Here is a 144,179-nt window from a genome sequence, read left to right as displayed (position 1 = left end):
CAAATGTGAAGAAAGGGGAGCTCTTTGTCACTATATGCATATGTCAGTAAAATATTACGGTTGTTAATGTTAAGTGAATTGACGAATTCATGTAGGCAGGCCAGGGGGCCATCCCAAAACATCAGGATATCATCCACATATCTAATCCAAAGGGATACATGGGAGTTGAACACTTCCCCAAACTGCTCAAATATGTCCAACTCCCATGCTCCCAGATGTAGACATGCATACGTGGGTGCACATACTGCTCCCATTGCTGTCCCCCTGACCTGCCTATAAATTGAACCATCAAATTCAAATACATTGTTTTCAAGAATAAACCTTAATAGGTCAATTACAAAAATTGTATGTTTGTCACTTCCAGAGCATCTGGATTTCAAAAAATGTTCGCAGGCCTTAATTCCTGCCTCATGTGGTATGGATGAATAGAGGCTCTCTACATCTAGGGATACAAGGATCGTTTTAGAAGAGACTGTTACATCGTCCAATTTACGCAAAAGATCTGGAGTGTCCTTTACGTAAGAAGGAAGGGAAAGAAGAAATGGCCTTAGGAAGAAATCCACATATTGTCCGATGTGTTCACTGATGCCCCCTATCCTCGACACAATTGGTCTCCCAGGTGGGTGGGATTTATTCTTGCAAATTTTCGGGATAAAGTAAAAGGTGGGCATCACTGGACACATCGGATTCATGAATTTAAATTCATCCAAGGAAATTAACCCTTCCATTTTAGCACTTTGTAAAATATGATAGAGCTTAGATTTCATTTGTGTCAAAGGATTTCTCTGAAGTCTTTCATATTGGGTTTTATCCAGAAGTTGCCTTTTTGCCTCATTTAAGTAATTAGTTTCATCTAATAAAACTAGGTTTCCTCCCTTGTCTGCCGGCTTGTAAATTACTCCCTTAGCTGACATGAGTTCTTTGAGAGCATTTATTTTTATTTTATTTTATATATATATATATATATATATATATATATATATATATATATATATATATATATATATATATATATATATATATATATATATATATATATATATATATATATATATATATACAATGTCCATAGGGCACTGCACACACATTTAAGTATTATTGCCCGGGGTGCATTCAATTAAATAGCATACAAATTTCAAAAATAGGAGCGCACTCGCCGGGTCTTAAACATATAAAATTTATTTAAACAGTGACGTTTCGGGGTGGTTAGCCCCGTCCTCAGACCATTACAACAACTCGAATTAGCAGCAAACATTTATACATTACCCTCCACCATCACCACGTACTACCGGAAGTGCCGCCGGCGTCCTGCAGAACTCAGTGCGCAGGTCCGCCGGTAGCCATAACAACCCGGATATACCATTCTGAAATACAAACAGGAGAATTTATAAGACACAGCAAATATCTGCACTATCAATGCTTGTATTGTTTCATATACTCTAAAAGTATTTAATTCACTCTCTGAGGTTACAAAGCATTGTTTTTTGAATAATATGCGCCACCATGTAAACATGTACCCGGTTGTCAAGGCAACCGTTGTAATGTCATACAATCCCTCATAGCTACAAATCATAAATGTGTGAAGTAGCAATATTTAGTAACATAGTAGAAACATATGTACACTATTGATGAAGCTATTTGTGATAGTTCTATAGCAAACTCCCCATCCATAGTAATTCCCTTAAAAACTTTAATATGGTATTCTGTTGGGGCTAAGACAATAGTACAATGTCACAAAACCTTTAGCTTATGAGCCCGTGGCATTGTTATAACTAGGTCATCTTTACAGGAAACAATGCCAATCCAATTGTGTATTTAACCCCTTGGGGGATAAGGTCCCCAAGTTGTAAATCCACCTGGACTCTTTTTGCAACAATAGATTAGCTCTATCACCACCCCTACTCAGTTTGGGTACGTGATCAATGATCACATACCTCAAATCACTAACAGTATGGCCACTCATTGCAAAATGCCTGGCAACAGGCTGTTCAGATTCATTCTCTCTAATTGCCAATCTAATGGCTGAGCGATGGTTGGCCATACGTATACGGAGGGTATCTACCGTCTTACCCACGTAAAATAAACCACATGGGCAATGTAAGAGGTAGATAATATATTCTGTAGTACACGTTACTCTATATTTAATTGTGTACTTTCTGTTAGTATGGGGATGTGTGAATGTCTTGGTATTACTCATGCCATTACATGTGGTGCAACCAAGGCATCTATAGCACCCCACTTTTGATGATTGAAGCCAAGTAGTCTTTTTATAACTGTCCACTGGATCCACTTTCACTAGGGAATCCCTTAGTGATCTAGCACGTCTGTAGGTCACTCTTGGTGGTTCCATGTTGGTGAATGGCAAGGTTGGATCACTTGTCACTATATCCCATCGATCTTTCACAACTCCAGGTATTCCCTTTTTGTCTGCAGTGTATGTAGTTAAATAGGTCAGACAGTTCTTCGTCTCTATGGGTTTTCTTGTGCACAGAGCCTCATCTTGCTTCATGTCCCAGAATTTTTTGAGGTGTTGGTCAATGTGGGTTTGTCGGTATCCTCTTTGTAGAAATCTCGCTTTCATCTCTAATAATTGTTCTTTGGCCTTATTGGGATCACTATTGTTGCGGACTACCCTTTTAAATTGTGATATCGGTAGTGCTCGCTTGAGGCCCGCTGGGTGGCAGCTTGAAGCTTGTAATAATGAGTTTCTATCCGTGGTCTTTTGGAAGAGGGTCGTACCCAAACCGTCCCCCTGGACTGCAATGCGTAAGTCTAGGAAATCCACTGAGGTTTGATTATGCTCCATTTTAAACTGGAGATTTGGTAGAACCTGGTTCAGTTGTTGGAACCATTCAGAAAGTTCCTTTTCTGTGCCTTCCCAGATCAAAAACAGATCGTCAATGTAGCGACGAAAGAATCGTATCCTAGTATCCTGAAATAGTTCTGTTTGATGTTGTTCAAACTCAGCCATATACAAGTTGGCATATGATGGGGCCATACTTGACCCCATCGCCGTCCCAAGCAATTGCAAGAAGTACCTGTTCTCAAAGTGAAAGTAGTTCATTTTGAGGCAGAATTCCAACAGTTCCAATAGCCAATCCATGTCAGGACCTACATAGGGATATCTGTACAGGTGATTACGTATAGCCTCTATACCTTGTTGGTGTGGAATCACTGTATAGAGGCTCACCACGTCAAGCGTAACTAGGTACTCAGTTCCCTTTAATCCTCTGATGTTCTTTAGTTCCTTAATTAAGGAAATAGAGTCCAATAAAAATGATGGCATATTATGGACGATGGGTTGCAGGATAGAATCTAAATATACTGCAATTGGCTGTAATAGGGATCCAATTGCTGACACTATTGGTCTCCCGGGTGGTCGAGTGGCATGTTTATGCACCTTGGGTAGTGTATAAAACACTGGTGTCCTCGGGAACTGTACTGTAAGGTAGGTCAGCAGTTTGTCATCTATCTGTCCGCCTGTTAGGGCATTGTGTAGTGATGCATCCACTTGTTTTTTGAACGTCCAAATTGGATCCCCAGGTAGCTGTCTATAGGTATTTTTATCCTGAAGTTGGGACATAATTTCCAACTTGGGGACCTTATCCCCCAAGGGGTTAAATACACAATTGGATTGGCATTGTTTCCTGTAAAGATGACCTAGTTATAACAATGCCACGGGCTCATAAGCTAAAGGTTTTGTGACATTGTACTATTGTCTTAGCCCCAACAGAATACCATATTAAAGTTTTTAAGGGAATTACTATGGATGGGGAGTTTGCTATAGAACTATCACAAATAGCTTCATCAATAGTGTACATATGTTTCTACTATGTTACTAAATATTGCTACTTCACACATTTATGATTTGTAGCTATGAGGGATTGTATGCCATTACAACGGTTGCCTTGACAACCGGGTACATGTTTACATGGTGGCGCATATTATTCAAAAAACAATGCTTTGTAACCTCAGAGAGTGAATTAAATACTTTTAGAGTATATGAAACAATACAAGCATTGATAGTGCAGATATTTGCTGTGTCTTATAAATTCTCCTGTTTGTATTTCAGAATGGTATATCCGGGTTGTTATGGCAACCGGCGGACCTGCGCACTGAGTTCTGCAGGACGCCGGCGGCACTTCCGGTAGTACGTGGTGATGGTGGAGGGTAATGTATAAATGTTTGCTGCTAATTCGAGTTGTTGTAATGGTCTGAGGACGGGGCTAACCACCCCGAAACGTCACTGTTTAAATAAATTTTATATGTTTAAGACCCGGCGAGTGCGCTCCTATTTTTGAAATTTATATATATATATATATATATATTTATTATTTTTTTCCATCTTTTTTTAACCACCTCCTAAACTTTTGTGATGTGTCCCAAATTGGGGTCTGGGAAATCTGGTGATCTTAAATAATGCAGTTAGCACAACACACTCATAGCACATTTTACACTGTAGTATATTGTAAACAATCAGCCATTCTATTCAATTCAAGGTGGGTAAAAAACACTACATTTATAGTAAATAAACCTGAATTCCTTACCCCTTCCATGATGCACATTTTTCCTCTTTTATTGAGTCCGCTTCTTTTATCTTCATCCTGTCAGTGCGGAGCGGTGAAGACATCCCGGGCGGAACGTCCTCTTCATATGGTCCTCGCCATACACTGAAGCTTCAATGCAAGGTAGCCATTTCAAAATGGCATACCTTGCATTCCTATTGGCTGATTTGATTCTTGAAATTCAAATCAGCCAATAGGATGAGAGCTTCTAAAATTCTATTGGCTGTTCAAAACAGTCAATAGGATGAGAGCTACTGAAATCCTATTGGCTGTTCAATAGGTTTATTTAGTGGCGGAGATGTGGGAGGCCGAAGGTTTAGGGGTTAATAGTTTGTGCTAGTTTATTATACCTCAAGTTTATTAAACTTGGGTTTATTATTTTATCTCGTTATCTTTCTTCTTGTTTCATGTGTTCTCGGATGTATTATTTTTCTTTATTATAGAGTATTGGGAACATTCATTATGAAATAAATGTCGAATATGGCAGCAGCATTCAGCTATTTTTGGAGCCGGATTTCTTCTTGTAAAAGTGAAAATCCAGGTCTTAGTATGTTGCCATATTCAGAATAACTGACTATTTAAAATCTATTGAGTCAGTACTATGATGTGCTAACTCTTAAATAACTTCCCAAGCGTGAACACATTGTTATCTATATGGCCCACATGAACTATCAGTCTCCTGTTCGGAAAAGCAAATACAAAAGCATGTGATTAAGAGGCTGCCTGTAGTGGCTTTGAAACAGGTTAAATTTAGAGGTTTAAAAGTTATAAAGTATATTAATCTAACAATGTTGGTTGTGCAAAGCTGGGGAATGGGTAGTAAAGGCATTATCTATCTTTTTAAACAATTAAATGTGTATTGGTGCATTTCAGGTTGAGCAAAACTATTTCAGAAACAAAAAGACCTCTCCCCCACCCCACAGGGAAGTTTTATTATCTTGCTGCATCTTGTTTACATAGCTTTTCTAAAGTTAATCCTGCTTTCGCGTTACTGGAAGCCTTGTGCTCACAAGATCGCACTTTCATAGGCTCCAATTGGAGCCTCATTCTCATCCCGTGAGGGTTGGGCAGCACAATAAAAATATATATGTATATGAATATATACACATACTGTTGTTTTATGTGTTTATGTGTGTACATACACATATTAACACATAAATATATATGTATATAAGCATATACATATATATTTACAGTATAAACACAGTCCCTATTCACCTCAATGTAAAGGCACAGTGCTGTTCACTAACTTTAACCCCTTTTAACCCCCCCAAAAAAACAAATTTTTTATTTATATTACGGAAGTGTCCACTTTATTTCGTGGGCAATTGGGGCACATTTGTTTCATTAACCAGAGTTCTGACATCTGGTTAATTGTGCTAAGTGCAAAGTGAAACCACAAGCTTGCGGGAACATTAACAGGCCACTTGTAATTGCTGGTTATGTAACGTGCGCCTGTAAATGGGCAAATTTGCCCTTTTGCGAGCACACGTTAAAATAGCACTCCACTTGGAATCTAGTCCTTCCATATGGAGGAGCACAGCATTAATAGTCTGGTCAGTTACTTCATGTTTAATATCTGATCTCTATTATCTTACTCTGGGTTTTTATACAATCTCATTATTTTGCTTTTAAAGGGACAGTCTAGTAAAATTAATCTTTTTCAGATAGGACATGTAATTTTAAACAACTTTCCAAATTACTTTTATCATCAAATGTGCTTTGTTCTCTTGGTATTCTTAGTTGAAAGCTAAACCTAGGTAGGCTCATATGCTAATTTCTATGCCCTTGAAGGCCGCCTCTTATCTGAATTATTTTTTATTTGCTTTTCACAACAAGGGAGGGCTAGTTCATGTGAGCCATATAGATAATATTGTCTCATGCTCGGGGAGTTATTTAAAGGGAAACTGTACCCAATTATTTTCTTTTGTGATTCATATAGAGCATGCAATTTTAAGCAACTTTCTAATTTACTCCTAATATCAAATTTTCTTCATTCTCTTGGTATCTTTATTTGAAATGCAAGAATGTAAGTTTAGATGCCGGCCCATTTTTGGTGAATAACCTGGGCTATTCTTGCTGATTGGTGGATAAATTCATCCACCAATAAAAATGTGCTGTCCAGAGGCTGAACCAAAAAAGAAGCTTAGATGACTTCTTTTTCAAATAAAGATAGCAAGTGAATGAAGAAAATTGATAATAGGAATAAATAAGAAAGTTGCTTAAAATAGCATGCTCTATCTGAATCACGAAATAAACAATTTGGGTTCTGTGTCCCTTTAAGAGTTAGCACAACACTGCACTAATTGGCTAAAATGCAAGTCAATAGATAATAAATAAAAAGTCATAAAAAGTCATGTGATCAGGATGCTGTCAGAAGATGCTGAGGTAAAAAGTATATTAATATAACAGTGTTGGTTATGCAAAACTGGGGAATGGGTAAAAGGGATTATCTATAGTTGTAAACAATAAACATTCTGGTGTAGACTGTCCCTTTACGTTATGATTTGATTGTAAGATGATTATCTGATGTCTTATTTATTATCTAAGGTCAGGTGTATTATCTGTTTTATATGGTGAACCAGACCATTTTGGCTTTAGGGTATGAACTGACTTCTAACCCTTTGTTTTCTCCTATGCTGATGATATGGGAGTCTCATTGTCAGAATGGGTGTGGTGCTTAAAGGGACATAAAACTCTATAATGTATACCATGCCTATGAAAGAGAAATATTTAAACATGGATACAATTTATTTTTACATGAAAAACAGGTTAAAGGGACATAAAACCTAAATGTTTTATTTCATGATTTAGAAAGAGCATGCAATTTTAAACAACTTTCCAATTTACTTCTATTATTTACTTTGCTTCATTCTCTTGATATCCTTTGTTGAAACATATATGTAAATATGCTAATTAGCTGCTGATTAATGGCTGCACATAGATGCCTCATGTGATTGGCTCAAAAAAAATTGTGGTTTGTATTCTGCTAGTTTATTATACCTCAAGTTTATTGAACTTGGGTTTATTATTTTATCTCAAGTTATCTTTCTTCTAGTTTCATGTGTTCTCGGATGTATTATTTTTCTTTATTATAGGGATGAGTATTGGGAACATTCATGATGAAACAAATGTTGAATATGGCCGCCATCAGTAGCATTCAGCTATTTTCGGAGCCAGATTATGTTGCCATATTAGGAATCCGTTTCATAACGAATATTCCGAAATGCTCATCCCAAATTCATTGTAAGGATTCTATTTTATTTAATCTCTAACTGGTACACTGAATATTATTTGACCTTAGACTTAGGGGTCAATTTATTATAGTGCGAGCGGACATGATACAATGTAGCGTATCATGTCTGCTGCACATCGATAAATGCTGACAGCATACGCTTGTGAACCGCCCCCTACAAAAGTCACGGGCAACTGGCCGCTAGCAGGGGGTGTCAGTCAACCCTTATGGAGCTTGATAAATTGACCCCTTAGTGTATTTGGCTTGGCTTGCTGACAGATCAGATCTCATTATCTTATCGCTCAAATGCTTCTCTTTCGCATCTCTGTCTCTGTACAATACTTAGAAAGAACAATTGAAAAGGAACATTTAAGAGCTTTATCTTATCCACCTCCCACTGTGAGTGTAATTTCTTCTGCTGGCTGTGTTTACACAGTTTGTCAATAGCCTATACCTAGGTATAGAAACTTTCAGTATAGGTAGGGATACTGCAGGCTAAATCAGCTATTTCAAATATAAAGGCTAAGGAGCTATTTGTAAACCATTTAATACACTCCAGCAGGTAAAATGGATCATTGGGAACAAATTAAAGGAGAGAATTTTTGAGTAAACTGTCCCTTTTTAATAATCGATATCTATCTGTAGATATTCGTTTCACTTGTCTTGAGAAAGGGCTTTACCCAAAACTTTGTCTATGTCTATAAGCTTGTAGTAAAGTAAAAGAAAGTATTTTTTTCGGAGTGCTGCACTTCGAAAATAAAAAGGACATTTTCTCCTATGTGAAGAACATTGATATTTGTGAAATATTCATAACTACCTTTAGCACTGTAGGTCTAACGCAATATCGGGATAGCGTGCAAGTGATATGTTGTTGTTTTTTTTAAAATTCTATGGAGAGAAGTTAACATGGTCGTGATAGTAAATGTCCTGAAGTTAGCGCGCATCAGGTTTCCCTTTTGCACTATATTTTTACTTTCACCTTATAGCACGTGCGCTAAACTGCCGGCATTAAAAGTTTACTTTTATTAGTGTTAGTGCACACGTGGAAAAATGTTTAGCACACCACTTGTAATCTGGCCCATTATCTGACATCTCATTTACAATCTGACCTTCTATTTATAATTTGATCTATTTTTTTCTCATACCTTATATTATATTATATTATTTGGTTATTATCTGACCTTTAGTTTATTATCTGACCTTTGGTTATTATCTGACCTATGGTTTATTATCTGACCTTTGGTTATTATCTGACCTATGGTTTATTATCTGACCTATGGTTTATTATCTGACCTTTAACTTATTAACAAACCTTTAGTTTTTGTATCTGACTTTAGTTTATTATCTTACCTTTAGCTTATTATCTGACTTTAAGCTTATTATATTACCTTTAATTTATTATCTGACCTTTAGTAAATTATCTGACCTTCATCTTATTATATGACCTTTAGTTATTATCTGACCTTTAGTTTACTATCTGACCTTTAGTTTATTATCTGACCTTTGGTTATTATCTGACCTTTGGTTATTATCTAACCTTTGGTTATTATTTGACCTTTGGTTATTATCAGACCTTTAGTTTATTATCTGACCTTTGGTTATTATCGGACCTTTAGTTTATTATCTGACCTTTGGTTTATTATCTGACCTTTGGTTTATTATCTGACCTTTGGTTATTATCGGACCTTTAGTTTATTATCTGACCTTTTTTGTTTATTATCTGACCTTTGGTTTATTATCTGACCTTTGGTTATTATCTGACCTTTAGTTTATTATCTGACCTTTGGTTATTATCTGACCTCTATTTTTTTATCTGACCTATGGTTTATTATCTGACCTTTAACTTATTAACTAACCTTTAGTTTTTTATGTGACTTTTAGCTTATTATATGACCTTTAGTTAATTATCTGACCTTTAATTTATTATCTGACCTTTGGCATTATCATGTTATAGGATTAAGCATGGTCTTTAGCGTTTAGCTACCCATCATTATCATACAGTGCAATAATTAGTGTTTACATTCTTATCCTTACACAGAGCAATGGACTCCTCTCCCTTGTTAGACTATAGATATTCAATACAATTATACAGAGTAATGTACTCATTGTCACCGTATAGATACTAATACCATTATACAGAGTAATGTACTCATTGTCACTGTATAGATACTAATACCATTATACAGAGTAATGTACTCATTGTCACTGTATAGATACTAATACCATTATACAGAGTAATGTACTCATTGTCACTGTATAGATACTAATACCATTATACAGAGTAATGTACTCATTGTCACTGTATAGATACTAATACCAACGGAGTAATGGACTCCTCTCCTTTGTTAGACTATAGATATTCAATACAATTATACAGAGTAATGTACTCATTCTCACTGTATAGATACTAATACCATTATATAGAGTAATGTACTCATTGTCACTGTATATATACTAATACCATTATACAGAGTAATGTACTCATTGTCACTGTATAGATACTAATACCATTATACAGAGTAATGTACTCATTGTCACGGTATAGAAACTCAGTACCATTATACAGAGTAATGTACTCATTGTCACTGTATAGATACTCAGTACCATTATACAGAGTAATGTACTCATTGTCACGGTATAGATACTAATACCATTATACAGAGTAATGTACTCATTGTCACTGTATAGATACTAATACCATTATACAGAGTAATGTACTCATTGTCACTGTATAGATACTAATACCATTATACAGAGTAATGTACTCATTGTCACTGTATAGATACTAATACCATTATACAGAGTAATGTACTCATTGTCACCGTATAGATACTCAGTACCATTATACAGAGTAATGTACTCATTGTCAGTGTATAGATACTAATACCATTATACAGAGTAATGTACTCATTGTCACTGTATAGATACTAATACCATTATACAGAGTAATGTACTCATTGTCACTGTATAGATACTAATACCATTATACAGAGTAATGTACTCATTGTCACCGTATAGATACGCAGTACCATTATACAGAGTAATGTACTCATTGTCAGTGTATAGATACTAATACCATTATACAGAGTAATGTACTCATTGTCACTGTATAGATACTCAGTACCATTATACAGAGTAATGTACTCATTGTCACCGTATAGATACTAATACCATTATACAGAGTAATGTACTCATTATTAGTGTATATATATCCAGTACCATTATACAGAGTAATGTACCCACTATCAGTGTATAGATACTAATACCATTATACAGAGTAATGTACTCATTGTCACTGAATAGATACTAATACCATTATACAGAGTAATGTACACATTGTCACTGTATAGATACTAATACCATTATACAGAGTAATGTACTCATTGTCACTGTATAGATACTAATACCATTATACAGAGTAATATACTCATTGTCACTGTATAGATACTAATACCATTATACAGAGTATTGTACACATTGTCACTGTATAGATACTAATACCATTATACAGAGTAATATACTCATTGTCACTGTATAGATACTAATACCATTATACAGAGTTATGTACTCATTGTCACTTTATAGATACTAATACCATTATACAGAGTAATGTACTCATTGTCACTGTATAGATACTCAGTACCATTATACAGAGTAATGTACTCATTGTCACTGTATAGATACTAATACCATTATACAGAGTAATGTACTCATTTTCACTGTAGAAATACTAATACCATTATATAAAGCAATGTACTAATTGTCAGTGTATAGATCCCCAACATAATTATATAGAGCAATGTAGTCAATCTTAGTGTATAGATAATCCCTTCCATTATAAAAGCAATGTACTGTACATTATAAAGAGCAGCGTACTAAATGTCAGTGTAGAGATTCACAATACCATTAAACAGAGTAATGTACTCATTGTCACCGTACAAATACTCAGTACCATTAAACAGAGTAATGTACTCATTGTCACTGTATAGATACTAATACCATTATACAGAGTAATGTACTTATTGTCACTGTATAGATACTAATACCATTATACAGAGTAATATACTCATTGTCACTGTATAGATACTAATACCATTATACAGAGTTATGTACTCATTGTCACTTTATAGATACTAATACCATTATACAGAGTAATGTACTCATTGTCACTGTATAGATACTAATACCATTATACAGAGTAATGTACTTATTGTCACTGTATAGATACTAATACCATTATACAGAGTAATGTACTCATTGTCACTGTATAGATACTAATACCATTAAACAGAGTAATGTACTCATTGTCACTGTATAGATACTAATACCATTATACAGAGTAATGTACTCATTGTCACTGTATAGATACTAATACCAATATACAGAATAATGTACTCATTGTCACTGTATAGATACTAATACCATTATACAGAGTAATGTACTCATTGTCACTGTATAGATACTAATACCATTATACAGAGTAATGTACTCATTGTCACTGTATAGATACTAATACCATTATACAGAGTAATGTACTCATTGTCAGTGTATAGATACTAATACCATTAAACAGAGTAATGTACTCATTGTCACTGTATAGATACTCAGTACCATTATACAGAGTAATGTACTCATTGTCACTGTATAGATACTAATACCATTATACAGAGTAATGTACTCATTATTAGTGTATATATATCCAGTACCATTATACAGAGTAATGTACCCACTATCAGTGTATAGATACTAATACCATTATACAGAGTAATGTACTCATTGTCACTGAATAGATACTAATACCATTATACAGAATAATGTACACATTGTCACTGTATAGATACTAATACCATTATACAGAGTAATATACTCATTGTCACTGTATAGATACTAATACCATTATACAGAGTAATATACTCATTGTCACTGTATAGATACTAATACCATTATACAGAGTATTGTACACATTGTCACTGTATAGATACTAATACCATTATACAGAGTAATATACTCATTGTCACTGTATAGATACTAATACCATTATACAGAGTTATGTACTCATTGTCACTTTATAGATACTAATACCATTATACAGAGTAATGTACTCATTGTCACTGTATAGATACTAATACCATTATACAGAGTAATATACTCATTGTCACTGTATAGATACTAATACCATTATACAGAGTTATGTACTCATTGTCACTTTATAGATACTAATACCATTATACAGAGTAATGTACTCATTGTCACTTTATAGATACTAATACCATTATACAGAGTAATGTACTCATTGTCACTGTATAGATACTAATACCATTATACAGAGTAATGTACTCATTTTCACTGTAGAAATACTAATACCATTATATAAAGCAATGTACTAATTGTCAGTGTATAGATCCCCAACATAATTATATAGAGCAATGTAGTCAATCTTAGTGTATAGATAATCCCTTCCATTATAAAAGCAATGTACTGTACAATATAAAGAGCAGCGTACTAAATGTCAGTGTAGAGATTCACAATACCATTAAACAGAGTAATGTACTCATTGTCACTGTATAGATACTAATACCCTTATAGAGAGTAATGTACTCATTGTCACTGTATAGATACTAATACCCTTATACAGAGTAATGTACTCATTGTCACTGTATAGATACGAATACCATTAAACAGAGTAATGTACTCATTGTCACTGTATAGATACTAATACCCTTATACAGAGTAATGTACTCATTGTCACTGTATAGATACTAATACCATTATACAGAGTAATGTACTTATTGTCACTGTATAGATACTAATACCATTATACAGAGTAATGTACTCATTGTCACTGTATAGATACTAATACCATTAAACAGAGTAATGTACTCATTGTCACTGTATAGATACTAATACCATTATACAGAGTAATGTACTCATTGTCACTGTATAGATACTAATACCAATATACAGAATAATGTACTCATTGTCACTGTATAGATACTAATACCATTATACAGAGTAATGTACTCATTGTCACTGTATAGATACTAATACCATTATACAGAGTAATGTACTCATTGTCACTGTATAGATACTAATACCATTATACAGAGTAATGTACTCATTGTCACTGTATAGATACTAATACCATTATACAGAGTAATGTACTCATTGTCACTGTATAGATACTAATACCATTATACAGAGTAATGTACTCATTGTCACTGTATATATACTAATACCATTATACAGAGTATTGTACTCATTGTCACTGTATATATCCTAATACCATTATACAGAGTAATATATTCATTGTCACTGTATAGATACTAATACCATTAGACAGAGTAATGTACTGATTGTCACTGTATAGACACTAATACCATTATACAGAGTAATGTACTTATTGTCACTGTATAGATACTAATACCATTATATCAAGCAATGTACTTATTGTCACTGTATATATATTAATACCCTTATACAGAGTAATGTACTCATTGTCACTGTATAGATACTAATACCATTATACAGAGTAATGTACTCATTGTCACTGTATAGATACTAATACCATTATACAGACTAATGTACTCATTGTCACTGTATAGATACTAATACCATTATACAGAGTAATGTACTCATTGTCACTGTATTTATCCTAATACCATTATACAGAGTAATATACTCATTGTCACTGTATAGATACTAATACCATTATACAGAGTAATGTACTCATTGTCACTGTATAGATACTAATACCATTATACAGAATAATGTACTCATTGTCATTGTATAGATACTAATACCATTATATCAAGCAATGTACTCATTGTCCTGTATAGATACTAATACCCTTATACAGAGTAATGTCGTCATTGTCACTGTATAGATACTAATACCCTTATACAGAGTAATGTACTCATTGTCACTGTATAGATACTAATACCCTTATACAGAGTAATGTACTCATTGTCACTGTATAGATACTAATACCCTTATACAGAGTAATGTACTCATTGTCACTGTATAGATACTAATACCCTTATACAGAGTAATGTACTCATTGTCACTGTATAGATACTAATACCATTATACAGAGTAATGTACTCATTGTCACTGTATAGATACTAATACCATTATACAGAGTAATGTACTCATTGTCACTGTATAGATACTAATACCATTATACAGAGTAATGTACTCATTGTCACTGTATATATCCTAATACCATTATACAGAGTAATATATTCATTGTCACTGTATAGATACTAATACTATTATACAGAGTAATGTACTGATTGTTACTGTATAGATACTAATACCATTATACAGAGTAATGTACTCATTGTCACTGTATAGATACTAATACCATTATATCAAGCAATGTACTCATTGTCACTGTATATATACTAATACCCTTATACAGAGTAATGTACTCATTGTCACTGTATAGATACTAATACCATTATACAGAGTAATGTACTCATAGTCACTGTATAGATACTAATACCATTATACAGAGTAATGTACTCATTGTCACTGTATATATCCTAATACCATTATACAGAGTAATATACTCATTGTCACTGTATAGATACTAATACCATTATACAGAGTAATGTACTCATTGTCACTGTATAGATACTAATACCATTATATCAAGCTATGTACTCATTGTCCTGTATAGATACTAATACCCTTATACAGAGTAATGTAGTCATTGTCACTGTATAGATACTAATACCATTATACAGAGTAATGTACTCATTGTCACTGTATAGATACTAATACCATTATACAGAGTAATGTACTCATTGTCACTGTATAGATACTAATACCATTATACAGAGTAATGTACTCATTGTCAGTGTATAGATACTAATACCCTTATACAGAGTAATGTAGTCATTGTCACTGTATAGAACTAATACCCTTATACAGAGTAATGTACTCATTGTCACTGTATAGATACTAATACCCTTATACAGAATAATGTACTCATTGTCACTGTATAGATACTAATACCCTTATACAGAGTAATGTACTCATTGTCACTGTATAGATACTAATACCATTATACAGAGCAATGTACTCATTGTCACTGTATAGATACTAATACCATTATACAGAGTAATGTACTTATTGTCACTGTATAGATACTAATACCATTATACAGAGCAATGTACTCATTGTCACTGTATAGATACTAATACCATTATACAGAGCAATGTAGTCAATCTTAGTGTATAGATAATCACTTCCATAATAAAAGCAATGTACTCTACATTATAAAAAGCAGTGTACTCAATGTCAGTGTAGAGATTCTCAATACCATTAAACAGAGTAATGTACTCAGTGTATAGATACCACCCAGTACCATTATACAGAGTAATGTACTTATTATCAGTGTTTAGATACCCAATACCATTATACAGAGTAATGTACTTATTATCAGTGTATAGATACCCAGTACCATTATACAGAGTAATGTACTCATTATCAGTGTATAGATACCCAGTGCAATTATACAGAGTAACGTACCCACTATCAGTGTATAGATACTAATACCATTATACCGATTAATGTACTATTGTCACTGTATAGATACTAATACCATTATACAGAGTAATGTACTCATTATCAGTGTATAGCTGCTCAGTACCATTATACAGAGTAATGTACTCATTATCAGTGTATAGCTGCCCAGTACCATTATACAGAGTATTGTGCTCATTATCAATGTATAGATACCCAGTACCATTATACAGAGTAATGTACCTACTATCAGTGTATTGATACCCAGTACCATTATACAGAGTAATGTACTCATTATCAGTGTATAGATACTCAGTACCATTATACAGAGTAATGTACTCATTATCAGTGTATAGATACCCAGTACCATTATACAGAGTAATGTATTCGTTATCAGTGTATAGATACCCAGTGCCATTATACAGAGTAATGTACCCACTCTCAGTGTATAGAAACCCAGTACCATTATACAGAGTAATGTACTCATTTTCAGTGTATAGATACCAGTGCTAGTATACAGAGTAATGTACCCATTATCAGAGTATAGATACCCAGTACCATTATACAGAGTAATATACTCAGTATCAGTGTATAGATACTAATACCATTATAGAGAGTAATGTACTCATTGTCACTGTTTAGATACTAATACCATTATATAGAGTAATGTACTCATTATCAGTATATAGATACCTAGTACCATTATACAGAGTAATGTACTCATTGTCACTGTATATATACTAATACAATTATATAAAGCAATATACTCATTGTCAGTGTATAGATACCCAACATCATTATATAGAGCAATATAGTCAATCTTAGTGTATAGATTTGCATACAAAGAGACGAGCACTCTACTAGGAACAAACAACCGCTCTTCAGCTAGTTCTATGGCGATTTACCACCCAGGAGCAGCCTCTTTTAGACCAGTGTGCTTTTCACAGAGGAAAGCTTTCTTACTTGGTGGAATCAGACTGATATACTTCAGGAAAAGTTTTCCTCTGTGAAAAGCACACTGGTCTAAAAGAGGCTGCTTTCCGGGAGGTAAATCGCCATAGAATTAGCTGATGAGATGTTGTTCGTTCCTGGTAGAGCGCTTCTCTCTTTGTATGCAAACGAATATGACCCTAGGAAGTCTCCCTATGGGTGATGAGGGAAACCAGACGTGGACTCCTTGCCCAGTGTGCTTAGAGGAATGTGGCTGCACCTCACTGACGAGGCCCATAGAAGGCCGAAACGATCGTCTGGGGTTGTCATGTTCCTAGTTCAGAGGAAAATTGCCTGGTATTTCAGGGCTGGAATGACCTTACTTGGCAGGATCAGACTGATATACTTCAGGAAAGTTTTCCTCTGTGAAAAGCACACTGGTTTAAAAGAGGCTGCTTCCAGGTGGTAATTCACCATATAACTAGCTGATGAGCTGTTGTTCATTCCTGGTAGAGCGCTTCTCTCTTCGTATGCTTAGTGTATAGATAATCACTTCCATTATAAAAGCAATGTACTCTACATTATACAGAGCAGTGTACTCAATGTCAGTGTAGAGATTATCAATACCATTACACAGAGTAATGTACTCATTGTCAGTGTATAGATATTCAATATCATGATACCGAGTAATGTACTTATTATCAGTGTATAGATACCACCCAGTACCATTGGAAACAGTCCTAGATACATCCACAGTTATTGCATGAGAAAGGTCAAACACATAGACAAGTCTTTAATCTTTGAAGAACTGTGAGGCAATTGTTGCGGCTTACCCCTCCGTTGTAGGTTAACAGACGTGCCTTGAGTACAGGTGCAGGCAGACTAGGACTCACTCAACTTCTGCAGTCTCTCTCCCTGCATCGAGTGCCCTGCTGGAACGCTGCAAGAGTACTCTCGTACCTTCGCGTCCCTGCCGCAAACACCTTGTGATGTCACCAGGGGCGCATCCAGAAGAATCCACTGTGAATAGCCAGAAAGCAATGCAAATCCTCTACTCAAATGAGAAAGCAACCAATACACTGGCTCCTCCAATGATGTCACTGGGGGTGTGTAGATCCATCTACTCAGCAATAGGTCAGTATCAGATCGGCTCCAACAGTCCACAGCATGGAGCGAATTTCAGGGACAAGACGTATTCACCGGTTGTGCTCACTCATGTAGGCCAAATAGAGTATAGAGCTCATAATAAAAGGAGCACCAGCCAGGAGTCTATTAAAATACCAATTTTATTGAAAATAAACATATAAAAACCAGGTAAACCAGGCCGAATAGATGGTAAGAGGTCAGCAAACAAACAGCTGACGCGTTTTGGCTCGACGCCGTAATCAAAGCTGTTCCGCTTCAAGCCGAAAAGCGTCAGATGTTTGTTTGCTGACCTCTTACCAGCTATTCGGCCTGGTTTACCTGGTTTTTATATGTTTTTTTTTTCAATAAAATTGGTATTTTAATGGACTCCTGGCTGGTGCTCCTTTTATTTTTAGCTCTATAGATACCCAGTGCTATTATACAGAGTAATGTACCCACTATCAGTCTATAGATACCCAGTACCATTATACAGAGTAATGTACTCATTATCAGTGTATAGATACCCAGTACCATTATACAGAGTAATGTACTCATTATTAGGGATGGGCGAATGTTTCTAAAAATTCGAAATTTAAAACGAATTTTGATACATTCGTTCAAATCGAATTTTGAATGTTTAAATAACATTCTAACATTCTTTTTTCAAATTTTCATTTTCGAATTATTCAATAAAATTCGAAAATATTCGTTCGAATAATAGAATGTTTAGCTATGTATTCATTCAATTTCGAAATGTAATATTCGAATTCGAATGTGACATTCGAATTCGAATGTGACATTCAAATTTGAAATAGTATTTCTAGTCTACAACTGTGTTTAATAAATGTAATTTTCAAATTCGAATGCTACATTCGAATTCGAATGTCACATTCAAATTTGAAATAGTATTTCTAGTCTAATACTGTGTTTTAAATGTGATATTCGATACAAATGTGACATTCAATTCGAATGTGATATTCGATTCGAATGTGACATTCGAAATAGTGTTTCTAGTCTACAATTGTGTTTTATAAATGTAATATTCAAATTCGAATGTCACATTCGAATTCGAATGTGACATTCGAATTCGAATGTGACATTCGAAAACTGTAAATAACATTCGAAAATCAAATTTTTAAGAATATTCGTTCTTATCAACATTCTATTATGTAAATCGAATTTCTACAATAACATTCGTTCTAACATTCGAATTCGGATATAAACACATTCGCCCATCCCTACTCATTATCAGTGTATAGATACCCAGTACCATTATACAGAGTAATGTACTCATTATCAGTTTATAGATACCCAGTATCATTATACAGAGTAATGTACTCATTATCAGTGTATAGATACCCAATACCATTATACAGAGTAATGTACTCATTATCAGTGTATAGATACCCAATACCATTATACAGAGTCATTTACTCATTATTAGTGTATAGATACCCAATACCATTATACAGAGTAATGTACTTATTATCAGTTTATAGATACCCAGTACCATTATACAGAGTAATGTACCCACTATCAGTGTATAGATACCCAGTACCATTATACAGAGTAATGTACTCATTATCAGTGTATAGATACCCAATACCATTATAGAGAGTGATGTACTCATTATCAGTGTATAGATACCCAATACCATTATACAGAGTAATGTACTCATTATCAGTGTAAAGATACCCAATACCATTATACAGAGTAATGTATTGATTATCAGTGTATAGATACCCAATTCCATTATACAGAGTAATGTACTTATTATCAGTGTATAGATACCCAGTACCATTATACAGAGTAATGTACTGATTATCAGTGTATAGATACCCAGTACCATTATACAGAGTAATGTACTTATTATCAGTGTATAGATACCCAGTACCATTATACAGAGTAATGTACTTATTATCAGTGTATAGATACCCATTACCATTTTACAGAGTAATATACTCATTATTAGTGTATAGATACCCAATACCATTATACAGAGTAATGTACTTATTATCAGTTTATAGATACCCAGTACCATTATACAGAGTAATGTACCCACTATCAGTGTATAGATACCCAGTACCATTATACAGAGTAATGTACTCATTATCAGTGTATAGATACCCAATACCATTATACAGAGTAATGTACTTATTATCAGTGTATAGATACCCAATACTATTATACAGAGTAATGTACTCATTATCAGTGTATAGATACCCAATACCATTATACAGAGTAATGTACTCATTATCAGTGTATCGATGCCAAAATGAACAAAGTATCAGCGCTACTAATATGGAGAAGTATTAAAATATGTAATATATAAGTGATGTAGAATTTTATACTAGGGCTTATATCGCATGATATAACAGTGTAAATATGTGATATACCTTACAAAATCCTAAACAAGTATAAACATTAGAGAGGTGTAAAATACACTATATCAATAAAATGCACTGTAAAGTTGCACACTTAAAAGAAATTAAAATTCCAGAATCCAATGCAATACAAGAAATCAATGAATAAAAATGCACAGCCAAACAAAAGTTTAAAGAATAGTCCCAATAATTGAGTATTCAAAATGAAAGTTATTGTCTTACAATTTGTAGCTGTGATTAGATTGTTAGTCCTCACCAAACAAACTGGTGTGTGCTGCTGTCCAAAGGGTGTATCATATGTGAATCCCTTAGAATAAGGCAAAACTGAAAAACAAAAAGATTAGAGCGCAACCGGACTCAAGTGAAGAAAGTTTATTATTGACACAACACACAAGAATAATAAAACTGTAGGTATTCTGCGTACCAGATAAAGAAAAACAAAAGCATGTAATACACAAAGTCAAGTCAGGGTTGGTTACCGCTTCACAAGTCTCCTTTTCAGATAAGCCGGGTATATAATATGATCCTCAGCTGGTCCTCTCGTGAAGGGGTGTGTGCGGCTAGTCAGCTGTAAATGACTCAGAAAAGCCGGTTCCGGTTGCTACCGGAAGTCTGTATCCGTCACTGCCAATGCAGTCTATCCTCAATTGAAAATCCTCGACGGCCGTTTCGTTCCCTAACGTGGGAACTTTCTCAAGAGGTTGCTATGGGTAACAAGCAAGCTCCACTATATGAACTTGTTGCTGAAACGTAATTAGTTGACAACGATTATATTAAAAAGTATTATGCGACAAACTACGATATATAAAGTAACTTGCCTATTGTCAATTATTGCTAAATATGTAATTAATAATGCACAAATATGCACACACAACTTATATAACTAGATAAATAAAATACTAATAAAAAAACCCCTATAAATACAATATATCACTTATTTAAAAATCAATTAAGAAAAACTGTATGTATGTTAAAAACATATTAAAAATTTTATAACCCAGTATGAATAATGTTACAATTGATGATCCTGAGCAATTGGGGAGTTTGAGATTTGATTAAAAACGCAATAAATTATAACCGTTAAATACATAGATAGATCACATTAAATTGAGCAATCTATATTTGACCTTGTAATAAATGAAAAGATGAAGACAGTTGTCTCTAGGTGGAATAGGAAATTAGTACATAGTTGCAAGAAAAAGATTGCAGGAAAAGGGTTATTTTCCTACAATAGGAAAATTATTCAAAGATTATCAACTAAATATAGCCTCATTAATGTATGATGTGAAGTTAAGCTCATACTATTGAAAGTATGGTATTTATTGGAGTATAAGTGTAAATTTATGTGAACATATATAAACACTAAAACTGTCATCATTCCATACTCTCATGTGAAAATAGATGATCTATTTTAATCAGTTTAGACCAAAAATGCCTGAATTTCAAGGTCTATATTGAGACCTTCTGGATATAAGCTGTTGAGGGTATAAATCGAGAAGGTCTCCCTTTTTCTAAGTTTCAGCAATCTATTGTGGTCTAATTTATTCGGTGCTATCTATTCAATAACTTTTACAATAAGTCCTTCAGGATTGCTATTATGGGCTATCCTGAAGTGTTCTGAAACACTGTGATTTTCAAACGAATTTTCGATATTTCTAATATGTTCGGTTACCCTATATTTTAGTTTTCTCTTGGTTCTACCAATATAAATTTTTCCACATTTGCATGTAATTTGATATACAACATATGTACTGTCACAAGTACAATTAGTTTTACATTTAAAAGATTTTGATTTATTAAAATTATAAAATAAATCCTCACTACTGACATAAGGGCAGGTGCTGCAGTCTCTCTTTACACCTAATCAACCCTTTTTTTGGAGACTAGGAAAAACATGTGGCTAACACCAATAAAAGGGTTGATTTGGTGTAAAAAGAGAGACTGCAGCACCTGCCCTTATGTCAGTAGTGGGGATTTATTTTATAATTTTAATAAATCAAAATCTTTTAAATGTAAAACTAGTTGTACTTGTGACAGTACATATGTTGTATATCAAATTACATGCAAATGTGGAAAAATATATATTGGTAAAACCAAAAGAAAACTAAAATATAGGGTATCCAAACATATTAGAAATATCGAAAATTTGTTTGAAAATAACAGTGTTTCAGAACACGACACGATAACCAACCCTGTCAAGACTTTGTGTACATGCTATTGTTTTTCTTTTATCTGGTACGCAGAATACCTACAGTTTTATCATTCTAGTGTGTTGTATCACTAATAAACTTTCTTCACTTGAGTCCGGTTGCGCTCTTCTCTTTTTGTTTATCAGTGTATCGATACCCAGCACCATTATACAAAGTAATGTACTCATTATCAGTGTATAGATACCCAGTACCATTATACAGAGTAATGTACTCATTATCAGTGTATCGATACCCCGCACCATTATACAAAGTAATGTACTCATTATCAGTGTATCGATACCCATCACCATTATACAGAGTAATGTTCTCATTATCAGTGTATAGATACCCAGTACCTTTATACAGAGTAATATACTCATTACCAGTGTATAGATATCCAATACCATTATACAGAGTAATGTACTTATAATCAGTGTATCGATACTCAGTACCATTATACAGAGTAATGTACTCATTATCAGTGTATAGATACCCAATGCCATTATACAGAGTAATGTACTCATTATCACTGTATAGATACCCAATACCATTATACAGAGTAATGTACTCATTATTAGTGAATAGATACCCAGTACAATTATACAGAGTAATTTACCCACTATCAATGTATAGATACCCAGTACCATTATACAGAATAATGTACCCACTATCAGCGTATAGATACCCAATACCATAATACAGAGTAATGTACTCATTATCAGTGTATAGATACCCAATACCATTATACAGAGTAATGTACTTATTATCTGTGTATAGATACCCAGTACCATAATACAGAGTAATGTACTCATTATCAGTGTATAGATACCCAATACCATTATACAGAGTAATGTACTCATTATCAGTGTATAGATACCCATGACCATTATACAGAGTAATGTACCTACTATCAGTGTATAGATACCCATGACCATTATACAGAGTAATGTACCTACTATTAGTGTATAGATACCCAATACCATTTTACAGAGTAATGTACTCATTATTAGTGTATAGATACCTAGTGCCATTATACAGAGTAATAGATTCCCAGTACCATTATACAGAGTAATGTACTCATTATCAGTGTATAGATACCCATTACCATTATACAGAGTAATTTACTCATTATCAGTGTATAGATACCCATTACCATTATACAGAGTAATTTACTCATTATCAGTGTATAGATACCCAGTACCATTATACAGAGTAATGTACTCATTATCAGTGTATAGATACCCAGTACCATTATACAGAGTAATGTACTCATTATCAGTGTATAGATACCCAGTACCATTATACAGAGTAATGTACTAATTATCAGTGTATAGATACCAAGCACCATTATACAGAGTAATGTACTCATTATCAGTGTATAGATAACCAGTACCATTATACAGAATAATGTACCAACTATCATTGTATAGATACCCAGTACCATAATACAGAGTAATGTACTCATTATCAGTGTATAGATACACAGTGCCATTATACAGAGTAATGTACCCACTATCAGTGTAAAGATACCCAGTACCATTATACAGAGTAATGTAGTCATTATCAGTGTAAATATACCAATACCATTATAAAGAGTAATGTACTTATTATCAGTGTATAGATACCCAGTACCATAATACAGATTAATGTACTCATTATCAGTGTATAGATAACCAGTACCATTATACAGAGTAATGTACCCACTATCAGTGTATAGATACCCGGTACCATAATACAGATTAATGTACTCATTATCAGTGTATAGATACCCAGTACCATTATACAGACTAATGTACCCACTATCAGCGTATAGATACCCAGTACCATAAAACAGAGTAATGTACTCATTATCAGTGTATAGATACCCAATACCATTATACAGAGTAATGTACTCATTATCAGTGTATAGATACCCATGGCCATTATACAGAGTAATGTACCTACTATCAGTGTATAGATACCCAATACAATTTTACAGAGTAATGTACTCATTATCAGTGTTTAGATACCCAGTGCCATTATACAGAGTAATATACTCATTATCAGTGTATAGATACCCAGGACCATTATACAGAGTAATGTACCCATTACCAGTGTATAGATACCCATTACCATTATACAGAGTAATTTACTCATTATCAGTGTATAGATACACATTACCATTATAGAGAGTAATTTACTCATTATCAGTGTATAGATACCCAGTACCATTATACAGAGTAATGTACTCATTATCAGTGTATAGGTAGCCAGTACCATTATACAGAATAATGTACTCATTATCAGTGTATAGATACCCAGTACCATTATACAGAGTAATGTACTAATTATCAGTGTATAGATACCAAGCACCATTATACAGAGTAATGTACTCATTATCAGTGTATAGATACCCAGTACCATTATACAGAATAATGTACCCAATATCAGTGTATAGATACCCAGTACCATAATACAGAGTAATGTACTCATTATCAGTGTATAGATACCCAGTGCCATTATACAGAGTAATGTACCCACTATCAGTGTAAAGATACCCAGTACCATTATACAGAGTAATGTAGTCATTATCAGTGTAAATATACCAATACCATTATACAGAGTTATGTACTTATTATCAGTGTATTGATACCCAGTACCATTATACAGAGTAATGTACCCACTATCAGTGTATAGATACTCAGTACCATAATACAGAGTAATGTACTCATTATCAGTGTATAGATACCCAGTACCATAATACAGAGTACATTATCAGTGTATAGATACCCAGTGCCATTGTACAGAGTAATGTAGTCATTATCAGTGTAAATATACCAATACCATTATACAGAGTTATGTACTTATTATCAGTGTATAGATACCCAGTACCATTATACAGAGTAATGTACCCACTATCAGTGTATAGATATCCAGTATCATTATCCAGAATAATGTACTCATTATCAGTGTATAGAATACTAGTACCATTATATAGAGTAATGTACTCATTATCAGTGTATAGATACCCATTACCATTATACAGAGTAATTTACTCATTATCAGTGTATAGATACCCAGTACCATTCTAAAGATTAATGTTCTCATTATCAGTGTACAGGGAGTGCAGAATTATTAGGCAAATTAGTATTTTGACCACATCATCCTCTTTATGCATGTTGTCTTACTCCAAGCTGTATAGGCTCGAAAGCCTACTACCAATTAAGCATATTAGGTGATGTGCATCTCTGTAATGAGAAGGGGTGTGGTCTAATGACATCAACACCCTATATCAGGTGTGCATAATTATTAGGCAACTTCCTTTCCTTTGGCAAAATGGGTCAAAAGAAGGACTTGACAGGCTCAGAAAAGTCAAAAATAGTGAGATATCTTGCAGAGGGATGCAGCACTCTTAAAATTGCAAAGCTTCTGAAGCGTGATCATCGAACAATCAAGCGTTTAATTCAAAATAGTCAACAGGGTCGCAAGAAGCGTGTGGAAAAACCAAGGCGCAAAATGACTGCCCATGAACTGAGAAAAGTCAAGCGTGCAGCTGCCAAGATGCCACTTGCCACCAGTTTGGCCATATTTCAGAGCTGCAACATCACTGGAGTGCCCAAAAGCACAAGGTGTGCAATACTCAGAGACATAGCCAAGGTAAGAAAGGCTGAAAGATGACCACCACTGAACAAGACACACAAGCTGAAACGTCAAGACTGGGCCAAGAAATATCTCAAGACTGATTTTTCTAAGGTTTTATGGACTGATGAAATGAGAGTGAGTCTTGATGGGCCAGATGGATGGGCCCGTGGCTGGATTGGTAAAGGGCAGAGAGCTCCAGTCCGACTCAGACGCCAGCAAGGTGGAGGTGGAGTACTGGTTTAGGCTGGTATCATCAAAGATGAGCTTGTGGGGCCTTTTCGGGTTGAGGATGGAGTCAAGCTCAACTCCCAGTCCTACTGCCAGTTTCTGGAAGACACCTTCTTCAAGCAGTGGTACAGGAAGAAGTCTGCATCCTTCAAGAAAAACATGATTTTCATGCAGGACAATGCTCCATCACACGCGTCCAAGTACTCCACAGCGTGGCTGGCAAGAAAGGGTATAAAAGAAGAAAATCTAATGACAAGGCCTCCTTGTTCACCTGATCTGAACCCAATTGAGAACCTGTGGTCCATCATCAAATGTGAGATTTACAAGGAGGGAAAACAGTACACCTCTCTGAACAGTGTCTGGGAGGCTGTGGTTGCTGCTGCACGCAATGTTGATGGTGAACAGATCAAAACACTGACAGAATCCATGGATGGCAGGCTTTTGAGTGTCATTGCAAAGAAAGGTGGCTATATTGGTCACTGATTTGTTTTGTTTTTGAATGTCAGAAATGTATATTTGTGAATGTTGAGATGTTATATTGGTTTCACTGGTAAAAATAAATAATTGAAATGGGTATATATTTGTTTTTGTTAAGTTGCCTAATAATTATGCACAGTAATAGTCACCTGCACACACAGATATCCCCCTAAAATAGCTATAACTAAAAACAAACTAAAAACTACTTCCAAAACTATTCAGCTTTGATATTAATGAGTTTTTTGGGTTCATTCAGAACATGGTTGTTGTTCAATAATAAAATTAATCCTCAAAAATACAACTTGCCTAATAATTCTGCACTCCCTGTATATATACCCAGTACCATTATACAGAGTAATGTACTCATTATCAGTGTATAGATACCCAGTACCATTATACAGTAATGTACTCATTATCAGTGTATAGATACCCAGCACCATTATACAGAATAATCTACTCATTATCAGTGTATAGATACCCAGTAGCAATATACAGAATAATGCATCCACTATCAGTGTATAGATACCCAGTACCATAATACAGAGTAATGTACCCACTATCAGTGTATAGATATCCAGTATCATTATATAGAGTAATGTGCTCATTATCAGTGTATAGAATACTAGTACCATTATATAGAGTAATGTACTCATTATCAGTGTATAGATACCCATTACCATTATACAGAGTAATTTACTCATTATCAGTGTATAGATACCCATTACCATTATACAGAGTAATTTACTCATTATCAGTGTATAGATACCCAGTACCATTATACAGAGTAATGTACTCATTATCAGTGTATAGATACCCAGTACCATTATACAGAGTAATGTACTCATTATCAGTGTATAGATACCCAGTACCATTATACAGAGTAATGTACTAATTATCAGTGTATAGATACCAAGCACCATTATACAGAGTAATGTACTCATTATCAGTGTATAGATAACCAGTACCATTATACAGAATAATGTACCAACTATCATTGTATAGATACCCAGTACCATAATACAGAGTAATGTACTCATTATCAGTGTATAGATACACAGTGCCATTATACAGAGTAATGTACCCACTATCAGTGTAAAGATACCCAGTACCATTATACAGAGTAATGTAGTCATTATCAGTGTAAATATACCAATACCATTATAAAGAGTAATGTACTTATTATCAGTGTATAGATACCCAGTACCATAATACAGATTAATGTACTCATTATCAGTGTATAGATAACCAGTACCATTATACAGAGTAATGTACCCACTATCAGTGTATAGATACCCGGTACCATAATACAGATTAATGTACTCATTATCAGTGTATAGATACCCAGTACCATTATACAGACTAATGTACCCACTATCAGCGTATAGATACCCAGTACCATAATACAGAGTAATGTACTCATTATCAGTGTATAGATACCCAATACCATTATACAGAGTAATGTACTCATTATCAGTGTATAGATACCCATGGCCATTATACAGAGTAATGTACCTACTATCAGTGTATAGATACCCAATACAATTTTACAGAGTAATGTACTCATTATCAGTGTTTAGATACCCAGTGCCATTATACAGAGTAATATACTCATTATCAGTGTATAGATACCCAGGACCATTATACAGAGTAATGTACCCATTACCAGTGTATAGATACCCATTACCATTATACAGAGTAATTTACTCATTATCAGTGTATAGATACGCATTACCATTATAGAGAGTAATTTACTCATTATCAGTGTATAGATACCCAGTACCATTATACAGAGTAATGTACTCATTATCAGTGTATAGGTAGCCAGTACCATTATACAGAATAATGTACTCATTATCAGTGTATAGATACCCAGTACCATTATACAGAGTAATGTACTAATTATCAGTGTATAGATACCAAGCACCATTATACAGAGTAATGTACTCATTATCAGTGTATAGATACCCAGTACCATTATACAGAATAATGTACCCAATATCAGTGTATAGATACTCAGTACCATAATACAGAGTAATGTACTCATTATCAGTGTATAGATACCCAGTGCCATTATACAGAGTAATGTACCCACTATCAGTGTAAAGATACCCAGTACCATTATACAGAGTAATGTAGTCATTATCAGTGTAAATATACCAATACCATTATACAGAGTTATGTACTTATTATCAGTGTATTGATACCCAGTACCATTATACAGAGTAATGTACCCACTATCAGTGTATAGATACTCAGTACCATAATACAGAGTAATGTACTCATTATCAGTGTATAGATACCCAGTACCATAATACAGAGTACATTATCAGTGTATAGATACCCAGTGCCATTGTACAGAGTAATGTAGTCATTATCAGTGTAAATATACCAATACCATTATACAGAGTTATGTACTTATTATCAGTGTATAGATACCCAGTACCATTATACAGAGTAATGTACCCACTATCAGTGTATAGATATCCAGTATCATTATCCAGAATAATGTACTCATTATCAGTGTATAGAATACTAGTACCATTATATAGAGTAATGTACTCATTATCAGTGTATAGATACCCATTACCATTATACAGAGTAATTTACTCATTATCAGTGTATAGATACCCAGTATCATTCTAAAGATTAATGTTCTCATTATCAGTGTACAGGGAGTGCAGAATTATTAGGCAAATGAGTATTTTGACCACATCATCCTCTTTATGCATGTTGTCTTACTCCAAGCTGTATAGGCTCGAAAGCCTACTACCAATTAAGCATATTAGGTGATGTGCATCTCTGTAATGAGAAGGGGTGTGGTCTAATGACATCAACACCCTATATCAGGTGTGCATAATTATTAGGCAACTTCCTTTCCTTTGGCAAAATGGGTCAAAAGAAGGACTTGACAGGCTCAGAAAAGTAAAAAATAGTGAGATATCTTGCAGAGGGATGCAGCACTCTTAAAATTGCAAAGCTTCTGAAGCGTGATCATCGAACAATCAAGCGTTTAATTCAAAATAGTCAACAGGGTCGCAAGAAGCGTGTGGAAAAACCAAGGCGCAAAATGACTGCCCATGAACTGAGAAAAGTCAAGCGTGCAGCTGCCAAGATGCCACTTGCCACCAGTTTGGCCATATTTCAGAGCTGCAACATCACTGGAGTGCCCAAAAGCACAAGGTGTGCAATACTCAGAGACATAGCCAAGGTAAGAAAGGCTGAAAGATGACCACCACTGAACAAGACACACAAGCTGAAACGTCAAGACTGGGCCAAGAAATATCTCAAGACTGATTTTTCTAAGGTTTTATGGACTGATGAAATGAGAGTGAGTCTTGATGGGCCAGATGGATGGGCCCATGGCTGGATTGGTAAAGGGCAGAGAGCTCCAGTCCGACTCAGACGCCAGCAAGGTGGAGGTGGAGTACTGGTTTAGGCTGGTATCATCAAAGATGAGCTTGTGGGGCCTTTTCGGGTTGAGGATGGAGTCAAGCTCAACTCCCAGTCCTACTGCCAGTTTCTGGAAGACACCTTCTTCAAGCAGTGGTACAGGAAGAAGTCTGCATCCTTCAAGAAAAACATGATTTTCATGCAGGACAATGCTCCATCACACGCGTCCAAGTACTCCACAGCGTGGCTGGCAAGAAAGGGTATAAAAGAAGAAAATCTAATGACAAGGCCTCCTTGTTCACCTGATCTGAACCCAATTGAGAACCTGTGGTCCATCATCAAATGTGAGATTTACAAGGAGGGAAAACAGTACACCTCTCTGAACAGTGTCTGGGAGGCTGTGGTTGCTGCTGCACGCAATGTTGATGGTGAACAGATCAAAACACTGACAGAATCCATGGATGGCAGGCTTTTGAGTGTCATTGCAAAGAAAGGTGGCTATATTGGTCACTGATTTGTTTTGTTTTTGAATGTCAGAAATGTATATTTGTGAATGTTGAGATGTTATATTGGTTTCACTGGTAAAAATAAATAATTGAAATGGGTATATATTTGTTTTTGTTAAGTTGCCTAATAATTATGCACAGTAATAGTCACCTGCACACACAGATATCCCCCTAAAATAGCTATAACTAAAAACAAACTAAAAACTACTTCCAAAACTATTCAGCTTTGATATTAATGAGTTTTTTGGGTTCATTCAGAACATGGTTGTTGTTCAATAATAAAATTAATCCTCAAAAATACAACTTGCCTAATAATTCTGCACTCCCTGTATATATACCCAGTACCATTATACAGAGTAATGTACTCATTATCAGTGTATAGATACCCAGTACCATTATACAGTAATGTACTTATTATCAGTGTATAGATACCCAGCACCATTATACAGAATAATCTACTCATTATCAGTGTATAGATACCCAGTAGCAATATACAGAATAATGCATCCACTATCAGTGTATAGATACCCAGTACCATAATACAGAGTAATGTACCCACTATCAGTGTATAGATATCCAGTATCATTATACAGAGTAATGTGCTCATTATCAGTGTATAGAATACTAGTACCATTATATAGAGTAATGTACTCATTATCAGTGTATAGATACCCATTACCATTATACAGAGTAATTTACTCATTATCAGTGTATAGATACCCATTACCATTATACAGAGTAATTTACTCATTATCAGTGTATAGATACCCAGTACCATTATACAGAGTAATGTACTCATTATCAGTGTATAGATACCCAGTACCATTATACAGAGTAATGTGCTCATTATCAGTGTATAGAATACTAGTACCATTATATAGAGTAATGTACTCATTATCAGTGTATAGATACCCATTACCATTATACAGAGTAATTTACTCATTATCAGTGTATAGATACCCATTACCATTATACAGAGTAATTTACTCATTATCAGTGTATAGATACCCAGTACCATTATACAGAGTAATGTACTCATTATCAGTGTATAGATACCCAGTACCATTATACAGAGTAATGTACTAATTATCAGTGTATAGATACCAAGCACCATTATACAGAGTAATGTACTCATTATCAGTGTATAGATAACCAGTACCATTATACAGAATAATGTACCAACTATCATTGTATAGATACCCAGTACCATAATACAGAGTAATGTACTCATTATCAGTGTATAGATACACAGTGCCATTATACAGAGTAATGTACCCACTATCAGTGTAAAGATACCCAGTACCATTATACAGAGTAATGTAGTCATTATCAGTGTAAATATACCAATACCATTATAAAGAGTAATGTACTTATTATCAGTGTATAGATACCCAGTACCATAATACAGATTAATGTACTCATTATCAGTGTATAGATAACCAGTACCATTATACAGAGTAATGTACCCACTATCAGTGTATAGATACCCGGTACCATAATACAGATTAATGTACTCATTATCAGTGTATAGATACCCAGTACCATTATACAGACTAATGTACCCACTATCAGCGTATAGATACCCAGTACCATAATACAGAGTAATGTACTCATTATCAGTGTATAGATACCCAATACCATTATACAGAGTAATGTACTCATTATCAGTGTATAGATACCCATGGCCATTATACAGAGTAATGTACCTACTATCAGTGTATAGATACCCAATACAATTTTACAGAGTAATGTACTCATTATCAGTGTTTAGATACCCAGTGCCATTATACAGAGTAATATACTCATTATCAGTGTATAGATACCCAGGACCATTATACAGAGTAATGTACCCATTACCAGTGTATAGATACCCATTACCATTATACAGAGTAATTTACTCATTATCAGTGTATAGATACGCATTACCATTATAGAGAGTAATTTACTCATTATCAGTGTATAGATACCCAGTACCATTATACAGAGTAATGTACTCATTATCAGTGTATAGATACCCAGTACCATTATACAGAGTAATGTACTCATTATCAGTGTATAGATACCCAGTACCATTATACAGAGTAATGTACTAATTATCAGTGTATAGATACCAAGCACCATTATACAGAGTAATGTACTCATTATCAGTGTATAGATACCCAGTACCATTATACAGAATAATGTACCCAATATCAGTGTATAGATACCCAGTACCATAATACAGAGTAATGTACTCATTATCAGTGTATAGATACCCAGTGCCATTATACAGAGTAATGTACCCACTATCAGTGTAAAGATACCCAGTACCATTATACAGAGTAATGTAGTCATTATCAGTGTAAATATACCAATACCATTATACAGAGTTATGTACTTATTATCAGTGTATTGATACCCAGTACCATTATACAGAGTAATGTACCCACTATCAGTGTATAGATACTCAGTACCATAATACAGAGTAATGTACTCATTATCAGTGTATAGATACCCAGTACCATAATACAGAGTACATTATCAGTGTATAGATACCCAGTGCCATTGTACAGAGTAATGTAGTCATTATCAGTGTAAATATACCAATACCATTATACAGAGTTATGTACTTATTATCAGTGTATAGATACCCAGTACCATTATACAGAGTAATGTACCCACTATCAGTGTATAGATATCCAGTATCATTATCCAGAATAATGTACTCATTATCAGTCTATAGAATACTAGTACCATTATATAGAGTAATGTACTCATTATCAGTGTATAGATACCCATTACCATTATACAGAGTAATTTACTCATTATCAGTGTATAGATACCCAGTATCATTCTAAAGATTAATGTTCTCATTATCAGTGTACAGGGAGTGCAGAATTATTAGGCAAATGAGTATTTTGACCACATCATCCTCTTTATGCATGTTGTCTTACTCCAAGCTGTATAGGCTCGAAAGCCTACTACCAATTAAGCATATTAGGTGATGTGCATCTCTGTAATGAGAAGGGGTGTGGTCTAATGACATCAACACCCTATATCAGGTGTGCATAATTATTAGGCAACTTCCTTTCCTTTGGCAAAATGGGTCAAAAGAAGGACTTGACAGGCTCAGAAAAGTCAAAAATAGTGAGATATCTTGCAGAGGGATGCAGCACTCTTAAAATTGCAAAGCTTCTGAAGCGTGATCATCGAACAATCAAGCGTTTCATTCAAAATAGTCAACAGGGTCGCAAGAAGCGTGTGGAAAAACCAAGGAGCAAAATGACTGCCCATGAACTGAGAAAAGTCAAGCGTGCAGCTGCCAAGATGCCACTTGCCACCAGTTTGGCCATATTTCAGAGCTGCAACATCACTGGAGTGCCCAAAAGCACAAGGTGTGCAATACTCAGAGACATAGCCAAGGTAAGAAAGGCTGAAAGATGACCACCACTGAACAAGACACACAAGCTGAAACGTCAAGACTGGGCCAAGAAATATCTCAAGACTGATTTTTCTAAGGTTTTATGGACTGATGAAATGAGAGTGAGTCTTGATGGGCCAGATGGATGGGCCCGTGGCTGGATTGGTAAAGGGCAGAGAGCTCCAGTCCGACTCAGACGCCAGCAAGGTGGAGGTGGAGTACTGGTTTAGGCTGGTATCATCAAAGATGAGCTTGTGGGGCCTTTTCGGGTTGAGGATGGAGTCAAGCTCAACTCCCAGTCCTACTGCCAGTTTCTGGAAGACACCTTCTTCAAGCAGTGGTACAGGAAGAAGTCTGCATCCTTCAAGAAAAACATGATTTTCATGCAGGACAATGCTCCATCACACGCGTCCAAGTACTCCACAGCGTGGCTGGCAAGAAAGGGTATAAAAGAAGAAAATCTAATGACAAGGCCTCCTTGTTCACCTGATCTGAACCCAATTGAGAACCTGTGGTCCATCATCAAATGTGAGATTTACAAGGAGGGAAAACAGTACACCTCTCTGAACAGTGTCTGGGAGGCTGTGGTTGCTGCTGCACGCAATGTTGATGGTGAACAGATCAAAACACTGACAGAATCCATGGATGGCAGGCTTTTGAGTGTCATTGCAAAGAAAGGTGGCTATATTGGTCACTGATTTGTTTTGTTTTTGAATGTCAGAAATGTATATTTGTGAATGTTGAGATGTTATATTGGTTTCACTGGTAAAAATAAATAATTGAAATGGGTATATATTTGTTTTTGTTAAGTTGCCTAATAATTATGCACAGTAATAGTCACCTGCACACACAGATATCCCCCTAAAATAGCTATAACTAAAAACAAACTAAAAACTACTTCCAAAACTATTCAGCTTTGATATTAATGAGTTTTTTGGGTTCATTCAGAACATGGTTGTTGTTCAATAATAAAATTAATCCTCAAAAATACAACTTGCCTAATAATTCTGCACTCCCTGTATATATACCCAGTACCATTATACAGAGTAATGTACTCATTATCAGTGTATAGATACCCAGTACCATTATACAGTAATGTACTCATTATCAGTGTATAGATACCCAGCACCATTATACAGAATAATCTACTCATTATCAGTGTATAGATACCCAGTAGCAATATACAGAATAATGCATCCACTATCAGTGTATAGATACCCAGTACCATAATACAGAGTAATGTACCCACTATCAGTGTATAGATATCCAGTATCATTATACAGAGTAATGTGCTCATTATCAGTGTATAGAATACTAGTACCATTATATAGAGTAATGTACTCATTATCAGTGTATAGATACCCATTACCATTATACAGAGTAATTTACTCATTATCAGTGTATAGATACCCATTACCATTATACAGAGTAATTTACTCATTATCAGTGTATAGATACCCAGTACCATTATACAGAGTAATGTACTCATTATCAGTGTATAGATACCCAGTACCATTATACAGAGTAATGTACTCATTATCAGTGTATAGATACCCAGTACCATTATACAGAGTAATGTACTAATTATCAGTGTATAGATACCAAGCACCATTATACAGAGTAATGTACTCATTATCAGTGTATAGATAACCAGTACCATTATACAGAATAATGTACCAACTATCATTGTATAGATACCCAGTACCATAATACAGAGTAATGTACTCATTATCAGTGTATAGATACACAGTGCCATTATACAGAGTAATGTACCCACTATCAGTGTAAAGATACCCAGTACCATTATACAGAGTAATGTAGTCATTATCAGTGTAAATATACCAATACCATTATAAAGAGTAATGTACTTATTATCAGTGTATAGATACCCAGTACCATAATACAGATTAATGTACTCATTATCAGTGTATAGATAACCAGTACCATTATACAGAGTAATGTACCCACTATCAGTGTATAGATACCCGGTACCATAATACAGATTAATGTACTCATTATCAGTGTATAGATACCCAGTACCATTATACAGACTAATGTACCCACTATCAGCGTATAGATACCCAGTACCATTATACAGAGTAATGTACCCATTACCAGTGTATAGATACCCATTACCATTATACAGAGTAATTTACTCATTATCAGTGTATAGATACGCATTACCATTATAGAGAGTAATTTACTCATTATCAGTGTATAGATACCCAGTACCATTATACAGAGTAATGTACTCATTATCAGTGTATAGGTAGCCAGTACCATTATACAGAATAATGTACTCATTATCAGTGTATAGATACCCAGTACCATTATACAGAGTAATGTACTAATTATCAGTGTATAGATACCAAGCACCATTATACAGAGTAATGTACTCATTATCAGTGTATAGATACCCAGTACCATTATACAGAATAATGTACCCAATATCAGTGTATAGATACCCAGTACCATAATACAGAGTAATGTACTCATTATCAGTGTATAGATACCCAGTGCCATTATACAGAGTAATGTACCCACTATCAGTGTAAAGATACCCAGTACCATTATACAGAGTAATGTAGTCATTATCAGTGTAAATATACCAATACCATTATACAGAGTTATGTACTTATTATCAGTGTATTGATACCCAGTACCATTATACAGAGTAATGTACCCACTATCAGTGTATAGATACTCAGTACCATAATACAGAGTAATGTACTCATTATCAGTGTATAGATACCCAGTACCATAATACAGAGTACATTATCAGTGTATAGATACCTAGTGCCATTGTACAGAGTAATGTAGTCATTATCAGTGTAAATATACCAATACCATTATACAGAGTTATGTACTTATTATCAGTGTATAGATACCCAGTACCATTATACAGAGTAATGTACCCACTATCAGTGTATAGATATCCAGTATCATTATCCAGAATAATGTACTCATTATCAGTGTATAGAATACTAGTACCATTATATAGAGTAATGTACTCATTATCAGTGTATAGATACCCATTACCATTATACAGAGTAATTTACTCATTATCAGTGTATAGATACCCAGTACCATTCTAAAGATTAATGTTCTCATTATCAGTGTACAGGGAGTGCAGAATTATTAGGCAAATGAGTATTTTGACCACATCATCCTCTTTATGCATGTTGTCTTACTCCAAGCTGTATAGGCTCGAAAGCCTACTACCAATTAAGCATATTAGGTGATGTGCATCTCTGTAATGAGAAGGGGTGTGGTCTAATGACATCAACACCCTATATCAGGTGTGCATAATTATTAGGCAACTTCCTTTCCTTTGGCAAAATGGGTCAAAAGAAGGACTTGACAGGCTCAGAAAAGTCAAAAATAGTGAGATATCTTGCAGAGGGATGCAGCACTCTTAAAATTGCAAAGCTTCTGAAGCGTGATCATCGAACAATCAAGCGTTTAATTCAAAATAGTCAACAGGGTCGCAAGAAGCGTGTGGAAAAACCAAGGCGCAAAATGACTGCCCATGAACTGAGAAAAGTCAAGCGTGCAGCTGCCAAGATGCCACTTGCCACCAGTTTGGCCATATTTCAGAGCTGCAACATCACTGGAGTGCCCAAAAGCACAAGGTGTGCAATACTCAGAGACATAGCCAAGGTAAGAAAGGCTGAAAGATGACCACCACTGAACAAGACACACAAGCTGAAACGTCAAGACTGGGCCAAGAAATATCTCAAGACTGATTTTTCTAAGGTTTTATGGACTGATGAAATGAGAGTGAGTCTTGATGGGCCAGATGGATGGGCCCGTGGCTGGATTGGTAAAGGGCAGAGAGCTCCAGTCCGACTCAGACGCCAGCAAGGTGGAGGTGGAGTACTGGTTTAGGCTGGTATCATCAAAGATGAGCTTGTGGGGCCTTTTCGGGTTGAGGATGGAGTCAAGCTCAACTCCCAGTCCTACTGCCAGTTTCTGGAAGACACCTTCTTCAAGCAGTGGTACAGGAAGAAGTCTGCATCCTTCAAGAAAAACATGATTTTCATGCAGGACAATGCTCCATCACACGCGTCCAAGTACTCCACAGCGTGGCTGGCAAGAAAGGGTATAAAAGAAGAAAGTCTAATGACAAGGCCTCCTTGTTCACCTGATCTGAACCCAATTGAGAACCTGTGGTCCATCATCAAATGTGAGATTTACAAGGAGGGAAAACAGTACACCTCTCTGAACAGTGTCTGGGAGGCTGTGGTTGCTGCTGCACGCAATGTTGATGGTGAACAGATCAAAACACTGACAGAATCCATGGATGGCAGGCTTTTGAGTGTCATTGCAAAGAAAGGTGGCTATATTGGTCACTGATTTGTTTTGTTTTTGAATGTCAGAAATGTATATTTGTGAATGTTGAGATGTTATATTGGTTTCACTGGTAAAAATAAATAATTGAAATGGGTATATATTTGTTTTTGTTAAGTTGCCTAATAATTATGCACAGTAATAGTCACCTGCACACACAGATATCCCCCTAAAATAGCTATAACTAAAAACAAACTAAAAACTACTTCCAAAACTATTCAGCTTTGATATTAATGAGTTTTTTGGGTTCATTCAGAACATGGTTGTTGTTCAATAATAAAATTAATCCTCAAAAATACAACTTGCCTAATAATTCTGCACTCCCTGTATATATACCCAGTACCATTATACAGAGTAATGTACTCATTATCAGTGTATAGATACCCAGTACCATTATACAGTAATGTACTCATTATCAGTGTATAGATACCCAGTACCATTATACAGAGTAATCTACTCATTATCAGTGTATAGATACCCAGTAGCAATATACAGAATAATGCATCCACTATCAGTGTATAGATACCCAGTACCATAATACAGAGTAATGTACCCACTATCAGTGTATAGATATCCAGTATCATTATACAGAGTAATGTGCTCATTATCAGTGTATAGAATACTAGTACCATTATATAGAGTAATGTACTCATTATCAGTGTATAGATACCCATTACCATTATACAGAGTAATTTACTCATTATCAGTGTATAGATACCCATTACCATTATACAGAGTAATTTACTCATTATCAGTGTATAGATACCCAGTACCATTATACAGAGTAATGTACTCATTATCAGTGTATAGATACCCAGTACCATTATACAGAGTAATGTACTCATTATCAGTGTATAGATACCCAGTACCATTATACAGAGTAATGTACTAATTATCAGTGTATAGATACCAAGCACCATTATACAGAGTAATGTACTCATTATCAGTGTATAGATAACCAGTACCATTATACAGAATAATGTACCAACTATCATTGTATAGATACCCAGTACCATAATACAGAGTAATGTACTCATTATCAGTGTATAGATACACAGTGCCATTATACAGAGTAATGTACCCACTATCAGTGTAAAGATACCCAGTACCATTATACAGAGTAATGTAGTCATTATCAGTGTAAATATACCAATACCATTATAAAGAGTAATGTACTTATTATCAGTGTATAGATACCCAGTACCATAATACAGATTAATGTACTCATTATCAGTGTATAGATAACCAGTACCATTATACAGAGTAATGTACCCACTATCAGTGTATAGATACCCGGTACCATAATACAGATTAATGTACTCATTATCAGTGTATAGATACCCAGTACCATTATACAGACTAATGTACCCACTATCAGCGTATAGATACCCAGTACCATAATACAGAGTAATGTACTCATTATCAGTGTATAGATACCCAATACCATTATACAGAGTAATGTACTCATTATCAGTGTATAGATACCCATGGCCATTATACAGAGTAATGTACCTACTATCAGTGTATAGATACCCAATACAATTTTACAGAGTAATGTACTCATTATCAGTGTTTAGATACCCAGTGCCATTATACAGAGTAATATACTCATTATCAGTGTATAGATACCCAGGACCATTATACAGAGTAATGTACCCATTACCAGTGTATAGATACCCATTACCATTATACAGAGTAATTTACTCATTATCAGTGTATAGATACGCATTACCATTATAGAGAGTAATTTACTCATTATCAGTGTATAGATACCCAGTACCATTATACAGAGTAATGTACTCATTATCAGTGTATAGGTAGCCAGTACCATTATACAGAATAATGTACTCATTATCAGTGTATAGATACCCAGTACCATTATACAGAGTAATGTACTAATTATCAGTGTATAGATACCAAGCACCATTATACAGAGTAATGTACTCATTATCAGTGTATAGATACCCAGTACCATTATACAGAATAATGTACCCAATATCAGTGTATAGATACCCAGTACCATAATACAGAGTAATGTACTCATTATCAGTGTATAGATACCCAGTGCCATTATACAGAGTAATGTACCCACTATCAGTGTAAAGATACCCAGTACCATTATACAGAGTAATGTAGTCATTATCAGTGTAAATATACCAATACCATTATACAGAGTTATGTACTTATTATCAGTGTATTGATACCCAGTACCATTATACAGAGTAATGTACCCACTATCAGTGTATAGATACTCAGTACCATAATACAGAGTAATGTACTCATTATCAGTGTATAGATACCCAGTACCATAATACAGAGTACATTATCAGTGTATAGATACCCAGTGCCATTGTACAGAGTAATGTAGTCATTATCAGTGTAAATATACCAATACCATTATACAGAGTTATGTACTTATTATCAGTGTATAGATACCCAGTACCATTATACAGAGTAATGTACCCACTATCAGTGTATAGATATCCAGTATCATTATCCAGAATAATGTACTCATTATCAGTGTATAGAATACTAGTACCATTATATAGAGTAATGTACTCATTATCAGTGTATAGATACCCATTACCATTATACAGAGTAATTTACTCATTATCAGTGTATAGATACCCAGTATCATTCTAAAGATTAATGTTCTCATTATCAGTGTACAGGGAGTGCAGAATTATTAGGCAAATGAGTATTTTGACCACATCATCCTCTTTATGCATGTTGTCTTACTCCAAGCTGTATAGGCTCGAAAGCCTACTACCAATTAAGCATATTAGGTGATGTGCATCTCTGTAATGAGAAGGGGTGTGGTCTAATGACATCAACACCCTATATCAGGTGTGCATAATTATTAGGCAACTTCCTTTCCTTTGGCAAAATGGGTCAAAAGAAGGACTTGACAGGCTCAGAAAAGTAAAAAATAGTGAGATATCTTGCAGAGGGATGCAGCACTCTTAAAATTGCAAAGCTTCTGAAGCGTGATCATCGAACAATCAAGCGTTTAATTCAAAATAGTCAACAGGGTCGCAAGAAGCGTGTGGAAAAACCAAGGCGCAAAATGACTGCCCATGAACTGAGAAAAGTCAAGCGTGCAGCTGCCAAGATGCCACTTGCCACCAGTTTGGCCATATTTCAGAGCTGCAACATCACTGGAGTGCCCAAAAGCACAAGGTGTGCAATACTCAGAGACATAGCCAAGGTAAGAAAGGCTGAAAGATGACCACCACTGAACAAGACACACAAGCTGAAACGTCAAGACTGGGCCAAGAAATATCTCAAGACTGATTTTTCTAAGGTTTTATGGACTGATGAAATGAGAGTGAGTCTTGATGGGCCAGATGGATGGGCCCATGGCTGGATTGGTAAAGGGCAGAGAGCTCCAGTCCGACTCAGACGCCAGCAAGGTGGAGGTGGAGTACTGGTTTAGGCTGGTATCATCAAAGATGAGCTTGTGGGGCCTTTTCGGGTTGAGGATGGAGTCAAGCTCAACTCCCAGTCCTACTGCCAGTTTCTGGAAGACACCTTCTTCAAGCAGTGGTACAGGAAGAAGTCTGCATCCTTCAAGAAAAACATGATTTTCATGCAGGACAATGCTCCATCACACGCGTCCAAGTACTCCACAGCGTGGCTGGCAAGAAAGGGTATAAAAGAAGAAAATCTAATGACAAGGCCTCCTTGTTCACCTGATCTGAACCCAATTGAGAACCTGTGGTCCATCATCAAATGTGAGATTTACAAGGAGGGAAAACAGTACACCTCTCTGAACAGTGTCTGGGAGGCTGTGGTTGCTGCTGCACGCAATGTTGATGGTGAACAGATCAAAACACTGACAGAATCCATGGATGGCAGGCTTTTGAGTGTCATTGCAAAGAAAGGTGGCTATATTGGTCACTGATTTGTTTTGTTTTTGAATGTCAGAAATGTATATTTGTGAATGTTGAGATGTTATATTGGTTTCACTGGTAAAAATAAATAATTGAAATGGGTATATATTTGTTTTTGTTAAGTTGCCTAATAATTATGCACAGTAATAGTCACCTGCACACACAGATATCCCCCTAAAATAGCTATAACTAAAAACAAACTAAAAACTACTTCCAAAACTATTCAGCTTTGATATTAATGAGTTTTTTGGGTTCATTCAGAACATGGTTGTTGTTCAATAATAAAATTAATCCTCAAAAATACAACTTGCCTAATAATTCTGCACTCCCTGTATATATACCCAGTACCATTATACAGAGTAATGTACTCATTATCAGTGTATAGATACCCAGTACCATTATACAGTAATGTACTCATTATCAGTGTATAGATACCCAGCACCATTATACAGAATAATCTACTCATTATCAGTGTATAGATACCCAGTAGCAATATACAGAATAATGCATCCACTATCAGTGTATAGATACCCAGTACCATAATACAGAGTAATGTACCCACTATCAGTGTATAGATATCCAGTATCATTATACAGAGTAATGTGCTCATTATCAGTGTATAGAATACTAGTACCATTATATAGAGTAATGTACTCATTATCAGTGTATAGATACCCATTACCATTATACAGAGTAATTTACTCATTATCAGTGTATAGATACCCAGTACCATTATACAGAGTAATGTACTCATTATCAGTGTATAGATACCCAGTACCATTATACAGAGTAATGTACTAATTATCAGTGTATAGATACCAAGCACCATTATACAGAGTAATGTACTCATTATCAGTGTATAGATAACCAGTACCATTATACAGAATAATGTACCAACTATCATTGTATAGATACCCAGTACCATAATACAGAGTAATGTACTCATTATCAGTGTATAGATACACAGTGCCATTATACAGAGTAATGTACCCACTATCAGTGTAAAGATACCCAGTACCATTATACAGAGTAATGTAGTCATTATCAGTGTAAATATACCAATACCATTATAAAGAGTAATGTACTTATTATCAGTGTATAGATACCCAGTACCATAATACAGATTAATGTACTCATTATCAGTGTATAGATAACCAGTACCATTATACAGAGTAATGTACCCACTATCAGTGTATAGATACCCGGTACCATAATACAGATTAATGTACTCATTATCAGTGTATAGATACCCAGTACCATTATACAGACTAATGTACCCACTATCAGCGTATAGATACCCAGTACCATAATACAGAGTAATGTACTCATTATCAGTGTATAGATACCCAATACCATTATACAGAGTAATGTACTCATTATCAGTGTATAGATACCCATGGCCATTATACAGAGTAATGTACCTACTATCAGTGTATAGATATCCAATACAATTTTACAGAGTAATGTACTCATTATCAGTGTTTAGATACCCAGTGCCATTATACAGAGTAATATACTCATTATCAGTGTATAGATACCCAGGACCATTATACAGAGTAATGTACCCATTACCAGTGTATAGATACCCATTACCATTATACAGAGTAATTTACTCATTATCAGTGTATAGATACGCATTACCATTATAGAGAGTAATTTACTCATTATCAGTGTATAGATACCCAGTACCATTATACAGAGTAATGTACTCATTATCAGTGTATAGGTAGCCAGTACCATTATACAGAATAATGTACTCATTATCAGTGTATAGATACCCAGTACCATTATACAGAGTAATGTACTAATTATCAGTGTATAGATACCAAGCACCATTATACAGAGTAATGTACTCATTATCAGTGTATAGATACCCAGTACCATTATACAGAATAATGTACCCAATATCAGTGTATAGATACCCAGTACCATAATACAGAGTAATGTACTCATTATCAGTGTATAGATACCCAGTGCCATTATACAGAGTAATGTACCCACTATCAGTGTAAAGATACCCAGTACCATTATACAGAGTAATGTAGTCATTATCAGTGTAAATATACCAATACCATTATACAGAGTTATGTACTTATTATCAGTGTATTGATACCCAGTACCATTATACAGAGTAATGTACCCACTATCAGTGTATAGATACTCAGTACCATAATACAGAGTAATGTACTCATTATCAGTGTATAGATACCCAGTACCATAATACAGAGTACATTATCAGTGTATAGATACCCAGTGCCATTGTACAGAGTAATGTAGTCATTATCAGTGTAAATATACCAATACCATTATACAGAGTTATGTACTTATTATCAGTGTATAGATACCCAGTACCATTATACAGAGTAATGTACCCACTATCAGTGTATAGATATCCAGTATCATTATCCAGAATAATGTACTCATTATCAGTCTATAGAATACTAGTACCATTATATAGAGTAATGTACTCATTATCAGTGTATAGATACCCAGCACCATTATACAGAATAATCTACTCATTATCAGTGTATAGATACCCAGTACCAATATACAGAATAATGCATCCACTATCAGTGTATAGATACCCAGTACCATTATACAGTAATGTACTCATTATCAGTGTATAGATACCCAGCACCATTATACAGAATAATCTACTCATTATCAGTGTATAGATACCCAGTACCAATATACAGAATAATGCATCCACTATCAGTGTATAGATACCCAGTACCATAATACAGAGTAATGTACCCACTATCAGTGTATAGATATCCAGTATCATTATACAGAGTAATGTGCTCATTATCAGTGTATAGAATACTAGTACCATTATATAGAGTAATGTACTCATTATCAGTGTATAGATACCCATTACCATTATATAGAGTAATTTACTCATTATCAGTGTATAGATACCCATTACCATTATACAGAGTAATGTACTCATTATCAGTGTATAGATACCCATTACCATTATACAAAGTAATTTACTCATTATCAGTGTACAGATACTCAGTACCATTATACAGAGTAATGTACTCATTATCAGTGTATAGATACCCAACACCATTATACAGAGTAATGTAGTCATTATCAGTGGAAATATACCAATACCATTATAAAGAGTAATGTACTTATTATCAGTGTATAGATACCCAGTATCATTATACAGAGTAATGTACCCACTATCAGTGTATAGATACCCGGTACCATAATACAGAGTAATGTACTCATTATCAGTGTATAGATACCCAATACCATTATACAGAGTAATGTAGTCATTATCAGTGTAAATATACCAATACCATTATAAAGAGTAATGTACTTATTATCAGTGTATAGATACCCAGTATCATTATACAGAATAATGTACCCACTATCAGTGTATAGATACCCGGTACCATAATACAGAGTAATGTACTCATTATCAGTGTATAGATACCCAGTACCATTATACAGAATAATGTACCCACTATCAGCGTATAGATACCCAGTACCATAATACAGAGTAATGTACTCATTATCAGTGTATAGATACCCAATACCATTGTACAGAGTAATGTACTCATTATCAGTGTATAGATACCCATGACCATTATACAGAGTAATGTACCTACTATCAGTGTATAGATACCCAATACAATTTTACAGAGTAATGTACTCAGTATCAGTGTATAGATACCCAGTGCCATTATACAGAGTAATATACTCATTATCAGTGTACAGATACCCAGGACCATTATACAGAGTAATGTACCCACTATCAGTGTATAGATATCCAGTATCATTATACAGAGTAATGTGCTCATTATCAGTGTATAGAATACTAGTACCATTATATAGAGTAATGTACTCATTATCAGTGTATAGATACCCATTACCATTATACAGAGTAATGTACTCATTATCAGTGTATAGATACCCAGTACCATTATACAGAGTAATGTACTAATTATCAGTGTATAGATACCCAGCACCATTATACAGAGTAATGTACTCATTATCAGTGTATAGATACCCAGTACCAATATACAGAATAATGCACCCACTATCAGTGTATAGATACCCAGTACCATAATACAGAGTAATGTACTCATTATCAGTGTATAGATACCCAGTGCCATTATACAGAGTAATGTACCCACTATCAGTGTAAAGATACTCAGTACCATTATACAGAGTAATGTAGTCATTATCAGTGTAAATATACCAATACCATTATACAGAGTAATGTACTTATTATCAGTGTATAGATACCCAGTACCATTATACAGAGTAATGTACCCACTATCAGTGTATAGATACCCAGTACCATAATACAGAGTACACTTTCAGTGTATAGATACCCAGTGTCATTATACAGAGTAATGTACCCACAATCAGTGTATAGATATCCAGTATCATTATACAGAGTAATGTACTCATTATCAATGTATAGAATACTAGTACCATTATATAGAGTAATGTACTCATAATCAGTGTACAGATACCCAGTACCATTATACAGAGTAATATACTTATTATCAGTGTATAGATACCCAGTACCATTATACAGAGAAATATACTTATTATTAGTGTATAGATACCCAGTACCATTATACAGAATAATGTACTCATTATCAGTGTACAGATACCCATTACCATTATAAAGAGTAATGTACTCATTATCAGTGTACAGATACCCAGTACCATTATACAGAGTAATGTACTCATTATCAGTGTATATATACCCAATACCATTATACAGAGTAATGTACTGATTATCAGTGTACAGATACCCAGTACCATTATACAGAGTAATGTACTCATTATTAGTGTACAGATACCCAGTACCATTATACAGAGTAATGTACTAATTATCAGTGTATAGATACCCAGCACCATTATACAGAGTAATGTACTCATTATCAGTGTATAGATACCCAGTACCAATGTACAGAATAATGCACCCACTATCAGTGTATAGATACCCAGTACCATAATACAGATTAATGTACTCATTATCAGTGTATAGATACCCAGTGCCATTATACAGAGTAATGTACCCATTATCAGTGTATAGATACCCATGACCATTATACAGAGTAATGTACCTACTATCAGTGTATAGATACCCAATACAATTTTACAGAGTAATGTACTTATTATCTGTGTATAGATACCCAGTACCATAATACAGAGTAATGTACTCATTATCAGTGTACAGATACCCAGTACCATTATACAGAGTAATATACTTATTATCAGTGTATAGATACCCAGTACCATTATACAGAGTAATATACTTATTATCAGTGTATAGATACTCAGTACCATTATACAGAGTAATGCAGTCATTATCAGTGTACAGATACCCAGTACCATTATGGAGAGTAATGTACTCATTATCAGTGTACAGATACCCAGTACCATTATACAGAGTAATGTACTCATTATCAGTGTATAGATACCCAATACCATTATACAGAATAATGTACTGATTATCAGTGTAAAGATACCCAGTACCATTATACAGAGTAATGTACTCATTATCAGTGTACAGATACCCAGTACCATTATACAGAGTAATGTACTCATTATCAGTGTACAGATACCCAGTACCATTATACAGAGTAATGTACTCATTATCAGTGTACAGATACCCAGTACCATTATACAGAGTAATGTACTCATTATCAGTGTATAGATACCCAATACCATTATACAGAATAATGTACTGATTATCAGTGTAAAGATACCCAGTACCATTATACAGAGTAATGTACTCATTATCAGTGTATAGATACCCAGTACCATTATACAGAGTAATGTACTCATTATCAATGTATAGAATACTAGTACCATTATATAGAGTAATGTACTCATAATCAGTGTACAGATACCCAGTACCATTATACAGCAGTGACGTGCAGTGACGTCAGAGGCTGGTGAGGCAGTGGCTAGGATACACCTTTATTCTTTAGATATCCTTTGTTGAAGAAATAGCAATGCACATGGGTGAGCCAATCACATGAGGTATCTATGTGCAGCCACCAATTAGCAGCTACTGAGCATATTTAGATATGATTTTCAACAAAGGATATCCAAAGAATGAAGAACATTAGATATTAGATGTAAATTGGAAAGTTATTTAAATTTGCATATGGGTTTCATATGGGTTTCATGTCCCTTTAAATGGTATCTTGGAAAACTGGTCAACTTAGTATACATCTGATTTTAGTCTAAAAGGATTGTAACAGAAACTCTTGCCAGATAACACAATGCTTGCTCTGATTATGAGATCTAGAAATCCATGCCCATTAAAATATGTTTAAAACATACTTTTTACTTTAATGCTGCAAATTATGCTTATAGATTCTTTCATTATTCAGTAAATATAAAAATGTCTTGATCCAGTGGCGGCTGGTGAAATTAAAAGATGGTGGGGCGCTTGACCCCACCCCTTTAAATAAAGCCACACCATCAGATGGCACTACCAATTAATTAAATAAATAAATAAAAGGTAGACAGAAACACAGAAAAGCACTCGGGGGGAAAGGGAGAGAGAGACGGGGGGAGAGAGACACAGAGGGTTAGAGAGAAAGAGAGAGAGAGACACAATCACACACAGAGGGTTAGAGAGAGAGACACAATCACACACAGAGGGTTAGAGAGAGAGAGAAAGAGAGACACAATCATACACAGAGGGTTAGAGAGAGAGAGAGAGAGACACAATCACACACAGAGGTTGAGAGAGAAAGAGAGAGACACAATCACACACAGAGGGTTAGAGAGAGAAAGAGAGAGAGAGACACAATCACACACAGAGGGTGAGAGAGAAAGAGAGAGACACGATCACACACAGAGGGTTAGAGAGAGAGAAAGAGAGAGAGACACAATCACACACAGAGGGTGAGAGAGAAAGAGAGAGACACAATCACACACAGAGGGTTAGAGAGAGAAAGAGAGAGACACACAATCATACACAGAAGGTTAGAGAGAGAGAGAGAAAGAGAGACACAATCACACACAGAGGGTTAGAGAGAGAGACACAATCACAAACAGAGGGTTAGAGAGAGAGAGACACAATCACACACAGAGGGTTAGAGAGACACATAAGGGATGAGAGTCAGAGGGGGAGGAAGAGAGACAGAGAGAGAAAGAGACCATGGGGAAGAACAACACATAAGGAGAGAGATGGATAGATATATAGAGAGACACACACACACACACAAGAGGGGGGGGGAGAGGGACCACTGCATTTTTAAGTAATAAAACAGCAGAGCTACATAGAGTTCAGAAAGTGAGTCTATAATTTAGTGTGAAGTACAGAGGCAAGCTGCTAAGTTAGTGGGTGTAAAGTTTGAGTAAACAAAATACAAAAACGATCCTTTGCTGTAAAAGAGTAAAAAAACACTAAACCACATTCATTAAATTATCATTTTCACTAACAGAATCCCTTTCAGTAAAATCTTACTTTAATAAGATGTGGCTGAAACACTGCTCTCTCTGCCTCTCTTCCTGCTCTGTAAGGATTCAGGAAGTGACAGTGGCACATTCCACTGCACTTAGAGGGGAAGAATAGAACTCTCTTTTTCACTTTAGCAAAGCTAGCAGATTCACAGGACAGCAACAAAATATATGAAAGTTGTTTTTTTCCGTTTTTGTTTTGTTTTATATGATTTAACATCCAGCCCCAACCCTAAGTTCCACTTACTAATGCCTCTCACTGGATTGGTTCAGCCCAAATAGGACTGCCTCAAATAAGAAGTTAATGGGCCATGCAATGATCTTAACCACTTGCATCCAGTAGGTGGCGCAGCATGACGTGTAATGGTGGGCAGACCTGCTTGTGCCTCTCCATTGCACAACATATAGCTGTGAGAAAAAAAAATGCTGGGGGGAAAAAAATTACAATTTTTTTTTTTAAAAAAGCCAATAAAAAAAAATATATTTTTGCCCATATGAGAGGTGAAGCACTGCCTCACCTGCCTCTAGTGACTGCACATCACTGTTATACAGAGTAATATACTTATTATCAGTGTATAGATACCCAGTACCATTATACAGAGTAATATACTTATTATTAGTGTATAGATACCTAGTACCATTATACAGAGTTATGTACTTATTATCAGTGTATAGATACCCAGTACCATTATACAGAGTAATGTACCCACTATCAGTGTATAGATACTCAGTACCAAAATACAGAGTAATGTACTCATTATCAGTGTATAGATACCCAGTACCATAATACAGAGTACATTATCAGTGTATAGATACCCAGTGCCATTGTACAGAGTAATGTAGTCATTATCAGTGTACTTATTATCAGTGTATAGATACCCAGTACCATTATACAGAGTAATGTACCCACTATCAGTGTATAGATATCCAGCATCATTATCCAGAATAATGTACTCATTATCAGTCTATAGAATACTAGTACCATTATATAGAGTAATGTACTCATTATCAGTGTATAGATACCCATTACCATTATACAGAGTAATTTACTCATTATCAGTGTACAGATACCCAGTACCATTATACAGAGTAATGTACTCATTATCAGTGTAAATATACCAATACCATTATAAAGAGTAATGTACTTATTATCAGTGTATAGATACCCAGTATCATTATACAGAGTAATGTACCCACTATCAGTGTATAGATACCCGGTACCATAATACAGAGTAATGTACTCATTATCAGTGTATAGATACCCAATACCATTATACAGAGTAATGTAGTCATTATCAGTGTAAATACACCAATACCATTATAAAGAGTAATGTACTTATTATCAGTGTATAGATACCCAGTGCCATTATACAGAGTAATGTACTCATTATCAGTGTATAGATACCCAATACCATTGTACAGAGTAATGTACTCATTATCAGTGTATAGATACCCAATACAATTTTACAGAGTAATGTACTCATTATCAGTGTATAGATACCCAGTGCCATTATACAGAGTAATATACTCATTATCAGTGTACAGATACCCAGGACCATTATACAGAGTAATGTACCCATTACCAGTGTATAGCTACCCATTACCATTATACAGAGTAATTTACTCATATCAGTGTATAGATACGCATTACCATTATAGAGAGTAATTTACTCATTATCAGTGTATAGATACCCAGTACCATTATACAGAGTAATTTACTCATTATCAGTGTATAGATACCCAGTACCATTATACAGAGTAATGTACTCATTATCAGTGTATAGATACCCAGTACCATTATACAGAGTAATGTACTAATTATCAGTGTATAGATACCAAGCACCATTATACAGAGTAATGTACTCATTATCAGTGTATAGATACCCAGTACCATTATACAGAATAATGTACCCATTATCAGTGTACAGGGAGTGCAGAATTATTAGGCAAGTTGTATTTTTGAGGATTAATTTTATTATTGAACAACAACCATGTTCTCAATGAACCCAAAAAACTCATTAATATCAAAGCTGAATAGTTTTGGAAGTAGTTTTTAGTTTGTTTTTAGTTATAGCTATTTTAGGGGGATATCTGTGTGTGTAGGTGACTATTACTGTGCATAATTATTAGGCAACTTAACAAAAAACAAATATATACCCATTTCAATTATTTATTTTTACCAGTGAAACCAATATAACATCTCAACATTCACAAATATACATTTCTGACATTCAAAAACAAAACAAAAACAAATCAGTGACCAATATAGCCACCTTTCTTTGCAAGGACACTCAAAAGCCTGCCATCCATGGATTCTGTCAGTGTTTTGATCTGTTCACCATCAACATTGCGTGCAGCAGCAACCACAGCCTCCCAGACACTGTTCAGAGAGGTGTACTGTTTTCCCTCCTTGTAAATCTCACATTTGATGATGGACCACAGGTTCTCAATGGGGTTCAGATCAGGTGAACAAGGAGGCCATGTCATTAGATTTTCTTCTTTTATACCCTTTCTTGCCAGCCACGCTGTGGAGTACTTGGACGCGTGTGATGGAGCATTGTCCTGCATGAAAATCATGTTTTTCTTGAAGGATGCAGACTTCTTCCTGTACCACTGCTTGAAGACCACTGCTTGAAGAAGGTGTCTTCCAGAAACTGGCAGTAGGACTGGGAGTTGAGCTTGACTCCATCCTCAACCCGAAAAGGCCCCACAAGCTCATCTTTGATGATACCAGCCCAAACCAGTACTCCACCTCCACCTTGCTGGCGTCTGAGTCGGACTGGAGCTCTCTGCCCTTTACCAATCCAGCCACGGGCCCATCCATCTGGCCCATCAAGACTCACTCTCATTTCATCAGTCCATAAAACCTTAGAAAAATCAGTCTTGAGATATTTCTTGGCCCAGTCTTGACGTTTCAGCTTGTGTGTCTTGTTCAGTGGTAGTCATCTTTCAGCCTTTCTTACCTTGGCCATGTCTCTGAGTATTGCACACCTTGTGCTTTTGGGCACTCCAGTGATGTTGCAGCTCTGAAATATGGCCAAACTGGTGGCAAGTGGCATCTTGGCAGCTGCACGCTTGACTTTTCTCAGTTCATGGGCAGTTATTTTGCGCCTTGGTTTTTCCACACGCTTCTTGCGACCCTGTTGACTATTTTGAATGAAACGCTTGATTGTTCGATGATCACGCTTCAGAAGCTTTGCAATTTTAAGAGTGCTGCATCCCTCTGCAAGATATCTCACTATTTTTGACTTTTCTGAGCCTGTCAAGTCCTTCTTTTGACCCATTTTGCCAAAGGAAAGGAAGTTGCCTAATAATTATGCACACCTGATATAGGGTGTTGATGTCATTAGACCACACCCCTTCTCATTACAGAGATGCACATCACCTAATATGATTAATTGGTAGTAGGCTTTCGAGCCTATACAGCTTGGAGTAAGACAACATGCATAAAGAGGATGATGTGGTCAAAATACTCATTTGCCTAATAATTCTGCACTCCCTATATAGATACCCAGTACCATAATACAGAGTAATGTACTCATTATCAGTGTATAGATACCCAGTGCCATTATACAGAGTAATGTACCCACTATCAGTGTAAAGATACCCAGTACCATTATACAGAGTAATGTAGTCATTATCAGTGTAAATATACCAATACCATTATACAGAGTTATGTACTTATTATCAGTGTATAGATACCCAGTACCATTATACAGAGTAATGTACCCACTATCAGTGTATAGATACTCAGTACCATAATACAGAGTAATGTACTCATTATCAGTGTATAGATACCCAGTACCATAATACAGAGTACATTATCAATGTATAGATACCCAGTGCCATTGTACAGAGTAATGTAGTCATCATCAGTGTAAATATACCAATACCATTATACAGAGTTATGTTCTTATTATCAGTGTATAGATACCCAGTGCCATTATACAGAGTAATGTACCCACTATCAGTGTATAGATATCCAGTATCATTATCCAGAATAATGTACTCATTATCAGTGTATAGAATACTAGTACCATTATATAGAGTAATGTACTCATTATCAGTGTATAGATACCCATTACCATTATACAGAGTAATTTACTCATTATCAGTGTATAGATACCCATTACCATTATACAGAGTAATTTACTCATTATCAGTGTATAGATACCCAGTATCATTATACAGAGTAATGTTCTCATTATCAGTGTATATATACCCAGTACCATTATACAGAGTAATGTACTCATTATCAGTGTATAGATACCCAGTACCATTATACAGAGTAATGTACTCATTATCAGTGTAAAGATACCCAGCACCATTATACAGAATAATCTACTCATTATCAGTGTATAGATACCCAGTACCAATATACAGAATAATGCATCCACTATCAGTGTAAAGATACCCAGTACCATTATACAGAGTAATGTAGTCATTATCAGTGTAAATATACCAATACCATTATACAGAGTAATGTACTCATTATCAGTGTATATATACCCAGCACCATTATACAGAGTAATGTACTCATTATCAGTGTATAGATACCCAGTACCATTATACAGAGTAATGTACTCATTATCAGTGTATAGATACCCAGCACCATTATACAGAATAATCTACTCATTATCAGTGTATAGATACCCAGTGTCATTATACAGAGTAATGTACCCACTTTCAGTGTAAAGATACCCAGTACCATTATACAGAGTAATGTAGTCATTATCAGTGTAAATATACCAATACCATTATACAGAGTAATGTACTTACTATCAGTGTATAGATACCCAGTACCATTATACAGAGTAATGTACCCACTATCAGTGTATAGATACCCAGTACCATAATACAGAGTAATGTACTCATTATCAGTGTATAGATACCCAGTACCATAATACAGAGTACATTATCAGTGTATAGATACGCAGTGTCATTATACAGAGTAATGTACCCACTATCAGTGTATAGATATCCAGTATCATTATACAGAGTAATGGGCTCATTATCAGTGTATAGAATACTAGTACCATTATACGGAGTAATGTAGTCATTATCAGTGTAAATATACCAATACCATTATACAGAGTAATGTACTTATTATCAGTGTATAGATACCCAGTACCATTATACAGAGTAATGTACCCACTATCAGTGTATAGATACCCAGTACCATAATACAGAGTAATGTACTCATTATCAGTGTATAGATACCCAGTACCATAATACAGAGTACATTTTCAGTGTATAGATACCCAGTGTCATTATACAGAGTAATGTACCCACTATCAGTGTATAGATATACAGTATCATTATACAGAGTAATGTACTCATTATCAATGTATAGAATACTAGTACCATTATATAGAGTAATGTACTCATAATCAGTGTACAGATACCCAGTACCATTATACAGAGTAATATACTTATTATCAGTGTATAGATACCCAGTACCATTATACAGAGAAATATACTTATTATTAGTGTATAGATACCCAGTACCATTATACAGAATAATGTACTCATTATCAGTGTACAGATACCCATTACCATTATAAAGAGTAATGTACTCATTATCAGTGTACAGATACCCAGTACCATTATACAGAGTAATGTACTCATTATCAGTGTATAGATACCCAATACCATTATACAGAGTAATGTACTTATTATCAGTGTACAGATACCCAGTACCATTATACAGAGTAATGTACTCATTATTAGTGTACAGATACCCAGTACCATTATACAGAGTAATGTACTAATTATCAGTGTATAGATACCCAGCACCATTATACAGAGTAATGTACTCATTATCAGTGTATAGATACCCAGTACCAATGTACAGAATAATGCACCCACTATCAGTGTATAGATACCCAGTACCATAATACAGATTAATGTACTTATTATCAGTGTATAGATACCCAGTGCCATTATACAGAGTAATGTACCCACTATCAGTGTATAGATATCCAGTATCATTATACAGAGTAATGTGCTCATTATCAGTGTATAGAATACTAGTACCATTATATAGAGTAATGTACTCATTATCAGTGTATAGATACCCATTACCATTATACAGAGTAATTTACTCATTATCAGTGTATAGATACCCATTACCATTATACAGAGAAATTTACTCATTATCAGTGTATAGATACCCAGTACCATTATACAGAGTAATGTACTTATTATCACTGTATAGATACCCAGTACAATTATACAGAGTAATGTACTCATTATCAGTGTATAGATACCCAGTACCATTATACAGAGTAATGTACTAATTATCAGTGTATAGATACCCAGCACCATTATACAGAGTAATGTACTCATTATCAGTGTATAGATACCCAGTACCAATATACAGAATAATGCACCCACTATCAGTGTATAGATACCCAGTACCATAATACAGAGTAATGTACTCATTATCAGTGTATAGATACCCAGTGCCATTATACAGAGTAATGTACCCACTATCAGTGTAAAGATACCCAGTACCATTATACAGAGTAATGTAGTCATTATCAGTGTAAATATACCAATACCAATATACAGAATAATGCACCCACTATCAGTGTATAGATACCCAGTACCATAATACAGAGTAATGTACTCATTATCAGTGTATAGATACCCAGTACCAATATACAGAATAATGCACCCACTATCAGTGTATAGATACCCAGTACCATAATACAGAGTAATGTACTCATTATCAGTGTATAGATACCCAGCACCATTATACAGAGTAATGTACTCATTATCAGTGTATAGATACCCAGTACCAATGTACAGAATAATGCACCCACTATCAGTGTATAGATACCCAGTACCATAATACAGATTAATGTACTCATTATCAGTGTATAGATACCCAGTGCCATTATACAGAGTAATGTACCCACTATCAGTGTATAGATATCCAGTATCATTATACAGAGTAATGTGCTCATTATCAGTGTATAGAATACTAGTACCATTATATAGAGTAATGTACTCATTATCAGTGTATAGATACCCATTACCATTATACAGAGTAATTTACTCATTATCAGTGTATAGATACCCATTACCATTATACAGAGAAATTTACTCATTATCAGTGTATAGATACCCAGTACCATTATACAGAGTAATGTACTTATTATCACTGTATAGATACCCAGTACAATTATACAGAGTAATGTACTCATTATCAGTGTATAGATACCCAGTACCATTATACAGAGTAATGTACTAATTATCAGTGTATAGATACCCAGCACCATTATACAGAGTAATGTACTCATTATCAGTGTATAGATACCCAGTACCAATATACAGAATAATGCACCCACTATCAGTGTATAGATACCCAGTACCATAATACAGAGTAATGTACTCATTATCAGTGTATAGATACCCAGTGCCATTATACAGAGTAATGTACCCACTATCAGTGTAAAGATACCCAGTACCATTATACAGAGTAATGTAGTCATTATCAGTGTAAATATACCAATACCATTATACAGAGTAATGTACTTATTATCAGTGTATAGATACCCAGTACCATTATACAGAGTAATGTACCCACTATCAGTGTATAGATACCCAGTACCATAATACAGAGTAATGTACTCATTATCAGTGTATAGATACCCAGTACCATAATACAGAGTACATTTTCAGTGTATAGATACCCAGTGTCATTATACAGAGTAATGTACCCACTATCAGTGTATAGATATACAGTATCATTATACAGAGTAATGTACTCATTATCAATGTATAGAATACTAGTACCATTATATAGAGTAATGTACTCATAATCAGTGTACAGATACCCAGTACCATTATACAGAGTAATATACTTATTATCAGTGTATAGATACCCAGTACCATTATACAGAGAAATATACTTATTATTAGTGTATAGATACCCAGTACCATTATACAGAATAATGTACTCATTATCAGTGTACAGATACCCATTACCATTATAAAGAGTAATGTACTCATTATCAGTGTACAGATACCCAGTACCATTATACAGAGTAATGTACTCATTATCAGTGTATAGATACCCAATACCATTATACAGAGTAATGTACTTATTATCAGTGTACAGATACCCAGTACCATTATACAGAGTAATGTACTCATTATTAGTGTACAGATACCCAGTACCATTATACAGAGTAATGTACTAATTATCAGTGTATAGATACCCAGCACCATTATACAGAGTAATGTACTCATTATCAGTGTATAGATACCCAGTACCAATGTACAGAATAATGCACCCACTATCAGTGTATAGATACCCAGTACCATAATACAGATTAATGTACTCATTATCAGTGTATAGATACCCAGTGCCATTATACAGAGTAATGTACCCACTATCAGTGTATAGATACCCATGACCATTATACAGAGTAATGTACCTACTATCAGTGTATAGATACCCAATACAATTTTACAGAGTAATGTACTCATTATCAGTGTATAGATACCCAGTGCCATTATACAGAGTAATATACTTATTATCAGTGTATAGATACCCAGTACCATTATACAGAGTAATGTACCCACTATCAGTGTATAGATACCCAGTACCATAATACAGAGTAATGTACTCATTATCAGTGTATAGATACCCAGTACCATAATACAGAGTACATTATCAGTTTATAGATGCCCAGTGTCATTATACAGAGTAATGTACCCACTATCAGTGTTATACAGAGCAATGTACTCATTATCAGTGTATAGAATACTAGTACCATTATATAGAGTAATATACTCATAATCAGTGTACAGATACCCAGTACCATTATACAGAGTAATATACTTATTATCAGTGTATAGATACTCAGTACCATTATACAGAGTAATGCAGTCATTATCAGTGTACAGATACCCAGTACCATTATGGAGAGTAATGTACTCATTATCAGTGTACAGATACCCAGTACCATTATACAGAGTAATGTACTCATTATCAGTGTATAGATACCCAATACCATTATACAGAATAATGTACTGATTATCAGTGTAAAGATACCCAGTACCATTATACAGAGTAATGTACTCATTATCAGTGTACAGATACCCAGTACCATTATACAGAGTAATGTACTCATTATCAGTGTACAGATACCCAGTACCATTATACAGAGTAATGTACTCATTATCAGTGTACAGATACCCAGTACCATTATACAGAGTAAAGTACTCATTATCAGTGTATAGATACCCATTACCATTATACAGAGTAATGTACTCATTATCAGTGTATAGCTGCCAAGTACCATTATACAGAGTAATGTACTCATTATCAGTGTACAGATACCCAGAACCATTATACAGAGTAATGTACTCATTATCAGTGTACAGATACCCATTACCATTATACAGAGTAATATACTTATTATTAGTGTATAGATACCCAGTACCATTATACAGAGTAATGAACTCATTATCAGTGTATAGATACCCAGTACCATTATATAGAGTAATGTACTCATAATCAGTGTATAGATACTCAGTGCCATTATACAGAGTAATGTATTTATTATCAGTGTATAGATTACTAGTACCATTATATAGAGTAATGAACTCATTATCAGTGTATAGATACCCAGTACCATTATACAGAGTAATGTACTTATTATCAGTGTATAGATACCCAGTTCCATTGTACAGAGTAATGAACTCATTATCAGTGTATAAATTACTAGTACCATTATACAGAGTAATGTACTCATTATCAGTGTACAGATACCCAGTACCATTATACAGAGTATAGATAACGTCACAGTTTGTTTATGATAGATGTGTAGATACTTAGGATCAATGTACAACCCAGCATGTTTATTATCATTGTTTAGATACTCTGTATTGTTATTGTGCTCTCGGCCCGCCCAGCTCACATTCCTTAGTGTCACCTGTTATAGTGTCATATACCTCTGACCTATTTCCAGACACAGAGAGTGATGAGGAGACAAGAGGCCCCAATACTGCAGTGTAATTGTGTCTGACACACCACTTCCCAAACCTGTCCTGCAGTAAGGTGAGTAACCAAGAAAATATGTCACCCTTTAGTGTCACACACTTCCTGACCCACAAACCCACATATATTTAAAAATGCAGAAGATAAAGCAAGGTGGGCATCGGTAACTTCATACATTAAAGGGACAGTCAACTCCAAAATTTTTATTTTTAAAAAAGATACATAATTGCTTTATTACACATTTCCCGGTTTTGCACAGCCAACATTCTTATATTAAAACACTTTTAACTTCTGTGGTTACCTTGTATCTAAGCCTCTTCTAACATGCCCTTGATCACATGACTTTTTATTTACTGTATTTTCTATTGACTTGCATTTTAGCCAATTAGTGCTGTGTTGTGCTGACTCTTAAAGGGACAGTCAACACTAAAATGTTTATTGTTTAAAAAGTTATATAAAACCTTTACTACCCATTCCACAGCTTTGAACAACTATCATTGATATATTAATATACTTTATAACATTTAAACCTGTAAATTTCTGCCTGTTCCTAAGCCACTAGAGACAGCCTCTTATCAAATGCTTTTTTATTTGCTTTTCACAACAGAAGACTGCAAATTTATATGGGGACACATAGATAACATTGTGCTCACACCCGTGGGTTCTGCACTACACAACTAAAATGCAAGTCAATAGATAATAAATAAAATGTCATGTGATCAGTGGACTGTCAAAAGAGGCTTAGATACAAGGTAATCACAGGGGTAAAAAGTATATTAATATAACTGTGTTGGTTATGCAAAAGTGGGGAATGGGTAATAAAGGGATTATCTATCTTTTTAAACAATAAAACACTATCGGCTAGATTACGAGTTTTGCGGTATGAGTGAAAAAGCAGCGTTAAGGCTCTTTTTCACTACCGCTGCTATTACGAGCCTTGCAGGTTTAGCTGCACCGCACACTTTTTTGGCTGTAACGCAGCATAACCACCGCAGCTTTCAAAAAGTCCTTTTTCAATGGGACTTCCATAGCGTCGGTATTACGAGTTTGCCTGGAAGGCCAAAAAGTGAGCGTTACAGCCTAAAACTACAAGATCCATACCGTAAACTGAAAGTCAGTAGTTATGAGTTTTATGCTACAACGCCGTAGCATAAAACTCATAACTAAAGTGCTAACAAGTACACTAACACCCATAAACTACCTATTAACCCCTAAATCGAGGCCCTCCCGCATCACAAACACTAAAAAAGTTTTATTAACCCCTATAGCTGCCACTATAATAAACATATTAACCCCTAAACCGCCACACTCCCGCATCGTAAACACCAGCTAAATATTATTAACCCCTAATCTGCTGTCCTTAACATCGCCGCAACCAACATTACTGTTATTAACCCCTAATTTGCTGGTCCCAAAATCGTTGCCACTATACTAAAGTTATTAACCCCTAAACCTAACCCTAAGTCTAACCCTAACCCTAACACCCTTAACTTTAACATCATTAAAATAAATCTAAATAAATATTACAATTAATACCTAAATAATTCCTATTTAAATCTAAATATTTACCTGTAAAATAAAACCTAAGCTAGCTACAATATAACTAATAGTTATATTGTATCTAGCTTAGGTTTTATTTTTATTCCACAGGCAAGTTTGTATTTATTTTAACTAGGTAGACTAGTTAGTAAATAGTTATTAACTATTTACTAACTACCTAGCTAAAATAAATACAAATTTACCTGTAAAATAAAACCTAACCTGTCTTACACTAACACCTAACCTTACACTACAATTAAATAAATTACATTAATTAAATACAATTAACTAAATTACAAAAAAACACCCCCACTAAATTACACAAAATAAAAAATAAATTATCAAATATTTAAACTAATTACCCCTAATCCAATAGCCCTATGAAAATACAAAAGCCCCCTCAAAATAAAAAAAAAAACCTAGCCTACAATAAACTACCAATAGCCCTTAAAAGGGCCTTTTGCGGGGCATTGCCCCAAAGAAATCAGCTCTTTTATCTGTAAAAAAAAATACAAACACCCCCCCAACATTAAAACCTACCACCCACACAACCAAACCCCCCAAATAAAAACCTTTATAAAAAACCTAAGCCCCCCATTGCCCTGAAAAGGGCATTTGTATGGGCATTGTCTGTGGTGACATAGCTGACCCTGTCATAGAGTTTATTTCACAATTTATTTGTGTTGGTTTTAGTGGTTTCACCATAGAGATTTAGTATATTATATTTAGTATAAAGTAAATATTATTTTTAATTAATAAATAACCACATTGTCCTTAAAAGGGCATTTAGCTCTTTTTCCGCCCAAAATCCCTAAGTTAAAAATAAAACCCACCCAATAAACCCTTAAAAAATCCTAACACTAACCCCAGAAGATCCACTTACAGTTTTTGAAGACCCGACATCCATCCTCAACGAAGCGGCAGAAGTCTTCATCTAAGCGCGCAGAAGTCCTCAACGAAGCGGGGAGAAGTCTTCATCCAAGCGGCAAGAAGTGGTCCTCCAGACGGGCAGGAATCTTCATCCAGACGGCATCTTCTATCTTTATCCATCCAGTGCGGAGCGGCTCCATCTTCAAGACATCCGGCGCGGAGCATCCTCTTCTTCGGACGGTGACTGAAGAATGAAGGTTCCTTTAAGGGATGTCATCCAAGATGGCGTCCCTTGAATATCGATTGGCTGATAGAATTCTATCAGCCAATCGGAATTAAAGGTGAAAAAATCCTATTGGCTGATGCAATCAACCAATAGGATTGAGCTCGCATTCTATTGGCTGATTGGAACAGCCAATAGAATGCAGGCTCAGTCCTATTTTTTTCACCTTTTTTTCCGATTGGCTGATAGAATTCTATCAGCCAATCGGAATTCAAGGGACGCCATCTTGGATGACATCCCTTAAAGGAACCTTCATTCTTCAGTCGCCGTCGGAAGAAGAGGATGCTCGGCGCCGGATGTCTTGAAGATGGAGCCGCTCCGTGCCGGATGGATGAAGATAGAAGATGCTGTCTGAATGAAAACTTCTGCCCGTCTGGAGGACAACTTCTTGCCGCTTGGATGAAGACTTCTCCCGGCTTCATTGAGGACTTCTGCCCGCTTGGATGAAGACTTCTGCCGCTTCGTTGAGGATGGATGTCGGGTCTTCAAAAACTATAAGTGGATCTTCAAGGGTTAGTGTTAGGTTTTTTAAAGGGTATATTGGGTGGGTTTTATATTTAGCTTATGGACTTTGGGCAGAAAAAGAGCTAATAGCTAAGTGCAATGCCCATACAAATGACAATTTCAGGTCAATGGGGAGCTTAGGTTTTTTTAGACAGATTTTTATTTGGGGGGTTTGGTTGTGTGGGTGGGGGGTTTTACTGTTGGAGGTAGTGTTTGTATTTTTTTTTACAGGTAAAAGAGCTGATTTCTTTGAGGCAATGCCCCGCAAAAGGCCCTTTTAAGAGTTATTGGTAGTTTATTGTAGGCTAGGGTTTTTTATTTATTTTGGGGGGGGGGCTTTTTTATTTTCATAGGGCTATTAGATTAGGTGTAATTAGTTTAAATATTTGATAATTTCTTTTTTATTTTGTGTAATTTAGTGTGTTTTTTTTGTAATTTAGTTCATTGTATTTAATTAATGTAATGTATTTAATTGTAGTGTAATGTTAGATGTTAGTGTAAGACAGGTTAGGCTTTATTTTACAGGTACATTTGTATTTATTTTAGCTAGGTAGTTAGTAAATAGTTAATAACTATTTAGTAACTATTCTACCTAGTTAAAATAAATACAATCTTGCCTGTGAAATAAAAATAAAACCTAAGTTAGCTACAATGTAACTATTAATTATATTGTAGCTAGCTTAGGGTTTATTTTATAGGTAAGTATTTAGTTTTAAATAGGAATTATTTTGGTAATAATAGAAATGTTTATTTAGATTTATTTTAATTATATTTACGTTAGGGGTGTTAGGGTTAGACTTAGGGTTAGGGGTTAATAACTTTAGTATAGTGGCGTCGACATTGGGGGCGGCAGATTTAGGGGTTAATAAGTGTAGGTAGGTAGCGGCGACATTGGGGACGGCAGATTAGGGGTTAATAAGTGTAGGTAGGTAGCGGCGACATTGGGGACGGCAGATTAGGGGTTAATAAGTATGTAGGTGGCAGTGACATTGGGGGTGGCAGAATAGGGGTTAATAAGTGTAATGTAGGTGTCGGCGGTGTCGGGGGCATCAGATTAGGGGTGTTAGACTCAGGGTTTATGTTAGGGTGTTAGGTGTAAACATAACTTTTGTTTCCCCATAGGAATCAGTGGGGCTGCGTTATGGAGCTTTACGCTCCTTTATTGCAGGTGTTAGGCTTTTTTTCAGGCAGCTCTCCCCATTGATGTCTATGGGGAAATCGTGCACAAGCACGTAAAACCAGCTCAAAGCAGCGCTGGTATTGGAGTGCGGTATGGAGCTCAATTTTGCTCTACCCTCACTAATTGCCTGCTAACGCAGGGTTTATGCAAACCTGTAATAGCAGCGCTATAGGGAGGTGAGCGGTGACAATAACTTGCAAGTTAGCACCCGAGCAGCTCTTACCGCAAAACTCGTAATCTAGCCGAATGTTATCTATATGGCGCACATGAACTAGCAGTCTCCTGTTATGAAAAGCAAATAAAAAAGCATATGATAAGAGACTCTCTGTAGTGGCTTAGAAACATGCAGGAATTTAGAGGTTTAAATGTTATTAAGTAGATTAATATAACAATGTTGGTTGTGCAAAGCTGGGAAATTGGTTGTAAAGACGTTGTCTATCTTTTTAAACAATAACAATTTTGGTGTTGACTGTTCCTTTAAAGCTAAAAGAAACTCTTATACAGTATAGATCAGATAATAAAGTTAATCTTATTCATTAGGTCATATAAGAAACAAAAGCTGTGATAGACTGTAGATTAGATTATAAATGAGAGGTAGATTATAAATGAGAGGTCCAGTAAAGAATCTCTTGCTAGATACTAAACAACATGTCTAATAAAGTAGAATTGGGCAATAAAGATCAGGGCCTCCATTACATATAGAGCGGCGCCCGCAAAACCCGGCAACGCCGGTTTTTGCGCGTTTTTGGTATCTTATATACAGTGCACGTGGCACGTACATTTTACCTGTCGCCCGCAATTTTTACTCCCACAAGCTAACATGGGACCGCGTTGTAAATCGGTATCCAATATCCAGCACAAGGACTTACGTGGAGAAAATAGAGAAATCTTACTCCATTTTCACCTTGCCATAAAATGCAGCCATAGCAAACCAAGTATGGGAGCACCGTAACTCCCTAAAATGCCTGCAAAAATAAACTAACACCTAACGCATGCGCAATGTCTACCTACCTGTCAACCGCAATCCCCCACCGCAATAACTAATAAAGTGTATTAACCCCTAAACCGCCATAGCCCACATCGCCATAAACCTATTCTAGTATTAACCCCTAAACCGCCATAGCCCACATAGCCTATTAAATGTATTAACCCCTATCCTGCCCCCCCCCACACCGCCGCCACTATAATAAAGTTATTAACCCCTAAACCTAAGTCTAACCCTAACACCCCCATAACTTAAATATTATTTAAATAAATCTAAATATATTTAATATTATTAACTAAATTATTCCTATTTTAAACTAAATACTTACCTCTAAAATAAACCCTAAGATAGCTACAATATAATTAATAATTACATTGTAGCTATTTTAGGATTTATTTTTATTTTACAGGCAAGTTTGTATTTATTTTAACTAGGTACAATAGTTATTAAATAGTTATTAACTATTTAATAACTACCTAGTTAAAAAAAGTAAAAATTTACCTGTAAAATAAATCCTAACCTAAGTTATAATTACACCTAACACTACACTATCATTAAATAAATTAAATTAATTAACTACAATTAGCTAAATTTAAATACAATTAAATTAAATAAACTAAAGTACCAAAAAAAACACACTAAATTACAGAAAATAAAAAAAATTACAAGAAGTTTAAACTAATTACACCTAATCTAAGCCCCCTAATAAAATAAAAAAGCCCCCCAAAATAATAAAATTTTCAACCCTATACTAAATTACAAATAGCCCTTAAAAGGGCTTTTTGCGGGGCATTGCCCCAAATTAATCAGCTCTCTTACCTGTAAAAAAAGAAATACAACCCCCCCAACATTAAAACCCACCACCCACACACCCAACCCTACTCTAAAACCCACCCAATACCCCCTTAATAAAACCTAATACTAACCCCTTGAAGATCACCCTATCTTGAGCCGTCATCACCCAGCCGGGCCGAAGTCCTCCAAGAAGCCGGGCACAAGTGGTCCTCCATACAGAAGAAATCTTCATCTGATCGGGGCAGAAGAGGTCCTCCAGACGGCAGAAGTCTTCATCCAAGCGGCATCTTCTATCTTCATCCTTCCGGAGCGGAGCGGGTCCATCTTGAAGACATCTGACGCGGAGCATCCTCTTCTTCCGGCGGCCGACGACTGAATGAAGGTTCCTTTAAGTGACGTCATCCAAGATGTCGTCCCTTGAATTCCGATTGGCTGATAGAATCCTAGCAGCCAATCGGAATTAAGGTAGGAAAAATCCTATAGAATGCAAGCTCAATCTGATTGGCTGATTGGATCAGCCAATCGGATTGAACTTCAATCCGATTGGCTGATTGCATCAGTCAATAGGATTTTTCCTACCTTAATTCCAATTAGCTGATAGGATTCTATCAGCCAATAGGAATTCAAGGGACGCCATCTTGGATGACATAACTTAAAGGAACCTTCATTCAGTCGTCGGCCGTCGGAAGAAGAGGATGCTCCACCTCGGATGTCTTCAAGATGGACCCGCTCCGGAAGGATGAAGATAGAAGATGCCGCTTGGATGAAGACTTCTGCCGTCTGGAGGACCGCTTCTGCCCCAGTAGGGTGATCTTCATGGGGTTAGTGTTAGGTTTTATAATGGGGGGATTGGCGGGTTTTATAGTAGGGTTGGGTGTGTGGTGGGTTTTAATGTGGGGGGGGGTTGAATTTCTTTTTTTACAGGTAAAAGAACTGATTACTTTAGGGCAATGCCCCACAAAAATCCCTTTTAAGGGCTATTTGTAATTTAGTATAGGGTAGGGAATTTTATTATTTTGGGGAGCTTTTTTATTTTATTAGGGGGCTTAGATTAGGTGTAATTAGTTTAAACTTCTTGTAATTTTTTAATTTCTGTAATTTAGTGGGGTTTTTTTTGGTACTTTAGTTTATTTAATTTTAGCTAATTGTAGTTAATTAATTTAATTTATTTAATGATAGTGTAGTATTAGGTGTAATTGTAACTTAGGTTAGGATTTATTTTACAGGTAAATTTGTACTTATTTTAACTAGGTAGTTATTAAATAGTTAATAACTATTTAATAACTATTGTACCTAGTTAAAATAAATACAAACTTGCCTGTAAAATAAAAATAAATCCTAAAATAGCTACAATGTAATTATTAATTATATTGTAGCTATCTTAGGGTTTATTTTAGAGGTAAGTATTTAGTTTTAAATAGGAATAATTTAGTTAATAATAGTAAATATATTTAGATTTATTTAAATAATATTTAAGTTATGGGGGTGTTAGGGTTAGACTTAGGTTTAGGGGCGCCGGTGTAGGGGGGCAGGATAAGGGTTAATACATTTAATAGGCTATGTGGGCTATCGCGGTTTAGGGGTTAATACTAGAATAGGTTTATTGCGTTGTGGGCTATGGCGGTTTAGGGGTTAATACATTTATTATTAGTTGTGAGAGGGGGGATTGCGGATATAGGGGTATACGTGTCGGGCGTATTTTTGGGAGGCTTGTTAGACAGTTACAGGAGATTTAAAATTTTCTTTACTTTTCTTAGGCGCCGGCAGTTTCTAAAGTGCCGTAAGTCACTGGTGACTCCAGAAATTTGTACTTACGCTCATTTCTGGACATCGCTAGTTTATCCGACTTACGGCACTTAGGAAATGCCAGCACCCTATATGTAATACCCCGATGTGCGAGGTGAAATTACGGGCGAAGCAGGTTTCCACGCTTGCGCTGAAACCTCCGCCATATATTTGATCACGCCCAATATATTAAACAGGAGATATAATAAAGTAGATATTAGGTCATAAAGATCAGATATCAAATTAGATCTTAGATATGTTGTATATGAAAGTAGAGATTGAATTAAAATATAAAATCAGATAATAAACTTCACTTCAGATAAGAAACAAGATGTCTGATAAACTATAGATTAAGCAATAAAGATCTGATAATAAACTACAGGACGGATAATATAAGATTGAGATCAAATTGTTAAACAAATGCCCAATATTAAAGAAATATTCTGATAAACTAATGAATGTATATCAGAGGTCAGATACTAAGAGATCCTATTATAAAGCTCAGATAAGCTTTTTGCGTGCGTCAGGTTGCGCTTGTATTATGAGTAACAAGTAAAATGTTATCGCTCTTGTGCTAACCGGACGCTGGTAAATGCCATACTTACAATATCGCGTACACAATAACCTATTCCCCCACAGAAGACAAGCAAAAAAAGTGGGGGGGGGGAGGGGAAACTATCACAAAACTCGTATGCAAACCCAATCCCATATTCTCATGACATGAAGAGATTAATATTTCCCATTCCAACGTTCTTCACTTTGAAAAATATGTTCTATTTATTCATAAATATATATATATATATATATATATATATATATATATATATATATATATATATATTCTGAGGAAAAAACACAAGCGCAACCCAGATTCAAGGAAGTAAAACACAATTTATTCCAACAAAATGTACTAGATTGCACTTACATGATTGCAGATAAAAACAGGCACATCACAGGATATCCGGCAGAAATCAGTCTCACTGAAAACTCAGGATCCAAGGTGAACCCAATATTAAAAAGTTCATCAGCTGATAGCACAAACGACCTGAATGGATTCGGATCCCTCTGACTCTATGCGTTTCGTCTACCGCCTAAGCAGACTTTGTCAAGAGATTTTAACAGAACGTATAACTTGCATAAACTAACACACACTTTATATGCCGGGTCAATCGTACACCCCCCCTCTATTGATTGGAGAGCCAATATAGCCAATTACGGGTAGGTAGGAGGAACACCCCCACACACTCATTGGATATATGTCAACTCCCACAAGGTGTCGTAAAATAAAGTGGAAGTTGCTGAGTGTTAGAAGCCAAATTCCTGAAGTGCGGCTTACATATGATTGCTACGTATACGATATAGCACATTAAATAGCACATTAAAATGCATAACATATGATATATGAACTAGCGTATGTAACATGTGTACTATACAAATTGACCCGTAAACTGAATTAATCAATCTATAGCGCTATCCAGTAGAGGGTAAGTGTGTTTTACATATACAAAAGATGATGTGAATAAAAATGATTCCTACCTATAAAATTCCTAACTATATTGCTCATATGTGTACAACAATCCCAGACCTCAAACAAAAATTAATACTTTGTACACACAATTTATACACGGTCCTTAATAATAATAATAAAAAATGCTAAAAAATACCTATTACAAAAAGACCAATGATAGAATAATGACAAAAAATCTGCATTGAAAAAGCAAAAGATTAAAAAATGTTAAGTTCATAATCAAACTAAGAACAGAGAGCACAATAAAAAAACACCCCCAAAAAAACAAATATTACTCCATTATGATATCTCCAGAACCATTAAGCCAAAAAGGCCTGGAGATCCAAATCAATATTTGAGCCCTGAGGATGTAGGCGTTCTATTTTATGAATCCACTTGGTCTCACACTTCCGCAAATTCAACAGCCTCTCCATATCATTTTTCATAAAGGGTATGTTTTCAATAACCATTACCCTTAAAGGGTCTACCTGCTTGGCATGACATCTGCGGAAGTGATCTGACGCACTATGTTTTTTTAATCCTTTTTCTATATTGTTAACATGTTCATAGATAAGTTTCTTAATTTTTCTTTTAGTCCTACCGATGTAAATTAAATTACAGCTACAGGTGAGCTTGTAAACTGCATAGGTGGTATTGCAAGTCGAGCGAATTGTGGTTTCAAAACTCTGAGATCTATCCCAATTGTGAAATTGGGTCCCAGATTTAATCAATGGACATAGACAACAGATTAGTCTTCTACATTTGAAAAGGCCATTACTTAAACATAACCACCCTGATAAAGAATTAGTTGGATTGGTCCCCATTGCTTTAGATATTTTGAGGGGTTTTAAGGTGACTGTCAATTTTGATGAATTAGTGCCCGGTTTTGAATAATCCTATTAAAATCAAGGGCACTTTAATTCATCAAAATTGACATTTCACTAGTTTTCTTCAAAAACTTAGCTTTAAATCCTGGCAGCCGCTCCAACGATTCCCCCGACCGTCAGAAGCCTCTGCGGCGTCAGAAATGACGAATCTGACTTCCTCCAATCACGGCTTCCCCTCCTGGGGAATCTTGGCCTGATGCAACACCGTGATTGGAGGAAGCCTGATTTCTAATTTTGGACCAGCGAAGACGGCTTGCGACGGGCGGAGGAAGTTCTGGAGCGGCTGCCAGGATTAAAAGGTAAGTTTTTGAAGAAAACAAGTGAAATGTCAATTTTGATGAATTAAAGTGCCCTTGTTTTTAATAGGATTATTAAAAACTGGGCACTAATTCATCAAAATTGACCTTCACTTTAATTTGGAGTGAGCTAATATGTTCTTTAAGTTTTGGTTACGTTTAAAAACTATACTGGGCTTATCTGGGAGATTCCTACCTAAAATGGGATCCAATTTAAGAATATCCCAATGTTTGTATAGTGCTGATTTAATTTTTTGGGCTCCTACACTATACGTAGTGATAAACTTAGTATCCTCATGTCTTTTTATATTGGTATGTGCAGCAAAGCCTCTCAAGATGTCTTAATTGTTTTGTCCCTTGCCCTTTTTACCAGATCCTGATTGAAACCCTTTTTTAAAAACTTTTTCTCCAAAATATCAGCCTCTTTTGTAAAATCTTCCTCAGTAGTGCAGTTCCTACGAATATGCTGGAACTGTCCATAGGGTATATTGGACTTTCAGCTACAAAGATGACTACTCTTGGCATTGAGGAAGCCATTGCTATCAGTGGGATTCCTAAAATTCCTAACTGCTACTCTATCAGTTGTGGTATTATAATTAAGCGTGAGATCCAGAAAATCTATTTGATCGCTATTTATTTTATGCGTAAAAGATAAATTAAAAATATTATTGTTGATGTGGCTACATAATTGATCGGCCAAATACATGTCCCCTTTCCAAATCAAAATAACATCATCTATATAACATTGATATGCTATTATGTTCTCACAAAATGGGTTATTCTCCCAAATATATTTATCCTCAAATAATGCCATATATATGTTGGAATAGAATGGGCCATAGTGGTCCCCATCGCTGTGCCTTGTATCTGTTTGTAAAATGTCTTGTTGAAATCAAAATAGTTATGATCTAGTATGAAATAAATACTATCCAACAAAAATTTTACTTGTGGGGGAGGGAGATCACTTTTGGAACAGAATTCCTGAATAGCTTTGACACCAGCATCATGAGGGATGCTGGTGTACAAAGACGCCACATCACAAGTGATCCACTTATATTCTTTATCCTATTTTATTCCTTCAAAAAGATGTATGGTTTCCCTAGTATCTTTTAGGTATGATTTGACATTTTTCACTATCGGCTGTAAGAACCAAGTTATGGAATTAATTCCTGAAATGATAGTTCTCCCTGGTGGATGAACTCTATCTTTGTATAGTTTCGGGAGGTGATAAAAAATTGGTATTTTGGGACATGGTGTGTAAATAAAATTAAATTCAGCCCTAGTGAGGATGCCTTCTTCTTTTGCTCCACTAATCAATTCAAATAATTCTTGATTAAATGAGAGTGTAGGATCATCTATTAATTTAACATATGTATTATCATCATTTCAAAGCCTATTTGCCTCATAAACATACGCAACTCTATTCTGGATGACAATCCCACCACCCTTGTCAGCTTGTCTTATCACAATGTTGGCATCGGTCTGGAGATCTCTCATGGCTGCTCTTTCATGGGTGGTGAGCTTGTCATTATACTTATTGACTGTGGACTTATCTATGTAGTCAAAATATTTATTAAACTCTTCCACAACCAATTTATTAAATACAGGTAAGTGTTCCCCTTGTGCATATGTGGGATTGAAAGAGGAAGGTCTTTTTTTAGATTACAGTGTTTGAATAATGTATCCTCATTATGTAAACTAAGAATAAGGAGGTAATCTACTGGAGTAGATGTAATATGACTACAAGTGATATCAGATTCAATCTCTAGCTCTTTAAGATGTTTAAGAAAATTAAGATCATTAGCCTCTAAATATACATCTATATCTCTTCCTGTTGATCTTGAAGTGTTGTCTTTGATAAAGTACCACTTTAAAGGGAGTTTACGCATTTATTTTTTTGGGTAATTTCAAAGGGGCAAATTTGAGTCAACTTAAAAGTTTATACTCATCATTATTTAAAGGGAAATGAAACCCAATTTTTTTCTTTAATGATTCAGATACAGAATACAATTTCAACTTTCCAATTTACTTCTATTATTTAATTTGCTTCCTTGTATTGTTACCTTTGCTGAAAGGTTTATCTAGGCAAGTTCAGGAGCAGCAGAGAACCTAGGTTCTAGCTGTTGATTGGTGGCTGCATATATATACCAATTGTGATTGTCTCACCCATTTGTTCAGTTAGAAACCATTAGTGCATTGATACTCCTTCAACAAATTATGCCAATAGAATAAAACAGATTAGATAATAGAAGTTAATTAGAAAGTTGTTTAAAATTGTATTCTCTATCTGAATCATGAAATATTCTTTTTGGGTTTCATGTCCCTTTAAAGTTTTATTAGACAGATTATATATATATATATATATATATATATATATATATATATATATATATATATATATATATATATATATATATATATATATATATATAAATAATGTTTTTTGGTACAATATATATCTATACCTATATATATCTATATATACATGATTATATATAGGTATAGATGTATACAGATATACACAGGAATATGTATTTACAGAACACTGGAATGTCAAATATTTACAGTGAAAATGAATATTGTATAAATATGATTTTTTAATGTTTTCATCTACTTGACAGCAAAGTGCTTCACGGCTATATACTGTATGTCTATATATGTATTCATATGCATGTATGTGTTTATATGTGTATATATATACACATATAAATACATAAAAACATATATACACATATATATACATTTTTAGACATGTATATATATATATATATATATATATATATATATATATATATATATATATATATCGCTATGTTAAACCCCTTTGCGTGCCTTTTTTCCCTAACACCTGATACCTCATATCTTTGAGCCCTATAACTTTTTTGTGCAATATTTTTTTTAAATATTTTTTTTAGATGTTGTTATTTTGTGTGTAACTGTGTTTTGTAAAGTATTTTGATGTGCTTTATGACACTTTTTTGTTTTGTGAAACAGCTAACCAGGGCTCTGAGGTTGCGTTATCTTGATGTGTGTTAACTTTAATTGCACTAAAGAGATCACATTTACTTTCAACTTGTAATATGAGCAGATGACCAGACACACGCAAATAGCCGCGATAAACCCCTTATCCCTTGCATAACTGTTAATGCACCACTCGTAATCCGGGCCAGAATGGAAAAGTAGAGGTTGATTTATAAATGAGTGGTCAGATTATAAACAAAAGATCTGCTAATAAACCTCAGGTCAGATAGTGAACACAATGTATAATAAACAGCACAGCAAATATGTAGCAGTGAACTATAAAAGTAAAAAAAGGCATTTGCTGATTACTATACTAAATTATATAATATAGCCACATCAGAATCCCCTCGGTCTACACCACGGGAGGTTTTGCGCACTTATCTCGAGACCCTGTCACTTCCCACACTCTCCTCTGAACAACTTGACCTTCTTAGTTCCCCCTTTTTGCTCTCCGAGATTCGGTCGGTTATTAAAAATGCGAAATCCTTTAAATCTCCTGGCCCAGATGGTTAACCAGTTTATTTCTATAAAATATTTGCTCGGGAGCTCTCCCCTTTGCTACTGAAGTTTTACAACTTAGCTAGAAAAGAGGGCTACTTTCAGAAAGAATTCCTGGAAGCCAGTATAGTAACCATCCTAAAACCATATAAGGACCCAACCCTTTGCGCTAGCTATAGGCCCATTTCTTTAATTAATACGGATATAAAATTCTATTCCAAGATTCTGGCCAATAGGCTTGCTAAGTTTCTCCCCTCACTTATTGACCCTGACCAGGTGGGTTTTGTGCCCCAAAGAGAGGGCCCTGACAACACAAGAAGGCTCCTCAACATTCTGTCTCTCTCTGCCCGGCTCAATAGGCCGCTTTCGGTCATCTCTCTTGATGCCGAGAAGGCCTTTGACCGAGTTAGATGGTAATACCTATGGGCGGTCCTTGAACGCTTTCGTCTCCCTAGTGATTTTATAGGTGCAGTCAAAGCCCTATATTCGACTCCCACAGCTTCGGTTGGTGGTCTGGGTTTCCGTTCTCCTCCTTTTCGCATTACAAATGGTACTAGACAGGGTTGCCCTCTGTCTCCGCTGCTATTTGCCCTATCTATCGAGCACTTGGCGGAACAAATAAGAGCTGATCCTATGTTTCAGGGCGTCACTCTATTTGGCACCTTGCACAAAATCGCACTCTTTGCGGATGATGTCACGTTATTCTCGGCTCAGCCCATGCAGAATATTCCTAGACTATTAGACACGCTCACCTCTTTCGGTGCTCATTATAATTATAAGTTGAACCTGTCAAAAACGGAAGTGTATACACAAGGTTTTACAAGTGCACAATTGGCCTCCCTGAGAAAAAGATTTAACTTCACTTACACTTAGGAATTAAACTTTCTAGTAGTTTCTCCCAAATTATCAAAGATAATTACCTTCCCCTTTTTACAGCACTTCGCTCTTTGAGGAGAGACTGGAACATGCAGCATGTATCCTGGCTAGGTAGGGTTACGACCTTGAAAATGTCGTTCCTCCCTAGACTCACCTACCTGTTTCGCTGCCTTCCTATTAAGATTCCCAAATATCTTCTGCTCCAATTCCAGAGTGGCTTCACAAAATTTATCTGGCAGGACAAACCTCCCAGAGTTGCACATAAACTTCTCCAACTTTCTAGAACTTCTGGAGGTATAGCCTCTCCGTCGATTTTCCGATACTATGAGGGTGCCATGCTCACCCATGTGTCTCAATGGGGAGTCAAATCATCTTACTCCAAATGGAGAGCAATCGAGCAAGCCTCCTTACCTCACCACCTCAACTTACGAGACCTAATATGGACCCCTCAGCACTGTCGCAGAGAGTTGGAGTTAATCAACCCAGTTATTATAGGTTGCCTAGATTTCTGGGACAAAATTAGACACCATCCTAATATCGCCCCACACCCTTCCCCTATCACTTCTCTTTCGGGTCTACTCTCGGGCCTACGGGACTCTCACCCCAATAAACGGGGACAATTGGGGGTCAACCTAGTGCCAGACTTGTGGTCCACGACCTCCCGAGATTCTTATAAGCAGCTTTCCCAAATTGGAGAAGGAGTAGAAATATCTATTTGTCCTTCGAGTTCCATAGAATTAAGAGCTTTTTAAATAGTTGGGGTTTCAAACCAAATCTTTCCCGCCCGTTAACCGTGTGGGAGTCCACCTGGGACAGGGGGGCCAAGCTCTGTAGGCCCCTCACCCTGCATTACACACTACTAAGTGGCTCGCAAAGCCCTGAAACACCAGCCCATCTGGCCAGGTGGGAGACAGTGCTAAATATGCGGGTCCCGCCTGAAAGGTGGAAGTGCGTCTTTTCCTTGACTCGGAAGGCCATTCACTGTACGACACTGTATGAAGTATACTTCAAACTCCTATCCCACTGGTACTATGTGCCTACTAGGTTAGCAAAAATGTTCCCGAGTGCATCTCCCAAGTGTTGGAGGAAATGCGGACATAGAGGTAATGCACTTCATATCTGGTGGGAGTGCCCTGCGATCCAGCCTTTATGGTGGCAATGCTTTGCAGCCCTCTCTCGTGTTGGAATTTCCCTTTCTTGGTCGCCTGCCTCAGCCCTCCTACACTTACACCGCCACGATTTACCCAAACATGCATACATCTCCATATACCTATTCATGACCATTAAACATGCTATAGCTTGTTCATGGAAAAAGGATTCGCCCCCTAGCTGGACTACAGTTTGTAACACCATGGCATAAATATATATACCATGGAGAAGGATATCTTTTATAAATTAAACAACTCCGACCTATTTGAACTGGTTTGGTCAGATTGGAAGGAACAAAATGATACCGACTGGAAGCCCAACACAACCTCTAGCGATGCCTAATTCGGGACCTCGCCCCTGCAGACGATAATGACCTGTACAAACTGACCTAGTGTTAGCACTATGCACCCTCCTTTTCCCCCCGCTCCCCTCTACCCTTCTCTACTTCCCCCAACTTCTATGTTCTACCCTAAATATATATTTATGTAAACCTAAGAGAGCAAGTAAACCCTCTCCTCGAACCCAAGTCACTTTCAAACCCTTCTATCGGAAACCCTGGGGGCTATCCTTGAGCCCCTCAAGCGAGGCCTTATAGATGGTCCTAATAACCTGTTCAACCTCTCTTTGTTAGCTACATCTTATTAGCCTGAGGGACAGGTTAGATACTAGATTATGACAGGTAGAATTCACCATGGCCTATCAAGTGATTGTATTGTTTATTGTATGCCTTATGGGTTTTAAATAACCTACTTTTGTTTATATATACGTGCTACTGTTCTACTATTGGAAAAGTTTATCAAGATTTTTTTTTTTTTTTTAAATATAATTTTTATTACTGTAATTTTCTTGGTGACAAACAAAAAATTGTTAGACAAAGAAAAAAAACAAAATATAACTTTACATTTACATCATACAACAGTATATCGTAAATAGTCTGTCAGTTTATCAAAAGTATAACTCCTTACTGGTTTATCTAGATTTTTTATTGCAATTTTATTATCTTTAATAAAATATATAAAACATAAAAAAAAAAAGTAAAACAAAAGAATACTGTGCCAAAACAAGATTTTATAGCAACTATGTTAAAACAAATATAATTACCCAGTATCAACTATATTAAAATGTATACACAAAAAAACAGACAGTGCTACAAATAAAGATCTACAATTGTAGCACTGTCTGTTTTTTTTGTATATACAATGTATGATAAACTAGTTTATTAAACCTGAGGTCAAATAATGCTCTATAGGGCCAGTAATATAAGGTGTGAAAAATAGAAATGAGATTATAAACCTGAGGATATAAAGTATGAGAAAGTAAAGATTAGATAATAAACCATAGGTCGGATAGTTAAAGTGATGGTAAACCCAAGCGTTTACCATGCTAGGATTTACCATCACTAAAAATCAAATGGACTTTCAGTGATTACTTGGTAAAAAAAGGGTGCTAAACGCACCCTTTCTGTGCCGCAGTTCCATGCTAAAGTCAGACGCTCCGGCTAACCATGGCACAGGTCGGTTTACTCAATGAGGTAAAGTTTCCACCTCTAAACCAATAGCATGCAGAACACTGTCATATGACTAGCACAGCTATTGGTTTATAGGTGGAAACGTCACTTCATTGAGAGAACAGTGCTGTGCCATGGGTGGCCAGAGGCTCTGACTTTAGCGAGGAGACGCAGAACAGAAAGGTTGAGTTTAGCACCAGGGCGGAACTACCATTGGTAAAGCAGGCGCAGTGGCACCAGGGCCCAGGTGCTGAGGGGGCCCATAGCAGCCAGTCTATATATATGGCATGTGCATAATATGTACAATTCTAATACAGGACAGGGGTAATGAGTACATTACTCTGTATAATGGTACTGGGTATCTATACACTGATAGTGGGTACATTACTCTGTATAATGGAACTGGGTATCTATACACTGATAATGAGTACATTACTCTGTATAATTAGGCTGACCATATTGCCGTTTTAATAAGGAACACATATGAAAAATACATATGTGAGGGTTCTTATACAAAACCATTTCTTTAAACAGCCCTGAAAACAGCCCTGACATATGTATTTTTCATATGTGTCCCTTTTTAAAGCGGCAATATGGTCAGCCTATGTATAATGGAACTGGGTATCTATACACTGATAATGAGTACATTACTCTGTATAATGTAACTGGGTATCTATACACTGATAATGAGTACATTACTCTGTATAATGGAACTCTGTATCTATACACTGATAATGAGTACATTGTATAATGGTACTGGGTATCTATACACTGATAGTGGATACATTACTCTGTATAATGGCACTGGGTATCTATACACTGATAATGGGTACATTACTCTGTATAATGGTACTGAGTATCTATACACTGATAGTGGGTACATTACTCTGAATAATGGTACTGGGTATCTATACACTGATAGTGGGTACATTACTCTGAATAATGGTACTGGGTATCTAAACACTGATAGTGAGTACATTACTCTGTATAATGGTACTGGGTATCTATACACTGATAATGAGTACATTACTCTGTATAATGGTATTAGTATCTATACAGTGAAAATGAGTACATTACTCTGTATAATGGTATTAGTATCTATACAGTGACAATGAGTACATTCTCTGTATAATGGTACTGAGTATCTTTACAGTGACAATGAGTACATTCTCTGTATAATGGTATTGAATATCTATGGTCTAACAAGGAGTCCATTGCTCTGTGTAATGATAAGAATGTAAACACTAATTATTGCACTGTATAATAATGATGGGTAACTAAAAGCTAAAGACCATGCTGAATCCTGTAATAATAGAGAGTAACCATACACTTATCATACACAGGGTACATAGTGTACAATTATAGGGACATGGTACACTACATTTTTCTTTGCATAAATGTTTTGTAGATGATCCATTTATATAGCTGGTAGTGTTTTTATAAAAATGTATAGTTTCGCTTATTTTTTATGAACATTGTGCTGATTTTCAGACTCCTAACAAAGTCACACAGTGCCAAATGTATACTCACATTTATAAACTCCTGCTGGTTCCTGTTAATGCTATCTGTCTTTTTCATTTGCAGGGAAGGGGGAAAGTGGGGAGTGTCTGCTATTTTTGTTTACCCAGCCCCTTTCATTGGGTGTCCCAGACTACCTCATCAACAGATCTAAAATGTGAGCTTCTAAGTATATAGTAGAGTCTATTACATGCAGTTATATGACAATTGGTGTATACTGTCCCTTTAATAAATGAGCACTTGTGCATTTATCATAAACATACTGTGCTAGCATATAAAAGATCATACTAAGTAATTTAGAGATAAGAAGAAAAAAAAGGGAATCTGCTGTAGAAACAAAAGGCTTGAATAAAATCAGCGCCACAGGGTGTTTTGAATTTGTCACCATTTTATAGGGTAATTAGAAAGAAAGGAAACAGAGGGGATTATTTTGTTTAATTCAGCCTCTCTGTTTGAATATTGGGTGTTAACTTTAATTGTGGATTACAAAGAAAGCAGTTATGATTTCAAAAGACTGAACATAATGAAATGTTTGTGAACAGTGTGGTTCAATTGGAGAACTCCTGTTAACAAGTTTCCGGAACAATAGACTCTTTATTTTCAAAATCAAAATAGAAAATGCAGTGTAATATGAAAGGTGTTGGGCTCCATTCATCAAATATCGAGAGAATATGATTTGCTGTAGTGAATCATTTCCACTAGATATCGCTGCATCACCAAAAATGTGTGTGCCATGCCGCCCCTTGTTCACTGGCCGCCAATCGTCCGCTAGCAGTGGCTGTCAATCATCCTGATCGAATCGGAAGGATTTCAAACCGCCCCCTGCTTCTTAACTTTTATTCAGGCGAGCTTGCTGCTTAACTTTCGTTTCATGCAAACTTGCTGCTTAACTTTCGTGTCATGCAAACTTGCTCCTTAAAGTGATGGTAAACTCTCCCCTTTTTAAAATCAGATCTGGAATGTAAGCGCGATTTTAGATGGAGTTTAATTCATTAGCTGTAATGAAGATGCAGTATAACTTACTTTTTATTATAGATATGAAATTCAAATACTGCATGCTCCTCCGCCCACTTCAAAAGTAAAATTTTCTGTGAGCTAACAGATTGAATTGTTGTCCAATCAGCGTTCTCCCCATATGGCACTTTTGTTGTAGCTAGAGCATTGATTGGAGAGTAATTCAATCATTTAGCTGACAGGAAAATTGACTTTTGAAGTGGGTGGTGTAACGTGGGGTATTTGAATTTCATATCTATATTAATAACTAAGTTATAGCGCATCTTCATTACACATGATAAATAAAACTCCATCTAAAATAGCTCTTACATTCCAGATCTGATTTTAAAAAGGGGAGATTTTACCATCACTTTAACTTTCGTTTCATGCAAACTTGCTGCTTAACTTTCGTTTCATGCAAACTTGCTGCTTAACTTTCGTTTCATGCAAACTTGAAGCTTAACTTTCGTTTCATGCAAACTTGCTGCTTAACTTTCGTTTCATGCAAGCTTGCTGCTTAACTTTCATTTCATGCAAGCTTGCTGCTTAACTTTCGTTTCATGCGAGCTTGCTGCTTAACTTTCGTTTCATGCGAGCTTGCTGCTTAACTTTCGTTTCATGCAAGCTTGCTGCTTAACTTTTGTTTCATGCGAGCTTGCTGCTTAACTTTCGTTTCATGCGAGCTTGCTGCTTAACTTTCGTTTCATGCAAACTTGCTGCTTAACTTTCGTTTCATGCGAGCTTGCTGCTTAACTTTCGTTTCATGCAAACTTTCTGCTTAACTTTCGTTTCATGTGAGCTTGCTGCTTAACTTTCGTTTCATGCGAGCTTGCTGCTTAACTTTAATTTCATGCGAGCTTGCTGCTTAACTTTTGTTTCATGCGAGTCTGCTTCTTAATTTTTGTTTCAGGTGAGCCTGCTTCTTAACTTTGTTTCAGGCGAGCTTGCTGCTTAACTTTCGTTTAAGTCGAACCTGCTTCTTAACTTTCGTTTTATGCGAGCTTGCTGCTTAACTTTCGTTTAAGGCGAGTCTGCTTCTTAACTTTAGTTTCATGCGAGTCTGCTTCTTAACTTTAGTTTCATGCGAGTCTGCTTCTTAACTTTAGTTTCAGGCGAGTTTGCTGCTTAACTTTAGTTTCATACGAGTCTGCTTCTTAACTTTGTTTCAGGCGAGCTTGCTGCTTAACTTTCGTTTAAGGCGAACCTGCTTCTTAACTTTCGTTTTATGCGAGCTTGCTGCTTAACTTTCGTTTAAGGTGAGTCTGCTTCTTAACTTTCGTTTCATGCGAGCTTGCTTCTTAATTTTTGTTTCAGGCGAGCTTGCTGCTTAACTTTCGTTTTATGCGAGCTTGCTGCTTAACTTTCGTTTAAGGTGTGTCTGCTGCTTAACTTTCGTTTCATGCGAGCTTGCTGCTTAACTTTTGTTTCATGCGAGCTTGCTGCTTAACTTTCGTTTCATGCGAGCTTGCTGCTTAACTTTCATTTAATGCGAGTCTGCTTCTTAATTTTTGATTCAGGCGAGCTTGCTTCTTAACGTTTGTTTCAGGCGAGCTTGCTGCTTAACTTACGTTTCATGCGAGCTTGCTGCTTAACTTACGTTTCATGCGAGCTTGCTGCTTAACTTTCATTTCATGCGAGTCTGCTTCTTAACGTTTGTTTCAGGCGAGCTTGCTGCTTATCTTTCGTTTAAGGAGAACCTGCTTCTTAACTTTCGTTTCATGCAAGCTTGCTTCTTATCTTTCGTTTTAGGCGTGCCTGCTTCTTAACTTTCGTTTCATGCGAGCCTGCTTTTTTTTATTTATTTTATTGATGATTTCACAAAGTTAAAAACAAAAATACATAATATAGGTTTTCTTTTTTCTTTTTGCTTGTTACATTAACATAACAATATTACAGCATACACATATATAGCACTTAAATATTTTTGTATTTCTTCTAAAAAGGATAAAAGTATATATCACTGAAAGATATCTCTTTCACACCCAAAATCTAATTTATATAAAAAATTGGTCTAGGAGATATTACTTCACTCTCGAAAAATGTGCAATTCTAGAAAGTATTCTGTATTTTTGAAAACAGTTAATACATTTCTTTGGTTGGCTTCAGGGAGAGTTTTTTTTATAGGGACAATTTTTCCAGAAAAATTTCAATTCTTTTATTAATATCCATTAATGTGTCCATTCTCTCTATGTTTATCTGGTACCTTATATCTTCCCTAAGTGCACTGATTGCTTTTATTTTTTCCATCCATTATATAAGCTTTTTCGCTAATAAAATAATCATTATAATAAGCCTTTTCTCTTTTTTTGTAATAACACTCGGTAAGGCAAAAAACATTATATTATTAAAATCTAATTGTAATTTTATTTTCAAAATTTTTGTAATTAGAGAAGATACCTGGCACCAAAACTGCCATATTTTTTGACAGCGCCATATATAGTGTATTATATCTGGATCTAGTTTACTATATTTCATACACACTGGATTAGTATTATTATCCCATTTTGCCCTTCTAGTGGGAGTTATATAGTCGTGATGAAGAAGTCTCATGTTAGATTCCCTTAGTCCCATATCTAATGTGTATCTTACATTCTTAATGTTGCTAACAATCATATCTTCAGTTATTTGTGTATTTATAACTTTCTCCCACCTTTCTGATATTCCCTGCAAACAAGTTTTTGACTCTCTTTAATAACTTTATATAGTAGTGCTAGTTTATATTTCGCTTTCTGACATCTTTCAATAATATTTAATATTATATTTTCAGATTCTTGTTTATCTATAGTTAGATTTTCTGATTAAATATAATGTTTAATTAGTAGGTATGGTAAGATCTGTCCTTGACAAGTTTTATATTGGCTAGCAAGCTCTGTATATGGTTTTATTTTCACTTTTTCTATAATAATTACATCTTTAATGTATTTAATCATTGGGTTTCCTTCTCGTGATAAAAAGGGAAACTGATTTCCCAAAATAAATGTAGGGTTCCCTTGTATGGGCATATATAGCTTGAGTTCTGATCCTGCTTTCAAATGTGTTTTTACTTTTTTCTATGCCCATAGTGTATCATTAAAGGGACACTGAACCCAAATTTTTTATTTTGTGATTCAGATAGAGCATGCAATTTTAAGCATATTTCTAATTTACTCCTATTATCAATTTTTCTTCATTCTCTTGGTATCTTTATTTGAAAGGCAAGAATGTAAGTTTAGATGCAGCCCATTTTTTATGAACAACCTGGGTTGTCCTTGCTGATTGGTGGATAAATTCATCCACCAATAAAAAGTGCTGTCCAGAGATCTGAACCTAAAAAAAGCTTAGATGCCTTCTTTTTCAAATAAAGATAGCAAGAGAACGAATAAAAATTGATAATAGGAGTAAATTAGAAAGTTGCTTAAAATTGCCTGCTCTATCTGAATCACGAAAGAAAAAATGTGGGTACAGTGTCCCTTTAATGAAAAAAGATGTGATGTCAGCTTTTATTACAGCTTTTGCTGCTTCCCAAAAAATTTGGGGAATCTGAGGATCGTTTAAGTGCTGTTTGTTATTTTCTTTATATTCGTTCCATTTTGCTTCTAAGTATTTCCTAAATTTTGAGGAGTTATTAAGATAATTCGGGTAGTAAAATCTATTTCTTGTTTTCATAGTTATCTGATTAAGTATCATTGTTACTGGGGCATGATCTGAGATTAACATCTCATTTAGTTCTACTTCAGTTATTTTGCCACCAAAGTTTTCAGAAGTTAAAAAAAGCCAATTCTAGAATATGTATTATGTGCTCTAGATATGTGTGTGTATTCTAGACTATCAGGATTAACACTTCTCCATATCTTCTACCCCCAGTGTGTTATTTAAGAATTTTTTTCCCCATACTTATCTTCTTTATTAATAGACTTACCTTTTGGCCTTCTGTTGGTTCTGTCTAACATTGGTTTTGGAGTTAAGTTAAAGTCTCCTGCTATTATAATATCATACTTAATATATTTGATTAATTCTTTTTATTGTCCCAGAATTTCCTGTCTTTTTTATTCGGCCCATATATGTTGCAGATTAATAGCTCTTTTCACTCTGCTATCATTAGAATGATTACATATCATCCTTACTTATCTATTTTGACTTATATACTAACTTTTTATTAAAAAATATCGCTACTCCTCTAGCTGATTTTTTAAAAGAGGAGTAATGTACTTCTTTCACCCCATTGCATTTTAATTTATTGTGTTCAGTATCTGTTAAATGTGTCTCTTGAAGACACGCAATATCAATATTACGTTTTTTAATTATTATTATTATCTTTCTTTTAAAGGGACATAAAACCCAAAAATGTTCTTTCATGATTTAGGTAGAACATACAATTTTAAACAACTTTCAAATTTACTTCTATTATCTAATTTGTTTCATTCTCTTGGTATCATTTGTTGAAGGAACAGCAATGCACTACTGGTTTCTAATTGAAGACATGGATGAGTCAATGACAATCTGTATATATATATATATATATGCAACCACCAATCAGCAGCTAGGACCTAGGTTCTTTGCTGCTCCTGAGCTTACGTAGATAAACCTTTCAGCAAAGAACAACAAGAGAAGAAAGCAAATTAAATAATAGAAGTAAATAGGAAAGTTATTTAAAATTATGTTCTCTATCTGAATCATGAATTACATTTTTTGAGTTTCATGTCCCTTTAACTGGGGGAATTAATACCCCCAACATTCCATGTTGCTAAATTAATCATATTTGTCTCTTCAATTATTTTCCTATTAGCCTATTCAGAGAAGAGAGAAAAAAAAAGTATATCTCTTAGATAGCCATATTTATACAAGCAAATCTCTATTGGTCCCATAATTCTTATGATGCTTATGCGAACATCTGTATAAACACTTCTAGTAAACCATACATCTCTAAAAATTATTAGAATATTCATTATATGACTCGCTAAAAAAAAAATGATACTTATGTAAGATTTTATAAAAACGCTTCTAAGATACCATTCCGCTCTAGAGATACTTATGATATGCATTATATGGCTAAGTTCTCTTATAAACGTTCTTGTAACATTGACGTTCACAGCACATTTCTTATGTATTCATCTAACACATCTACCTTATTTGTACCTTATAAAAAAGGACAGATATTGTACACAAAAAACTAAATAAAAAATTTGCTATATGAACCTGTGTGTAATGTACACAATCATATACATTATCAAGAGCTATTTTTAAACCAATTATGAGAAGGAGAGCAAATCTCTGTTAATCAGATAGCCCTGGTAATGGTGAGAAAAGAAACATTTTGAACAATGTGATCATGTGTATCACATGTATAGCGTGTATAAACATATCAATCTTCAAGAGCCATTTTTGAACCAAACAACAAAAAAGTAAAAAAAAAAAAAATTTTCCTCCCCCCCCTCATCTTTTTGCTATATGAGCCTATGTATAACGTGTACCATTATATACATTTTCAAGAGCTATTTTTGAACCAAATATGAGAAGGAGAACACATCTCTGTTAATCAGATAGCCCTGGTGATATTTTGCTAAGATTTGTGAGAGGAGCTAAAACAAAAAAAAGGAATTGTGTGAAATATGTGTATAAGATGTATAATCATATAACTCTTCCAAAACCATTATTGAAACAAACAGGAAAAAAATAAAATAAATCTCTGTTATTCAAATAACCCTGGTGATATTGTGTTAATATTTGTGAAGGTAAAAAAAAAAAGAAAAGATAAAAAAAAGAAAAAGGAAATGTATATATCTAGCAAATACATAAGTATAGCATGTACAGATTCCTATATGTCATATTGCTCCAAGATCTCCAAAAAAAACTAATATTCTGGATAAGATATAAAAAGTAAATTAGTAAATTACAAAAAAATAAAAAGGAGAAAATTAACAATTTAATCCTAATTTCTTTGATTCTGCCGAGTCCAGGAACTTTTGTGCGTCCTCTGAATTGGTGAAAGTCATGGTAGTAGATCCTGTAAAGATTTTCAGTTTAGCTGGATACATCAATGAAAAGGGTTTCTTCTCTTCTACTAATTCAGAGCGTATTGGAGAGAATTCATCGCCATTTCAACTGTCAAGTCCTGGAATAATAGGATTTTACTATTTTGGAATTGGAGGCCCTCTAGCCTTCTATATGCTCTCAGTATCTCCATCTTGGACTGAAATTCAAAGATTTTAATAATACCACTCTTGGCTTTCCTTCCTTTCTGAGGTCATCTTTCCTTACACCCAGGGGATGTGCTCTTTCTGCTTTGAATTGGCCTTCCAGGCCAACCAGTTGTGGTTGTATAGTTTCAGCAAATTCCAGTAACTTCAGATTTAACTGACTCTGGTAAGTCTATTATCCTTAAGTTATTAAGACATGAACGATTTTCTAGCTCTTCTACTTTGGCTGATAATACTTTATTTCTTCCACAGCTTTATAAATTTAGGTTTCCAGTTGTTTTTGCAAATCTTCTGTGTCAGAGATTCTCTGCTCCATTTATGTTGTTTTTGATCTTATCTGTCTTAGTTCTTGCATTACACATTCCAATATAGTTTGGATTTTGTCTGTCTTTCCTGTTAACTCTGTCAGTTGGTGAGTTATTGAAGGTGGGTCTGTCTGTTCTGTTATAGAGTTCTCTATTGAAACATTTCCTACTTGAGCATTTGCATTTTTCTTCTTTTCTGCGCTTCTCCCATTGGTTGGCATGTAATTTGGTATTGTATATCTTTCCAACTGTTTCTCTCTAGTTACTTTCACGCTTATGACTCAGTATTTCCTTAGTCTCAGCACTATCCATGCATTTTAAAGCAGCGTGTGAATGCTTAGGATTTTACCTCTTGTTATAGGTTTTATAGTTATCTGTGACCTGATCTGTTTTAACAAACTTAAAGTGCCATAACCAGTTAAATGATAACTGTCTTGATAATCTCTGATACCATAAATAGGTAATAGCAGCTCCCGTATCCTTTGATAGCTTATGTATATTTGAGATTTGACCTCTTAAGGACAGGCTTATTGCAATCTGTAATCTGGTCGGTTTAGCAGTTTGTATTCTTGTAGTCAAGTGGGCAATGGCACTGGCCCGATTGTTTTTACAATTCTTGTAGTGCAAAGTTTGTACTAAACTCTGGTTTGAATTATTCCAGACAGGCTGCTCCTTCACAGTCTGCTATTTTATTAATTTTAGCAGTTTATGTTGTCTGTATTATTATGTTATTATATGATAGGAGATGATTTAGGGTACAGCAGTTCTAACTATCTCATGCAGCACACTATTTATCCTGATCATTAGACAATTCGATGCCTTTAAGAATGTCTCTCCTGTTAGGAGCTTATTGGTGAGTCTAGTTTTGCTTATGCAGTGTATGAAATTCTGATTTCACAGTGTATCAATATAACTGTGTTTTGCTGTAGCTATCCTCTATCTTGTATTTGGGCTTAGGCAGTTCCAATATAAAACAAAGAGTTTGTACCTGATTTTTTCTTATTGCTGCCCATTCCCGGATAGCACCGTCACTCCTCCTATCCCGATCAGTGTATCATGCCTTCATTATAGACTCCTTCCGAGCAGCTTCAGTTAGCTTTGCCAATTGCCCACGTCTCCTACTCTGCCAGAGGACACTCTCGTTTCCAAGCGCCTTCTGGTAATATTACTCCCAGTCATGGGAGCCAAACCGACTCCTTCTTGGATGCGAGTCGCGGTAATCCTCCCGCGATCCGGAACACCGGCGGCTGTGATACTGCCTAGGTTGTGGTTTGTTGGGGCTGTTCTGTAGCCTAGCGGTTCCACGAGACTCAGGACGCGAGTCTCTCCCGTACGCTCCTATGCCCTGCCCAACCAGAAGCCAGCAAACATAGACAATACCTATCTGCGAGTCTGTTTCTTAACCTTCGTTTCAGACGAGCCTGCTTCTCAACTTTCGTTTCATGCGAGTCTGCTTCTTAACTTCGTTTCAGGCGAGACTGGTTCTTAACTTTCGTTTCAGGCGAGACTGCTTCTTAACTTTCGTTTCATGCGAGCCTGCTTCTTAACTTTCGTTTCAGGTGAACCTGATTCTTAACTTTTGTTTAAGGCGAGCCTGCTTCTTAACTTTCGTTTCTGGCGAGTCTGCTTCTTAACTTTCGTTTCTGGCGAGTCTGCTTCTTAACTTTTATTTCTGGCGAGTCTGCTTCTTAACTTTTATTTCTGGCGAGTCTGCTTCTTAACTTTTATTTCTGGCGAGTCTGCTTCTTAACTTTCGTTTCTGGCGAGTCTGCTTCTTAACTTTCATTTCAACTGCTGCTTGACAAATGGAGCCTACAGACTTAATAAGACCGCAGCTTCATTGTCGAATATTGTAATACTGTTAAAATTTGAGTTTTCTAATCTAATGAACCACATTTTTATAAAATGGTTTTCAGATTTGTGTTTCTCGCCAGCAGGTTCCATTTTGCAAATTTACACAAAAACTTTGCTCATGCATTCATTTCAACACAAAACATAAATATTCTGAAATGGTAGTATGCTGAAAAGGATTTTAATGTTGTTTGAAGGTTTTAAATGTCCATGTTATATTTAAAGGGACATAGAAGTCAGAATTAAACTTTCATGATTGAGTGAGTAATTTTAAGAGTTGTTTTCAGTTTACTTCTAATATTAGATTTACTGAACATACCTAGGTAGGCTCAGAGGCATTAAAGCAATATTGGGAGCTAGCTACTGTACAGTTCTCATAAAGTAGCACTTAAAGGGATATAAAACTGTTTCACCTAGATTACGAGTTTTGCGCTAAACTGGGTGCGAAACGAACGCAATAAAAATTGTGTTATTTCACTCTCCATAGCGCTGCTATTACAAGTTTCTGAAAAGCCTTCCTGTGTGTGCGATACGATGGCGTTAAGCTCCATACCGCACAAAAGCCAAGGGCTGAGAATACGTTCTCTTGCACGCTTTCCCCCATAGACATCAATGGGGAGAGAGTGTTAGAAAAAACCCCATTGATGTCTATGGGGAAAAAAAACTTACATTTAAACCTAACACACTAACATAAACCCCAAGTCTAAACACCCCTACTCTGCTGCCCCCGACATCGCCATCACTATAATAAAGTTATTAACCCCTAATCTGCCGCCACCGACATCGGCGTCACTAAATAAAGTTATTAACCCCTAAACCTCCGTCCTTCCACATTTCCGCCACTAAATAAAGCTATTAACCCATAAACCGCCAGCCCCCACATCGCAAAACACTAAATTAGACTATAAACCCCTAAACCTAACACCCCTCTAACTTTAACTTAAAATTACAATATAACTATATTTAAATAAATAAAAATTTACCTGTGAAATAAATATAAACCTAACATTAAACTATAAATTAACCTAACATAACTAATCTAATAAAATAAAGAAAAACTACTAATTAAAATATCGAAATGACAAATTTAAAAAAACCTAACACTACGAAAAAAATTAAAAAAATCTAAAATTACAAATAAAAAGACCAAATCCTACAAAAAATTTAAAACATCTAATTTTACCGAAAATAATAAACACTAACATCGCGAAAAAAATAAAAAACACTAAGATTACAAAAAATAAATTAAATTATCAAAAATATAAACAATTACACCTAATCTAACAGCCTTATAAAAATAAAAAGCCCACCAAAATAAAAACACCCCTAGCCCTAAAGAAATCAGCTCTTTTACCTGTAAAAAGTCCCCCAACAGTAAAACCCACCATCCAACCAACCCCCCCAAAATAAAAACCTAACTCTAAAAAAAACCTAAGCTACCCATTGCAGAAGTCTTCATCCAGACAGCATCTTCTATCTTCATCCATCCGGCGCAGAGTGGGTCCATCTTCAAGACATCCGACGCGGAGCATCCTCTTCATCCGACGGCTCTTCTCGAATGAAGGTTCCTTTAAATTACGTCACATCCGCCTCGGATGTGTTGAAGATGGACCCGCTCCGCCCCGGATGGATGAAGATAGAAGATGCCGTCTGGATGAAGACTTCTGCCTGTCTGGAGGACCACTTCGCCCGGCTTGGGTGAAGACGTCTCCCGATAAGGTGATCTTCAAGGGGTTAGTGTTAGGTTATTTTAAGGGGGATTGGGTGGGTTTTTAGAGTAGGGTTGGTTGTGTGGGTGGTGGGTTTTAATGTTGGGGGGGTGAGTTGTACTTTTTTTTTAAAGGTAAAAGAGCTGATTACTTTGGGGCAATGCCCCGCAAAATGCCCTTTTAATGGCTATTTGTAATTTAGTGTAGGGTAGGGCTTTTTTTTTATTTTGGGGGGGCTTTTTTATTTTTTTAGGGGGATTAGATTAGGTGTAATTAGTTTAAAATTCTTGTAATTTGCTTATTATTTTCTGTAATTTAGTGTTTGTTTTTTTGTACTTTAGATAATTTATTTTAATTGTATTTAATTGTATTTAATTGTATTTAATTGTATTTAATTGTATTTAATTGTATTTAATTTAGTTAATTTATTTAATTATAGAGTAGTGTTAGGTGTTAGTGTAACTTAGGTCAGGTTTTATTTTACAGGTACTTTTGTATTTTTTTTAACTAGGTAGTTATTAAATAGTTAATAACTATTTAGTAACTATTCTACCTAGTTAAAATAAATACAAACTTGCCTGTAAAATAAAAATAAACTCTAAGCTAGCTACAAATGTAACTATTAGTTATATTGTAGCTAGCTTAGGATTTATTTTATAGGTAAGTATTTAGTTTTAAATAGGAATAATTTATTAAATGATAGGAATATTTATTTAGATTTATTTAAATTTTATTTAAGTTAGGGGGTGTTAGGGTTAGGGTTAGACTTAGGTTTAGGGGTTAATAACTTTAATATAGTGGCGGCGACATTGGGGGTGGCAGATTAGGGGTTAATAACTATAATGTAGGTGACAGCGATGTTGGGGCAGCAGATTAGAGGTTAATAAATATAATGTAGGTGGCGGCGGTGTCCGGAGCAACAGATTAGGGGTTAATAATATAATGTAGGTGTCGGCGATGTCGGGGGCGGCAGATTAGGGGTTAATAAGTGTAAGATTAGGGGTGTTTAGACTCTGAGTTCATGTTAGGATGTTAGGTGTAGACATAAATGTATTTCCCCCATAGGAATCAATGGGGCTGTGTTAGGAGCTAAAAACTGCTTTTTTGCAGGTGTTAGTTTTTTTATCAGACTGCTCTCCCCCATTGATCCCTATGGGGAAATCGTGCACGAGCACGTTTAGCCAGCTCACCGCTAACGTAAGCAGCGCTGGTATTGAGGTGAGATGTGGAGCAAAATTTTGCTCTGCGCTCACTTTTTCTGCGGTTAACGCCAGGTTTGTAAAAACTCATAATACCAGCGCTGTCTGTAAGTGAGCGGTGAGCATAAACTGCTCGTTAGCACCACATAGCCTCTAACGTAAAACTCGTAACTACCGCTTGACTTTGTTTCACAGCCATACAAGGGCGCTGGGGTCTCTACAGGAAGGCTTATCTAGCTTGATGTCATAAATATTCTAGTGTAACATGAGCTGGTTTACTATTCAGTGAATATTAGAGAAACAGAAAGTCAGTTTTGCCTATAATCAGAAGATGACCAACATGTCAGCTCTGATTTAACATATTTGTTATTACTAAAAGAGTAATGTTTCATATCCCTTTTATCCCCCAAATAGGGCCAGTGACGCGATAACAGTTTCGCATGAACAATATCAGGTTTACTGAGGCTGTTTGTGCGCGTCTGTTTTTTTGCTCATATTAGAAGTTGAAAATATACGCAATTCAAGTTATCGCCTATCGGTTTAGCGCGACTTTAGAACTCTAGTTAACTGTTTCGCGAAAACAAAAAGTGTCACAAAATACATCAAAAATACATTACAGAGTACAGTTACACTCATAATAACACCATCTACTAAAAATGATTAAAACAATATTGCACAAAAAAGTTATAAGGGTTCAAAGATATGAGGTCTCAGGTGTTATATAAAAAATGGTATAAAAAGGACTTTAACATAGAGATACATACATATACATGTCTAAATATGTATATATGTATGTATATATATTTATGGCTATATATGTGTTCATGTATTTATATGTGTATATATTTATTTACAGACATATATACACATATAAACACATAAATACATATGTACACATATAAACACATAAATACATATGTACACACATATAGACATATATAGAAGTGCATTAAAGCCCTTAGCAGTTAAGTAGATGAAAACATGAAAAAACATTTATGCAATATTCATTTTTAATAATGGTTTTAACTATGCATTTACTGTAAATATTTCACATTCCAATGTTCTGCACATAGAGGAATATGTTCTTTGTATTTTTAATAGACATTCCTATATAATATATATATATATATATATATATATATATATATATATATATATATATATATATATATATATCTATATATCTATACCTATATATAATCATATATATATATATATATATATAAAAATAAAAGTATAGATATATATATTGTACCAAAATCCATCAGATATATGTAGAGATGTGTATTTATGAATAAATAGAACATATTCTGCTATGTGAATAACATTGGAATGTGAAATATTCACATTTTCATGCTGGGTTAGCACACTTGAGAATATGAGATTGGGTTTGCACGTGAGTAAAAATTTTCTTGCTTCTATGGGGGGAATAAGTTATTGCGCGTGCGATATTCTAAGTTCGGCATTTTACACGTGTTGGGTTAGCTCGCAATAAAATCAGTTTACTTTCAATTTATAATACGAGCGGAATCTGACGCGCAAGCTGACAAGCTTACTTGAGTGGGAGCATGAAACAACGCTCCACTTGTAATGTGGCTCATAGCCAATACCTCACACAGTGGAATTATTTAATCCTCATATAGCCAGTATGTTAACCAGTGCAATGATTTAATTTGGGTTATTATAACCTTGGTGACTAAATAATCTAGATTTTATTAAAGACAGGAGGCCATGATATAGTCAGTACCTCACACAGTGCAATGATTTAATCATGATATAGTCAGTACCTCACACAGTGCAATGATTTAATCATGATATAGTCAGTACCTCACACAGTGCAATGATTTAATCATCATATAGACAATGGCCCACACAGTGCAATGATTTAATCATGATATAGTCAGTACCTCACACAGTGCAATGATTTAATCATGATATAGTCAGTACCTCACACAGTGCAATTATTTAATCATCATATAGACAATGGCCCACACAGTGCAATGATTTAATCATGATATAGTCAGTACCTCACACAGTGCAATGATTTAATCATGATATAGTCAGTACTTCACACAGTGCAATGATTTAATCATGATATAGTCAGTACCTCACACAGTGCAATGATTTAATCATCATATAGACAATGGCCTACACAGTGCAATGATTTAACCCTCATATAGGCAGTACCCCACACAGTGCAGAGATTTAAAATGTCTACAGCCAGCGATCCACATAGTGAAGTGACTTACCCCCCAAATAACCAGTAACAAGCACAATTCTGAACTCTGCTTGTCTGACTACTCTGCCTGTTTAACCCTTGAATTGCTGGACTACCTTAATATTACTAAACTCTGCTTGTCTGACTACTGCCTGTTTAATCCTTGAATTGCCGGATTGCCTTATCATTGCTGAACTCTGCCTGTCTGACTACTCTGCCTGGCTTACCCCTGAACTGCTAAACTGCTGGATAATCTTTTGCTGCTGACATCTGCCTGTTCCTGACCACTCTATTGGTTTACCATGAACTGCTATACTGCTTGATTGCCTTTCTGTTGCCGAACTCTGCCTGTCTCCGACCATTCTCTGCCTTAATCTCATTGCCATGAAGGACTACCCTGTCTACCGTGAGTACTGCTTACCTCATTTCTTACACTCACTTTGTTCTGGGATATTTCCTTATCCTTCCGCTTGATGCCGGGATAAGAAGACTACTGGCCAAGTTTGGTTTGATAGGGAAATATCCTATGAGCATTACATTATACTTGGGCCATGGACCCAAATGAGGTAGTAAGAGCAGTCTCTCTTCAGGGACAGACCCTGGGAGCCCACGCCATACACTTGCAGAATATGGATTCTAAACTTGAGGCTATATCAGCTATGCTCTCCTCACTGGTTTCAGAAAAGAACACTGTTCCTGCTGTTACACAGCCGGCTCCTGCTGCTAGTGCTGCAACTCCCCCCCCCCCACCGTTATTGGAAGTATACCCTGTATACCATTGCCTAACAAGTACGATGGTACTACCTACTGTAGGCGTTTTCTCAACCAGTGCAGACTACGCTTCCGCAATGATCTTCTCACCTTCCAGTCTCATCAGTCAAAGGTCACTTTTATCATTTGTTTATTGAAAGATAAGGCCCTAGCCTGGGTCTCTCCCCTTTTAGAACAGAGTGTTCAACTCTGGAACAATGCTGATGCCTTAATTTCTGCATTATCTTCCGTATTTGGCATCTCCGGCCGCTCTGCTGCTGCAGAGTACTCTCTCTTGGATCTCCGCCAGAGCAATAGATCTGTGGCACAATACGCCATTGAGTTTTGCACCTTGGCACATGAGACCAGGTGGGATGGCAGTGCTCTCAAAGCGGCCTTCAGGAGAGGCCTGCATGAGCGTATCAAGGACAAGCTCACTTATTGTGATGTTCCATCTTCCTTGGATGACTTCATAACACTTTGTATCAGTCTGGATTCTCGCTTTCAGGAGAGACAAGCTGAGAGAGAGAGAACATGCAGAATCCTTCCCTCTCGTCCTACTCGTCCAGTCTCTAGACTATCTTCTACCCCTTCAGCACCTCCAGTTACCTCTGAAGAGGAACCCATGGATCTCTCTTTCCTTAAGCCCTCTGAGTCTGAAAGACAGAGAAGAAGGAGGTTGAGACTGTGTTTCTATTGTGGTTCTAATTCACACCAACTCAAGAACTGTGATATACTGCCGGGAAAAGCCAACGCTTATAGGATAAAAGTGGGGTACCTCTAAGCGTAGCCACTACTAAATCCCATCACTCTTCTCAGATCCTGGTACCTGTTACCCTTACCTTTCTTCAGAATTCCGTCCACACTAAAGCCTTTATTGATTCAGGGGCAGCTGGAAATTTTCTGGATCATCGTTTCATGATTCATGCTGGGTTGCCTCTTCTTCAGAAAAAACAATGTCTTAAAATAACTACTCTGGAGGGCACTCCCCTTGGATCAGGTTTAATCCATTTCGAATCAGCACCCCTAACCTTGACTGTGGGAGTCCTACATACCGAACAATTGCAGTTTGATGTCATTCATTCTCTTGCACAACCAGTTATTCTTGGTCTTCCTTGGTTACGTATTCACAATCCTCAGTTCGACTGGACTGAGGGACAGTTGGCCTCCTGGGGTAAATCCTGTTTCCACTCCTGCCTGGCTAAGGTTACTCCGCTGCATCACATCGCTATAGCCAGCCTCCAGACCCCTTCTAAACTTCCCTCAGTATATGCAGAATTTACAGATGTTTTTGAAAAGAAAGCAGCCAATGTGTTGCCACCTCACCATCCTTACGACTACAAAATTGTTTCCTGGAGCCCCACTTTCTAAACGGAGGACTTATCTGCTCTCCAAAGCTGAAACCAAGGCCATCAATGAATACATCCAAGAAAACCTAGCTGAAGGCTTTATTCCCCCTTCCTCCTCTCCTGCTGGGGCTGGCTTCTTTTTTGTCAGTAAAAAGGATGGTGGTCTCAGGCCCTGTATCGATTACAGAGCCCTAAACAACATTACTATCAAGAATCGTTATCCTATTCCTTTGATCACCGAACTATAGGATTCACTCCAAAATACTCGCTACTTTACAAAGTTGGACCTACGTGGAGTTTACAATCTCATTTGTATCTTCCCAGGACATGAATGGAAGACTGCTTTCAACACAAGATCAGGGCATCACAAATACCTCGTAATGCCTTTTGGGCTGTGTAATGCCCCTGCTGTCTTCCAAGCATTTGTCAATGATGTCTTCCATGACCTCCTTAATCGCACTGTCATCGTCTATTTAGATGACATCCTCATATTCTCCTCCACCCTTGAGGAGCATCATAAGCATGTAAAGCAGGTACTTATTCGCCTCAGAAATAATTCTCAGGTACAAAAAACTGAAGAAATGTGAGTTTGATCAAGTTCAGATCCAGTTCCTTGGCTATGTCATCTCGAAGGAAGGTTTTGCCATGGATCCTACAAAGCTAACCACAGTTCTGGAATGGCCTTAACCCATCTCATTAAAGCAACTACAGAGATTCCTGGGGTTCTCCAATTATTATCGCAAGTTTATAAACAACTTCTCTCAAATCGTTGCTCCACTCACTGAGCTGACTAAACGAAACAGAGACTGCAAGAATTGGCCTCCTGTGGCTGTGGATGCTTTCTCTCATTTGAAAAAGTCTTTTGTTCTGCTCCTGTGCTCCACCATCCTGATCTGCAGTTCACGTTAGAGGTTGATGCCTCCGAGATAGGAGCTGGTGCAGTCTTAACCCAAAGGGACCCTTTAACCTCCAAGTTGCACCTGGTAGCCTTTTTCTCCAAATGCTTCAATCCTGCAGAAACGAATTACGATGTGGGCAATCGTGAACTCTTAGCCATTAAGATGTCCCTAACTGAATGGCGTCAACCCCATTTAGATTCTCACTGACCACAAGAATCTGACATACCTAGAGACTGCTCGTCGACTCAATCCTCGACAGGCCAGGTGGGCCTTATTCTTTTCTCGTTTTAACTTTATAGTCTCTTAACTTCCTGGGACCAAGAATAAAAAGGCTGATGCCTTTTCCCATCAGTTTCCTCAGTCTAGTGACACCTCTGAAGCTCCTATCGAACACATCATACCCCCCTCCTGTGTGGTTGCTCAGCTCAACACCTCTCTTCTTCAAAGACTGCAATGAGCCCAGTCAAGAAAACCTTCAGAAGCCCCTGTGGCTCCTGAGTTCCTTTATGTTCCTCCAAACCTTCGCTCTCCTGTATTATCCTGGGCTCATGATAGCAAGCTGTCAGGTCATCCTGTTTTGACAAGAACCTTTAAACTCCTTTCTCAATATTTGTTGCGGCCTACCATGAAGTCTGAATCTCAGGATTATGTCAAAGCTTGTCAAACTTGTGCTGTTAATAAGACTCCCCGTTCCCTACCACATGGCCTACTTCAACCATTGTCCATACCTTAACAACCATGGATACACATAGCTATAGATTTTGTTCTAGACCTTCCTCCTTCTGACCATCAAACAGTCATATGGGTGGTGGTGGACAGATTCTCCAAACTTGCTCATTTTGTACCTTTAACGAAGTTACCAACAGCCCAAGAATTGTCCACTCTTTTTCTGTTACACGTGGTACGATTACATGGTATACCCATAAATATCGTCTCTGACAGAGGACCTCAATTTATTTCTACCTTTTGAAGAAGCTTTTGCAAATTGCTTGGAACCACTGTTTCTTTGTCCTCTGGTTATCACCCCCATTCTAACGGGCAGACAGAGAGAACCAATCAGGATCTGGAAGCTTATCTCAGAGTATATGTCAATTATCTGCACACTAATTGGTCTGTGTTGTTACCCCTGGCTGAACTTGCAAAGAATACTCATTGGCATTCTTCTCTACGATGCTCTCCTTTCCAGGCCGCAGCTGGTTATCAACCTTGTGTTTTTCCTCTTTCTGCTCAGTCCACAGGAGTCCCTGCTGCAGAACGTTGCTTCACTGACCTCACTACCCATTGGCAACAAATACGCTCTCAGTTACACTCAACCACCTCCAGATATAAGAGGTTTGCCGATCATCATCGAGCCAGTATTCGTGCCTTTGTTGCAGGTGATCATGTCTGGATCTCTGCCCGACACATCCGCTTATGTCAACCTTGCCACAAATTGGTATATTGGTCCTTATAAAAACCTCAAAAGACTTTCTCCTGTTGCCTACAGAGTAGCCTTGCCTAAGACCTTGCATATTCACCCAGTCTTTCACATCTCCTTGCTCAAACCCTACGTAACAAATAGGTATACTCGACTCAGATGTCTTCCTCTACTCATGGCAAACCAGAGTATGAGGTTGCCAAAATCTTGGATTCCAGGATCAGGCACAGGCAGCTCCAATACCTCATACAGTGGAAGGGATACTCTGTGGCGAAGCGTTCCTGCCCGTAATGTGCATGCTCCATCTTTGGTCTACAAATTCCATGCTGCTCACCCTTTGAAGCTGACTCTTCTATGACACGCCGCTCTGGCTGTTGCCAGGGACGCGGCGGTGGCTGCTCTGGCTGTTGCCAGGGAATCCGGTGGTTCCTGTGAGCATGTGGCGATGATGTCATCACCTCATGTCTATTCCCCTCTCAAGCCGGTTCATTTGAACTCCTTGGCGCGAATCAGCGCCTATGTAAGTACCTGCATAACTTACATTCACTACCCAAGTATAGGTGTTACTGTGTGTGCTTTATTACTTGAATTGCCGGATTGCGTTAATATTACTGAACTCTGCTTATCTGACTACTCTGCCTGTTTAACACTTGAATTGCTGGATTGCCTTGGTATTGCTGAACTCTGCTTGTCTGACTACTCTGCCTGTTTGACCCTTGAATTACTGATCTCTTCTTGTCTGACTACTCTGCCTGTTTAATAAGCCTTTAATTGCTGGATTTCCTTATCATTGCTGAATTCTGCCTGTCTGACTACTCTGCCTGGTTTAACCCTGAACTACTAAACTGCTGGATTATCTTTTGTTGCTGACCTCTGCCTGTTCCTGACCACTCTATTGGTTTACCCCTGAACTGCTATACTGCTGGATTGCCTTTCTGTTGCCGAACTCTACCTGTCTCTGACCATTCTCTGCCTTAATCTCATTGCCATAAAGGACTACCCTGTCTACCGTGAGTACTGCTTACCTCATTTCTTACACTCACTTTGTTCTGGGATATTTCCTTATCCTTCCGCTTGACGTCGGGATAAGAAGACTACTGGCCAAGTTTGGTCTGATAGGGCAATATCCCACGAGCATTACACATTTTGGTTGAATATCTTCAAGGCAGCAGAGGAGCAGCTGAACAAAATAAAATCATTAATTTAGTTTCCCTCTATCGATTAAATGGGACAATAATTAACGTAAGATTTTTATATAAAATGTTTAGTTACAAAATGTGTAGTAAAAAAATCTTTTCAATCTCATATGACACGAGAAGCTACAACTAACAGTCAATCTAAGTATTTGGGGGAAATAATTGCAAAAAGAACCTCCTATTTAGTTACAGGGATTCACAGCTCTTACTTTGCTTTTCTTCCTACCAGAGCTCCCAGTCTGGGAAGTTTGTGACGCATGCATGAAAGTCAAAACTAAGCTGGTCTAGACAGAACATGCAGTAAATACAGTAGATCTGCATAATCAGCAAATGCATTATAACAAGACAATACAATAGCACTTAGTATGAACTTTAAAAAAGTAGTAGATTTTCCGTTGTGTTTATTTCCACTCCTCCTGTATCATGTGACAGCCATCAGCCAATCACAAATACATATAAGGATATGCTGGGAATTCTTGCACATGCTCAGTAGGAGCTGGTGACTCAAAAAGTGCACATTTAAAAAGACTGTGCACATTTTGTTTGAGGAAGTAAATTGGAAAGTTGTTTAAAATTCAGTGCTATATCTGAATCATGAAAGTTTAATTTTGGCTTGAGTGTCCCTTTAACCCTTTTTATGACAGGGTCATAATGTCTACACTAGAACAATGTTCCTGATGTAGACAAATTGAAATCCTGTGATCGTGCACGTGATCGCGAGATTTCAATTATGGGATCGGGTCAGGGGGTGTCCCTATGATGCTAGGCACGCCCTCCAGACCGCGTTTACATCCAGGAAGCGCCGTTGGCTTCAGGACAGCCAAACGGCTGACGTTGTATTCCGTCCTAATGGCGCTAAAGCCCAGCGCCATTTGGATGAAATGCAACGCCATATTGGCACTAAAAGGTTAAAGTGACAGTCTACGCCAGATTTTTTATTGTTTAAAAGGAAGATAGATAATCCCTTTATTTCCCAGTTTTGCATAACCAACACTGTTATATTAATATACTTTTTAAATCTGTGATTACCTTGTTTCTAAGCCTCTGCAGACTGCTCTCTTATCTCAGTGCTATTTACAGACTTGCATTTTAGCCAATAATAACTACACAATGTTACTTATATGACACACATGAACTAGTGCTGTCTAGCTTTGATAAACTGTCAAAATGCACTGAGATAAGAGGCAGCCTTCAAAGGCTTAACAATTAGCATATGAGCCTACCTAGGTATAGCTTTCACCAAAAAATACCAAGAGAACAAAGCAAAGTTTTTTTTAAATTGTATGCTCTATCTGAATCATGAAAGTTTTATTTTGACTAGACTGTCCCTTTAAGAGACTTTTCAACATACTTGTAGGTAGAACAGCAATGTATTACTGGCAGCTAGCTGCAGATTGGTAGCTGTGCACCTCTTGTCATTGACTCATTGTTTTCAGCTAAATCCCTGTAGTGCATTGCGGCTCTGGAGCTGATTTTAAAGGGACGCTAAACACATTTTATTCCATTCATGATTTAGATAAAGCGTAACATTTTAATAACTTTCAAATTTACTTCTATTATCAAATGTACTTTGTTTTCTTGGTATCCTTTGTTGAAAAGCAGGTAGGTAAGCTCAGGATCATGCATGTGTCTGAAGCACTATATGGTAGTAGTTTTGCAAGAATACGTTTAACAGTGTTATACATTTGCAAGAACACTAGATGGCAACAGTGTGTGCTGACATGAAGTGCTTTAGACACACACACTGCTACATATCTAGATATGCTATTCAACAAGGAATACCATGGGAACAAAGCAAGTTTCATAATTGGTGTAAATGGGAACTTTTTTTTTTAATTGTATGCTCTGTCTGAATAACAAAAAAATAAATAAAAAATAAATAAATAATTGGGGCTTCATGTCCCTTTAAGTATGTGTCCAACCCCTTTTCAGGGACTAAACACGCAATTATGTACAAGTAGTAGTTCAGATTAGATTATTTTTGTCCTGCATTTTTATGTCCCTTTAACAGTTGAATAGAGAATGCAGTGACAGGTACAGCATTAGATTAATGGAAAGTGTTAAAGCGTGATATGTGCAGATGCATTGATGATACAGTTAAAGGGCCAGTTTACTTTCAATTTGTTTCCTTCCCCTTAGTGTGTTTCCAATTATTTGTTATACCAGCTGCAGAGTATAAAATGTTTAGCTCCTTATGTTTTTATTTTTGTATACGAAATAGCTGTTTATTGTAGTTGAAAACACAACTTAATCAAATGGTCTGAGCTTGCAAGGAGAGCAGACCCCAGTATCTTATTTACCTACATATGCATACAAAGTCCTCCTTATGTTATCTCTCACTGTATATATGGTGAGACCAATGAAAAATTAACATTTAGTACCTCTGTGCCCCACCCACCACTGGGAGTGTGATTTATTCTAAATCTTTTTTGTTTATATAGCTTTTCTATAACCAATACTGACATTTTCAGGATAGATGGGGGTAAAACAGGCAAACCTAGATATTTTAAATAATAGAATAAAGGCAAATTAGCTATTTGTAAACAATTTAATACAGTTCAGCAGGTAGCATTAGTAATTAGGAACGCATACAAGGGGGGAAAAAATCCCAACACGCTGTCCCTTTCAGAGTCGCCAACCAGAATATCAGGTCAAGAATTATCATAATAGTTTTGTGTTCTTTAAAGGTTTGTATTTGTATGCAAGGCCTTCAGTTCCTTATAGCAGAGCTCCTAACTGTCCTGCACATTGTGAGATTTGTCAACTTTGCCCGATCTCACTACTGCACCTATCCTGTTCCTTTAAATGTCTGATTTCTAATTCTAAGTAAAACCAGTAACCCACTGAACGCTGCCCATGATCTGTCCAACAACACCCATAAAACACCTGTGACTGTCCCTGCCAGTTATGGCTCCACCCACATGACAACCATGACTCAGCCTAAGCTTCCCTCGGCATCCAGCAAATGTTCTTTGCATATTCTAAATAAAACGTATTATATTCTTGCAGTCCCATCATTTCTCTTCTTCCCCCAAACACCTTGTTGCTGGGGGATTCACTACTGGTGACACATGGGACATGATGCTGAAGGTTGAAGCTGGTACGGTATAGGGTGATTGAATGGGTATTTGTGGGTGGAGCTTAGTGGTCACAATGAAACTGGATCAAATATGGGGAAGGGAAAATGGTTAAATGGACAGAAGAAAGAGATCACCAAAACACCATTATCCCACAGACTGGGTCAATAATGCCAGAGGTAGCAGCATCTGTGTCATTTTCAGTGGCAATTCCCTCCCGAGTGCTCCTTGCCTTAGGGAAGCACATGCGTCTCTCTCTCCAGAAGCAGAGTTCTGTATTCTATACCATGAATGAGCAAAATATGCATATTTAAATAACTTCCCATGATGCATAAGGAAATGGAAGTGATGATGACTGCATCATTCCAACATCTCTTTGACACCATATCCTCTGAGTTGTGATTCATTGGTTGTGCGTGCAAGATATTTAAATTATCACTTTTTTCCTATAAGGAAGTTACATATTTTACATGACTGTAATTAAAAAAAAAAAAAAAATCTGTAAAAAAAACAACTTTTATTTTAGTCAGGGTCACATATTTAAGTTTTTTGTGTGTGGTAGTCTCACACTGACTACCTTATCCTAACACAGTCAGAGAATCTCTGAGTATATTGGTTTACTCTCATCTCATAAAAATGAATTAAAGGGATATGAAACATAAAATTTTCTTTTGTGATTCAGATAGAGCATACAATTTTAAAAAAAAGTTTCCAATTTATTTCTAATCAAATTTGCTTCGTTCCCATTATTTTCTGTGTTGAAGAGACACCTAGGTAGGTATCTAGAGCACAACATGGCAGGAAATAGTGCTGCCCTCTAGTTATCTTGCAAATGGATAACATTCATGCAAAACTGCTGCCATATAATGGTCCAAAAGGCATACATCCCTGCTTTTCAACAAAAGATACAAAGAGAACAAAGAACATTTGATAATAGACATAAATTAGAAAGTTGTTAAAAATTGCATATTCTATCTGAATCATGATAGAAAAAAATTTGAGTTTCATATCCCTTTAAGTGTTGCATAAAAGGGGTACCACCCATTTTATTTTATATATTAGTGGATGTAGAAGAATAAAACAAGTTAGTAGCTATGCTCTGTAATATTATACCAATCTTTAAAGGCCCAAAATAGTAAAATACAGATAATTTTTTTACTGTGTGTAACTACTGCAAATACATAGTCAAAGTTGTGCCCATGTAACATTCCATTAAAAATGTATACAGCTGGTGAGCCAATCAGGACCAGGCATACATGTGTATGCTCCAATCACTGGCCTTATCATCACTTAGGGAAGAATGGGAATGTTCCAGTAGGGCAACTTTGACTATGTGTCACCCTTTGAAAAAAAACAACAAATCTAGATAACTTTGCCAGCTTTCCAATAGTAAGACATCATAGAGATAAGATACTCCCACAGGGGACAATAGAGTATTTATAAATTTCCCATGCCTGGGGTTAGTGCAGTTTTTTTTTCACAAGGGGCAATAGAGTATTTATAAATTCCCCAGGCCTGGGGTTAGTGCAAGTTTATTCCCCAGGCCTGGGGTTAGTGCAGGTTTATTCCCCAGGCCTGGGGTTAGTGCAGGTTTATTCCCCAGGCCTGGGGTTAGTGCAGGTTTATTCCCCAGGCCTGGGGTTAGTGCAAGTTTATTCCCCAGGCCTGGGGTTAGTGCAGGTTTATTCCCCAGGTCTGGGGTTAGTGCAGGTTCATTCCCCATGTCTGGGGTTAGTGCAGGTTTATTCCCCATGCCTGGGGTTAGTGCAGGTTTATTCCCCATGCCTGGGGTTAGTGCAGGTTTATTCCCCAGGCCTGGGGTTAGTGCAGGTTTATTCCCCATGCCTGGGGTTATTGCAGGTTTATTCCCAAGGCCTGGGGTTAGTGCAGGTTTATTCCCCATGCCTGGGGTTAGTGCAGGTTTATTCCCCATGCCTGGGATTAGTGCAGGTTTATTCCCCATGTCTGGGGTAAGTGCAGGTTTATTCCCCATGTCTGGGGTTAGTGCAGGTTTATTCCCCATGTCTGGGGTAAGTGCAGGTTTATTCCCCATGTCTGGGGTTAGTGAAGGTTTATTCCCCATGTCTGGGGTTAGTGCAGGTTTATTCCCCATGCCTGGGGTTAGTACAGGTTTATTCCCCAGGCCTGGGGTTAGTGCAGGTTTATTCCCTATGTCTGGGGTTAGTGCAGGTTTATTCTCCATGTCTGGGGTTAGTGCAGGTTTATTCCCCATGTCTGGGGTTAGTGCAGGTTTATTCCCCATGTCTGAGGTTAGTGCAGGTTTCTTTTACAGGGGGCAATAGAGTATTTATAAATTCCCAGGCCTGGGGTAAGTGCAGATTTCTTTCACAAGGGGCAATAGAGTATTTATAAATTCCCCAGGCCTGGGGTTAGTGCAGGTTTCTTTCACAAAGGGTAATAGAGTATTTAAAAAAATCCCCATGCTTTGGGTTAGTGCCCTTGAATTAGAAATTTCAAAGACTAACTTGTAAGATTTGGGTATTTAAATCCAATTAAAACATTAGTACAAAGATTGTAGCTCATCTGCAAATGATCAAATAAGCAGACACACATAATTGTTAGATGATTATATTTATGAAACCTAACCAGGTCATCTGAAAACGTATTTGATTTTCTTGATAAAAGTGGAATGATAAAACCAAACACAAGTAAAATAAATGGTATAACTTAAACCTAATAGTGGAAATAATAGAAAACCATATCCAGCGATAGTTGATATGATTGCAATAAGGATTTGCTTCTTCCTGTTACCAAAAATAGAAATCAAGTTTCGAATTGAACTCCTGCCAATGAGAAAGGTCCAGGTATGAGAAGCTGGACTGGTGAGTAATAGGACACGTTGAATTATTAGTTGGCATCAAATTGAGCTCACGTTTATAATAACTAGTTATTTGCTAATGAATTATTGAGTTCTCCGTTTACGCAAGTCATTGTTTATTTGTTTGCACAGAATTGTCACTTGGGAAAGATAAAACCTGGCGTCAAATGCCTGGCAAAGGGGAAAAAAAACAATGGATAATTAAACAGCCTTGGGGCTTAATTGTTCACAAAACGTGTTATCAGTTAACTACATATGCATGTATTCGTATATATGCAGTGTGTGTGATTTTGTGTGTGTGATTGTTTGTTTGAGTGTGTGCGTGTAATTGTGTGTGATTGTGTGTGTGTGTAATTGTGTGTGTGATTGTGTGTGCGTGTAATTGTGTGTGTGTGAGTGTGTGATTGTGTGAGTGTGTAATTGTGTGTGTGATTGTGTGTGTGTGTAATTGTGTGTGTGATTGTGTGTGCGTGTAATTGTGTGTGTGTGAGTGTGTGATTGTGTGAGTGTGTAATTGTGTGTGTGTGTAATTGTGTGTGTGATTGTGTGTGTGTAATTGTGTGTGTGATTGTGTGTGTGATTGTGTGTGTGTGTAATTGTGTGTGTGTGTGTGATTGTGTGTGTGATTGTGTGTGTGTGTGATTGTGTGTGTGTGAGTGTGTGATTGTGTGAGTGGGCAGCATGAGTATGTGTGTAATTGTGTGTGAAACCAAAAGCCTCCCCCTGCAGAAAAGCATTCCCCCCTGCAGAAAAGCATTCCCTCCTGCAGAAAAGCATTCCCCCCTGCAGAAAAGCCTCCTCCCTGCAGGTAAGCCTCCCCCTGCACCTGCAGAAAAGCCTTTTCCCCTTGCAATAAAGACTTTCCAGCCTACAGAAAAGCCTGGAGTTTGGCTACTGAAAAAGACTGCAGCAAACAAGATGTTAATTTGTTTTGCAAATGTTTATGCTTGCCTATTGTGTTTATAGCAAAGCAGCTGGAATGTCTTATAATTACAAGGTGTTTAGTGTCCCTTTAATACTTTGTGCATATTGTGTGCAATTTACAGGAGATGTTTTGCTGTGGAAACTGTAGGTGTACAAGGTATATCCTCTAAACCTTTTTTTCCGACATTTTTTTCTTTCAGAAACCTCATCATGAGTCCAACTGCGCCCCCTTTAGGTTACAAAGTGTAGTGTTTGTTGCACCTCATGACATTTTGGTCACAGACAGCACGCGAGGATAGCTCTAGCTGGTTTCATGATGCAAAATGATATAATGGTGTTAATGATGGTCACATGATTGCTATTCTGTGGAAGCTGTGTCAGTTGCATATTGTACAGATTAGTCCAATAAGGAAATGAATTTGTGTTTACCTATTACTGAAAGTGCCTCTAGTAAACAGTTTCACTCAGAGGCGTAACTAGAAACCACAGGGCCCAGGTGCAAGAATCTAAGAAGGCCCCCCCCCCGCCAAAAAAGGGTGAATTTAATACATATTTTTTTTTTTACATTTTACACAGAAAAAAAAATGTGAATCAGATTACATGTCTGCAAAAGGAGGTACCCTGTGCCCACAGTCTGTGAGATGGTCTGACCCCCTATTACTGTGTGTGTATATGTGTATATATATATATATATATATATATATATATATATATATATATATATATATATATATATATATATATATATATATATATATATATAGTGACACTATTTAACCCCCAGTACTGTATATAGTAAGTTAGTGACACAGTCTGTAATCTGCCAGTGAAATGGCTGGCCTGACCCTACCCGCCCAATACTTTATAAAGTGACCACAGTAGTCAGTGACATGGTCCAGCCCCCATACTGTATATAGTGGTACTGTAAAGTGACGCTGTTTACCCCCTGCCCCCCCCCCCATGCTGTAGTAACAAGGTCTGTAATTTGCTGGTTCCACAAACATACACACACACACACACATACATGCATAAATACACACACAGTCACATACATACACACACATAAACACCAATGGGTAAAACAGAAACACTAACCCCTGTAGTCATGACACACACTCACATAATATCAGTGCAAGCTGTGGTAGGTTAACGTTTTTTTTAAGCTGGGCCCCCACCCTCAGGGGCCCAGTCGCACCTGCGACCTCTGCACCCCCTGTAGTTTCGCCCCTGGTTTCACTGTTAATTTCCTTCTGAGATTGACATAAACTGGAACACAAGCCCCACAGTGATAGACGAAAACTTTTCATTGCATCCAAAATTTTCATTTTGTTAAAAAAAAAAATAGTTTTAGTTCATTTTCATTCATGGTCACATTCGTTTCCGACAAATTTCGTATAAAATTTTCATTTTTAAAGGAACAGTACACTGTAAAATTGTTTTTATATGAATATATTTTCAATGACTTGTTATACCAGGTGCAGAGTATAAAATGTATACTCAGATTTATTTGTGTATATGAAGTAGCTGGTTTTGTGCTTTTAAACCACAGCATATTACAATGGGTCGAGCATCAGGAAATATCATATCTCATTATGTTATCACTTTGTGTACATACACTTGCTTCCTTATCTTATATATGTCTGGAAAACTAAAGCTCAATACATAGGGAGAACAATGGAAAATTATAATTTTATTACTTAAGTTAACCCCTTAACGACCAAGGACGTACAGGGTACGGCCTACAAAAAACGGTCGTTAATGACCAAGGACGTACCCTGCACGTCCTCAGGGTTTTCAAGCGTTGGAAGCGATCGTCATCGCTTCCAGTCGCTTTCAGGGTACTGCAGTGATGCCTCAATATTGAGGCATCCGGCAATACCATTTTTTTAGCCACGGATGCAGAGAGGGCCACTCTGTGGTCCTCTCTGCATTGGCCAGCAATGGTGCCAATCGTTGGTGGGTGGGAGGGATAACAGGGAGGCAGGTGGGCGGCAAATCGCTGTATCAGTTCCGGATCCTCTTCATGCAGTGCGCGCAAGTGGTCAAGAGCGCGGGGGGGGGTGGCGGGAGTGCGCGGGCGCTAGTACATTACAAGACTCCAATGTATGGGAAAAAGGGAGAGGGAGGGGGGAATAAATGTTGGGAAAGGGATCTGGGAGGGGGTAGGCTATTGAGGGGGGCAGCTACACTACAGGTAATAGGCTTTTTTTGCCAGTTTAACAAACTGGGTACTGGCAGACAGTTGTCAGTACCCAAGATGGCGGCAAATAGGTAGAGGGGGGAGGGCTAGAGAGCTGTTTGGGGGGATCATGGAGGTTGGGGGCTAAGGTGGGATCCAACACTGCAGAATACATTTTTATATATTAAAAAAAGCCTTTTATTTTAGTGCTGGCAGACATTCTGCCAGTACTTAAGATGGCGGTGATAATTGTGAGGTGGGGGAGGGAAGAGAGCTGTTTGAAGGGGGTCAGGGAGGGATCAGGGAGTGGGATGTGTCAAATGGGAGGCTGATCTCTACACTAAAGCTGAAATTTACCCTACAAGCTACCTAATTAACCCCTTAACTGCTGGGCATAATAATAAGTGTGGTGCGCAGCAGCATTTAGCAGCCTTCTAATTACCAAAAAGCAATGCCAAAGCCATATATGTCTGCTATTTATGAACAAAGGGGATCCCAGAGAAGCATTTACAACCATTTGTGCCATAATTGTACAAGCTGTTTGTAAATAATTTCAGTGAGAAACCTAAAGTTAGTGAAAAAAGTTAGCGTTTTTTTTTTATTTGATCTCATTTGGCGGTGAAATGATGACATGAAATATAACAAAATGGGCCTAGATCAATACTTTGTGTTGTCTACTACACTGCACTAAAGCTAACATTAACCCTACAAGCTACCTAATTAACCCCTTCACTGCTGGGTATAATACACCTTCACTGCTGGGCATAATACAATTGTGGTGCGCAGCGGCATTTAGCGGCCCTTCAAATTACCAAAAAGTAATGCCAAAGCCATATATGTCTGCTATTTCTGAACAAAGGGGATCCAAAAGAAGCATTTACAACCATTTGTGTCATAATTGCACAAGCTGCTTGTAAATAATTTCAGTGAGAAACCTAAAGTTAGTGAAAAAGTTAGCAATTTTTTTTTTATTTGATCGCATATGGCGGTGAAATGGTGGCATGAAATATACCAAAATGGGCCTAGATCAATACTTTGGGTTGTCTACTAAAAAAAAATACATGTGAAAGGTTATTCAGGGATTCCTGACAGATATCAGTGTTACAATGTAACTATCGCTAATTTTGAAAAAAAATAAATGGTTTGGAAATAGCAAAGTGCTACTTGTACTTATTGCCCTATAACTTGCAAAAGAAGCAAAGAACATGTAAACACTGTTTTTTTCTAAACTCAGGACAAAATTTAGAAACTATTTAGCATTGGTGTTTTTTGGTGGTTGTAGATGTGTAACAGATTTTGGGGGTCAAAGTTAGAAAAAGTGTTTTTTTTTTCTTTTTTTATCATATTTTATATATATATTTTTTATAGTAAATTATAATATATGATGAAAATAATGGTATCTTTAGAAAGTCCATTTAATGGCGAGAAAAACTGTATATAATGTGTGTGAGTACAGTAAATGAGAAAGAGGAAAATTACAGCTAAACACAAACACAGCAGAAATGTAAAAATAGCCCTGGTCCTTAACAGTAAGAAAATTGAAAAATGGTCTGGTCACTAAGGGGTTAACTGTCCTGCACCCCACTGGGAGTTTAATTTCTTCTACTGGCTGTGTTTACTTAGGCTATTCAATAGCTGAGACTCCAGTATCAAATTTTGTCAGTAAAGGTTGGGATACCACAAGCTAAATTAGCTATTTCAAATGCCAAAATAGGGGTAAAGGAGCTACTTGTAAACAATGTAACACACTCCAGCAGGTAAAATGGATCATTGGGAACAATTTAAATTGGAGAATTTTTTTGGGGTGAACTGTCCCTTTAACTAAAATTTGTGTTTTCTATTAGAGTGCACATTTTGGCCATTTTGAAGCTGTAATCAGCTTTATTACCGTTTACTTTGGTCATTCTATGTACTTTTTTTTTAATTTATTTTTTTATTTATATATCAAATTTTTGCGCACAGCACTCTTGGTAAAAATGTACTAAGTTACTGGTGCTGACTGTGGCACTGAAAGTGCTGGGAGGAGGCTATGGACACTTCCAGTGGTTTAGTCACAGTAGTAATGCTTGTGGTACTTGCACTGACACTGTTTTAAGTGGGTCAGACTCAGTAATAAATAATTTACCTGTAACACTGGCCGCAGGTTTGGACCCAAATATTCCAAACTAGCAGGCTTTCTTAGTGGTGGGGTGCCACAGCCAACACTGCTGGTCACAGCCACTGAAACAACGCGCCGTCAACCTCTGTCTCTAGCACGACTGCTGGTGACAGAGGGTTGCACCATTATTGCTGTTGTGGCAGTGTCTGTAGTGGGGCTGCCACTGATGGTGTGGCTCCTGTAGTAGCTGGGGAATTAATCAGACTGCTGCAGCTGCGCTTGGAGGGGGCAGGGCAGGGTTATTTTTATTCTTTTTTTATTTATTATTGAAATCAAAAGAATTTATTGCTGCCGGGAGATTATATGTCACGGTGTAGTGAAGTGAAATGTGCTGCTTGTGTTTATTTTACTTAGTAATTTAGTAAGTAATAAACTTAATAAAAAACACTAGAAATGAGAACTTGCATTTTTTTTAAATTTAACTTAGTACTGAAATAAAATATGTCTCTTTCAGAGACACAACTAGTCCACCAGCATCTGCAAGCAGCTATAAAGAATTTTTTTAATTTACAAGTAAAATAACTATTTTTTTAAAAATGCTAACTTGTTTTTTGTTTTTTTTTAACTATTAACAGTACTAAAAACAAATATGTCCCTTTCAGAGCAACAACCTGTCCACCAGCAGCCGCTAGCAGCTATTTAAAGGGACAGTCTAGTTCAAAATAAACTTTCAAGATTCAGATAGAGAATGTCATTTTAAACAATTTTAAAATTTACTTTTATCACCAATTTTGCTTTGTTCTCTTGGTATTCTTAGTTGAAAGCTAATCCTAGGAAGCTCATATGCTAATTTCTAAGCCCTTGAAGGCCGCCTCTTCTCTCAAGGCATTTTGACAGTTTTTCACCACTAGAGGGTGTTAGTTAATGTGTTTCATATAGATAACACTGTGCTCACGCACGTGGATTTCAGATGGGCCAGCTCTGATTGGCTAAAATGGATGTCTGACAAAAGAACTGAAATAAGGGGGCAGTTTTCAGAGGATAAGATACAAGGTAATCACAGAGGTAAAAATTGTATTTATATAACTGTGTTGGTTGTGCAAAACTAGGGAATGGGTAATAAAGGGATTACCTATCTTTTTAAACAATAAAAAAGTGTAGACTGTCCCTTTAAGGAACTTTTTCACCTTACAAGTAATAGGACTTTTTTTAAAAAAAACATGAGAACGTGTTTTTTTAAATATTAACTTAGTACTAGAAATAGGCTTACAATAATTTTTAGAGGTCAAACTGGGACCACCTTGTGCGGTGCTAGTGGGGGTGTGGTCAGGGGTGTGGTCAAGGGGGCATTGTCAAGGGGGCGTGGCTTTTGACGACCTGAACTAATTTTCCAGTTAGAGATAAATACAACCAACTTGTTAAACATGCATTTGATATGTTCCAAGAAATAAACACAATGCACGTGCAAATGGATAAAACTTTTCAGATACACAGGTCAAAGAAACCGATCCCTTCAAGACATGAAAATGAGAACAGGTAGGCAAACTAAAATACTCTGACTTAACTGCCTGCAGCATAACTACTCACAATGATAACCGACAGTATACTGTATACTTTTTCACTTTATGAGTAAAGTGGACGTTTATTTCACACGTAGGTACCTTAGCGTGTAGAACTTCAAAACTTTGAGCAACACTGCACAAGTTACTAAACTAGAGTGATAACTATCATCTGTGTTTTATTTACCGCCCCCACCCCTCTTGCTAAAAGTAGTAACACATTTACAGATGCACGGGTACAATTACAGGAGCTACGCAATCAACACAATAGGGGGCAGTTTCATGTACCATAGGGAACATGGGTAGTTAAGCGCGGCAAAAGCAATTTACTCTGCCAGCTGCACGGTCAAGACAGGTTGGCAAGCGTAGACACCACAGTTACATTGCTAGTAACATTTGTAACCTCAGCAAGGTATCCCTACCAGCAAGTCTTGCAGCACAGCCACATCAGAGGCTGACAGGAGACAGCATGGACACACACTGCCCGATGAAATGATGTCAGTCCCGTCACTGGCACGGACTGGAGCAGACTGCGCACAGATAGAATTTTAAAAAAATAGCTTTTTGCATTGCCGGTATTTTACTCATTCCGTCACCGGCTGGGTGGCAACCCTACGACTGGGACAGAATGAACAATCAGGTGGGACACGGAAACAGCGCCTCCAAACTGGGATGTCTGGTAAGCCTAACTAAAAACAAATATGTCCCTTTTAGAGACACAACTAGTCCACCAGCAGCTGCTAGCAGCTATTTAAGGAACTTTTTTCACCTTACAAGTAATGAAACTAAAAACATTAAAAAAAAGAGAGAACTTGTTTTAATTAATATCTAATCTCTCTTTAAAGCAGGCAGTGGCACAAGCATTACTATATTATATATTAGAGCAAAACATAGCAAATGTCTCTTAGTAAAGGGGACACAGTCACACAGGTACTGCTAGCTCACTGATACGCGGGTACTGCTAGCTCACTGATACACACTGATATACATAGGTACTGCTAGCACACTGATACGCGGGTACTGCTAGCTCACTGATACATACTGATATACATAGGTACTGCTAGCACACTGATACGCGGGTACTGCTAGCTCACTGATACACACTGATATACATAGGTACTGCTAGCACACTGATACGCGGGTACTGCTAGCTCACTGATACACACTGATATACATAGGTACTGCTAGCACACTGATACGCGGGTACTGCTAGCTCACTGATACACACTGATATACATAGGTACTGTTAGCACACTGATACGCAGGTACTGCTAGCACACTGATACGCGGGTACTGCTAGCTCACTGATACACACTGATATACATAGGTACTGCTAGCACACTGATATACATAGGTACTACTAGCACACTGATACGCGGGTACTGCTAGCTCACTGATACACACTGATATACATAGGTACTGCTAGCACACTGATATACATAGGTACTGCTAGCACACTGATACGCAGGTACTGCTAGCACACTGATACGCGGGTACTGCTAGCTCACTGATACACACTGCTATACATAGGTACTGCTATCACACTGATACGCAGGTACTGCTAGCACACTGATACGCAGGTACTGCTAGCACACTGATACACACATGTACTGCTAGCACACTGATACACACATGTACTACTAGCACACTGATACACACAGGTGCTGCTAGCACACTGATACGCAGGTACTGCTAGCACACTGATACACAGGTACTGCTAGCACACTGATACGCAGGTACTGCTAGCACACTGATACGCAGGTACTGCTAGCACACTGATACGCAGGTACTGCTAGCACACTGATACACACTGATATACATAGGTACTGCTAGCACACTGATACGCAGGTACTGCTAGCACACTGATACACACTGATATACATAGGTACTGAAATCAAACTGATACGCAGGTACTGCTAGCACACTGATACGAGGGTACTGCTAGCACACTGATACAAACTGATATACATTGGTACTGCTAGCACACTGATACAAACAGGTACTGCTAGCACACTGATACGCAGGTACTGCTAGCACACTGATATGCAGGTACTGCTAGCACACTGATATGCAGGTACTGCTAGCACACTGATACACACTGATATACATAGGTACTGCTATCACACTGATACGCAGGTACTGCTAGCACACTGATACGCAGGTACTGCTAGCTCACTGATACATACTGATATACATAGGTACTGCTAGCACACTGATACGCGGGTACTGCTAGCTCACTGATACACACTGGTATACATAGGTACTGCTAGCACACTGATACGCGGGTACTGCTAGCTCACTGATACATACTGATATACATAGGTACTGCTAGCACACTGATACGCGGGTACTGCTAGCTCACTGATACATACTGATATACATAGGTACTGCTAGCACACTGATACGCGGGTACTGCTAGCTCACTGATACACACTGATATACATAGGTACTGCTAGCACACTGATACGCGGGTACTGCTAGCTCACTGATACACACTGATATACATAGGTACTGCTAGCACACTGATACGCGGGTACTGCTAGCTCACTGATACACACTGATATACATAGGTACTGTTAGCACACTGATACTCAGGTACTGCTAGCACACTGATACGCGGGTACTGCTAGCTCACTGATACACACTGATATACATAGGTACTGCTAGCACACTGATATACATAGGTACTACTAGCACACTGATACGCGGGTACTGCTAGCTCACTGATACACACTGATATACATAGGTACTGCTAGCACACTGATATACATAGGTACTGCTAGCACACTGATACGCAGGTACTGCTAGCACACTGATACGCGGGTACTGCTAGCTCACTGATACACACTGATATACATAGGTACTGCTATCACACTGATACGCAGGTACTGCTAGCACACTGATACGCAGGTACTGCTAGCACACTGATACACACATGTACTGCTAGCACACTGATACACACATGTACTACTAGCACACTGATACACACAGGTGCTGCTAGCACACTGATACGCAGGTACTGCTAGCACACTGATACACAGGTACTGCTAGCACACTGATACGCAGGTACTGCTAGCACACTGATACGCAGGTACTGCTAGCACACTGATACGCAGGTACTGCTAGCACACTGATACGCAGGTACTGCTAGCACACTGATACACACTGATATACATAGGTACTGCTAGCACACTGATATGCAGGTACTGCTAGCACACTGATACACACTGATATACATAGGTACTGAAATCAAACTGATACGCAGGTACTGCTAGCACACTGATACGAGGGTACTGCTAGCACACTGATACAAACTGATATACATTGGTACTGCTAGCACACTGATACAAACAGGTACTGCTAGCACACTGATACGCAGGTACTGCTAGCACACTGATATGCAGGTACTGCTAGCACACTGATATGCAGGTACTGCTATCACACTGATACGCAGGTACTGCTAGCACACTGATACGCAGGTACTGCTAGCACACTGATATGCAGGTACTGCTAGCACACTGATACACACTGATATACATAGGTACTGCTATCACACTGATACGCAGGTACTGCTAGCACACTGATACGCAGGTACTGCTAGCACACTGATACACACTGATATACATAGGTACTGCTATCACACTGATACGCAGGTACTGCTAGCACACTGATACACACTGATATACATAGGTACTGCTATCACACTGATACGCAGGTACTGCTAGCACACTGATACGCAGGTACTGCTAGCACACTGATACGCAGGTACTGCTAGCACACTGATACACACTGATATACATAGGTACTGCTATCACACTGATACGCAGGTACTGCTAGCACACTGATACACACTGATATACATAGGTACTGAAATCACACTGATACGCAGGTACTGCTAGCACACTGATACGAGGGTACTGCTAGCACACTGATACAAACTGATATACATAGGTACTGCTAGCACACTGATACGCAGGTACTGCTAGCACACGGATACACACAGGTACTGCTAGCACACTGATACACACTGATACACACAGGTACTGCTAGCACACTGATACACACAGGTACTGCTAGCACACTGATACGCAGGTACTGCTAGCACACTGATACGCAGGTACTGCTAGCACACTGATACGCAGGTACTGCTAGCACACTGATACACACTGATATACATAGGTACTGCTAGCACACTGATACGTGGGTACTGCTAGCTCACTGATACATACTGATATACATAGGTACTGCTAGCACACTGATACGCAGGTACTGCTAGCTCACTGATACACACTGATATACATAGGTACTGCTAGCACACTGATACATAGGTACTGCTAGCACACTGATACGCAGGTACTGCTAGCACACTGATACGCAGGTACTGCTAGCACACTGATACGCAGGTACTGCTAGCACACTGATACGCAGGTACTGCTAGCACACTGATACGCAGGTACTGCTAGCACACTGATACACACAGGTACTGCTAGCACACTGATACACACAGGTACTGCTAGCACACTGATACACACAGGTACTGGTAGCACACTGATACACACAGGTACTGCTAGCACACTGATACACACAGGTACTGCTAGCACACTGATACACACTGATACACACAGGTACTGCTAGCACACTGATACACACTGATACACAAGTGTACTGCTAGCACACTGATACACACTGATACACACAGGTACTGCTAGCACACTGATACGCAGGTACTGCTAGCACACTGATACCCAGGTACTGCTAGCACACTGATACGCAGGTACTGCTAGCACACTGATACGCAGGTACTGCTAGCACACTGATACGCAGGTACTGCTAGCACACTGATACACACAGGTACTGCTAGCACACTGATACACACAGGTACTGCTAGCACACTGATACCCAGGTACTGCTAGCACACTGATACGCAGGTACTGCTTGCACACTGATACGCAGGTACTGCTAGCACACTGATACGCAGGTACTGCTAGCACACTGATACACACAGGTACTGCTAGCACACTGATACACACAGGTACTGCTAGCACACTGATACACACAGGTACTGCTAGCACACTGATACACACAGGTACTGCTAGCACACTGATACGCAGGTACTGCTAGCACACTGATACGCAGGTACTGCTAGCACACTGATACGCGAGTACTGCTAGCACACTGATACACACTGATATACATAGGTACTGCTAGCACACTGATACGCAGGTACTGCTAGCACACTGATACACACTGATATACATAGGTACTGCTAGCACACTGATACACAGGTACTGCTAGCACACTGATACGCAGGTACTGCTAGCACACTGATACACACTGATACACACAGGTACTGCTAGCACACTGATACACACAGGTACTGCTAGCACACTGATACGCAGGTACTGCTAGCACACTGATACGCAGGTACTGCTAGCACACTGATACGCAGGTACTGCTAGCACACTGATACGCAGGTACTGCTAGCACACTGATACGCAGGTACTGCTAGCACACTGATACACACTGATATACATAGGTACTGCTAGCACACTGATACGTGGGTACTGCTAGCTCACTGATACATACTGATATACATAGGTACTGCTAGCACACTGATACGCAGGTACTGCTAGCTCACTGATACACACTGATATACATAGGTACTGCTAGCACACTGATACATAGGTACTGCTAGCACACTGATACGCAGGTACTGCTAGCACACTGATACGCAGGTACTGCTAGCACACTGATACGCAGGTACTGCTAGCACACTGATACGCAGGTACTGCTAGCACACTGATACGCAGGTACTGCTAGCACACTGATACACACAGGTACTGCTAGCACACTGATACACACAGGTACTGCTAGCACACTGATACACACAGGTACTGCTAGCACACTGATACACACAGGTACTGCTAGCACACTGATACACACAGGTACTGCTAGCACACTGATACACACTGATACACACAGGTACTGCTAGCACACTGATACACACTGATACACAAGTGTACTGCTAGCACACTGATACACACTGATACACACAGGTACTGCTAGCACACTGATACGCAGGTACTGCTAGCACACTGATACCCAGGTACTGCTAGCACACTGATACGCAGGTACTGCTAGCACACTGATACGCAGGTACTGCTAGCACACTGATACACACAGGTACTGCTAGCACACTGATACACACAGGTACTGCTAGCACACTGATACGCAGGTACTGCTAGCACACTGATACCCAGGTACTGCTAGCACACTGATACGCAGGTACTGCTTGCACACTGATACGCAGGTACTGCTAGCACACTGATACGCAGGTACTGCTAGCACACTGATACACACAGGTACTGCTAGCACACTGATACACACAGGTACTGCTAGCACACTGATACACACAGGTACTGCTAGCACACTGATACACACAGGTACTGCTAGCACACTGATACACGCAGGTACTGCTAGCACACTGATACACGCAGGTACTGCTAGCACACTGATACGCAGGTACTGCTAGCACACTGATACGCAGGTACTGCTAGCACACTGATACGCGAGTACTGCTAGCACACTGATACACACTGATATACATAGGTACTGCTAGCACACTGATACGCAGGTACTGCTAGCACACTGATACACACTGATATACATAGGTACTGCTAGCACACTGATACACAGGTACTGCTAGCACACTGATACGCAGGTACTGCTAGCACACTGATACACACAGGTACTGCTAGCACACTGATACACACTGATACACACAGGTACTGCTAGCACACTGATACGCAGGTACTGCTAGCACACTGATACACACAGGTACTGCTAGCACACTGATACACACTGATACACACAGGTACTGCTAGCACACTGATACACACTGATACACACAGGTACTGCTAGCACACTGATACGCAGGTACTGCTAGCACACTGATACACACAGGTACTGCTAGCACACTGATACACACTGATACACACAGGTACTGCTAGCACACTGATACACACAGGTACTGCTAGCACACTGATACACACTGATATACATAGGTACTGCTAGCACACTGATACACACTGATATACATAGGTACTGCTAGCACACTGATACACACTGATATACATAGGTACTGCTAGCACACTGATACCCAGGTACTGCTAGCACACTGATACGCAGGTACTGCTTGCACACTGATACGCAGGTACTGCTAGCACACTGATACGCAGGTACTGCTAGCACACTGATACACACAGGTACTGCTAGCACACTGATACACACAGGTACTGCTAGCACACTGATACACACAGGTACTGCTAGCACACTGATACACACAGGTACTGCTAGCACACTGATACACACAGGTACTGCTAGCACACTGATACACACAGGTACTGCTAGCACACTGATACGCAGGTACTGCTAGCACACTGATACGCGAGTACTGCTAGCACACTGATACGCGAGTACTGCTAGCACACTGATACACACTGATATACATAGGTACTGCTAGCACACTGATACGCAGGTACTGCTAGCACACTGATACACACTAATATACATAGGTACTGCTAGCACACTGATACACAGGTACTGCTAGCACACTGATACGCAGGTACTGCTAGCACACTGATACACACAGGTACTGCTAGCACACTGATACACACTGATACACACAGGTACTGCTAGCACACTGATACACACAGGTACTACTAGCACACTGATACACACTGATATACATAGGTACTGCTAGCACACTGATACACACTGATATACATAGGTACTGCTAGCACACTGATACACACTGATATACATAGGTACTGCTAGCACACTGATACACACTGATATACATAGGTACTGCTAGCACACTGATACACACTGATATACATAGGTACTGCTAGCACACTGATACACACTGATATACATAGGTACTGCTAGCACACTGATACACACTGATATACATAGGTACTGCTAGCACACTGATACGCAGGTACTGCTAGCACACTGATACACACTGGTCTAAAGCTGAAAACTTTAGGCAGTAACTTGAAATTCCCTCTTCCCCTGAGAATGCTGAATGACCAGAAAATGTTACAAACTTCCACTGGCAGGCTGATAGAACCTGTCAATCTGCTTCCTGGTTTTCATTCATTGGCTAAAGCCTGCTTGCATCATAAAAAGCAGCATCTGAAAATGCAAAATAAAATAATGCTCAATTATTTTTGTTATGGTTTCAGTTTAGTTTCCGGATGGTTGAGTCTTCGGTATGCAAAGAAAATAATAAAAATTAAATTTTTGTTATTTTCCTCCATTCTTCCGAAAAGAAATGCACATCCCTAGTACAAGGACTAATTTTCAGCTATAGATATTTTACAAGCAAATGTCATTTTGTCAGGAAGCAAATTTACACGATACTCTATTGCCACCTTCTGGTCAACCTTATTACATGCTCAATCGATAAGGATCTGGATACCAGTAATAAATATATATATATATATATATATATATATATATATATATATATATATATATATATATATATATATATATATATATATATATATATATATATATATATATATATATATATACTGTATATATCTCCTCTCATTTGGCTGCAGAGCACACCATTGCTTACAATACTAGTCTATTTAATGTCCAGAAAGAAAACTGCAATGCAATAACATGTTGTAATACTACCTTGTAGCCAAAGGGTTAAATATTCCCCTTGTTTACAATATGCATTCATGTTAGGTTAAAGGGACTGTAAACACTGTGAAATTGTAATATACAGTGTTCAGTTATGTGTAATAAAACAACTTTGAATTATACTTTACATTTTTTATTTTCACTCATTTTCAAGTAATTAGGCGCGGAAAATGATAGATGTTCAATTTCTTAGAGCTGGAAATGCACCCTGATGCCTTCTGAAGGCTAACCCTGCTACATATATTCTCTTTAACAAATAGACTTCAGAACAATGCAATGTATGCTAGCTTTAATGGACATTAAACACTAAATACATTTTATATGCATACTATTGGGGTTACAGAAAGAGACACACTCAAACAAGGGAAACAACTATTGCATAATAACTTGTTCTATGGCTAATTACCACTCTAGGAGCAGACTATATGCCTCTCATTTTCCTGCAGTGTATACATTTGGTCCTGTCCAAGCCCCAAATACCAGGCAATCCCTGTCTGAACCAGAGAGATGTCAAATACCAGACATACATTTCAGCCAAGTGTGGGCTTTTTCAGTGAGGTGCAGCCATATCTCTCATTCAGAGAGAGATTGCCTGGTGTTCCAAGGTTGGACTTTACTTTTTAGACATGAGCAGACTTATACACAGCAGGAAAGTTCCTCATTGTGATAGGCACATGCTGGGCAAAAAGAGGCAGCTGATGTGTTAACCAACCTTAGAAGAAGTGATTAAAGTGCCATCAAACATTTTGAGTTATGTGCATATTATAAAAGGATCAACTGAGGTAAAACAGTTTGTGAAAAAATGTGTTAAAAAAAAGCTTATAAGAATCTTAATAAAATTTGCAAAAATCTGCAAAATTAGTGTTGCCAAGTGTAGCCTGCTCCACCTCACCTATCAGTGTCCTACTCCAAACCTTTTGGTATCATGTAACAAAGTGTGCATGTAAGGATAATTACTTATGCAAGCAAGGGGGGGTTGAGGAGGGACAGCAGGTACTGTTATTGATTGTAAATATATGGAAATGCCCAGGGGGGAACTTGCTGCAAACAAAACTATGCCTAAATTAAAGGGGTTAATGGAGGTTAAAACAGAAACCAGTTTGCAGTTAATCTTTGGCTGCATTATATATTTAGAAACGTTATGTTAGTTCATACTATTTAATGTCCCTTTAAGCTATTATTCATTCCCTGGTTTGAGCGTGTCTCCCTTTTTGTGTATGCTTGGGGGAGTCTCCCTAGGGGTGAGAGTGGAAAACCAGATGACCCGTTGCACAGTGTGCCTAAAGGGACATGTTAAAACCTAGCTTTCACTGCACATTGCTGATGTGTTTGGACAAGTGCAGCAACTCTCTTTCAGATACCTGTAGTGAAACCTAGGTTTCAGATAGAATGTAAAATGTAAACATAAAAAAACCTTTCCAATTTACTTATATTATCAAATGTACTTTGTTCTTGTGGTATCTTTGTTGAAAAGCAAGTAGTAAAGTGTTGGAGCATGCACATGACATGACGTAGAAGCAGATTTATAAGTAGGTTATACATTTTCAAGAACACTAGGTGGCAGCAGTGTTTCCTGTCATGTACTACTTCAATAATGTGCACACTACCTACCTAGGTATTTCTTCTAAAAAGAATACTATGAGATCAAAGTAAAATTGATAATAGAAGTAAATTGGAAACTTTTTAAAAACTGTATGAAGTAAACTGCAAAAGATAAAATGTGGGGTTTCATGTCCCTTTAAAATTATTATTTATTAAAAGCACGGTTAAAAAAAATGTACAACATATTACAGAAAGGCAATTCTAGTCCTTAATTTAATGGTTGTTTCCTCAGGCTAAAATCAATATTAAGACACATGTTTTTAAAAAAACCTCCTTTCTTGCAGCTGACATTAAGGGGACATTAAGTATATATATATATATATATATATACACATGCATATGTCTTCTATTCCTGCAAGCTCAGCCCATTTTAATGCACAAAAGCAGCTACTTTGTGCATAAAAATAATTCTAGTGGAACATCATTTTTTTTATACATTTAACATTCAGTACCTGGTATAGCAAGTAATTGGAAACAAATGAAGATCAAACCAATATTACAGTTCACCCTCCCTTTAACAATAGATATGAGAGGATTCAATTGTTTGAATTTGGTATCAAGCTGCATCAGTTCATATGTTTGTGTGGGAATTATGCAGGGATCTGTGATTTATTCTGTGGATTTGGTAGATGCTAATTCATGTACCACATATGCGTGTAGGAGACTCAAATATAAAAAAACAAAACATTTACTGCTTGTACTGTATATACCACACCGATAATCATGTTAGCATATTTCTTTGCTTCAGTATTTCTTCGGAAATGTTTTTAAAAACAAACACACAGTCAGACCTTGATTGTTGTATTTGAACTTGGCTGGGGTATCCTTGCACATAGTTTAATTTAACGGGACATTAAACATTAAATTAAATTAAAGCTAGATACAATGGTGCAGTAATATAAAAGATTAGTCTGAGAATCATCCAGATTGTAAGTTCCCACGGGAATAGGGCCCTCAATTCCCCCTGTATTTTGTCTGTAAAATGTCTTTTTTCGTATTGTTTCTCCATTGTACTGTTATCCTTGTACCCATGGTCAGCGCTGCGGAATCTGTTGGCGCTTTATAAATAAATAACAATAATATGTAGATGTATTTTGTAACATTGTATTAATTCTTTAAATATTGAAGACATAGGTGTAAAGTTTTAGTTTCTATAAAGTACTTGACTTTCTATGAATAGGCACTGCCATGTTAAAAATCTCCAGTTTTCCTTATCTAATCTCTTATACCAAGGAAAATTAGGGCCAGGTAAAATAACTGTGTGTTATTTCAATGTTAAAGCACATTTTTTTATCAGAGTTTTAACATTGCTATATAGCACACAGCCATCATTTGCACACTTTAAGTGTCCCTGATTTTTCTCTGCAGAAGAGAATGGAAAAGGGGAAATCTAGGTTTCAGCATTACAACACTTATTACTTTATAAAACCTCAGGGGAAATGGAAAGGCCTCATTTATTAGAGTTTAATTACAGGAAAAGGGGACAGAATATAAAGTATAATGCAAAGTTCTTTTTTTTTTTTTTTTTTTTTTTAACTTTACATATTTAAAGAGACACTTACGTCAAAATTAGACTTTCATGATTCAGAAAGAGCATGCCGTTTTATTACACTTTCCAATTTACTTCAATTTTTACGCAATCTTTTTATATACACACTTTCTGGGGGACCAACTCCAACGAGCATGTGCACAAGTTCACATTGCATATGTATACTAGTCAGTCATTGGCTGATGGCTGTCACATGATACCGGGGGCTGTCAAATGGGGAAAAATAAATTTGTCATTAAAAAATCTACTGCTTATTTGAAAATCAGACTAAATGATTTTGCATTGTCTTTTAATTATGCACTTGCTAATTATGTATGTTTTATGGTCCTTTAAACATTTTAGATTACAATGTCCGATCTCGAAGTTAATGTTCCTATAACCTTGCAACATGCTCTCCTTAATGTCTTATTTTACAATCTCGATTTCATTTTGCATGGCGACAATGAAGGTTTATAGGAGGCGAATACACAGATTAAATTACATAGAACCATTTTTTCTTTCAAGTTTCTATTGTTGCTGTCCAGAAAAAAAGTATTGGTGTTTTTATTTTTATACTTTGTATTTGTTTAATGTATTAGCATCTCTCGGTAATTCCCATCTCTGATATCAACTTCCTTCTTACTGCCTCATCACCTAATCCCATTACAGAAACACTTCTCAGTACAAATGTGCCACTGTCTGCAGCTATCAGCACATTTCAGTACAGGATTTAGTAAGGTAAAAGTACAACACACACATGAGCATATTCAGATATCTGTGTGTTGCACTTTTACTCTACTAAATCCTGCAGATAGAAGCTGCAGACAGCTGTTTCTGCACATCTGTACTTCTCAGGTTTATGATGAGCACTGTTCATGTGATGTGGGTTTCTTTTAACTGAAGGTGCTGTTACAAGGTTTTCTTATAAACTGCTGTTTTGTTTGTGCTGAGGTCAGGTGTGTGGAGCTTGACAGCAGTGACGTGCAGTGAGATGAAAGACTGGTGAGGCAGTCTCCAAAGAAACACACACATAGAGGGGTAGTTATCAAGCCGTCAACCTCAAATACGCTGGAATTCCGCAGCGTATTTGTGGCGAGGCTGATTCGCCTTAGTTATCAAGCCCTAGATACCGGCAAAAGTAGAATTTTGTGACGTAAGCTTCGATCCACCGGACTCAGTCTGACACAGATAGATTCTTATGTCACTCCAGATGTTCCACAAGTGCGGCACAATCTGACTAATTTTGCTAGTTATCAAAAAACTAGCAGGTACCCTCGGCACTTTTCCGGCCCAGCTAATAGCTATTGTACCTAGTTAAAATAAATTGAAATTTGCCTGTAAAATAAAAATAAATCCTAAAATAGCTACAATATAGGTATTATTTATATTGTAGCTATATTAGGGTTTATTTTACAGGTAAGTATTTAGCTTTAAATAGGAATAATTTATTTAATAAGAGTTAATTTATTTCATTAGATAAAAATTATATTTAATTTAGGGGGGTGTTAGTGTTAGGGTTAGACTTAGCTTTAGGGGTTAATACATTTATTAGAGTAGCGGTGGGGTCCGGTCGGCAGATTAGGGGTTAATACTTGAAGTTAGGTGTTGGCGATGTTAGGGAGGGCAGATTAGGGGTTAATACTATTTATTATAGGGTTATTGAGGCAGGAGTGAGGCGGATTAGGGGTTAATAACTTTATTATAGTAGCAGTGAGGTCCGGTCGGCAGATTAGGGGTTAATAAGTGTAGGTAGGTGGCGGCGACGTTGGGGGCGGCAGATTAGGGGTTAATAAATATAATATAGGGGTCAACGGTGTTAGGGGCAGCAGATTAGGGGTACATAGGGATAACGTAGGTGGCGGAAGTGTGCGGTCGGCAGATTAGGGGTTAAAAAACTTTAATAGAGTGGCGGCGATGTGGGGGGGCCTCGGTTTAGGGGTACATAGGTAGTTTATGGGTGTTAGTGTACTTTAGAGCACAGTAGTTAAGAGCTTTATGAACCTGCGTTAGCCCAGAAAGCTCTTAACTCCTGACTTTTTGCTGCAGCTGGAGTTTTGTTGTTAGATTTCTAACGCTCACTTCAGCCAAGACTCTAAATACCAGCGTTAGAAAGATCCCATTGAAAAGATAAGATACGCAAATGGCGTAGGGGGATCTGCGGTATGGAAAAGTCGCGGCTGCAAAGTGAGCGTTAGACCTTTACCTACACGACTCTAAATACCAGTGGTAGCCCAAAACCAGCGTTAGGAGCCCCTAACGCTGGTTTTGACGGCTAACGCCAAACTCTAAATCTAGGCGTTAGTTTTCTGTTCATAGAATGTTACGGTCTCTGCTACCATAGAGTTCTAAAGGCACGTGCACACACCTGAGCTCCTAGGAACCTACCTACCTAGGTTTACTAGTCTTCAGCAAAGTATATAAAAAGAACTACATTTTATTATAGAAGGAAATTGGAACTTTTTTAATTTAAATTGCATGTTGTATCTAATCCATGAAAGATTAATTTTGGGCTAGAATGCAAGTGGAGCATTAATTTATCGCGTGCCCGTAAAAGGGCAATTTTTTTAAAAACAAAAACAAAAAAAAACGATGAGAATCTTTTTTTTTTTTTTTTTTTTTTTAATATAACGGCAAAGTAGTTATAGGGATTAAAAGTGGCGGCTGAAAAAAAACGGCACTGAAAAGTGCCTTTACATTGCGGTCTATGGGGACTGTGTGTTTACTGTAAATATATATGCATATATGCTTATATATATATTTATATTTGCTGCCAATTGCTGTGCGACTTACCACCTTTGCTGGGCTAGGCTCTTGTGAGCGCAATGCTTCCATGCAATGCGAACGCGAGGTCACATTCACATTGCACCTAACTTGTAATACCAGTGCGCATTTGCGCATGCTGGTATTACTAAATAGAGCGCAAATATCGTTTTCGCGAAAGCTATAATTTATGATCAATTTATAATCTAGCCCTTAGTTGTTCATTGGGAAAGGTAATAATTACTTGGTTAATCTATAAACTGAACAGCGGTTAAGCTGACTATAAACATATGCAGTCATTGCTCTATGTGACACCTGCTTAGTTACACTTTTTTTCTCTCTATCAGACATGGTTGATGCCCTGGGTATTGTGCTGGGCAGCAGTCTGACAGTAATGCTAGGAGCCACTGCTCTCTATGTCCTTGTTCGCTGGTATCAGAGTGGTCGTTGCTGCTATGGTAAGTATAGGCATAACTACATTATCTCATGAATGTGTGTAACAGAGAAGGAAGCAGTACATTCAGGTCCTATATACAGAAAATAATGTTTCATTATACTTCTTTTTTTAATTATTTAAACACTTGACATGCGGTTCAGTCTTCAGTGTAAATCTCTCAGGTAGGGGACTTGGTGCATTATAGTTAGTATCTCACTGAGGAGAGCAGTATTAGTTTAAAGGGACACTGAATCCAAATTTTTTCTTTTGTGATTCAGATAGAGCATGCTATTTTAAGCAACTTTCTAATTTACTCCTATTATCACATTTTCTTTATTCTCTTGGTATGTTTATTTGAAAAGCAAGAATGTAAGTTTAGATGTCGGCCCATTTTTGGTGAACAACCTGGGTTGTCCTTGCTGATTGGACAGCACCCATAAATAAGTGCTGTCCATGGTTCTGAACGAAACATTTGCTGGCTCCTTAGCTTTGATGCCTTCTTTTTCAAATAAAGATAGCAAGAGACTGAAGAAAAATTGATAATAGAAGTAAATTATAAAATTGCTTAAAATTGCATGCTCTATCTGAATCATGAAAGAAAATTTTTGGGTTCAGTGTCCCTTTCCACAGAGGGGTGTAATTTATTTGAAGGGTTACCATAGAAGGGAGCAATTTGTCAGGTAAATACCCCAGAAAGGGGACAAATGTGTTACAATAGGTACCCAAAGGAGGGGGTAATGTTTAAGGATAGGCACCTATTAAACACCTTAAGAATTTTGCTCACCATTGTTCTTATTGTTTAACAGCAATATGCTTTAGTATTGATTCATTACTGATTAATAATGTTTCTTTTTTATTTTAGAAACCAACTTTGTGCTTAATTTATACAATATCAGGTGAGTATATAGTACAATATGAGTGTGTTACAGTGTTCGGGTACACATCGATATGTTTGTGTGTTACTGTGTATGTGTCACTACATATACCTGTCACTGTGTGTTGTTGCGTGTCTGACATTGTTGTATTCTGTGTTTTAACTGTTGTATAGATAAGTTACTGTGTTAGTTTGTGTCTCTCTTTATGGTGACGTGAGGGCAGAGAAGTATTTAGATATCTGGTTTCTTTATTTCTGGCCTATTCTATTTTGTCTGCCCCAATCTCTATGTGTTTTTCTTCTACAGTTTTGTCACCTGCTATGACTCCCCAGATAGACTGAATGTAAAACCTCAGGAGCAAGTAAATACTTCCTTAAAAAGTGCTAGGAGAGGGGTTACAGTAAGAACCCTATAAAGAGACATTAAACTCCAATAAGGTCTAGATTACGAGTGGGGTGCTAACAGTTGAGTACAAGCGATAATGGGTTGATCGCGGAGCTTTGTGCGTGTTGGAAATAGCAAACGTATAACAAGTTGAAAGTAGATGCAAGTGCAAATTAGCAGGTTAGCGTTAACTGTTATACTCAAATAAAAAGTTGCGCAAAACACATAAAAAATACATTAGAAAGTACAGTTACACTCATAATAAAACTAATATATATATATATATATATATTTTTTTAAACTGCATAAAAAAGTTATATGGGCTCAAAGATAAGAGGTCTTAGGTGTAGGAAAAAAATGCTGCAAAGGGATGTCTACCTATGTACAGTATGTATGTATATATATATATATATATATATATATATATATATATATATATATATATTACTGTATATGTGTGTACATATGTATTTATATGTGTATTTACAGAAATATATACAGTACATATATATATATATATATATATACACACACACAAAAATATATATTTATACATATATAGACATATATAAATATAAAAGTGCATTGGAGCCTTTGCAGTTAAGTAGCTGAAAACATGAAAAATCAAGTGTTAAACTGTGTATTTACTCTAAATATTTGACATTCCAATATTCTTCACATAAGGGAATATGTTCTAAGTATTTTGAAATAGAATTTCCTATATATATCTGTATATATCAAATCTGAAGACCTGGATCTACATCTGATACTTTGGGGCTTGGTTAGGAGTCTGAATATAAGCACAATGTTTTTTACAAATTTGCAAAATTATACATTGTTACAAAAATACTCCCAGGTGGGCTATATAAATGGATCATCTACAAAACACTTATGCAAAGAAGCATCTAGCGTACAATGTCCCTTTAAAGATGGCGGATGTTCACTTAGACTATCACCTCCCTATGCAGGGTTAAAAAGTGGATTGGACAAGCCTGTTTGGCATTGAATGCCTGACTTGATGACCCTCACATAAATCATTTAGTAATACTCTGTCAGGATTGGACAGGGGAAGTTGCACACATGAATGGTCAGACCTCCTGTACATAGGGTTGCCACCTGCCCCGGTTTCATCGGGACAGTCCCGGTCTGGGACTGTATGTCCCATGTCCCGGAACTACAGTCAAATGCCCCGGGCTATGAGCTCCCCTTGGGCGGGCACAGCACAGTGAGCGCAGATAAAAAACAAATTAGCTGGCCAGGGGACCTCTTAGCCCGGCGGGAGGAGAGACAGAGGAGCCTGCTGCTGCCAGGAGTAGTATAGCATAGCATTAGCATACTGTATGTGGGAGGGAGCAAGAGGAGGGTCACTTACAAGTCCATTAGTCGCTGCGCTGAGCCTGTGCTGCGCCTGCGCAGCTGTGATGCTTAGATTGGCGCCATTAGCACTGTAGATACTTAGAAGTGCTCACTGCTCAGAAAGAATGGACCTTGGGAGCAACAGCTGCAGAGCAGAGTGCAGAGAACTTGAAGATGATAGAGGATAGACAAGACAGTCAAACAGCAGAGGTTCAGAGGTGCGTGCAGCCGGTGACCAGTCCTATAACTAATAGCACAGAGGACCTCTGTGATAATTGATGCTCTTTGATTGCAAGTCTAAGTCTTGTAGATCTGGCTAACTTGTGAAATAATATAAATATGTCCCATATATTTATGACAAAAATATCAAATATACACTTAGAAGGCGTTTTGCATTTTCTTTGCAGTATATAAGGAAGGCTACGTGTCTGTTGGGCCAGCTGGGACAGGGTGTGTTACTCACACTTGACACCATTATTTAAAAATTACATCATCCATGAATTAAACAATTTATTTTCTGCAGTAATTAAACAACTAATATAATTAATATATACATTTATTAATATATATATATATATATTATATTAATTATATTAGTTGTTTAATTACTGCAGAAAATAATATGAATTTCATAATTAATTTGAGATCGTGACAAGCCACGCCCCCAAGCCACACCCCAAGCCACACCCTCACCACGCCCACTTAAAAACTGTCCAGAATTTTTTTGGGCAAAAGGTGGCAACCCTACCTGTACATCACTGCAAACGAATGAGCTGATTTGTCAAACGATCTCAGCTCCTCCCTTTCCTGTGTTCTTTACCCCTTTTTTTTGGGCGCAGAAAGTGCCAAAAAAAACAAGCAAATGTGACTAATAAACATTTTGGTTGCTAGTCCAATAGTTCGCTCATTATGAGTTTGAATGGACAAATGGGCCAAAATTTGGATAAATGCATGTCTAATAACATTGGTAAAAACATTGCTCCAAACACTGCTGCCATATAGGGCTCAGGACATGTGCACACTCCTGATCTGAGCCTACCTAGGTATGCTCTTCAATAAAGAATACCAAGAAAACTTAATACATTTGATAGTAGAAGTAAAGCGTTCCAATTTGCTTATGCTATCAAGTTTTCTATGTTCTTTTGGCATCCTTTGTTGAAGAGAATATTTAAGTGAGTTCCTTACAACGTAAAGGGGTAAAAAGTTGAAATTAAAATTGCATGTTTCAGATAGAGAATGCAATTTTAACGTTGTTCTATTTTTATCCTTTGTTGAAAAAGAACCTGTACATATCCTTCACTACTGGATGCTAGCTGCTGATTGGTGGCTACACACATTTGTCTTTTGTCATTGGCTCACCAGATATTTTCAGCTAGGCCCCTGTAGTGCATTGCTGCTCTGGGTTGGGTTTTAACTATGTGTTCTGTTGTTAAACACACAGATTTATTATTATTATCATTTATTTGTATAGCACTGGAAAATTATGTAGTGCTGATATATACAAGCAATAGTGCAATAATTAAATACTCTAACCCAGACACAAACCCATGATCCCACCTACTACTACTCAAATGTGATCCCAGCCCCTCCTGACATGTCCCCACCCACAAAATGGCAGCAACCCCTTAACCTCTTGAGTCCCTTATAACTAGCCACAAATGTTGGGAGGTGTAAGTTTATGATGGGTTCTCTATCAGGGGGTATAACACTCTCTTTTATTATAATATAAGTTGTTCTCATAACATACACTAACTGCAATGCTACAGACATACTGCAGAGAAAAATTGAGAAATTAATAATTTTGCTTACTGTAGAGTCCAAGATGAGGGTTACATTAGATGGTGAGTTCTGCAAAGTACCAACCATTGCTCTTGTTTCTTTTGTCAATATTCCTTCTATGTTCCTTCTGATGTTTTTTAAATGCCTTCATGCTTTCTGCTATTTTACCTCCTGAATCATTCCTCATCTTGTGTCCTGTATCTCATCCTCTCCCATCTAATCATATTGGACTTTTTTTTACAGGCAGCTCAGATCAATGGATCTAGAACTTGCTCCACCTTACACAGTTAGTGGTTCCATGAAATCTCCAGGACCCCTGTCGGGCTACCATTACTCACATTTCCAGGACAGTGAAGTGTGATTTTTTTTTCACTGATGGGCTTCAGTGTGTTATGATAATGGACAATAAAGAGACTGACAGCTGCGTGAGCCTTTCCTGATAATTTGAAGACAGGAGATTGTCCGATGTTAGATAAAAACTCAGAACTATCTAAGACCATTCTGATAAATCTATAATTAAAAGGACAGTCTACAATATAATTTTTATTATTTTAAAAGATAGATACAATACCCCAGATACAATTTCCCAGTTTTGCATAACCAACACAGTTATATTAATATATTTTTTTACCTCTGTGATTACCTTGTATCTAAGCATCTTCTGACAGCCCTCTGATCACATGACCTTCTATTAATTATCTGTTGACTTGCATTTTAGCGGTGTTGTGCAGAACCCACGGGCGTGAGCACAATGTTATCTATATGGTTCACATGAACTATCAGTCTCCTGTTGTGAAAAGCAAATTAAAAAAAAACATGTGAAAAGAGGCTGTCTGTAGTGGCTTAGAAACAAGCAGAAATTTAGAGGTTTAAATGTTATAAAGTATATTAATAATTAATGTTGGTTGTGCAAAGCTGGGGAATGGGTAGTAAAGGTGTTATCTAACTTTTTAAACAATAAACATTTTAGTGTAGACTGTCCCTTTAAGATGTAAATCTATATTTTGCAAAAAATAACATTAATCAATATAATACTACTAGACTATCCCTTTAAGTTATTGGGTTTAAAATAAATAATGGTCATGTTACGCATAACTAAGTTGCCTTCTTAAATAATTTAAAAAGATTTGGTTTGTCTCTAGAATGGAACAGTTTTCATAAAATATTATTATTATTATTATTGTACTTTATTTATAAAGCGCCAACATATTCCGCAGCGCTGTCCATGGGTGCAATTCATTTAAATAAAACAATGATATAAAACTTGTAAGAGACAGGACAACATTTACAAACACATACATGAGGAATTGAGGGCCCTATTCCCGTGGGAACTTACAATCTAGAAGGGTAGGAGGTTGAGAAACAGGAGGTGAGGACTGCAAGATTGAGAAAGTTGTTAATGCAGAGTTAGATGAGGGAAATGTTGTTAGGTAAGTGAAATTAATTTATTTTTGAGTTGGATGGTAGGCTTCTCTGAACAAAAAAGTCTTTAGGTAGCATTTAAAGGAAGAAAGATTAGGGCAAAGCCTGACAGCACGAGGGAGAGTGTTCCAGAGGGTAGGTGCTGCACGACAGAAGTCCTGCAGTCTAGCATGGGAAAAGGTGATAGTCGCGGATGCAAGGAGCAGATCATTGTTGGATCTTAGTGGGAAGGCTGGAGTATACTTGTTTATTAGAAAGGATAGGTAGTGGGGAGCGGCGTTGGTGAGAGCTTTTGTATGTAAGGGTGAGAATTTTGAATTAAATTCTGCTGTGAATGGGGAGCCAATGAAGGGACTCACAGAGAGGTGCCGCAGATACTGTGCGACGGGAAAGGTGGATTAGCCTTGCAGAGGCTTTTAGGATGGATTGAAGGGGGGAGAGGCGGGAAAGAGAAAGGCCAGTAAGTAGGTTATTGCAGTAGTCAAGTCAAGAAATAACAAGAGTGGATTATTTGCTTTGTGGTGTTAGCACTCAGAAAAGGTTGAATCTTGGAAATATTGCGTAGTTGGTTGCAGCAGGATGTAGAAAGCGATTGGATGTGTTTGGGGGCGAAGGATAGATTTGAATCAAGTGTAACTCTGAGGCAACGGAGTTGGAGTGATGGGGAAATGGTGATGCTGTCAACAGGGATAGAGAAGTCAGAAGTCGGCATAGAGCTTGAGGGGGGATTAGAAGGAGCTCAGTCTTGGACATGTTAATCTTTAGGTGGTGAGAGGCCATCCAGGAAGAAATACCAGATAAGCAGTCGCTGACATGAGAAAGGACATAGGGAGAGAGAGCAAGGGTGGAGAGGTAGACCTGGGTGTCATCAGCATAGAGGTGATATTTGAAGCCATAACTGTTGATACGTTTACCCAGTGAAGAAGTATAAATGGAGAAGAGTAGAGGACCCAGAACAGATCCTTGAGGTACTCCAACAGACAGAGGCTTTGGATAGGAGGAGTCGCCGGCAAATGACACAGAAAAAGACCTGTGAGAAAGATAAGAGTGAATCCAGGAAAGAGCAGTGTCACAGAGGCCAAATGAGCTAAGGGTCTGTAGGAGGAGGGGGTGGACAACTGTGTCAAAGGCAGCTAAAAGGTCAAGTAAGATGAGTATAGAGTAGTGGCCAATATTTTAAGCAGGGAGAGGATCGCTAGTAACCTTGATAAGGGCAGTCTCAGTTGAGTGTTTGGGGCGGAATCCAGATTGCAGGGGGTCAAGCAAGGAGTTGGTGGACAGGAAGTGGGTTAGGTGATTGTAAACTAGTTTTTCAAGGAGTTTTGATGTTAGTGGAAGCAGTGATATGGGGCGGTAGCTTTCAGGAGAATCATGATCGAAGGAGGGTTTTTTGAGTATGGGAGTGACTTTTACGTGTTTGAAAGAAGATTGGAATGAGCTGCTAGAGAGAGATAGGTTGAAGATGTTAGTAAGAGCTGGAGTGAGGGTGGAAAACAGGGAGGGTATTAGATGGGAAGGGATAGGGTTGAGCGGGCAGGTAGTGAGGCGTAAGGAAGATAGTAAGGAAGAAACTTCATTCTCAGTGGCTGGAAACAAATACATTTTCATCTTGTCCAGCCAATTGCGCAGTTGCAAAGCTAGTTTTTATCTATTGTATTTATTTATTGTATGTAAATATCATTCCTGAACTTCCCATATATATGACCTTGAGTATCTGTTGCTTAGATGTTTTCTTTGTAAACATTTGTGATTGTCAATCAACAATCATAATAAAGACCACCTCAAAGGTATACTGAACCCAACTTACTTCTTTTATGATTCAGATAGAGCATGCAATTTTAAGCAACTTTCTAATTTACACCTATTATGATTTTTTCTTCATTTTCTTGGTATCTTTATTTGAAAAAGCAGGAATGTAATCTTACAAGCTGGCCCATCTTTGGTTCAGAATCTGGGTAGCGTTTGCTGATTGGTGGCTACATGTACGTCAAGTACTTTGGTGCCACTTCAAAGCTGAAATGATTCGCTATTATGTGGTCAAGGTTTAAATCAAAACTTGTGAAACTTGTTCCAGAATAAACCAATGTCATGTATCCCAGCAAAGCACTGCCCATTTTATTTTTATTTTTTGTTCTATAGAATTTTTTTTTACAGTTAAAACGATTTTGAATGCGTTCCCTGGCCCCCAAGTGAAAAATTCAACACAGACCTTTTTTTGTGTGGAAAGTTTGAGCAAATCTGTTCTAGAATCTACTTTACCATACAAAGTAAAATTCTTGTAATCCTTTGTTGAAAAGCAGGGATGTAATCTCAGGAGAGTGCACATGTCTGTGGCACTATTTGGCAGCAGTTTTGCAACAATTTTATACATTAGCAAAACCACTAGATGGCAAAACTATTTCCTGTCATGTATTGCTTCAGGCATGTGCACGCTAGCTACCTAGGTATCTCTTCAACAAAGAGAACATGAGAACTAAGCAAATTTGATAATAGAAGTAAATTGGACATTTTAAAAAAAAAAAACGTATTCTGTATCTGAATCATGAGAGAAAAAAATGCATTTCCTGTCCTTTTAACAACTTAGTAACAACAAACTTGTCAAATGTCAATTTGTTTTGTTACAATCAGTTTAACTCAAAAATGTTACTCACGCATATGAATGAGCACTTAAACATGAATACATAACTAATGTGTCTCTCTGGCTGATGAGGACAAATTATACCTATGCAATGTTGGGTACAGGTGAATAACAACCATTGTTTTTTCAGCATTTTTTTTTTTAGGTGCAGCGAAGAACAAAAAATACTTTTCATCTTTAGTTTACAACAGGAATGTGACCCAGCCTACAGTGTCTAAACAGAAAGACACAAATATCCTCTATGTTTGGTAGGTTTAGACTGTCTAGCTGGTGGGGAATCTAGCACACCTGAAGTAAACTTTATCCCAAAGTTTAAAGAGTTATAGTTAGTTGTAGTAGGTGGCACAAAACAAGTTGCTATTCCCAATGTGTCTTACTGTAAATATGTGTGATAATATGTGGGCTCAATATATGTTAATGTTTTGATGAGTCCTAATTTTATATTCTCTTTTGGAAAAAATGGATGTCGAAACTATTTAAGAAATAAATATGATCCTTTATTTGATTATGGTAAATTTACCCAATAGTAGTGATGCTAAAAGTACAGTTAAACAAAAATTATTACAATTCCATCAAAGTTTAAAAAATGACACCGGTGTCTCTATGTATAAAAATGTACATAATATATAAAAAATAAATTAAATTAAAATAATAACGTTGAAATCTTATAATTTATACAGTTTTGGGTTTATCACAAGTTGTAATTTCTAACAGAATGTTTGTAGATACAATTTTATAGTGGATAAAACAATAGTTGCTGCATAGTTCATATAGGATACTTTGTTTCAAGTTCAGCTATGCAATTGAGATCTTATCTTAGGCAACTATATATCAAATGTAGAGGTATGTTGGTGCGATTTTTATCACACTATAATATAAGCATACAAATTAGTACCTTGAAGTGTATCTGTTTGATATAACTTTTGTGAGATAATTGCGGTTAAATAAACGCCGCTATGCCAGTGTTTTGATTAAGTTTCAAGATCAAGCTGGTGGCAGTTCTATATGAGCTGCTGGCGGTTAAATAAATGCCGCTTTGGTTTCCTCTTATTAGGTGGGCTTATCTGTTTGCTGCGAGAAAATTCACTTTTATATAAGTGTTTGGGTAGTTGTCGTGGCCGCTCAGTTACCTTATCCTTTGTCGGTCAGTGACCGATCGCGCTCTTAAGGGTTTCTTGGTGGGATCTTCGTTGCGGTTAAGTGCTAACCGTTTGCTGATGTTTTTTAAGTATCTCCGGTTTTTCTATTCTGTGGCTTGTCTGTCGGTCAGTGACCGATCACGATGGTATGGTTGTTGGATAACCTCCTGATGTGGAATTTTTGCGTGCCTTTCCGGTCTGTTGTTCCCAGGTTTCTTAGATGTCGGTCAGTGACCGATCTGGGTGCTGAAATGTGGTTGTTGGGATAAGTAGAAAGTTTGTAGGATAAGTAGAAAAAGGATTTCTAGTTATCAATGTGATCTTTGCGGTTAAATATATGCCGCTCAGTGGGAACTTGAATATTTCAACTGGGTATAGCTGGTATTCACTTTGTCTTCTCAAATCCTGTGCAGGTGTGCTCTGGTATCAACATGTTTCGGCTGGACATTTCAGCACCCAGATCGGTCACTGACCGACATCTAAGAAACCTGGGAACAACAGACCGGAAAAGCATGCAAAAATTCCACATCAGGAGGTTATCCAACAACTATACCATCGTGATCGGTCACTGACCGACAGACAAGCCACAGAATAGAAAAACCGGAGATGCTTAAAAAACATCAGCAAACGGTTAGCACTTAACCGCAACGAAGATCCCACCAAGAAACCCTTAAGAGCGCGATCGGTCACTGACCGACAAAGGATAAGGTAACTGAGCGGCCACGACAACTACCCAAACACTTATATAAAAGTGAATTTTCTCGCAGCAAACAGATAAGCCCACCTAATAAGAGGAAACCAAAGCGGCATTTATTTAACCGCCAGCAGCTCATATAGAACTGCCACCAGCTTGATCTTGAAACTTAATCAAAACACTGGCATAGCGGCGTTTATTTAACCGCAATTATCTCACAAAAGTGATATCAAACAGATACACTTCAAGGTACTAATTTGTATGCTTATATTATAGTGTGATAAAAATCGCACCAACATACCTCTACATTTGATATATAGTTGCCTAAGATAAGATCTCAATTGCATAGCTGAACTTGAAACAAAGTATCCTATATGAACTATACAGCAACTATTGTTTTATCCACTATAAAATTGTATCTACAAACATTCTGTTAGAAATTACAACTTGTGATAAACCCAAAACTGTATAAATTATAAGATTTCAACGTTATTATTTTAATTTAATTTATTTTTTATATATTATGTACATTTTTATACATAGAGACACCGGTGTCATTTTTTAAACTTTGAAGGAATTGTAATAATTTTTGTTTAATTGTACTTTTAGCATCACTACTATTGGGTAAATTTACCATAATCAAATAAAGGATCATATTTATTTCTTAAATAGTTTCGACATCCATTTTTTCCAAAAGAGAATATAAAATTAGGACTCATCAAAACATTAACATATATTGAGCCCACATATTATCACACATATTTACAGTAAGACACATTGGGAATAGCAACTTGTTTTGCGCCACCTACTACAACTAACAAATATCCTCTAGATGGCGCTAATGCAGCACTTTTTATTACCCAAAATGTCAAAAGCCGCACTGTGCACCAAGGTGAAAATAAACGTAAAATGAATGAAAGTACCATTCAGGGATAGAGTTATAGTTTAGAGCAGGGGTCGCCAATCTTTCAGACCTCAGGGACCATTAAATTCACAATTTTGAATCCCGTGGACCACTAACATGAACTTTTAAAAAAAGGTACAAACCTACAAACCTCTATGTGTATGTATAAAGTATATATATATATATATATATATATATATATATATATATATATATATATATATATATATATATATATATATATATATATATATATATATATACACACACAGTATATACACACAGAGATATATATATACACACACATATACATACATGCATACACACACTCATAACTAATATAACCATAGCTAAGTTTACATTATGTAAATATTTACACATTTTTAAGAATATTTTTTTTGGAATTAACTAACTGAATGACAGAACTGAGAGATTACTTCCAAATGACTGATGGAGGCAGGGAAAGGCATGGACCAAGGCTGTGGCAGACATTTTCCAAAGTACAGACGTTAGTGAAGGACACCAAGGTACATTTCAAATTAAAAACATAAAAAACATTCTCTTTAAAGAGAGAGGGTAGTGGATAAATGATGGAATAGCCATCCTGCAGAAGTGGTAAAGACAGTGAAGTAGTTTACACATGCATGGGATAGGCACAAGGTCATGCTAGATATAAGATAAGGCCAGGAACTAATGAAAGTATTCAGAAAAATTGGGCAGACTAGATGGGCCGAATGATTCCTATCTGCCAACATATTCTATGTTTCTATAAATTAGGAGAGTGACACTTTGCTGTCAAATGGGCTGCACTTTGGACTCCCCTGGTTTAGTTCCACAAGTACAAATTAGTCATATAATCAAACTAGTTTAAAATAACATTTATATAAAGACTGCTTGTGGTATTACCTTTTATTTATTTTTGGTTATATTGAGAGTCTGCAACTCCTGACCAAACCCACCCACCTTGATGTTAATTGCATGATCATCATGGTTGGTTAGTTACTTGGTTACGTAAGGTTTGTCAGAGTAGGCAGCGGTCTTCTACACACAGACACCAGCACCACGCTACTGCACAGATCAAGGAATTGGGACGGGTCACGACTCACGGTTACTTGACTGCAAGCTGCTTGCTTCTTCCCTCACTTTCCCACTACTAAGCGTGGCGCCGCTTGGGTCAAGGAGGAGTGAGGACCAGCATTCATCTGTCCTACTCCTCCCTCCCCTCTGCAAAACGGGTGGCGGACACTGCAAGGGCCAGTCACGGACACCAGTGTCCGTGTACGGACACCTTGCCTATCCCTGGATGGAGGGTGAGTGACAACTTTTGGGCTGGAAACAGAGAGGCAGAAAGTGGCAAAAAAAAGAATAATGTTTAAAAGGACCACAAGACTTCAGGAATTATTCAAAACTACTTATGATCATGGACAGACATTGGAGTCATAAATTAAGTTTATATCAGAAAGCTCTCAATATGGATGTGAGCTAACCACGACTTATGTTACTGACAATTACTATAATACTGGTGGGATATGGCTGATCTAGATGGCAATTACTGGAAGTCAGGTGGAATGGCTTTGTGTGCAGGAAAATTATTAGAATGAAAAATAATTAATATTTAATTAAAAAAGAAGATGGAGGGGAGGAAGACAAACAGTGATGTAAGTCCATCTGAAGGAATTAGGAGAGCTACTACAAAGAGACAGGCAAAGGGAAGAAAATAAATGAAATATAAGAGAGAAATTGTTTTTTTAAGATTTTCTTTTTTATATACTTTAATTCCACTATTTCAAGCCAAGACTATACCAACCTCTGCTGGCTTTAGAAAGGAAGCATCTTTCTCTGAGCAGCGCTCCGGGTGGGAGGAGTTAAAAATACAATCTAGCTACGCAAGTTGCACAGTACTATGCAAGGGAGATTGCATTTTAACTCCTCCTCCGTCAGTTTTCACTGATGTCCAGCCAGGCACTGTAGGGAGTTGCGGCACGACGGGGGTGACACCATCAGTGGAGATTAATTCCTGCTTGATGGTGTCAAGGACCACCAACATCTTCTTGTGGACCACTGGTTGGCGACCGTTGGTTTAGAGCAGTAGATCTCACACAATTGTTGGAAATGTTTATTATTACATACCCTGTATGGCAGAACAATACAATGGTGCAGAGTTCTGTAGCTAAGCATTAACACTGATGTCAATGACATGTATGGCGGAAAACTATTTTTAGACAGCCAAATGACCTATCAGGTATTTTTCATAACCCTACTTTTTCTAAAAAAAAATAATATAGTGCTAGATTACAAGTGGAGCGCTAAATTGTCACGCGATAATTAATCAGTCATTACAAGTGGCTGCTTATTGCTACTGCAAGCTCGCGGTAGCAATTAACTCTTATACAATTAACCAAATCTCTGGTTAATTTTATAAATGGGCCCCAAATGGCCCCAAACTACAGTTTAGCGTATTTTATTAAAAAAAATAAAGAAAAAGATAGCTGGATCTTTATTTTTTTAATAAATGGACTGCAATAGGCAGTTTTTTGGGGCTAAAGTTGGTGGGAGTGGAGTGTTAGAAAAAAAAAACAGCATTGGAAAGTACTTTTGCATTGCAGTCTATGGGAACTGTGTGTTCCAAGTAAATATATATGTATATGACTATATACATATATACAGTATGTATGTGTTACTATGTGTATATCATCATATACATATATATTTATGTGTTAATATGTGTATATCATCATATACATATATATTTATGTGTTAATTTGTGTATATCATCATATACATATATATTTATGTGTTAATATGTGTATATCATCATATACATATATATTTATGTGTTAATATGTGTATATCATCATATACATATATATTTATGTGTTAATTTGTGTATATCATCATATACATATATATTTATGTGTTAATATGTGTATATCATCATATACATATATATTTATGTGTTAATTTGTGTATATCATCATATACATATATATTTATGTGTTACTATGTGTATAGTCATATACATATATATTTATGTGTTAATATGTGTATATCATCATATACATATATATTTATGTGTTAATATGTGTATATCATCATATACATATATATTTATGTGTTAATATGTGTATATACATATATATTTATGTGTTAATATGTGTATATCATCATATACATATATATTTATGTGTTAATATGTGTATATCATCATATACATATATATTTATGTGTTAATATGTGTATATCATCATATACATATATATTTATGTGTTAATATGTGTATATCATCATATACATATATATTTATGTGATAATATGTGTATATCATCATATACATATATATTTATGTGTTAATATGTGTATATCATCATATACATATATATTTATGTGTTAATATGGGTATATCATCATATACATATATATTTATGTGTTTATATGTGTATGTCATCATATACATATATATTTATGTGTTAGTATGTGTATAGTCATATACATATATATTTATGTGTTAATATGTGTATATCATCATATACATATATATTTATGTGTTAATATGGGTATATCATTATATACATATATATTTATGTGTTTATATGTGTATGTCATCATATACATATATATTTATGTGTTTATATGTGTATGTCATCATATACATATATATTTATGTGTTAGTATGTGTATAGTCATATACATATATATTTATGTGTTAATATGTGTATATCATCATATACATATAAAATTATGTGTTACTATGTGTATATCATCATATACATATATATTTCTTTCATGTAATTAGCAAGAGTCCATGAGCTAGTGACGTATGGGATATACATTCCTACCAGGAGGGGCAAAGTTTCCCAAACCTTAAAATGCCTATAAATACACCCCTCACCACACCCACAAATCAGTTTTACAAACTTTGCCTCCTATGGAGGTGGTGAAGTAAGTTTGTGCTATATTCTACGTTGATATGCGCTCCGCAGCAGGTTGGAGCCCGGTTTTCCTCTCAGCGTGCAGTGAATGTCAGAGGGATGTGAGGAGAGTATTGCCTATTTGAATGCAATGATCTCCTTCTACGGGGTCTATTTCATAGGTTCTCTGTTATCGGTCGTAGAGATTCATCTCTTACCTCCCTTTTCAGATCGACGATATACTCTTATATATACCATTACCTCTGCTGATTTTCGTTTCAGTACTGGTTTGGCTTTCTACAACATGTAGATGAGTGTCCTGGGGTAAGTAAGTAAGCTTATTTTCTGTGACACTCTAAGCTATGGTTAGGCACTTTTTTATAAAGTTCTAAATATATGTATTCAAACATTTATTTGCCTTGACTCAGGATGTTCAACATTCCTTATTTTCAGACAGTCAGTTTCATATTTGGGATAATGCATTTGAATCAATCATTTTTTCTTACCTTAAAAAATTTGACTTTTTCCCTGTGGGCTGTTAGGCTCGCGGGGGCTGAAAATGCTTCATTTTATTGCGTCATTCTTGGCGCGGACTTTTTTGGCGCAAATTTTTTTTTCTGTTTCCGGCGTCATACGTGTCGCCGGAAGTTGCGTCATTTTTTGACGTTTTTTTTGCGTCAAAAGTGTCGGCGTTCCGGATGTGGCGTCATTTTTGGCGCCAAAAGCATTTAGGCGCCAAATAATGTGGGCGTCTTATTTGGCGCTAAAAAATATGGGCGTCATTTTTGTCTCCACATTATTTAAGTCTCATTATTTATTGCTTCTGGTTGCTAGAAGCTTGTTCACTGGCATTTAAGGAATTTGATCAATTTTGCTTTATATGTTGTTTTTTCTATTACATATTGCAAGATGTTCCACGTTGCAACTGAGTCAGAAGATACTTCAGGAAAATCGCTGCCCGGTGCTGGAGCTACCAAGCTAAGTGTATCTGCTATAAACTTTTGGTATCTGTTTCTCCAGCTGTTGTTTGTATTGCATGTCATGACAAACTTATTAATGCAGATAAAATTTCCTTTAGTACTGTTACATTACCTGTTGCTGTTCCGTCAACATCTAATTTTCAGAGTGTTCCTGATAACATAAGAGATTTTATTTTTAAATCCATTAAGAAGGCTATGTCTGTTATTTCTCCTTCTAGTATACATAAAAGTCTTTTAAAACTTCTCTTTTTTCAGATGAATTTTTAAATGAACATCATCATTCTGATACTGATAATGGTTCTTCTGGTTCAGAGGTTTCTGTCTCAGAGGTTGATGCTGATAAATCTTTGTATTTGTTCAAGATGGAATTTATTCGTTCTTTACTTAAAGAAGTATTAATTGCATTAGAAATAGAGGATTCTGGTCCTCTTGATACTAAATCTAAACGTTTAAATAAGGTTTTTAAATCTCCTGTAGTTATTCCAGAAGTGTTTTCTCTCCCTGATGCTATTTCTGAAGTAATTTCCAGGGAATGGAATAATTTGGGTAATTCATTTACTCCTTCTAAAACGTTTTAAGCAATTATATCCTGTGCCATCTGACAGATTAGAGTTTTTTGGGACAAAATCCCTTAAGTTAATGGGGCTGTCTCTACTCCTGCTATATTTTTAGCGGATGTTGCTGCAGCTTCAACTTTTTGGTTAGAAGCTTTAGCGCAACAAGTAACAGATCATAATTTTATAGCATTATTATTATTCTATAACATGCTAATAATTTTATTTGTGATACCATCTTTTGATATCATTAGAGTTGATGTCAGGTATATGTC

The 144,179-nt window shown here is 36.7% G+C and overlaps 1 protein-coding gene across 1 annotated transcript; it reads left to right on the top strand.

Annotated features, from left to right (window-relative positions):
* Positions 1-60,276: 60,276 nt before the first annotated feature.
* Positions 60,277-132,579, top strand: SMIM35 (small integral membrane protein 35). Its single transcript, XM_053690048.1, has 4 exons — positions 60,277-60,349; positions 127,183-127,293; positions 128,134-128,167; positions 131,909-132,579. Exons 2-4 carry the CDS (start codon positions 127,185-127,187, stop codon positions 132,024-132,026), a joined length of 261 nt encoding a protein of 86 aa, XP_053546023.1. The 5' UTR covers positions 60,277-60,349; positions 127,183-127,184; the 3' UTR covers positions 132,027-132,579.
* The last annotated feature ends 11,600 nt before the right edge of the window (positions 132,580-144,179 follow it).

This window comes from Bombina bombina, chromosome 8 (assembly GCF_027579735.1).
Source record: "Bombina bombina isolate aBomBom1 chromosome 8, aBomBom1.pri, whole genome shotgun sequence".
Taxonomy (NCBI): domain Eukaryota; kingdom Metazoa; phylum Chordata; class Amphibia; order Anura; family Bombinatoridae; genus Bombina; species Bombina bombina.
The sequence above is the reverse complement of the archived record's forward strand: the minus strand, read 5'-3'. Positions and strand labels throughout refer to the sequence as shown.

What these genes read in the sequence shown, in the direction of transcription:
- SMIM35 (XM_053690048.1), top strand. Translation starts at nt 127,185, where the DNA reads ATGGTTGATGCCCTGGGTATTGTGCTGGGCAGCAGTCTGACAGTAATG. An exon ending in GAGTGGTCGTTGCTGCTATG is followed by an intron (nt 127,294 to 128,133) that starts GTAAGTATAGGC and finishes TTTTTATTTTAG; the next exon opens with AAACCAACTTTGTGCTTAAT. An exon ending in CTTAATTTATACAATATCAG is followed by an intron (nt 128,168 to 131,908) that starts GTGAGTATATAG and finishes TTTTTTTTACAG; the next exon opens with GCAGCTCAGATCAATGGATC.